The sequence below is a fragment of the Carica papaya genome, chromosome 9, assembly GCF_054855325.1.
Source record: "Carica papaya isolate Zhongbai chromosome 9, ASM5485532v1, whole genome shotgun sequence".
Lineage (NCBI taxonomy): Eukaryota > Viridiplantae > Streptophyta > Magnoliopsida > Brassicales > Caricaceae > Carica > Carica papaya.
Window position 1 is genome coordinate 15,869,335 of NC_142317.1, and position 142,204 is coordinate 16,011,538.

The following is a 142,204-nucleotide window of genomic DNA, read 5'->3' on the forward strand; positions in this document are numbered from 1 at the left end:
AGGGAATCATACAATGAACGTTGTCTCATACCGGACGGAGTATTGAGATTTAATGTCTTGACGCTCATACCGGACAGGGTATGAGGACGGCCCTGGAATTAAGATTGTTAAGGAAAAAGGTTCACGTGTAGCGGAGACACCCCTATGCATCCCATGGATACTAGTAGACTGGTAAAATGAAGAACGGTGATGATTAGTTATTGTCAATGAATATGAATTTATGATATATTTTATGTTATTGATTGTGCATGAAGTTATGATCTGCATGATGTTATTGTCTTTATAGGTTGTTTTCATAAATTCCACAATGATAAATGAACTGTAAATGATTTTATTTATGATAAATGAATTTATTTAAATTTAGTGCTCAATTGGTTGTTTTTTGTTTTCTACCAATCTTTACTTCTGTGTCGGTGACATAGTGTGATGTTCTTACTGGGTTAGTGTAGCTCACTTCTTATTTAACCATTTCATATCAAGAGGACCTGGTTCCCGAGCCTGATCCGCAAGAAGACTGCGAGTATATACTAGATATTTTATAGTTTCCTTTATTTTTCCATGTAGCATATTTTTTTCAAAGAATTTATTCCGTGATGTTTGTTTAGTACTTTTAAGTTATCGTGTAAGGAATGTTAATCTTAACCTTTATTTCGCTTCCACATTCAAATTATTATATGTATTTTCTTTTAAATTTCCAGAGCGGTTACATAATGACTTATTTATACAAAAATATCAAATAGTTATTAACAATAATAGCAATTTATTAACAACTAGTAATAGTTAGTCCAATAATGGTTAAATTATAAAATAGTGACAATAAAACAGGTAATGACTGTTTTAAAGTGAATTTGATTTGTCTTTATGAAATAATCTTTTTTTTTTCGATAACCCTCGCATATTTTAAAAGGATAGCCTTCTTATGTTGGATTTTCTCAATTGAATATAATATATTAAATTTGATGTTTCTTAAAGAATAAAACGGACCTAAATAAATAATCTATAATTTGTTGAATAATTAGTAAAAATTTTAACTTCTATGAACCAAAAATCCTTATTGTAAGCTAAATTTTTCATAAATTGCATTATAACTCTATAAGTTTTGTTGTTTATCGTGATTGTGCACTAATAGGCCATGCATGCACTTGGTTATTAATGAGGTGCTCTAGAGAGTTTGCCACAATTTCCATCAGAGGGTTCCTATTCCACACTAGTTAAACTCATTCTATAAAGGTCATGAAACTTGATTAATGGTTTAGTTCATCCTTATATTCATCATGGTTTTGCATTATTCACATTATAGGAAAAAGACTAATTAATAGTGCTTTAATAAATTAACTAATGAGTTATTATTACATATATAAACCTAATTCATAGGATTGTTAATATCATATGTTGGGCTATTATCATCATTGATATCTCAAACTGGTTGTAATCTCATTCCATTTGATGTTTTATTTAGTGATTTTCTTCCTAAATTTACTTCTAACTTTTTGTAACTAATAATTATAATTTAAGTCTTTAACAATTATTTAATCACATTATCTTTCAAATAAATTTCTCTTTCTTACAATTAAAAGTCTTATTCTTTGCAATAACTATTGTCACTCAACAGTTATAGACCATAAACACAAAAAAATGTTCGTTTTATGTTCAGTAGAATATTTTGTAAGAAGTTTCTTAACCATTCGACCTCATCACTAGCCATCCCTAAAGCAATAAACTTTGACTCCATTATGGATTTAACAGTAATAGTTTGTTTGGTTGATTTTTAAGTGATGGCACTATGACCAATGTTGAATATGTAACTATTAGTGGATTTTATCTCATCTAAATATGAAATCTAATTATTATCATTGTATCTTTTTAATATAATAAAAAATCTAGTATATAGAATATCATAGTTCATGGTACCTCTTAGATATTTCATTAATCTTATTGATGCAGTGATTTTAACACAAAAATTATATTTATTGCACCCATGTATTTCATATAGAATTTAGAAAAAAGCAAACAATTTGTTTTATATATTATATTAAGACTAGTACTACAAATAAGCATATTATCTATATATAAGCGTATGATCACACAATCACTATTAACAAGTTTTATATACACATATTTATCCATTTTAATAAAAAAATTGTGCTAAAAATTTCTTATGTCATTCTCTCTTTACTGATTTCAAATCATATAAAAATTTAAGAAGTTTGCGGACTTTATTTTCTTAATCATGAATGAAACAACCCTCACTTAGTGCCATATAAATTTTTTTCTTCCAAAATACCATTTAAAAAGACTATTCAATTCAACATCCATTTAGTGAATTTCTTTTCAAAAATAGAAGAAACTCTAGTTACATAGGCAAAATTATTAAAATAGTATATTATTTTTTAGTAAAACTTTATACAACATGAACATCTTAAAGAAGAGTTTTCATATATGTAAGACTAAGAATTGTGGTTAAAGAGAGAGGAGAATTTAAATGTGATTATTGTAATTCAAACTATATATAAACCCTAATAACAAACTATCAAAATAATTGAACAATAAGTATCAAGTTTAGATAAATACATGAGAATATATGTAAGATGCATGCATGAATAATAACAAGTATTTCTTCTTCCATATCTCTCTCAATATTTCTCTTTCGTTAATTTATTTCTTTGTATCGGTAATCTATCTCTCTATGTTATTCTTGGTGTATGAGGAAGTGTTCTTGACCCAAAAGAGAGGTTTTTTTTTATAAAAAAGATGAAAATAGGTGGTCAATTTTTGAAATAATTTTTGTTTATGCTCGGTGGATTTTGCTTAAATGCCCCAAAAAGTGAAAGTACATAAAACTCCTCCGGATCCGAAAAGCAAAAACCTCGCCGGAGACCGGGAATCTGTTCTCTAACAATTCTAGAACCCTAACAAACCCTCGTTGTCTTTCTGTCATCAACCTTACCTTGGAAATCATCCATTCCGGTAGATTCTCCTCCATCGGAAGTAGAAACAAAGTAATGATTCCAGAGATGCACGTCCATATATGATGCCAATTCTGAAAGGAGGATTCACTGTTTGCTCGAAGTGCTCTGCTACTCGATCCTCACTCTCTACCAATACAAGTAGTAAGTCTCTTTAGACGATCGTGGTCTACTTCCATTCTTCTTCGCTTCTCATTTCGTATCCATTGTTTAAACTGGTTTTTGTTTAGACATGCATGTGCCATCTCTTTGCTCTATGAAGCAGCTTATGAAACTTTTTCAATTAGACTTGATGCTCCTCTCTGGGTCGGGTTTCATTTTGTGGTACCCTGCTGACCTCGGGAATTTCATTTTATGATAAATTGAAGGGTACTAGTTATCTCCATCTTTGATTTATTATCTTTTTTTGAGATTCTTGCTTGACAGTATATAGAGAGGTTAGAAATGCTGTCTGCGGGTCTGATATTCAATGGCGTGGAAGGTCATATGCTGCTTCTCTTCCGTCTGAAAGGCCAAAATCCCAGAATGTTCGCAGAAGAGTTTCAAAAGATGAACGGCGAACTATGGTGGAGTCCTTCGTGAACAAGTACATATATTTTTTTTTCTCGCCTCTTCTAATAGCTATAGAAATTCACAGGCCGTTTATTTCCCCGAATAATTATTTCCGACATTCCTCCTGTTGTTTTCTAGGAGCAAAATGAATTTGATGGCCATTAAAATTTTTGTCGTGACTTTTTTTAAAAAAAAATAATTTTGTGGTTGTGACTTTTCCCAGAAAGAAAATCCATGAGTGGAAGAATCACTTCTTAAGAGATGAAAAGTTAGCCTTTTCTTTTCTTAACACATGGAAGAGATGAAAAATTGGAGTGCAAAAGGTTTGTAATACAGAATACATTAAGTTTAAAAATTTTCTAAATAGATCAGGAATCATGACTCTTTTACATACGAAACTATTGAAGTATGTTATTGTATTTCTAGTAATTTTATTATTGTTACTTCTTTGGTACGCTATTATGCCCCCCCCAACTCTCACACAAATTCACTAGCATAACATTAATAATCCTCCATCTGATATGTCATGTTCTTTTATTGGAGTATCCAAGTGGTTTTAGTATTGCCTTGATCACCTATGGGAAAGCAATTGAAGGCTTTGAGGTCTTATTGTTGCTAATTGATTTAGTAGTGTAGTTTGGCTTGGATTCTTTGTATTTTTGTTTATTACCTCAATTCAAATAAACACTTTGACTTCTCCGTTTTGTTCTCTATTGAATGGGGCAGAGATCATATTAAGAGGAAAGTGATTATAGATAACAAGGATGAGGTATCCTCTCCAAAAATGAGAAAAAAAAGCAAGAAATAAAACAAGTTCGGAAATTTATGTGTCGCTTATCTTGACATAAGACAGCTTCCCCAATTCCTTTGCAGAATGGATAATAAGACAGCTTCCCATTCCTCTGCAGCGTAGATAAAGGCAATTCCCAAAAACGAACCTTTGCGCATACAGTGGCCAGACTTAGCATCCTATCCCAAATAAGATGAGCGTTTAAACTTTATCTTGAATAACCTATTTCCGAACGTAGCATTCTCTCCTGAATAACTTTAATCTTTTACAATTTTACTTCTTGAATGACTTAGTTTTACATTGTATGCTTGCTCATATTTAAGTTTAATCTTCTCAATAGCAGGGACGAGAATTTAAATGATCAGGAAAGTTTGTTTATTATTAAGTTGCCAAAGTATCATATATGCTATGAGGATATTATGCATGTAGAGTTGACTGAAACAATGATCAAACTATATTAGTAATTTTAGTTGCAAGAACTAATCATTTAAAGTGACCTTTTCTCTTGAAAGTGTTTTCATTCTTAGAATCATAAAATTTATTGTGGACTTCTTTCTTCATTCTCAAGTTGTTTAGGTTATAATTTTCTAGTTTCTTTGTATTGAAGTCGATTAAGAATAGTGTTATCATTTGTATATTTTTAGTGACAATGAAGAGCTGATGTGAATTTATTATTCAAATAAATATTTATTTGTAAATAGTAAGGTTTGAATGGATGTGGTTTCATGAACTTTTTGTAGGTACAGGAGAGCTAATGAAGGAAAGTTTCCAACTTCATCTGCAACTCATAAACAAGTTGGTGGTAGTTACTATGTTGTTAGAAACATTCTTCAAGAACTAGAATCCCAATCTAAGGCATCTCCCTCAAACATTGAGAATGAATATTCAATGGGAAAAGAGCTAATTCAAGAGAATGAGTCATTGCCTAAAGCAGGAACTCGAAATAATGGCCACTCAGAAGCTATCGATAATGTGGAAACCATTAGTACTCGTGACGAACATCTATATGCAGATGGAGAGCTGCAAACTGTCACTTGGGCTGAAAAAACTTTGTCTGAAGGGGTTGCGAAGTGCCCAATTGCAGTAAGTATCTATAGTATTGATTGTTCAGTCAGCTGTAATTTTGTTGTTGAGATAAACGAGAGAAAGTTGTATTAAATGTAGGCACCAAGGGGGTTCTGCCCATTTACAAAATATTTACAAGTCAATGAGCATATCTACAATAAAACCAAATCATCAAGGCTGGTAAGGTTATGTCCTAGAATGATGGACCCAAAAAAGTGAAAGCATTTGTTCTTGATGTTGCGAAAGCTATCCTCTTTGCCTTCAAAAACACATTTATTTCTTTCTTTCCAGAGGATCCAAAGGATGGTAAGAGGGATAAGTCGAAGTTTCTTATTTCCTTTGCATAAAAATTCCGAGGCCTTCAATTCATTCTTTATAAAACCAGCAGTAACCCATTTGATTCCAAGGAGTCCTATGACCATAGTCCATAAGTTTTGGGTGAAAGGACAGTGGAGGAGAAGATGTCTACATGATTCTGCATTTTCTTTGCAAAGGAAGCATCTATTGGTTAATATGATACCTCTTTTCATAAGATTGGCAATGGTAAGGATCCGTTCTCTTGTTGCCTCCCAAGCGAAAAAGGAAATGTGAGGGGGCATGCTGGTCTTCCAAATCATTTTTCCGGAAAATCTGAATTCCTCACCTCATTTTGGCCTGTCAAATGGTAATAAAATGATTTGACCAAGAAGTTGCCATTGCTGCCAAAAGACCAGCGGAGTTATCCTCTTTATTGGTGCCTTGAAACTCGGCCAATAAAGATAACAGATTTTCATATTTTTCTAACTCCTAGTCTTGTAAGTTCCTGTTAACTGCAATATTCCATCCTCTGCCATTTTCAACATCAAAAGCTCTTTCAACCAGCATGTTTTTGTTTTTGGAAATTGCATAAATTAGGGGGAATCAGTTCTGGAGCTTGGCTGGGCCGCACCAATGGTCAGTCCAGAAAAAAAATTTGCTGCCTCTTCCTGCAGACCAGACCGCACAGTCAAAGAAACAGTCATTGATGTTTGTGATGGCCCTCCAAAGACTTTTGCCGTAGGTGTTATGTGTCCTGCTATGTTCCTTTTGTCTATCATTTAAATTCCACTCACAATCTATAATTTTTTTCCACAAATTATTGCCTTCGTTTCAGAATCTCCATATCCATTTACCATGGAGAGCTTTGTTCATTGTGGTTAGGGATCTTAGACCAAGAACCCCACATTTTTGGGATTGCTTCACATCATCCCATTTTAAAAGATGGAATTTTGTTGCGGATGCAAATATGGAAGGCACAACAAGAATAAAAAATTGACGTTCAATTAAATATGAAATGCTAATTAGTATTAAGATTTCTAAATAGTTAGAATTCTAATTAGTATTAGATTCCTTAATAATATATATATTTTTCATTAGTACTTGATCTCTAAATAGTGTAGAATTTCTAATATTTTAGTAGAGTATTTCTAATTAGATTTAGATTTCAAATTAAATTAACATTTCTAAATAATAATTGCAACTTCTATGTAAAGGGATATGCTTGATATTAATAAAAATAGGTCAGAATATTATTTTAAACTACGAGATTTGAGTTCTCTCTAATGAGATCTAAGGTAGCAGTTCCCTTTGATGAGTTGTAAGTTCTTTTCACAAAATAGGTTGCTCTCGCAATAAGAATAAGGTTGTTAATCCTTTATTAGAAGACGATTTTGTTATTAACTGCTCGGTGACTCGATCTTTAATCAGGGAACATAACAAATTTCCTCTTATTTTCTTCACTGCCCCAAAGAAATCTATATTGAATCTTCTCAAGTCTTTTAGCCACTTTGGTTGGGATGGTGAGAACAGAGAGAAAATAAGTTGGAAGATTGGAAAGAGTGTTTTTAATCAAAGTTAATCTTCCACCCTTGGAAAGAAAGTTTCTTTTCCAACTTGCAAGTCTTTTTTTCAAATAGATCAACAATCGGGTCCCAACATGCTCCATCCTTATGATTTGCACCAAGGGGAACATCAAGATATTTGATAGGGAGATGAGAAACTTTACAGTTCATCACACTTGCAAGGAAATCTGTTTCATTACTTAAACCTATACCAACCAATTCCGATTTTCTCATGTTTATACGCAAGCCGGAGACAACTTGGAAGGAGAGGAACGTACACCTCAGATTAACGAGGTTGCTGACTTCAGGTTGGCAAAAGAGTAATGTATCATCAGCAAAGAACAAGTATGTTATTTCCATGTTGTTTTCTTCCCCACAGTTATGCCTTTAATGAGTCTTGATGTTCTTGTCTGCTCAAGTAATTTATTCAAAACTTGCATAACTAGGATGAAGAGCAATTGAGAGAGGAGGTCACCTTGTCTCAAGCCTCTTGATGCAGTGAAGCACGAGGAGGGACCGCCATTAATCATCACAGCGAAATTAGTTGTAGTAATGCACATTCTGATCCATCTCCTCCATTTAATCCAGAAACCAGATTTTTCTAGCATGTAATCAATGAAGTCCCAGCTTAATTGCACAGAATCCCTTTTTTCTTATTGCGAGGCAGATCGCCAACAACCTCATTTGTTATCATTATTGCATCTGTAATCTGCCTTCCTTCTAAAAAAGCGTGCTGATAGTCACAGATAATAGATTTGAGTAATTTTGAGAATCTTTTGACCTGTACTTTTGCAAGTAGTTGGTAGATAGATCCGATCAGACTAATTGGTCTGAAATCATTAAAGCACCTGACCCCTTCATTTTTGGGGATTAGTACAATAAAAATGGAGTTTATTGATTTTACAAAGGAACCATGCTTATGAAAATCATTGAAAAAGCCAAGAACGTCCTTTTTTACCTCTTGCCAAAAGCTTTGGAAGAATTTCATGTTGAAGCCGTCGAGTCCAGGCGCTTTGTCACCATTGCAATCTTTTAGACACGCAAATATTCCATGTTCAGTGAATTCAGATTCCAAGAGTACCCTATCAGCTTCCCCAATCTTGTTGAAGCATAAATTATCTAGCTTTGGTCTGTTATGAAATTCTTCTTTGTATAGTAGCTGGAAGCGCTTTCTTGCTGCTTCTCTCATGTTCTCATTCCCTGTGATAGAATCCCCATCTACCAGAATATCTTCCACATAATTGGTTCTTCTTCTATGATTGGCGAGGCAATGGAAATATTTTGAATTTTTATCACCCTCTTTGAGCCATTTTTCTCTGGCTTTCTGTTTCAATGAGATAGCTTACCAATGCATTCGGTCAGCCACTTTAAGTCTCAATTTGTTCCTCTTTTCTTTACCTTCCGAGTCCAAACCACTCTCGGTTTCAATAAGATCAAATTTAGCCAGCTCACTCAATAGGTCAGTGACATGTTCTTCCTCCTTAAGCCCAACCTCCTTGGTCCATTTTTTTTCTTTCATTTTTCAGGCGGAAGAGTTTAGTGGCAAGTCCGTAGCTGGCGGTTCCCTGAATAATAGTATCTTTCCAGAAACCAGAAATCATGGCTCTATAGCTATCAACTTTCAGTCAGCTGTAATTTAGAAAATAAACTAGGGTTTCCAGAGACTGCAGATCATAAAATGATTCACAACTAAGAACTAACAGAACCTTTCTGAGACAGAATTTCACATGCTTCATTTATAGATTTCAGAAGTATTTTCCATGATAGTTTCATTCTGGTGGTTTATGTGGCTTCTTGTGGTACATTCTTTTTAATGACTAGTTAAAGATCTCACTTTGAAAAGCTGAAAAACATTGCTTTCGTTGCTTGTTTGTAGAGAGCCTACCAAATTTCTCTTTTGGTTTTGTTACTTCTTTCCAGCTGGCTGTGATGAGAGTGAACTGTTTTGGCAGCATATCCTGGATTGAGTTTAGAAGCCACCGTGTTTGTGATGTCTATAGAACAAAGATAGTTTTGAGGTGATGAGCATAAGCCTTGTTGCTTTTCTATAAGTAGTCCCTTTTCCATGTTGCAAATCTCCTTCAAATTTAGTCACCACTGGATCACACGAAGATCCACCACTGGATCACACGAAGATCCACCACTGGATCACACGAAGATCCATCTTTGAATTTAGCTTCTTGAGGAAGACTAAGATACTTCAATAGAATAGAGGCCACTTGGCATCCCAAATGCTAGAAATTATTCACCTCCGGTACCTCCCGAAGGCCACAAATCCAATTTGGCCAAGTTCATCTTTAAGCCCGACATGACCTGGAAATAGAGAAAAATACATTTGATAGAAAGGAGAGCATCTCTATCATATTAGGTGAGATCTCCACAACATTCTCCTTGTCAACCTGAAATAATTCAGATCCCTTTCCAAATTATCCAGACAATCAACAATTTGCATTAGCTCTAGATTTTGCTTCCTAACAATCTCCTCCATAATTAACTTACCAAACTCACACTTTATATTTAAAAAAAAAAAAAAAAACTAACCGAACTCTCCCCTGGCACAATCCCACCTTTCCTTGTCAATCTGAGATAATCCAGATCCTCTTTCAGATTATTCGAACAATCAATAGTTTACATAAGCCAATCCCTCCTAGCATCTGTGTCTTTTACTGGCCCGTTGCTTTGTTTAGAAGCCACTTAGCAATGTAGTCCCATATCCTATATATATTTTTTTAAATAAGTCCCGTATCCTATACATTCCCTCAATTTTTTAACTAACTCGTAAAACCAGGACTCCTCAACCTCTTTTTTATAAATCTGAATGAACAATGCCTTCTAGTGCTACCCCCACTAGGCATAGGGGAAATGATTAGAAATAAAGTCCATCAGTAACTTTTGCAGCGAGCTTGGAACCTGCCAATGAAAAAATAGGGTGTACATATTAAATGGTGAATTCTGGAAAAATTAGGCTTTTCCTTGGAGTTGAACTAAGTCCATCTGTCCGGTGTCAGTGGAAGATCAATAAGACTAAGCTTATTCAATAGCCCCCTACTTTCCTTTAAGCACACCCTAGAGAAAGAATCCCAAGACCTCTTTCGAGCAAATAACACTATATTTAAATCTCCATCAATCACTCAATGGAGTTGTCCTAGCCTATGAGTATCCCCAATGTGATTCATAATAGCTCCCTATCCCTACCTCCTCTCCAATATACACATTTTTTAAAATAAAAAATGTGAAAGTGTATATTGATATAAGCACCAATAAGGTATCGCCTATGTACAAAATTTACAAGTCAATTAAAGTATAAAAAAAGTTTTCTAAATCCTCCCTAGAATATAGAGGATGACCCCTTAACAAAAATCTGAGGGCCTGGAACCATCTATTCTTAATAATATCAAAACCATCTACATTTTCAACCCCATCAAAAAGCCCTTCTATTCGTTTCATTCCACACCATCCAAAAAATAGTAAGCGGAATGATCTCTAGTGTCTTCCTGTGACCAAAAAATGCCCTTCCAAACCACAACTCTTCCCTCATGGAACTTGCTTTCACCCAATTAACACCAAGCATCCCATAAACTATACTCCACAGCTTATATACCAGTTTGCTCATATTACGGAAAATTTAGGTGTGCCCCCTTAAGTTGGATATCTTTATTTCTACCACTTCATGTGGTTCCAGAAAAAATGAAAAGGAACATAAGTTGCCATTGAAGGGTTCCTTTTTTGTTGGGGTATGGTTTGTAGTTGGATCATAATGTTAGAATTTTCAAGAAAGGATTTCAACCACTACTTATATTGTGGGATAGAGTGTTTTTTTTTTCTTTGCTTCTCTTTGGGTAAAGGCTCAAAGTTTAGGGGATGCCTTCATCTACTTTGAAAAGGGTTTAGGTTCAGATTTTTTCTTGATGTCATTTTCCTTGTTATTTTCTGCATGTTGTTTTACTTGAGGTGCTTTGTTCTTTCCATCTTGAGGATACATTGTCTTTTCTAACATTTTTCCTTTATTGAAAAAGAAAATGTCCATCTTATGGTTGATTGCCCTTGATAAATTACTGTGGTTATCTTTTACTTTTAGTTTTTATCCTTCATGCAAGTGTTACTTCATTATAACTTTATATGTGCTTTTTATATGTTTGGTAATTCTCTCACGTAATGTGTTTTCTCTTTCATGACATGGGGTGACACTCACTTGGTGCTTGTTGATACTATTATTCTAAAAAGAAACTTGTCTACTTGCTTGCAGGGCCATTCTGATATTGTTCAACCAGAAACTAATCTTCTAAAACGTGATCATATAGAAAATTCCCATCCTGTCTATCGTAAACTTGAGGATGTAAATGATCCTTGCAGTGATCTTTCTGATACTGTTGCAGCATATCATCCAAATAAAAAAGGAATAGGTAAGACTCTAATCAGTGTCTTGAAATAATAGAGGATAAAAATATGGAAACTTAGGATTGTCTTTCAAAGGTTGTTGTGACCATTAGTCATCTCCTAAAAGGAGAATATCAAGAAATTGCTGATGCTTCCTCAATTGTGCTGAACCAGAACCTAAAGGAGAAGCTGAGGAAGTTTGCTATTCATATTCCGCGACTACAAATCACCAGAAAAAAGAGCAAGCTGTATTGAAATGCTTGCTGCAATCTGATGGTCGAAATCAGAAAGTTGAGCGTCCACCAGAGTCCCTGAAATTGGGAAGTAGCCCCCCAAGAAATTTCATGATAAAGCAAACTGTACTTAACGACAAAGAGGATTCCAACAGTGTAGAAAATGAAGCTGAGAAATGTCAACGATCCTCAGATTCTGAAAGATATACAAGGTGGGTTTGATTCTTTAATAGATGTGCTCATTTTGAAACTGGTTCAACAATTTGCCTTAATCTTGTTTATATGATAATTCTTTTTGTTTGAGAGGAAAAGAAGAATACTATAGACAAGGCGCCGAAGGAGCACTACTCAAAAAACATTTTTTTATCAAGAAAGTTAAAATAAAGTAGGTTCTCGAAAATTTTCTTCATCAAGAATAGCTGACCTGCAAACATAATACTCTAAATCTGAAACCAATTATCTCTAGTTTTACCAAAAAGATAGCAAATTCCCTAAAACTTATTTTTATTTTATGTCTTTGAAATCAATCCAATAATAGCCAGAGGAATGGCTGAGATGCTTCTTCATAGAATTTTAGACTCGGAGACCATCCAAGCCCTAATATGATCTTCCACATTGCGAACAATTATGTGAACGTTCTCAAGAAGATATATAGGACAGCAACTGACCACAATTCTTTCCTTTCCATCAAATTGTTCATGGTACAATTCTGTCCCATGTGGCTTCCTAGGCAAACTAAGGCCATCCATGGACAACTTTTCCTTTTTCAATTTTTACTTCCAAGGCAACTAGAAAGCAACTTGATTTTGGGATAAAATGTTTTGGTAGAAGGACTTCAGTTAGGAACACAACCCTTGAAAGGGAACATACCAGTTTGTCGTTCTTATTTGCAAACATCTTGCAGAGAATCGAAATCATCAATCTTCCGATGATGTAGATGACGAGGTAAATGGATGTCTCAAGTAGGGTTTCCAGAATGATTCAGCTCAAGAATATTGCTCCCCAAGCTTCCTTATCTCCTGCGAGATTGAAATATGTCTCTAATTATGCTTTCAAGTGCCTATTACTGCACCAATAATCCTTCCAGAAGCTTACTTAAAGGCCATTCCCAACCCTAAAAAATTCTCAGGAGCTGCTGCACCACCAAAATTCTCAAGAGCTGCTGCACCACCCCGATCTCTACTAATCCTTTTCCATAACCTATATTTCTATTAAAGCTGGGAAAATATTTGTTGGCCAAATTGTAATGAAGTTCATGGCGTGCCAGAATGTTGTAAGACTCAGTGCTGATTTAGTTCTGGTAAGCTAAACGAGATCTGTTTTGAGTTATTCAGGTGATTAGTTCAAATCATGCTCTCACTTTTGAACTAAGTGAGCTATGGTGAGTAAAATCAATGAAGTAATTGATGAACAAATAAGTAATTCCATTTGTTTGGGGGAATGAGCACATCCATTGAACTCTGCTAAACCTTGTGACTTACGGTTTTCGTCAAAAATGGAACTTCTGAAGGTAGCAGTTGTAGAAGACGAGGACCAGTTCCTTAGGTTGATACCGAATTTTCTTTAGTTAGATCTGTGTGAGCCTTCAAGAGATCTTTTGGTGAAATTGAAGTTATGTTGCTTTTCTCTATATCAAATAACTAACATCCAGAAATTGAATGAAGATAGAATTTGGTAGTCGAATACACATTTATATGATTCTTTCTGAAAAAGAGATTTAATCTAATTTGACTATAATTTTCTAAGCGTTATTTTCATTTTTAATTACTACACCTATTTTTATAAATTAGGAAATAAAAGCTGGAAAATATTTTTATTTATCATGCTGTTAACATTTTTATGTGACAATTGACTTTCATATATTTTCTGCCTTGAACATTTAATCTGATCCAAGGGTTCTAACATCATGGGGGCTTTTGTGTTAATATGCGAATATTAAGATGATAACCAATGTTTTCATCTCCAGTGAAATTTCAAAAAGGCAAAATGATGAGGCTGAATTTTCGAAGAAATCAACTATATGGAGTAGCCTCAAGTCATTTGCAGATGGACTTGTTGGGTTCTGGAGAAGACTGTAAATATCTGGTATGCTTGGTGACAGAATTTAATATTTAAAAAACTGCAATACTACTTTGAGTTAATGTGAGATATCAAGCTTTCTTACGTTGCTATTCTATATTTTATGGTAATATGTTATCCAGTATGGATTAAACTTTTCCTTTTCCAATATTCCTGCTATAGGGAGTATGGATTCTCTAATGCTTTTTGGCCATTTGGTTGACATGGCCGTAGTCAATAGTTCAATCTTTTTGATGGATTGAACTTGGAACGTTGGGATACTAAACTTTTCTGTGGAAATGCCTAGGATTTGGTTGAAGTAGAGATTTATGTACTTGGGCATCCAAACTGCTGTTTTTAATGATGGAAATCCTTCATAAAATTTTGTTACAAAGACACGGATGCACCTATCTAGCAAAATTGAGTTGATGTAAAGATAGACCACCTACAATTCCATTGCAAGGCTAAATTTTTCTTTTGTTGGGAAGATTGTGGGGGAGGAGACGAACATCAACTGAGCATCTTGAGAGAAGACACTGAGCGAGGAATTATACAAAGAATTGAAGAATGGCAAAGGCCCACTGGCGAGGCCGATGTTACGATATTGGTGGATTTGTAGGGAAAGGGCTAAAGGAGCGATGCTTGTACTGTTTTAACTAATCAAACAGGTAGCCTTTAGAAGGTTTATAATATAGAATTGCAGTTGAGGGGAAAGCTGTCTAGCTTTTAAAGTTTTATCTTGAGAAGTGCTTGCAAGGTAGAATGTCAAAGCTGTTTTTGGTTAATGATTAAGGGTTCATATCTTTTTGGCTCCTTGTGCTATGAATTTCTAAATGCCTATTTGATTAGACATTGTGTCTACTGCTTAAAACTAAATAAACAGAAGTGAAATTAGAAGTATAGCTTTTGATGTAAGGTAGATGATTATGAGATATAGTTTGTGTTATAGGAGTTAATATATAAGTTAAATAACTGTTATAAATAAACTATAAATTGCTTGGTGGTATGAGTTTATGAGCTAAATCATTTTATGCAAGTGTCTGATATAAATTATTTGTATGTGTTTTTTTAAATAATAAAAAAATAATTTTTTTTTGAAAAAAAAAAAAAAAAACTGATAAGGCTATTAGAAGCTAATTTCTTGCTAAAAATTTAATTTTTTATACTTTTAAATAAATTAAAACGTAAAGTGAGTGTAAAATATTGACTTTTAATTAATAGTAACCTTTATTTTGATTTGAACTTAAAAACAAATTTGACTTAACTTCATTGTAACTCCACAGATTGTTTTAAAACCAATTCAAAATAACAACTCCCAGAAATAATATATAAATATATATTTATATGCATATATTTTATATGTGTATATATATATATATATATATACAGAGTATAAAACACAATGATGATTTGTTTGAAAATTTCCCCAATATTTTTTAGTAAAATGAAAACGCCATATTGCATTAGAGTGTACAACTGCATGTGTGTGTATATATCTCACAATCCAATTTATTTATTTATCAACAAATGACATAACTGAACGGATACGAGCTTATGTTTTAGTAGGACCAAAATTTTATTTCAAAAAGGTCATTCGATTTGTTTGCACTTCATATTACGACGTATAAATTTTACCTGATGTGTAAAGCTAAAAAAAAAAAAAACATTTCAATTTTCAGTTTAAAACATTTTAACATATAATATATATATATATATATAGATATGTATGTATGTAAATAGATTTCATACACCTTGTTTTTCCTCATTACTTTTATTTCTTAAAATTTCATACATACCTTTGTATCATTTGGGAACTTTGTACTTCTGATTTTGACAAATAAAATTAATGATTATTCAAAAGTATTACTTTTTTGAATCATACATTAAATATATTTGATATATTTACCTAAACAAAAAAAAAAAAAAAAAAAAAAAGCAGACAACTTGAAGTTGATATGCGAGTGTTTTTTTTTTTCTTCATTTATTTTATTTATAATCATATTCTAATATTGTTTTATTTTTCTTTCAATAATAATTATGTTTTGTTAAGTTATACACGGTACTTCATAGTATAATTACATACACAAAATCATAATATTAATTGCTTGATAATGTGTTAAAAGAAATAAATTACCATAAATATGCATTTAATATCTACAAAGAGTTCAGTGTTTCCATTCTCATTAACAATTTAAATGGTTATTAATTTTTTAATTAGTAAACATAAATCAAATTAAATTTATATATGTATTAAACATAATTAATATTCTCGTGTTATATATTCGAATGTACAGCCATTATTCAATTGTCTGCGTATGACAACCGCAATGAAGCCGCCAACAAGTAGACGTCACATTTATCCAACGTTTGACCAAAATACCCTAAATTTATTTTTTATTTTAATAATTACGACTTCATGAATAAATTATTATTTTTTTATTTATAATATTTATATTGGTGTCTAAATATATTAATATATTTATTTTTTAAAAAAAAAATTAGAATTATAATTAATATTAATAATAATAATTTATCCCCAAAAAAAAAAAAAAAAAAAAAACATTTAATTTTCTTCATATCTGATCAAAACGAATCGTTTTTGTGTTTCTCTTCTTTCTTCCTTCCTTCCGGCATGTTCTCTGCAACTTCGCCTATTCCTATTCCTGTCTCTGTCTTCTCTCTGTGGTAAAACCCCAATTGTCAAAGTTGTTGTTATCGTTGCTTTCCCTTCAAGTTTCTTGTTTTATTTATTCTGTTAAAATAAATTTATTATTGTTTTTGTTCTACTGTTTAGCGACTTGTCTTGTGGGTTGATAATTCGGACGAATAACAGAAATGAACTTTTTCATTTTTTTTTTTTTTTTTTTTGACATTTTTTAGATACAGGGATTTGAAAAATATTACCTTCAGAGACTTCAGAATTGTATTCTGCTTTTTGGTTGTGTTTTGTGCCTATAAATGATTCCTCTTTCTTTTTGTAGATTTTTTGTTGTTCTCGAAGCTCTACAATTGTCCTGCGATTCGATTCTCTGTGATTCAAGGATTAAGTTTTTGACTCGTTGAATTTTAAAGGAATTCGGGGTTCCTGAGATATTGCGGTTGCTTGATTCTTTTGAAATTTAGCTATTGTTTTCTGTCATTTCAATACATTGATTTTCAACGATCAGAAGGGTTTTTTTAGGGGTTTATGTTCGATGGAGTTTAGGGCCTGGGGGTGAGAATTGTGAGGGTACTGAAGTTGGTTACATGGTTTTGATGGTTGCTTGATTATTTTACTGGGCGATATACAAGTACAGAGACCTATTTTTTTGGGTGTTTTATCTGAGTGGAACTAGAGGTACTTTTGAATTGGGTTTTTTTAGGAAATTAGGGAGTATTAGTATCTTCAAAATTTAGAAGTTGTTGCCTTTACTTAGGTGGTTGTTTAATTTATGACCCAGTTGCAGTGGCTTGGAGGTGGCCAGCCATTCTTGATTTGGGATTTCTGGGAAATTCTTGATTTGGAAAATTCTCGTCTGTTGGATTTTTGAGTGCTGGCTAGTATAAATTTCGGAGTATTGTCTCCTCGGCAAATTCGTGATTCGGAACTGGTTGATGGTTGTGTACTGGGTCCTGAAATTTTAGAGTTGATATTTCATTGAGAATGGATGACAACCAAGGCAGTTCAAATGCATTGCCTCCTTTCCTTTCAAAGACATACGACATGGTCGATGATCCTTCAACAGATTCAATTGTCTCCTGGAGTCAGGGCAATAAAAGCTTCACTGTATGGAATCCACCTGAGTTTGCTAGAGATTTACTTCCGAGATTCTTTAAGCATAATAACTTTTCTAGCTTCATCAGACAGCTGAATACATATGTAAGCCAATTTGTGCTTCTACGTTACCCTTTTGCATTTTCTCTTCCATGCTAGAAGCCTATAATTTAACAATCACCATATTGCTACAGGGATTTAGAAAAATCGATCCAGAACAGTGGGAATTTGCAAATGATGATTTTGTAAGAGGTCAACCACACCTTTTGAAGAACATTCACAGACGCAAGCCAGTTCACAGCCATTCCTTGCAGAATCTACATGGACAAACAGCATTGTCAGAATCAGAAAGACAGAGTTTAAAGGATGAAATTGAGAAACTAAAAGGGGATAAGGAATTGCTTCTTTTGGAGTTACAAAGGCATGAGCAGGAGCAACAAGGATTTGACTCACAGATGCAGCTCATAAAGGAGCGTCTACAACATATGGAACAGCGTCAGCGAAAGATGGTATCTTTTGTGGCTCAAGTATTGCAGAAACCAGGGCTTTCTTTTATAACACCACAGTTGGAAACTAATGATAGAAAAAGAAGGTTGCCAAGAATTGGTTACTTGTATGGTGAAGTCAGCAGTGAAGACAATCAGATGGGAATAAATGAAACAATAATTAGAGAGAATGTGGATGGTTCATCTGCTGTGTCATCAAGCATGGACCAACTTGGGTCCTCCAAAAAGAAAAGCAAAAACATTGACCAGCTCGAGCAGTTAGAGTCATCCCTTGTATTTTGGGAGAATATAGTACATGATGCTGGAGATGCATTCATCAAACTCAATTCAAATATTGAGGTGGTTGAATCTACAAGTTGTGCTGAAAGCCCAGCTATGTCTTGCATACGACTTAATATTGATACTCGGCCCAAATCTCCAGTGATTGATATGAACACAGAGCCTGCTGCAGTTGTTGCTCCAGAGCCTGTTGCTTCCGAGGAGCAACCTGCTGGGACAACTACTGTCCCCCCAACTGGGGTCAATGATGTGTTCTGGGAACAATTTTTGACTGAAAATCCCGGTTCAACTGATGCACAAGAAGTTCAGTCAGAAAGAAAGGATTCTGATGGGAGAAAGAATGAAAACAAACCTGCTGATCATGGAAAATTTTGGTGGAACATCAAGAATGTAAATAATCTTGCAGAACAAATGGGGCATCTTACTCCTGCAGAGAGAACTTGATATTGGTTGATTGTTTTTTCCGGCTTTCGATACCTCATTACCCCACATGTAATAATTTAGGTATGAAATTGGTCTGATTTTGCAGTCATGTAGATATTTTCCTTTTGATTTAGATGTTTTTGACATACCATGATCTAAATTGCATGCTTGTTCAGGTCTAGTGATTTTTGGTTCATTGCAGCTCATGTGATTTCTGTGCTCTTTTACATATTCTTCTCTCCCAAATGTTATGTAAACATGTCATTAGTTATAACTTATAGTACCAACAACAGCGTCTAGCCTCACATTTGTTGTTATTTGATGGATCAAAAGTAGGATGCATTAAGTATGGAAATCAGAGCAGTGTGAACATTACCCTTGCCTAATGAACATGCTAACCTGACAGATTCTAATCTCTGGTTCATCCTATTTTTCCAAATAGTTAGAAATAGTCGTTTTAATTTGCATGAGTAGATGCCAATGTATGTTTGTTTCCTGAGATCGAGCTAATGGCAGAGAGAATACATCATTCATCTTCTCCGGGAGCAAACTAGTTTTACGCCACTGCGGCACTAAATATAAGTTTACGCGAAACTATGTTGTACTGTGCATTGACAAGAATGTTAAAAGAGTTTTGTTGTGTAGAGATGCCTCCTTATATTATATATATCAACTGCTGTCAGCGGTAACTCTTTCCATTGAGGCTTTTGTCAGTGACTGCAAGGGTGGGAGGATGGAGCTCAATTTAACTTGAGTTCTTTCTCTAATGGTCATCTTCTTGTGTCATTTCAAGATTATAATATATTTGACTCAAACATAATGTTTGTTCAATTAACGGAATATGCAAATTCTTTCTAAATTAAAATAGGTTTATCTTAAATGAAATAGGATGTAATAATCCAGTTTCAAATTTTATCAAAAAGTAATAGAAGCTTATGAAAGCTTTTGAATTTAATAAAATATGAAAATTTGAAATTAGTTATAAAATGAGTCTTTATCTCGTGGTTCTAACTTAATTAATTAATTACATTCCTAATAATAAATAATGTTGGTAAGTAAACACAATAACTCTAAACTAAAATTACTCATTTTCGAATTTATATTTTAATCCTTAAAAAAATACATAATAATAATAATAATAATAATAAAAAATGGTTCTTTCAGAAGTGAAGAGTTCATCTGAGAGGTGCGAACAGCAATCAATCAAGAGCGCATGCATGTCTCAGCCATCCATTCTATCCTTCACAGAAATGGCGATTTCCCTTTCAGAAATCCACCAGGCCCATGCTCACATGCTCAAGACCGGCCATTTTCACAACACCTTCTCTGCAAACAAGCTCCTTGCTTTTGCTGTCACAACTCCTGATCCCCAAACACTCACTTATGCTCACTCCATTTTCTCTCGCATCAGCTCCCCAAATTCCTACACTTTCAACGCCATTATCAGAGCTTATGCCAATAGCCCCACTCCACAGAAATCTCTCTCTGTCTTTCAACAAATGCTTGATGGTCCTGTTTGTCCTGATAAGTATAGTTTTACCATTGCTTTAAAGGCCTGCGCTGGGTTTGGTGGGATCGAAGAAGGAAAGCAAATTCATGGTCACGTGTTGAAGATTGGAATAGGGTGTGACCTGTTTGTTGCAAATACTTTGATTCATGTTTATGCACAAAGTGGGTTCACTCAGCTTGCCCGTAATTTACTTGCTCGAATGCCAGAACGGGATACTGTTTCATGGAATGCGTTGTTGAGCGCTTATGTGGAGATGGGTTCAGTTGAGTTGGCACGCCAAGTGTTCGATGAAATGGAAGAAAGGAATGTTGAGTCCTGGAACTTTATGATTTCGGGGTATGCAAGTGCAGGGTTAGTTGAGAAAGCAAGCGAGATTTTTTATGCCATGCCATTGAAAAATGTGGTTTCTTGGAATGCAATGATAACTGGTTATGCACACGCTAGTTGTTTTAGTCAAGTGTTGGAACTCTTTGAACAAATGCAGAGTGAGGGTGTCAAGCCTGATAATTGTACTCTTGTGAATGTATTGTCGGCTTGTGCTCGTGTTGGAGCTCTAAGCCAAGGTGAATGGTTACATGGTTATATCAAGAAGAATGAGATCGGCATTGGTGGTTTCTTAGCTACTGCTCTAATAGACATGTATTCAAAATGTGGGAACATTGACAAAGCTCTTCAAGTATTTAAAACAACACGGGCCAAGGATGTTAGCACTTGGAATTCACTTATCTGTGGTTTAAGCATTCATGGATTCGGAGAAGATGCATTACAGGTCTTCAATGAGATGCTTGCGGAGGACTTTAAACCGAATGAAGTTACTTTTATTAGTATTCTATCTGCCTGCAGTCGTACAGGCTTGTTACATGAAATGCGCAACCTGTTTGACCTTATGGTTCGTGTTTATAGGATTGAACCAACTGTTGAGCACTATGGCTGTATGGTGGATTTACTTGGACGGGTAGGATTGTTACAGGAAGCAGAGGAACTTGTGGAAACTATATCAATTGATGAGGCTTCAGTGGTTTTGGAGTCTCTTTTGGGTGCCTGCAGAAACCATGGTAATTTGGAAGTGGCAGAGAGGGTTTCTAGGAGGCTGTTAGAGTTGAATCCTCAAGAGAGTGCTGGTTATGTTCAAATGTCGAACATTTACACGTCTGTTGGAAGATGGAATGATGCTATGGAGGTCAGGAGAAGGATGAGAGCAGAGAGAGTAAATAAGAAACCTGGCTGTAGCATTATTGAAGTGAATGGCACTATCCATGAATTCTTAGCTGGTGAAGGCATCATCTTCGAGCAAATTTGACTGCAAGTATATATGAGGTAATATTCTTCTTCAAATATCACTAATTAATTCTTGAGCTCTAGGATGTTAGATTAGGTCCAAGGAACGTTTTTGTACATTAGAGGTGTGGGATTAGGGAAGAAAGATTTGTTAGCATCTGTTACATGAACAACTTGCCTAACTGCTGACACTACTTGTAAAAAAATATTGTCTATGTAATGCCTGCTTTGAGGTTCTTAAGAAATATATGTTGTGTCTAAGGGAAAAATTCCTTTTCTTTTTTTTTTTGCATTTCTTGCATGATCCTTAGAGCAGCTTCTGATCATAGATCTAAAACTTGGTAACAATCGTCAATGGATTCCTATGCAGTAATACTTGATATTGCAATTTTAGTGAATAGAAGCATGATACTAATATGTGTCATAGATATTTACAAAACTATGTGTGCTATTAACTTACTTGAGACTAGTGAAATAGTAATTAACCTTAGGGACATTATTATTCTCTACTTCACAATCAAAACAGGCCTGACTGAGATCTAACCAGACTTGCCAGAATACTTTGATAATGAGGTCATGATATTCATCAGAGTTCAATGCCAGGTAACAAGCTAGGAGTTCTTCAAGCTCTTGAGGTTGGTTGATCTTTTTCTCCATGATCATCTCAATCATTGAATCTCTGAAGTCCTTCTGGGGATCGGACGAGCATTTTACCATAGCAAATCTTCCTAATCTGGCTCTTGTCTTAGTTGTTATCTCCTCTGTCACCTTCGTCTTCAATTTTGCTTTCTTCATATCTTCTAGAGCCTTTATTTTGCAGATTTCAATTTTGGAGGCTGTTCTTGGAGAAAAAATTCTGACTTTGCTGCTCTGCTTTGTTGTCCTTCTCTGAAATTCCTTGCTGATGTAAAGAGATTTCCTCTGTTGCTTACTCTTCAATTTTATCTCTTCAATTTTCTTGGCTTTTAATCTTTGCCACTCGGCACTCCACTTCTCTGATTTTTGAGTGTTATCTAGGTTCCGAGCAGCAAATCCACAATCTTCAGCAGTTGCAGTTTGGTTGTTCTTCTGTGTATTCATGGAAGAGAGAGAGCAACATCTCCTTGAACTGACTCCTTTTGTCTTCCATTTCTCACCGTCAATCGCTGTTGCTGATGCCTGTTCTGAGATATTATTATGTACTGAGTTTGTCCATTCCTCTTTCGCTATATCTGTGTTTTTATCCAGCTTCGGCCATTTTTTTTTCGCTCCTTGGCATTTTCTCTTCGATTTCTTTTCTATGGCAATGTCAGTTCTTGGTGTCTTACTTATGGTAGCTTTTTCTCTGTTACATAGATGAATTTCTGTCATGATCTCTTTATCTGCAGGGATTCCTCTCAATTTCCCTTCAGTAACCTTGCTGAACTTTCTTGTTGTATCTGTTTCTATAGACCTCCTAGCATTTGATCCACAATTCCGGCAACTTGGGGGTGGAACATCAAGCTCATCATCTGACTTGTACCAGACTGATCTCACTACTTTACTAGTATTCTCTTCAACACTGTCTACTCCAAAGGATAATCTCCAAAAGGCATCACCATTCTCACCATGGAATCTACCTCTTCCACTTCCAGCATAATTTGGTGACTTTGCAGGCACCAAATTCTGCTTCACGTTTTGGCTCTCATTTACAGGTTTCGATTCAGAGTCAAAGCTCATTTTCTTGAACTTGGAAAGCCATGAGAAGGTAACACGGGAAATGGAAGGAAGGCGAGATGAAGAAGGTTTTCTTCTTCCCGACTTCATCGTTCCAAACTCTTTCAAACTGTTCTTATTCCTTTGTTTTCTATGAGAATTGTTTGATTTGTCAAGGTTTTGAAGTTGTGGAGGAGGAGAAGGTTGAGATTGATGATGAGGAGGAAAACTGAATAGGATGATAATGGAGAGTTCTAGCAGTTAAGAGGGACAGTTAGAGAGTGTTATAGAAAAAGAGTGGTGGGTATATTGCCTGGTCTTTTTCTTTTGTTTTTCAAAAGAAAGGCTTGTTCTAAATCCTGTGACTGCGTACCAACTTTTTAAACTTTATAGTTTGGTAATTAGTACTTCAGCCACAAAAGCTTATAAGCCTCAGTAGGGGGGACCCTGATGGTCCCCAAAGCTGATTGATTTATGAGCAGAACTCAATTTATGAAGGATATGGTCTCCAGCTCTGGGAGTTATACAGATTTTAAGGACTGCTTGCTTTTGCTGTAAAGTACTTCAGAGGATGGTTGGAATTGTTGAAAAAAAAAATGCGTTTAAAACAGTATGTATAGCAGCTTTTATTTAAAGATGGAGGCAGACTTGGGACAGTTAAAAGAAGATTTTATTTTGGTTTAAATAATTAAAGAAGATTTGTTGGTTTTTACTTCTAGGGTTTGGTTGATTTGAGAGTTTTTCAGTTACAGTTTATTTGAAGTTCTTATGCTTTTTCTAATTTGAACAAGTCCTCTTGCCTTTTTTTGACCAAAATTAGATTGTGTTTTGTATGTTTTCTCTTGTCTATACTCAATACACGCAACTATGCACAACTATTCACACATCTGTTTCTGTTTTTATCAATTTATACACACACCCATATATAATTACATGCATTATTTTATAATTTGCACACATAATAATACTAAGAATCTTTTAAGTACACCCAAATATTACTTATGGTGTGATCGGAAGAATCTTTTAAGGGTTTGATTTATAATCTTGTTAAAAATTCGGATATTATTAGAATAATTTATATAAATATGAATTATGTGCGAGATTACATGTTTGTATTATAATTTTTTTAAAATATTTTTCTCCTGTCCTTTTCTTTCTTATGATTCATTGATTTTAGTAACTAATTATTTTAGTTAAACCATCATTTATGGTATTTTAATTTTATATTCTTTTCTTTCTCATAAAACTTTACTAAACTGAAACCCTGTCGTAAAGAAAGGCAAAAGTGGACGGAATATTAATTAATCGGGTGCTAATTCGGAATATTATTAAAAATTGAAAGTTGCGGAAGCCCAACATCTTGTTTCCTAATTTATTTAAAAGTTCAGAACTCATAACCCACAAGGCCCTTTGAGAAAAGCAACATAAAACTTTTTATAAATTTAGAATGGTAGTACATAAATTGAATTTAATATAAAATTTAATTTAATTTAATGTTAATTAATTCCAAATATAAGAATCCATTTCACAAAGTTAATTATTTGAAAACACATGATTTCCAACCCATCATTTATTGAACTTTTTATACCAAATATAAAATTGAAACTCAATATTGGTCTTTAGTCATGTGTATTAATAGTCGTACGTATATACACACACATGTATGTGTGTGTAAAAAACAAAGGGCTTTTTAAATTCAAAGATGTAGATATATTAAAATTAGATAAATAATTTTATATAAGACAGACATGAAATAGATTATACTTAGAAAAGTTGGCATTGACTGTTGAACATTACAACTGGCAGATTTGGAGGATCAAATATTAATTAATATAAAATACATATTAAGTCTAATAAAAAACATTCAAAGATTTCGTCTTTAGTGTATGCATTTATTATGAGAAGTCAGACATGCCCCCCTCAAAGTCGGGTGCCTGAAGTAAGTAACCCAGAAGGTTTCCACATGACTAACAATGAATTCAATATATAATATGAAGAATTCTTTAAATAAATAAAAAAAAAGACAAACCTTTAATATTATATTATCAAAATATATAGTTTTTACATTTAGATCTAATAATATTTGTGCTAAACTCTCTCTCTCTCTCTCTCGTGATTTCATCATAACCACAATTATATTATATTTACAACCATTGAAAACAGCCAAATCACATCCTTTTCTTCCTCTCTTCAGGCAAGATGCCGGCAGAGCTACAAGTCACCCACCACCATGTTCAAATTCTCAAACAAACCGCAACTTCTACAGAAAGAACGAAATGCAGGGTAAGCGAAAAACAGACCACCAACAATTTGAGAATAGAGACACGTTCACGAGCTTTATATATAACTAACCTTCACAATTAAAAGCTTGTTGATGCAAAAACCTTACCACTAACACATTAATCGACCCTTCTTCTCCATCTTTTCCCTGTAAAGAAGAAGAAACCCCAATTTCTGTGTCCTCTTTCCCGCTAATGAATACCAAGTGCTCCGACTAGTTAGCCACCCAAACATGGCCGCGGTCGTCATGATAAAAATGAAGATTCTTCTTCGTCTGGGAACACATCTGCAGTGACAAACTTTTTTGCTAAAGTCGCCAGGGTAAAACTCAAAAACATCCAGCAAGAAAATATTTTCAGCTATTAAGCAGTATTATTATACATTTCTGCCATAGCCGAGGAAAACTTAATATAGATAAATAATTTATAAATAGGTATCGTAATATTAAGTTCATTACATTTACTATTTTTTACTAACTAAACGTAATAAAAATATAAAATCTAAAAATTTATATCTGTCACACATTTATACATGTGTATGTGTGAAACGTATGACCTTTTAACCGCAGTTCAGTTATCTAATTTCATTGGCAGCTGGTACCAAACTCGGGTCCCATAAAAATCAACTTAAACAACTTTAATATAAACTTTTCTTGTTGGCCGCCCACACCAAGTCTGGTTTAAAGGGAGAAGCTGATGATTTCCTGCAAAAAGGAAAAACCAAATGCAGTGTACAAAAGCCAAATGGAAGAGATTAGATAAAACAAAAAAACTCATATCTGAAATAAGAAAAATTCAACTGCTTTTATTATGATCGTCATAATAACTCCACCTCCATTTCAGATATAACCAACAACCTCCAATTATTTTCTCACTAAATGGCCTACTTGAGTTTCCACTTTCTTCAATGCCTCAACATGAAAAACTTATACCCCACCATTATCAAACCACTCGATTTAAAGTTTTGAATTGTGACTAAAGATGACAACAGAGCGGGTATAGAGCGAGTAAACTTACTTCGCCACCATCTCGTCCTCTCCTGTTGAGGCGAGTAAATGGCTTCACAAGCATGTGCTCGTGTGAAGAACTTTGAACTGTAGCAGCTGAAAAGAAAAAAAAAAAAAAAAAAAACTAAAGAGTTGAAGGGTAAAACCAGAAAGGTATTAATAATCTTAAAAGGGTAATAATAATAATGGTAGTAAGGCGATAAAATCACCATGTTCATCATCCCGTTTGAAAGGGAACCTTTTGAAGTAGCATCAGCACAATGAGTCAATTCCCATCCTCAAAAGGATCCTCAGAAAGAAATTCTTTGACCCTCTTTCATCCCTCGTATGCGGTCCGGAATTTACAGGGTCTAAAATCCACTTTGAGAATGTGCAATAAGCATATATAAAAGTTCCTAGATTCTTTTGCTGGAAAAAGAAAAGGATAGATAGATCTCAATCAGCTTTTTACATGATCCACTAGCAACAGAATTACAAGTTTCAAACAAACCATCATAGATCAAGGACTGCATACTTCTACATTCCTGGATCATATTATTACATGTTTTGGAATCTAAAGGAATCATCAAGATCTCTTTGGAGATCAGAAACAGATGTCTAACAGACCAATATAGGACAGCAGTTTACATATGAAACATGCAAAATAACTTCAAGTTGATGTAAATGCTTCAACCACCAAATACTAAAATCAGATACAGAAGAATGCCCCTGTTTCCAAAGTTGTTGTTGTAAGATTCATTGATCGTGAAACAGAAAAACAGTGATGTTCAGATGCTTTTGAACACAGATATGAGAATGTATTCTACCGTATTGTTAGATGGTGATAAGACAATCCCAGCAAACTAAAGTACCATTTGAGTCATGTTAAGGACCACTTTAACTGCTTCTGACATTGCTTGCTTGAGTATCAATGATCTTTGGATGTTTGCATGGCTCAGGCATATTCTGTACAGAACTAAAATGCAAAACAGAAAACAACCCCTCAAAGTGTAGCTGCATGTATACATGTAATTTGACAGTTTCCTTCCCTAATGTTCTAAATGAAGCAACAGTACTTACCAAAAGATAATCTTAACCACTAAGCAACAAGCTATCATCTATCTATGAGAAAAATAAGATATAAGGCTTCTGTAATTTTCTTTTATAAACTTATATTTCAATGAAAGAATTTGTAAACATAACCCATCAAAAATGGGAACATATATAGACGGGGAGGACAACACCAAGGTGTTGCCACAATTACAAAACAGGTACTGAAATAGACATGGGCACCGAAACATCATTAGCAAAACTTGAATCCCTGTTTGTAGTTGAATTGCCTGCAAATGCATATCCAACACCCAATCCACCATAATGCAAAGAGGCATTCTCACATCTTTGAAACACTCTAGCAAGTGATGCTGCCTTTCTCCTCGCCCGCTTTGTACCAGTAAATAAAAGAGTCTGGAGCAGACCAGCCAATGCTGGTGCCCTAACCACTCTTTCGGTTGCTGCTGCCCCACCACTCCGGCATAACTCAAGCAAAGCTGCAACTGCATTCTCCTTCCCTCTCGGTGTCCCACAACGCATCATCCCTATTAAACCTGCCACAGCCATTTCCTCCTTGCCAACTGCCTCAGCCCCAATAGGTTGCCTAACAACCAAGGCTAATGCACCTGCTGCTTCTTCAGCAACCCCTTCATTCCCTAAAGCCCCTACAAGTGCGGTAACAGCTCCTGCCTCTATCATTCTTGCACAATTATCTGTGTGTGTTGACAGATTAAATAAAGCTGTGACAGCATCCTTCTTCCCCCTCGGAGTCCCCATTCTCAACATTGCTGCTAGGGCCTCAACTGCACCTCCCTCATCTGCTATTCTCTTCTTGTAATCATGAACCGCAGAGAGGCTAAACAATGTTGCGGCAGCATTTTCCCTTCCCTCAGTTGTAAGCCCAAATCTAAGAACTTCAACTATGGAACCTAAACACCCTTCCTCATCAATAATTCGACTCCTGTTCTTATCATAAATGGATAAATTAAGCATTGCAGTTACAGAATTTTCTTGAGCAACAGGATTTAGTGAAGAGAGTAGCTTTCTTAAATGAGGTATTGCCCCAGCTTCCGCAATGAAGGCACGGTTTTCCTTCCCTGTTTTGGCCAACAAACGAATCTCGCGTGCAGCCACAGTCTGTGCTGCTTGAGACCCATTTGCAAGCTGATGAATGAGAAGTTCTGCAGTAGCTCTATTGGCTTCAGTTGCAGCCTTGGTGGGCAAAGCTGCACCAAGAGAATCTGCGGATGCTTCTGTGCTTTCTACATCATAGGGTATCCCATGAGCTGTGCACCACTGCATGATCAAATTCCTCAAAGCCCGATTAGGAACAAGACGCGTATGGGCAAGCAATTGCCCGGTCTTTGGACAGGTACAGTGTCCTTCCTCCATCCATCTAGCTATGGAGCTTCGATCATAAGTCTGCCCAGTTGAGATGATCACAGGATCCCTCATCAAGTCAAGCGATATTGGGCAACAGAAGTCCTTGGGGATCCTTATAAAGGTATCCGCAATCTCCTGAGTAATCAGCCCTTTTCTGGGTTTCTTCAGATTCTCAATCTTCCATCCAAACTCGTCTTCTTCAAACCCAAATAGCAAGAACCTGCAATATCTTGTAATTGCAACAAACCCATTAAGGACAGAAGCAGTTGGCTCGATATCTCCTTCATGATTCACAATCTGCTCCTCAAGGAACTCGATTTCATCCCGGCAACTCTTAGCATTCTCAATCCCCAATCCCTCCACAAAGAAGAGCCTTAATTCCACAGGATTGGGAATCCTTCCGTTCTCAAATTCATTGAGAAACCAAAAGAATCGGACTCTCAAGGCCTCATCTTTCTTATCAATATATAATCTGGCTTTCCTGGCTTGATTTTTCAGGAGCAGGACTTGCTCCCTTACGTCCTCGCTCAATTGAACGTCGTCGACAGGGAAAACATCCAAAAGGGTCGATATTTCCTGATTCAAATCGTGAAAATGGCCGGAAATTGAGTGGTTTTGGAGCAGAAGCCATAATTTACTCGATTGGGCGCAGTAATCAAGAAGAATCTTGGAGCGATAAAGCAACAAATACAGCTCCTTGAAGCAGAGAACCACTGTTGAAGGAAGACGAGAATCAGAACCTGAGTCTTTCAAGCACTCTAACGAGACGATGAAAACCTGAATCTTTCGAATCAAAGAGCGAGAGTTGTTGCGCTGAAAGAAGATTGAATGAGCAGAGAAGCAAGAAACCAGGTCGGTAGCGATGGAGGCTAGGGTTTGTACCAAAGCCACACCTGTTAGGTCAACGGGAGCCAAGAATGCCTCAAGCGACGGCGATCTCCGCCTCCTTAGAGAGGAGAAAATCGCTGCAGTCGCCATGGAAATCTGAAACAACCCAATCCAAAACAAATAGAACCACTTCTCCTTTTGTGCTTATCTCAACTCCTTAGATTATCCAACGAAGAATATTTCTTGTTTCAACAACCCAGAAGATAAAAAATCAAGATAGGTGGAAAAACTGTTGTGGGTTTTTGAATCGTCCACCAAAGATTTACACCAAAAGGAAAAAAAAACAGAATGAATCCGCGTTTTTTTTTTTTTGCGGGGGGGGAGGAGAAAAGAAAGGATTGAACTTCTCCAGACTTTTCCACTTTTTTAATTAATTGATTAATTGTCTCTCCCTCCTAGTTTCGCTGGGTTTGGTTTGGTTTGGTTGGTAGTTTTCTCTCTCCAAGAAATTCAATGGAGTTCTGGTGAAAATGACATGTATGGCTTTGACGGACAATTATCCAGAATCATACCGTCCGCTGTTTAGGCTTTCTATACAGCTAAACACCCTGTTTTCTGTTAAACCATATTACAGAAAAGCTCTTCATCTTTTTCTTTTTCTTTTTCTTTTTCTTTTCTCCTTTTTTAATTTACTATATTTTCTCTTTCTCTTTCTTTATTTTTCAGTCACCCAAATCTTAATTATTATTAATGAGAAAAATACATTTTTTGCATTGATGAATTTACAAAATTCATTCATTCTTTTTTTTGTTTTATGATTTCATTAGACATGGTTTCTTATGAATATTACCCAACAAGTTGTTGGGTGGGTATATTTTAGTTCATCTTGAGCACCACTGAGTTCAATTTTTCCAACATATGTTTTAGTCAAATATATTTCATCATTTTTAGCACAATTTCTTTTGATTATATATATATATATATATATATTACAGGCATAGTAATTATCTGAAAACTTTATAGATTAATATTTTAATAGAATTATTGTTAAAATAATAATTTGGTAATTTCTAGAAAATAAAGTAAAAAGTAAAAAAAACAAAAACAAAAAAGAAAAGTAAATTCTTACGTCAACAGTTGACCAAAATACATAAAAGGTGGTGGTGGGGTTGGGGCCCAGGCGACTTTACGGGCGCGTGGGAGATGATTAGGACGGTGATTAGTCAAAACGGGTGAATAAAAGAAAAAGAAAGTAATTATTTTATTGTGTTAAAAATACTACGTTTTATTTTTTAAAAAAAAAATCTTCACACGTTTAATCCTAACAAGAGTGCGTAATTATTTATAAATTAAAAATATATTTATAATGAGAAATTATATAAGTAAATTATTTATATTGACGTCATAGTACTAAACTATTTACCAAGGTGTGTCAAAAGAACGACATCGTTTTGGCTTTCTTCAATCGGGCTGTATGATAGTAGTGGGTGGTGCAGTGCTGTTCTTCTCAAGAAAGGAACAGGTATGAATTAGGAGACAAATTCGGAGAGTTAATCAATCAAAGTAGTTTCGCAACATTCATGTTTATTGTGTAAGACTTTCCTCCCAAAGCTACAGATTACTTAATACTTATTCTTTAAATTCTATTGCAGTTTGCAGTGAAGTGAACAGTATCATTATTTGTCTTGGTTTAACCAGTACAATTTCTCAAACATATAAAAAAAACTTATTGTAGAAATGAAGTTTACAATTGAAATATAATTATATTGTAAACATAGTTCTAAATTTGCTTTCTTTTGGAAGCTAAATAAACTTCAAGTTGAATTGGAGCTAAATTTTATACCTTCTTGTTTGTCATATTTTTTTCTTTCTTTCTTTTTTATAGTTTTTATCATTGGGAAGAAATTATTTATGATCAACTTAAATTCTTATTTCCAGTTTTCTAATTTATTTATTTTTTTAAAAAAAAAAATTTCTATTAAAACATTTAATAATTAAAGAAAACAAAACCTGAATGCTTTTTTCAGTTTTTTTAAAACATCATTAATCAATAAATTCATATGATTGGGGGGGTGGGGGTAAAAACCAAGCTTCTATTTTCCCTCTTTTTGGAAGTATTCAAAAGTAAATTCCCTAAACAAAAAGCTAAAAGAAAAAAAGTGATGAAGGCTGGTATTGCCCCTTCAACTAAAACCACCTGAAGCATTGCAGCCTCCCATCTCCTTCGGCCAACCCCTCCTCCAAATCCAAACTCAGCATCTTGACTTGTATTGGAATATGAAGTCAGTAACAATCTCCAATGTTAAATGTTGCTCAAGATATATCAAATTGAAAGAAAAACCAAAAAACCAAAACCTTTATTAAAACTCATGCATAACTTAATCTTTTGTTTGGATGAATTTTGTAGTGGGTAATTAATATACGTCAGTGCATAGTAATAACAAAGTTATACCATATTTAAAAAGATTTTGTGTTAATGTATAATAATGACAACCGTTTTATTTATATTTATAGGATGATATAGTTGTATATTCATTCACATTAACAATTTATCCTTATATTATTATATATAATATTAAATGAAAAAAAAAAAGAAGAAAAAAGGAGTCATGCAGTTTCAAATTAAAAACATGGTGTTATTTTGATGTTGCTGACATCAGTTAGTATAGGAGAATGGTCTGACACGGACAAACAGAGATTCTTAAGTCGAGCAAGAGGATATTTATCAGTCCATGCATCATTCACCATACACCAATCTAGTCGTTCTCTTATTTATTTGTCTTATGCCCCTCTTGATCATGTGAAGCCATAACTTGTTAGTGGGACTTCAGAGAGCTGACAAATGTTTAAGGTAGCTTAGAATGCTTTTATATGTGAATTCGAAGGAGCAGTCCCACCATATTTATCAGTAACCGAGATTATGTCATTAAAGTTGCCTAATTTAACCTAAGAGATTTTTATTCCTGGCAAGCTGACATAAAACCTGTCTAGTCTCACATCTTCTTTGTCGATTAAGGTGATTATAATAGCTCGTCAACAGCCATGTATTCCCCTCAGTCTGCTCAATTCTCAAGTCTACATGATTTAAGGAGTAAAAAAGGATGGAAATTTTATAACAATCTGACCAAAGCACTGTGAAACCCTCTTCTCTGCCTTGCCTATCCACCCCAAAGATATTTGAGTACCCCATATTCGATTCCACCGAATGCAATCTTATTTTATCCACTAGAGTTTCCATTAATAAAATTAAATCTAGCTTGAATTTTCAATTTAGCTCTTGAAGAGCTACCACCATTTGAGGGTTGCCAAGCTCTCGACAGTTCTAACTTAATATTTTTATGGCACTCGGCGAGCCTGATACCCAGGTCTCGCCGATCTCTCAAGTTGCTGGTTACACTATGATGCAAAAGGTTATTCCTTTGAACTTGAAATTGTCAAGTCAAACCCGAGTGTCATTGTTGGACACTGCCTTTTTTCCCTTCTTCTTGGGCCATGCTAGTTTCTTCCTCTAATGTGGCCTGGGTTCGAGTTACGTGTAGGCCCAAAGCTTCTTTCTTATTTAGGCTCAGAAAATTTTCATGGTCCATATATTCAGTTTCTTGTTCTTTCGGTCGAGCTTTTTTTGAATTGTGTGATCTCACAAAATCGGAGTGAGTAATTTTGTGGGACTTTAGCCTGCTTTTTTTACTTTCATCAAATCCTGGAGATTTGTACTTTCAAATTTCTTAAAAATATCCACAACTATTTAAACCCCACATTCTTTTTCAAATTTTGATTTTGGTGAAGCATCACCAACTAAAATCCATTCCTCACATAAAAAAAAGGTCATGAGGCCACTAAATTATGTAATAGCGTTGACAGGGTGAGGATGTGATCTCCATAAATCTGACAGTTATGGTATTTGCGAATATAATCCACGCAGTTAAATTCCATTATAAGTCAAAAGTACCCTACCTGCATTACCTTTCTTGCAAGCATATGCCCTTAGGCATGGGTTCCATAAACTCATTTGTGGACTTTTTTAATGATTTATTTAGCTTTTTCACATCCACACACTATAACAAAGCCATATCTGCATGTCTGTTGTAAAAAAATTCTCCATCTGAACAATAACTTATAGAGAGCCCGATGATAGTTTTTGTTTTTTAATTTTTTGAGATATTAAGTGGCTGCTGCTCATTTCAAGTGTATTGTTTGATATCATAATAATGAAGCTTTCCATCGACTTCCTCCTCGACCTTTAGGCAACAAGATGAATCTTCCTGAATCTCTACCTTAAGAAATTGGATAAAGTCACCAAGCAATATGATAATCATAGAAGCTAAGATAGTTAAACAATTTGTGAACTTATTCTTCAACCTAGGCAATGATGAAAGGTGTGAGTTGTTCTAAGTATCAATGATATGTAAGCAACTTGCGATCTTTGGTTTTTTATTCTCCCACTATTTTCACATATGATTAGCGATGAATTGTCATATTTATATATCTTTCACATTCCTTTCAAGTGTTGCTTGAAACCCTGTGATACAACCCTCGTATTTAGTGATATTATTTGTGCAAGAAAAAACTAGTTTGATCATTATTGAAAATTGATTTTTACTTCGAGATATCAAAATTGCTCTAATACCATTTACATCATATTGATTTCATCGTCAAAATAGATTATCCAATTATTAGTATCTTCTTTTGCGGCTTCTATGGTCATGATGTCTTTATTTAGAAACTCAAACTTCATTGGTAAATAATTGTCCTCAAAATTTTCTGCTAGATAATCAACATTCACTTGCGCCTTGATGACCTTTCGAGTCATGTACACAATATTATATTTTGAAAGAATCACATTTTATTGAGCTATCTTCCTTGATAAAAAAGACATCTCAAAAATATATTTTAGTCGATTTATATGAAAAATGAGTTATTTGGTGTTATATGCTAAAAAAAGTTATGTCGAATAACTTGAGACAACAAATTTGAAGATTCTAGAGGTAAACATTAATGATTAAGAGAACATTAAAGTTGTTCAAGAAAATGTTTTATTGATATTTAGGAGTTGAAAGACTTAGTTTGAGACAATGTATGGATTTTTAACCATGGAGGGAATAAAACAAAATTAAAATACATTGATATCACAAATAGTTAGGAGATTTTTCTCATGTCATTGTAAAGACATACATATAAGTTTATATGAAAATATGGTAAGTCTTTCATTCTCCAAATTTAAAACCATTACTAGATGTTTCTATATAACATGATAATAATGAGTTCATATAATTTCAAGCAATATCCTTAGTAACTAATGATAACATGCTCATCTATAATGAGCATAGCCTTTTGAAGATGTTGAATTGTCTGTCTTAGTTGCATTTCCTTCAGGAAATGTGAAATTATAACTACTTTTTTTGAGAGATTGAGTCGAACACCTTAGGTAAGATATCCAAACTTCAAATGAGAGATGAAACACACACGACTAACCTTTTAATAGTGATGCCAAAAAGCCAAACAATAAGCGTATGATTTTTTTAAAATTATATATTATCATTTGAATTTGAATTTGGAACTTGAATTTTAAAATTGGAATCTATCATTTATAAAGGCGAGGGAAAGAACCTATCTGACATATCCTAAGAGATTCCAGTAGTTAAAAATAAACATGAATTAAATTTTTTTTATAAAATAGTAAAACTCAATAAATTTGTCGGATGATAGATTTGACAAATAGAAAGATAACATATAAGAGATGACATATAAGAATTTTAAAGTTTGGAAGAATATAATACTTTTCATTTATCTAAATATGGTATATATTATATATGGAGACTTAGAAGATAACATACCAGAAGATAAACATGCAACCACTTTATCCCTACAATACAAGAAATAAACGTGCAACCAGCCAATTACAAAGAACAAAGTAATCTTTTACATCTTTATCCCTTGAGAATGGCAACTATCAGTTCTAGTGTTTAAGTTGGTCTACTTTATTTAGAAAAACAACCACTTTATCATCCTGCATTGCAACCCCCATGCCAAGGTTCTAACCCAACATGGATCAGAAACAAATTTAAGCTCCTGTTAACTTTTGCCATTAACTGTAAGTTCATGACTCACATTTCACAAGATTGATCAATTGCAGTTTCGTTAACAAGCTTGAAGGGTTATTGGTACATACAAAGCTGCTGTACGTGCATACACATGCTTGAAAACACGAGGAAAATATATATATATATAAAAAAAAGCTTATATACCAAGAAACTCTATGCAAACACCCCCTAAAAAAACTCTCTACATCAAGTTTTGCTTTCGATGGACACATTGTCACTTCCATGGCAAGCACATGATATGGATTTGCTAGTTGATCATAACTACAAGAAAGGGAATCTCCAGGGGCAGTTGCTAGAAGAACATTGAAAGAAAGAAAAGGGGAAAATGAAGCTGAGGCCCTGACATGTACCAATTTACACGGTTGAGTGGGAACTGAAGAAGTTATAGTCATGGTGGTGAATGTCAAGCTGCTTCAACCAGGAATCTGCAGCACTTTGAAGATAAATTAATCTTTCATGATCTGATGTCTCTGGCTTTACCCAGATATCCCCTTGCATCTTGTATGTAGCCAGTCCAAATGGAGGAAGAGAACTGCTACTCTGTTCTTTCCTTTTACCATTTATGTTGCTTCCTAAAGTTTCAGAACCCATATCTTTTTCAGCATTGATGCCCTGCTCAATTACATTATCTGCATAATCATGCCAAAAGATGAATGACTATAAGCAGGCCAGATAGAAAATCCTCAGAAAACAAAGTGAATCATTGACAATGTGTTTTATTTAAATTTTACTTTTATGGAATAGAAATAAGAACTTAGCATAAATAGGATTAAAATTTGAATAAAGACAGTATGCTAATTTCAATTCATTTTCATGTCTAATTCAAATTAGGAGGTTTTGTGATTCCTCTTTAATATGTGGGAATACAAATTAGTGGTTGTGGAATAATACCTCAAATGCGTAAATTACAAGTAATTTCTACATACTAAATAATTAAGATATAGGAATTAATGGGAATTGAATAAGTTTAAACCAAACATAAACTAAGTGTAATGCACATTTACAGTTCATTGCAATGCTGATTACATTTGTCCTGTATCAGCATTGTTTGTTTTTATTTTAAGCTAAAAGGGAAAAAGAGTAACATGATAGTAGCACAGACAAATATACCCTAAAGAACACATTAACCAAATATCATCTGCTCTATGTTCTCCTGTCATTTCCTTTTTTACACTTCCGTCCTCAAAGAAGAATAGAATTTCAAGAGAATAACCTACATGGTTAGAGGCCAGAAGAATAAAAGTTTTGGCAACAATAAATGCTAACTGTAAACAATAATATAAGCATACTAATTTTATACTGGTGAAACCTATTGGTTAGAGAAACTGAAACTCCTCTGTTTAAGGGAGGAAATGACAACTCAAAGATATAACACCAGCCCTATAGAGCTGGTACTATAAGAATATCATGATATCATCAGATAGTCCATTCACATTGTTAAAAGACAGTCCAACAACTATGGTCCCATGCTCAAGAAGGAAAAGCTACTTTGGTTGTTCTTTTACACCCTTTTAGATAAGAAAAAGAACACAAAATATTAGATAGTCTGATAAATGGAAGTAAATGAGATTCTAGAGAAAAAAAAATCAAAATTCAAATCATATGTGATACGAGATAAATAGAAAGTTCAGAAAATAATAGGTGAAGCCAACAGTCATAAATCATGTGGATTTAAACTGCAGTGAAGTTATCTGGAACATTCATCCTCTCAATAATACATCAAGTCTCAAACAACAATGAGCCTTTCATCAACCTCAGCATAGTTTTATGAAAACAAACAATGATCATCTTGTTGTAAATTGCAATGAACTCAAACAAATAAGCAATGAACCATTCACCAACCTCAGCATAGGTTTTGAAAACAAACTAAGATCTTCTGGTTTCAAATTGCAATGAACTCAAATAACATGTCGAATAAGTAGAGAATCATGCACCAACGTACTTGAAGGAGTAAACAGATTACATAAAAACAAGACTATCAACTTTTATCAGTTTAAATTTCATTTTTGCATTTTGAATTGCAGATGCAAAGGTAATTGAAAGAATAGGCAGATGCAGACAGTAGGGAAAAAAACTACCATTCCTCCAACAGATCAATCAAACCATCCAACCCTGCTCTAGACTTCTTCAAGCACAGACTTAAAACAAATATCCCTTCTGATATTCCTGATTAAACACAAGATTTCATTCTTCACTTGCACAAAGCTTAATATATTAGTAGACCAATCTAAATATCCTGAGGATCTCCTATGGCATAGTGGTATTGAAAATTGTAAACCTATGTCTTCTCTTATGTGTTCCCATGGTCAACTAGGAAAGTGTGACAACTGACAGTCCATTCTTCACTGATCCTATTAGAGGAACAGTTTGCAGCCAAGAAGGCATCTCGAATGCATGGAGCCAGTGGCACTCATCATCATGCGATCAAGAGGATTCCATGTTACACTAAAGGTACTTTACACTATGGCCTGAAAATTAGCAAGACCATCCTAGAATTATATAGGCTATTCCAATGTAGATTAACTGGTGGTACTAGATGTTTTATAACTGGTTACTGTGTTTATCCTTGGGCCTAACTTAACTACTAAGAAACAAACCACAGTCTCACAATTTCCAGCTGAAGCTAAATACAGGGCAGTAGTTTCAGTTGCCTCAATTTATTTGGCTAGAGAATGTTTAATGTGAACAACAACGTAATTCACTAGAAGTCTCAGCTTTCTGCTGCAACAATGTTAGCACAACTTATATGGACTCTAATCCCATAGACTATGTCCACCCCAAAAGAAAAAAGCAGGTATTGACTTTGTTTGAGAAAAAGTTCAATCAGGCACTCTTGTTAGATACGTTCCTTGTCAAATTGGCTGACATTTACACCAACAGAGCATATCAATTTTCTAGTTTACAGTCCAATGTTTGAGTATCGCCCTGCACAGTTAGCAGGACATAAAGTTATCTTATAATAGTAATCCAGGTATAAGACTATGGTTATTATTTGTATTTAATACATTATTACGGATTATATACCAAACATGATTTGTATTCTAGCTCTTATAATGTGTATAAGTACTACAATTGTGTACATCAATTAGATTGCCGAGACAATTTTATTCATAAATGTACAAGTTATACCTTGGAAACAAGATGATAGTGTGTGATAACTAAGGAAGCATGCTGACAAGTCCTTCTCATTTTTCTGAGATGGAATATGATAGATGGGATACCTGTAAAAGACAAATAACCCATAACTTAGTTTAATTACTCAAATACACAAACACCATGAACAAAAAAATGAAAAAATGAAGAACCAGAAAATATAAGAACTACAGAATAAAGGGCTCTTTGCAAACAAAGCAAGAGTAAAAATGATCAGCGACATTGATCAGAAGAACGTATATTATCTAATCTGTGTGTCTTCTGATGTAAGTGAAACATTATAGTTGCAATCACAAGGATTTCTGTTTTTTGACAAAAAAGGACATGGTGAAGAAAGGGATCATAATGCTGGAGTACAAGAACTTCCCTTGTGAAGTTCTACAAAAACAAGGCCTTGGCAGGAAGATTCAAGAGTAAACAATCCTGTTTGCGCCAACTATTTTTAGCAAATATGAAGATTATATTATGGTAAGAAATTTTGCTAAACGCTGTTTATCAGGACACTGAAACCCAAGTCATGTTACCTGAAAAAATATGGGCGATCTTTCAAGCCTTTTTGCAGCAGTAATGGTGCTAGTTTAATAAAGATCTTTTAAACTACTCAAGCTATGGAAGAATTTCATTACCAGGACAATTAAGAGAGTTGAAAAGGCTAAGTTTACATGTAATCTATAAGTTCTTACCATTTTGAATTGCAGACAGAATTTACCCCAGGAAAGGATTTTTATTTTTATAAACCCCTAGGAGAGAATATATTATCTCAATCATATGCAGAATTACAGGGATTTAAAGTCACACTTACCAAGCCACTGCCATCCAACTAGCTGCCGAAAGATCGATACTCCTAAATGTCATTAGTGCTGGATGATTCCGAGCCAATTCAGTTACCTGAACCAAAATGTTGTCCAGAATCACGTGGCCGGCACAAGAAAGTGAAGGATTCAAGTTTCTATTTTACAAACTTGACGAAAATGAGATATGCTAAGAAATCAATTATATTAAAACTTGAAAGTGACCTTAGCCCTGAGTGGAACTCTCCAATAAGGAGATGACATCTCAAAGTATTGGAAGAAAAGGTAGCCAAGCCTGTCCTTCAATGTCCATGAGGCCTCCTGATCAAAACTTGAATCTTCAGAAGTAACATCCCAAGCTTTGCTTGAGTTGTTGCTCAGAGATCTGGATAGTTTATCACTTCCGCTATCATCACTCCAAGAATCACTTTCAAATTCTGGAACATTATTATCATCTCTAAGATTCCTGCAATCGTGGAAAACTTGCAGACTAAGAGCTATGGTGAAAAAGTAGAGGAAGGAAAGAACTATATTCACAATATTTGGTACATGAAACAGGGAAGATAATTGTTAAACACCTAGAAGACACACTAGACTTGTAAGTGTAGATCTGAATGGCAGATAAGTATGGAACATAATATTGTGCAACATTCTCGCCATTGCTCAGCTCAACTTGGGTGCCCAGACCATATGCACTCCATTCATCATAGCAATTCCAGAGATCACTTAACATGAAATATTCAATTACATCTTTTTCCCCTGGTTGCCATAGGCTGTTTAGACCATGAATGCAGCTCTACAAAATATGTGAGACATTAGTATAAGAGAACTTGAGGGAAATAAAATAGAAGACTATAAGACATGGAAATAAGAAAATACATGAATTGATTGATCAAAAGAAGAATTAACCGATACTGAGTTTAAAATTCTCAATGGAGAAATAATTATCATAAGCATTACTATTTCACATAGAAAATGATAATAAGAGTGACATTTCTCCCAGGTTTGGTCTTCAAATTAGGAACTTTACTCAAAGTAGAAAGTATTATGAACTGCAATTACTTACATCAATACCCTATAAGCAACGGACATGGTTAAAAATTGTAATGTCCTTCTGGCCGAGAGTTTTCTTGGACAATTTAAAATGATAACTGAATCATCATATATATTTAGGTAATATTCTGGGTCCGCAAAGAGGATCATTTTTTTCAATACAGTCATCATTAGCTACTAACGACAATATCTATATGCTTATTCATAAGAAATGAACTCTTCAAATTTTCATCATATGACTACTATGCTTAAAAAGTGTAATGTCTTACTAGCAAGTTTTTCTTGGACAATTGAAAATGAAAACTGAAAATGGGATTTCCATCATAAGTATTGAGGTGATCTTCTGCATCCTTGTAAAGAGAATTATTTCTTTCAATATTCACCAATCATTAGTTAGTAGCAATTATATCTAAATGCTTATCCATAAGAAATGAACCCTTCAAATGATATTTGATCATATGACTATTTGAGTAGTCCCATAAATATTTTAGTCAAACTTTGGCCATTTATTGGACAACTTAGACATGCTGAAACTTTTATTAGATACAAGGCACATTGCAGAAACCATGTCAAATTGAACTCAAGCCTCCCCCGTGGGAAAGCCATGATATGATCACTGAGAAAGAACTCCTACTCCTCCATTTTCTATCAGCTAGCTGAAATTACTAGCTTATTTGGTTTCAATCCCTCTGATTCAACTGCCATTTCTCTAATTAATTTCCAGCAGTAAATTGTTACTAATCTATTTCATTTTCTTCTCTCTTACTTCATACTGTTCGAGTTCATTTTATCTGCAGTCACTCATGTCTTGAATGTCATATGTGAACGTACAATTTCTACTATTTAAACAAAATCCCATTCACAAAAAATAAAATTAGTTCCAAGATTTGTCAACCTGTGATGGAAATAGTACACTTCAATTTATATATTGACAATATAAATCCATTTAGTAAAATTAATGTCGAATAAAACTCATGGAAATCCAGATTGAAAAAAGAATAAGCGTTTGTTTATAGTAACTCACTCGTCTTTCTTCTTTCATTTTCATATTCTGTTGTCATTTAATCGTCTTCCTTTATTATTTTAAAATATCATTTATTATTATCATCTTTAAAGATAGTATTATTTCAACAACCTGACAGAAACACATAATAACAGAAATCTTCTTTTTGGTTTCTTTTATTTTTTGGGAAAACATAGATCTCATTACTGCAACTCTATTAGACAAAGAAAATACATGAAAATCGGGAAAGTTGAAAGAAGTGTATTTGAGAATATATTACAAAAAGAAGTAAGGGGAAGTACGAAATTATTGGGAGAAGATAAGATGGTGAGAGGGCACAGAGTTCGTCATTACCACGTGCATCACGTGCTGCCAATGGATGATGGCATGACACACACGACAAATATCGTACCCCGGAAACTGGACCATTTCACACTAGAAATAGAATATCCATGGCATCCATATAACTATATCCACATATATATATATATGTATATGTATATACTTCATTCTCAGAAAAATTAGAATAACTAGTGGGCCTAACCCTAACCCTAATCCAATACTCTTCACATTGATTTGGGTCATGATTCCACGTAAAACAGACAAACATTTACAATAAAATCAGTGAAGCCAAATATTGGATAAAATCTCTGCCGAGAGTAATAAAAAAACCAAATAGAAAAATTCAAATAAAATTGTCGGAATAATCAGAAATCACTAACCATCCATTCATCTAACAATATTATTTTTTAATAAAAAATGGAATTCAAAAATTGTAAAATAAAAAAAAAGCAAACAATCTGCATCCAGAAAAACTATTCCAGGGTAATTCAAAAAGCAAAAGAACGAAAGAAAGAAATAAGACGAGGAAAATTAACAATCATCAGATTTATTCACCAAAAAAAAAGTGAGGGAGAGGAGAAAATAGAAAATACCTGAGGAAGTGAAAATGAAGGAGGAGAAGGAGTGATGGAGCAGAGAAATCTCTCCAGATTAGACTGTGTACTCGTGCAAGACGACTCCAACCACCACATATTCTTTCTTTTTGTCTTAAATCTTTCTTTTCGTTTCTCTTCTTTCAACCCCAAATCAAAATTTCAAAAAAGCAAGTATAACGAAAAAGGAGAAGATTGTCGATTGCGTTGCTATATATGATTTTATTTATTTATTTATTTCCAAAAATAAAAGAAAGGAAAAAAAAAAAGGCAAAATATAAATCGATAAAGCTTCCCCAAACTGGAAATACCAAATACACCTACTAATTTCCATATATCAAATAAAACCTTCCATGTTGGAGAACTTACTAAAATTTACGCAAAAAGGTACATATATACACACACATATATATATCCTGTGCTTTCAATGATGATTTTATATATGCTCTGTTTCACGCTCAAAATGCCGTTCGTTTTAAAGAACAATTAATGAAAGAAGAGGAAGAGGAAGAAGACGAGGAAGACGACAAAAAAACGAAAACAAACTGAAACGTTTCTTCTACTAGACTGAATTTATTAAGAAATTAAAAACACTACTGAGATGAAACGGATTAATGAGACGAGAAGATTTTCAAAGCGAAACAGAAGAAACTCTTCAATCTCCTAAAAGTTAACCAGGACGAGAATTATTATCACCAAATTTATTTTATTTAAAAAAGAAAAGACATACGAGACGGAAGACACGAGCGGAGAGAAGGTGAGTGTGTGAGCGAGCCGTGAGCGTTCGCTTCGCCGCGCACGTTAAGTTGTTTCTTTCTTTCTCTTGTCTTGTTCTTTGATTTTTTATTTTTTATTTTTTTAATTTTAGGGACCACGTGCCCTAATTTCTTCCTTCTTAGTTAGCTTTGCACAACTCACGTGTCGCCTTTCTCATGCTTACCTTGCTTTCTCTATTAAAAAAATATTTATTTTATTGCAACCTGTAGACATATCTGTAAAGTTTTGTTGTGTATCTTACTTTTTTTATAAAATAAAAAAATAAAAAAAAATAGTTCTTATAATCATGTCTTATTAATAGAAATTCAATTATTTTTGTCCTACATGTATGTATGGATATATTAATAAATTAAATTTTAATTTTTATTAAATAAAATAATTATCTTTAATTTATAATATTAAATCAAAAATATTTATAAATAAATTAAAGATAATAAGATAGACTCTCACTTTACGTAAAACTTACCACTATTAATTTGTAATCTATTCATTACATGATAAATTTTATATATTTAATAAAATTCAAACTTATTATTTTTAATAAGAATATAAAAATTTTAATTATTAGACTACTAGTTTAGTAGTCTCATATGAGACTTTCATGTTTTATATCACAAAACTTAGATCAAGTATTAATTTATTGTGGTTATCTTAATGAATGAGATCTAACGGTTACAGATTGTAATAACTCATTGAGATAAATTTTAATTTGGTCGCTGCAATATCTCCGACTTATTAATGAGTTAAATATTGAGTTTACTAAATAAATTATTATAAATTAAACAATTGTTAATTTGTAATATACCTATAAAACAATAAACTTTATGTTATTAATAATGTTTGAACTCATAATTTTTCGAGTAATAAATTTCACTTTTATATTACTGTGAATTTTTTTGTTGAATACTAGCGTAAATGTTATTTTTTTTAATATTTTAAGATAATATAAAATTTTACAAAAGCGTAGAACAAAATTTTTAAAGATTTTGTAGTCATAATGTATCTGAATTCATAAGAAAAAAGGGAAAAAATTGATATTCACCTTTTTTCTGTATTTGGATATATAAAATGAAAAGAAGTGAGTAATAAGTACTCTTTCTTTTTAAAAAAAAAAATTAATTTTTTATTGTATAAAAGATGGAAAAATGAATAGAGAATAAACGACATAAAATTTTACTTCTTTATTTTAGAAATAGATGGTACTATTTCATTATTTCTTATAATTAACTTTTTAATTCCTTTACGAAGTTAAATAAAAAAACTAGTATAATTATTCGTTTATTTTGTAATATCTTTTATGTTCTTAGTAGCAATGTACATCGATCCAAGACAAGACCAGACTGACTTGGACAGACACTGGACCAAGAGCGAAAATTCTTAACCCCTCAAACTAAAAACCATATCATATTAAGTCTTGGTTCCATTTGGTCTGGATTTGATTTATGAACTAGATTTATTTATCTATTTTAATTAAAACATCAAATAAAATCATAAATAATTTAGTTATTCATAATTAAATGCTAAGAGCCCTAAATATAAAGACATCATATGCCCTCTGACGAGTGGAGATTGTAGATACACTAGCAGATGCTTTAAAGGGAAAATGTTTGAATTTTTTCCTTCACTACCTAAATAAGATAATCGTACTTTTATCAATGGATTAAATTGAGATTAGATGATTCCTCGGAAAGTTAGAGAAAAAGCAATGGAGAGGTAAATTGAGCAAGATCATAAGTGAGATAGGAGGAGGCAAAGAGCATAAATTGAGAGGAGGCATTATTAGAGCTGGAGAGTGAGGGTCGACAAGTGAGAGTTACTAGAGTAAGGGCTTGACCGCTTGAGGAGGTGAGAGTATGAGTTAAAAGGAAGAGCTATTAGAGGCGGAGAGTGAGGATTGACGAGTGAGAAGCTAGAGTGAGGGCCCGATTACTTAGGTTGAGGGATTAGAGCTAGAATTAAGGCTTGAGTGAACTGCAAATGCAGTCACGTAATTACACCCTAAGTCACGTAGGGGAGCCATAAACACAATCACGAAGGAGTTAAGGCCTGGTGAGGATTTTCATTTAAGTGAGGCAAAAGTAGCAATAGATTTAGTCCACGTTAAGGTTATGGTTTTTATTTTTATTTTAAATAATTTTAATTTAATTTTTGTTAAATTTTTTTACTCGGATTAAACCAAACCCATTTAGACCGCCTTTCAGTTTCTTTTTGTATAGACTAAAAATTGGACTAATAAATGTGTTTGATCTGGTATGGTCCAAACCGAGTGAACTAGTCTAGTTTAACTTTTCAATCCATATTAGGATTTGCACACTATTAGTTTTTAATATACAACTATCGAAATAAAAAAAATATTTTCTTTTTTTTTCTCTTAAAAATTGTTCTTTCTTTAATTTTTTATTTATTCTTTTATTGATATTTTCCTAAATGTAGTGTCAGATTACAAATATAATCACATATTATTTATAAATTTTTTACGGTATCCCAATATTGACACTCAAAATCACATGGTTATGATGGATAAATAAAAAGGCAACCAATTTGGTAAAATAAGATAGTTGAGTAAAATAGAATAAATTACTTATATAAAAGATTTGTATATTACAAAATATTTATAACGAATGAGTATTAAAAAGAGTAATATAGCACAAAGTACCATATTATTTTTTAATTCATACTAATAGTTAATGGTAGTGGTAGGAGCAATGATAACAATAAAAGTGATGAAATTGGTGACGAAAGTTGTTGTGACATCATGCTCTAGATGGAATCATGAAAATCTATATATTCCATCCATTGGTAGATTTATATGCCATATCAAAATAAAAGTGCATAAATTTAAAACTTTCCTATATTTTTGTCCCTTCCAACTATAAAATAAAATTAAAGCAATTGACAAATTATGTTAGGCATTAATTAATTTGAAAATAAGATAATAGCTTCAAAATTCTGAGGTTAAATCAACCTTGCTATAGGTAACACAACTCTAGCACAAAACTAAGAATCTCTTCACTGCTCCTGGTGGCCGTGAGCTTGCTTTCAATTTTTTTTGTCTGAAAAAATGAATTGGGGTGAACTACACGTGCTTAGTAAAAGCAAAATAGTCATCAAATCTATAAAACTGGAGTTAGTATATGGGAACAATCCTTTAATTTAATTCAACCGTAAATTGGGTTTGTTTAAATTATTTGTTATGAACTACGAACAAAGCATTTACGATGCGTGCTGTTACCTTAGCAAAAATATTATGATTACCATTTATACTTCATTTCTTTCCCATAATCTAGAAGAATTACGCTAGTGTGAAATTATGTTTTAATTCTCAACTTTAATTCTCTGAATCTAGATGTGTCTCTACTTTATATTCAATTTACTATAATAATATTGCTCACACTTTTTACTTGTAAACAATTTCAATTAACAATACAACTTAACAATTATAGTTATGTTCATATTTTATTTTTATAGTTCACAGTAGTAGTATAGTTCACTTTCATAATATTCAGTAACAGTATGATTCAGTTCCACAATTTACAGTTAACAATATAGTTCACTCGTACAATCATAGTTAACAATACGGTTTGCACATTAACACTGAGATTTCGTCATCCAATATCATTTTAATCACTATCAATAAGAGTAATATAGATTTTCACTGTCAACATACACACTGTAACAGTAATAGTAAAATAGTACAGTATAGTGCAGTGGTAGTCCTTCGCTAATATGACCACTAAATAATACAGTTGACTTTTTGTCCACATAATGGGGTTAACAATCGCTTGGACCGAATTTTGACTACATACACCCATTCCTTGCACACAGTAATAGCATAGTACAATAAATAGTAAATAATAAATAATATACTTAATTTTATATTTACGTGATAGAGTTCATCAATAATCACTCCGATTGAATTTTAGCCACACGCGCACACATCCCTCATTAATTAATGATTAAACGAGTTTTAATGTTTTGACATTTTATATTGACTCATGACCTTTAAACTAGCACTTTATATATTGGCTCTCGTTTCTCTCTATTTTATTTATAATATTTCATTTAATTGAGATTTCTTTTCACTTATTTACTTTAAGATATGCCTTTTTATTGTCAAATTTATTTCAAATGGATCATATTTGTTTTTTAACAGTAATTTACTTATCGTATTGGGCTACATGCTATTTCCTTGCATTGTTTAGTATGGTTGTTTTTTGGATTCTTGAAATGTTGTATTTGGCCCATTACAACATTTCTTTAACTAATTAATTACTTATACAATTCTTCTCTCATTTGAGATAGTAGACCAACAACCCTATTTAGCCCATTTGAGATTTTCTTTTCTTAGCCCACTATTACATTCTTAGCTTAATTAATTTATCTTCTCTTCCTTGGGACTCTATACGGTGACCCAACATCTCCATTATTCCATGAACATTTTTAGCTTGGCCCATTTTAACTCTCTTATATTAATTTATTAATACACGCAATCTTTCATTGACCCATTAAAAATTTAGGTCCGATCCATTAAGAATTTTAATTCCCTAAAATCTTAACCAATCTCTAAATCCTAAATCATCTAGTGATGACACCTTTCCATCATCCAAAATATGAATATTACATATCACAATGTTATTTACCTTAACAATTTAAATTCATGTTTAATTTATCAATGAAAATACATATTAATATATCTATAAATTTCTACATTAAACATCAAGCAAGTAATTTAAACTTAGTTAACTGAACTAAATTGTAGATATGATAATTAGAGAGTAAATCTTACTCCTTTCTTCCTATGGATCTCTAACGTTGCGATTCGTTTTATGGCAGCGCTAAAGTTCTCCTTCCACATGACCTGCACATTCACACATATACATCCATGCCATTACGTAATTTAATGAAGGAAATAAAAACAAAGAGTGTTCAGGGTTCGAGTTTAGATTTAGAGGAAATGGCACTCACTAAAAACCTACTTCGGGTCATGACAGTGCTCGTAAATATCGAAGAAATTTCTGATCTCCGTCCCTCTGCCATTCATGCACTTCCTCTCTCTCGTTTTTGGCCTCTTAGTTCTCCCCCTTCCTCTCTCTTTCTTAGCCGATAGCTTCTTTCGTTTAATGTGTTTTTTAAATGTGAAATGAGGTCCTCGTTTATATTGGACATGATCTAACGGGGGCCGTCAAATGTATGAGATTAGATCTGGGCCGTTAAATCTTTCTGTGTCTCTCTCACCCATACGATCTACCACGCATCAGGCCAATTCATTTAAAGTCCAACGTATTTTGATGTGGCTTGCCGTGCGGCCTATCCCTTGGGACACCTCAGTCGTTGATGTGTCAAGGACTTTCAAAATTTACAGTTTTGCCATAAATTATATATATTTTTTTTTTCATTTTAGTCATTTTTAAATTTATAAATTTTCTCCACTTTCCTAAATTGTTCTCACTTTAACCCATACGCAATATTTTTCTTGATTTTTGTAATTATGAACATATTTAATTTCTTAAAAAAATATATGTTTATTATTTTAAATTAATATACATGTACTTATTTTATTAAATTGCACACAACTTCTACATTTAGAAGTGCAGGTAAATTTAATTTTTATAATTAAAGAAAATAACTAAATTTAATCTTTTACTATCTAAAATAAAAGAGGGAAATAAAATATATATAAAATAAAATATTAAATTGGATGGCTTCATGGCCTCGTTTAACCAATATTCACGTAAGAAACTCCAGACAACAAGCAATATTGAGTATTGGTATATATACTCTTGATTTTAACAATCAATTATCCAAACATCATAAAATGACTCAAATGCAAGTTCTTTTACTTAAGCGATAGGCTTTTTTTCAAATATTTCAAAGAAAATATGCTAGACAAGTATGATAGTACAAGTAGTCAAGAAATGCAGATAAATTATTAAAAAAGATGATATTTTTTAAAAGTTCTATTAGACTAACTTCAATAAAATTTATGTGGTATGAATTTTATTTATTTATTTATATTTTAAATTTCACAATTTATCTTAATTTTCGTTTAATATCTTTTAATTTTTTAATTTTATTTTTACTATGAAAAGTATAAATTAAACAGTTTAGATATTAAAATCTTAGTTTAAATAAAAAAAAAATAAAAAACAAACCAATATGGCAGAAAACTTACAGAGGACGACAAGTAAATAAAATAACATACTTCATACATACGCTGCTGCGTTAAAGTGAGCGCCTGAGTTACAGCTTCCACCGCGTTCCGCTGTCTACCAACTGTCAGAGGATGAGCACCTGATTCCTTCTGTAATTACTTCGCTGATTTGATTTTCTTTGAAATGGTACCTCGTTACTTCTCCTAATCTCCTATTTCATCTTCCGTTAGTAACAGATGAAAGGAATGATGACTCCGATGCCCATGAGCTGATGATCTCCTTCTTTCAACCAGGCAAAATTCCAACTCCGGATTCGAATTTTTGAGGGATGGTTTTGTTGTCGTGGAGCTTGTTGGCTCTTGGCTTTGTTCTTGGCGTCGTCTCACTCGTTGCAGTGGAAGCAGCGGCTCTGTTGTTCCTGCTGAAGCGAATGAATAAGAAGATTAAACGAACAGAATCAGCCCCAAAATTAGCTCAATCTGTTACAGCAGTCGATCCTCAGCAATCCTTGCATTTTGCTTTGAATAAGCAGGTATTTCTTTGCTCTACCTGATTACATTTCCCTCTAATGTCATTTCATTGTGTATATAATTAAGCACCAAACTGGACACCCATCCTTTCCGCTGTTGGTAGCTAAATCTGATACGTTCAACGAACTTGTACCATGCTGTTTATGCGAGATGTAAACAAGCATAGAAGCATAGCGCGTTGTTTTGGTGTCGGCTTGGGGCTTTTGCTTTGAATTTTAGGAGCTTCGCAAGTTCAGTTAACCTACTGGAGTAAATTTGACACACAGCTCTGAACCCTAGTCTTCTTGCATGCAGGAAGCTAGGCTGTTGCAAGTCTGTGTCATGAATAAAAAAAGAAGAGATCAAAATTTATAATTTTCGTAGGGAATGCGTGGCTTATAATTTGAGATCATATTTTCTTTTAGAATGTACCTTACTGAGTGCCTTGGAAACCAAAGGAAGAAAGAGTATTTCGTTCTACCTTCCTGAAACTTTATGAGCTGCTGAAAAGGCAGTTAGGCGCTGGTTCATGACCACAGAGAAAACGAGCTATTTATGTAGAATTTCAGCTAAACGTTTATTTGCTATCTCACAAGATATGTCGTGAAAAGCTGTGTTCCTTGAAAGTTGCTGCAGTAAGTGGTGGTATGATTTTTGGACTAAATAGATATTGCCTTGGAGGGGGATATCATGGACATGTTGAAAATTTTCATAAGATATGATTTTTATTGTATTTATTATTTTAATACCTAAAAGGGACAAGAAATCCTCCTCAAACAAAAAAAAAAAAAAAAGCCACAATGAAATTCAAGATATCGCTCTATCCAAGTACCTCTGCATAATAGCTAAGGAGATATCTCTGAAGGAACTGTGAGTTTGTCCCACATAGAAGTGAAGGAAACCTATCTATCCCAAAGGAAAGACAGTGGAAAATTAATACTCGATAAGTTTGTTTTCCAACTGATAATACCTATAAAACCAACAAAAGGAGCTCCTGTCTAAAGCACCGTAGTTTCTTCTTTGCCCCTGTACTTTATAGGACACAGGAAAGGAACATTCAAGGCAAGGGGGATAAACTTACATGAAGCCATAAGTACCAAAGAGCACCATGCCTAAGCATCCAAGCACCTCACAATGCAAAAGGAGATGACGATGAGTCTTAGCCTCACTGAAGCACATAACACACGGATCCGAGAAAAGATCATGGTTAGTTTTCCAACTTGACTATAAGTACTGAGCTCATTCAGAATAGTAGTTCAGAGAAAAGACCTTAGCCTTTAAGGAAATTTTAGCCTTTTAAAAAGCATTGGTAAAAGTCTTATTGTGACAATTAGAATAATGGGTAAAATGAGAAAAAAGGAACTTAGAAATGTACATGCTAGAAAAGTCCAAAATGGGAGAATCTCCACTAATCTTATTAGAAGCATGATTAATTGCTAAATTTTACCCAAGTCTTAAAACAAAAATTTAGGTCAAAGTGGTACAAGGTTGGAAGGTATGAGGTACCCACCTTGTGGTGTAGAGTTAATTAATTGAGGTATTAATTTCTGTACAATTTTAGTAATCTATCTACTATTAGGTATGTGACTTTTTTTTTTAAATTCAATGTTGATATTTACAAATTGCATTAGGGATGAGAAGTGTTGAAAAGATTGATTGTGGATGTGTTGAGTAGGATGTTAATATGGGGTTCGAAAAGAGGAGCAGTGAAAATATTGATAGTGGGGAAGATAGAGTAAATATTTCACATCTGCAGTTCATAGATGATGTCGATATAAGTGCCTGAGTGTTAATTTACTGAAGAGTGGATTTGTAGGTATTAACTTGGTGGAAGAAACAAAGACTAATATAGCAGCAAGAATAGGATGCACTAGACTCTCTCTGCCACAGCGATTATGCGAAGGAGTGGTAAGTAAAGTATCAAAGAGACTGGAATTTTGGAAACAAAGGTTGTTTTCTTTAGGTGGTAGAATTATACTAATACAAGCGTGTTTGTCCAGTATACCACTATACTATCTCTCTTTGTTTAAAATTTCAGTATGGGTGTTTGAGAAGATAGGGAGGTACATGAGAAGATTTTATGGGCGGGGCCAGGGAGGGGCATACGGATCATTTGTTGAGATAGTAGGTTTATTGTTGGTCCAAGCAAATGGTAGCTTTGATGTTTTCACGAGGAACCTAGTTCTTTGTGGTAGAGGGTGATCATGAGTATCTGCAATGGTTGCAATAATGGGTGGGATGCATTAACAATGCGAGCAGCATCTCCCATGTATATCATGAAAGTTGAAAATGGTTCATGAGTTTTATTATAGGAGGATCATTCGATCAGAAATGGCTTGTTGTATAACCAATATCCTAGTTTATATAACATTTAAATATAAAGCATCCATCTCAGAGTTTGTTCTGCTCACCAATGAAACTGTTGCCTGGGAATTACACTTTTTTAGATGCCTTTTTAATAGGAGGACCAGGACTTGTCAACCCTGTTAAACATGCTTGAGATTTTATCAGTCTTCCCTGCAACTTTACTGCGTTCTTAGACCCTAGAACCATTCAGCATATATACCTGCAGATCCTTCTATCAACATATCATCTAGGACACTAATTATTATCAATTGCCTTTGGTTAATGTGTTTTGGAAAGTTTAGGTTCCTTGAAAGATTAAGGTGTTTACCTATCTGTGACCCTTAAGAGACTCAATGCTAATGAGATGTTGTAAATGCATAGACTGAATCAAGCTCTTTCTCCTAATGTTTGTCCTATGTGTAGATGCGAGAGCGAGACACATACTTACTTTTTTTTTTCACCGTGATACAACATGGAGATTGTGTGCTAGATTGTTTGGAATGTTTGGATTGACTTGGATTTCTCCACCATCCGTTGAGTGCGATAGAGATACAACTATACAGGAAATTGGAGTGAGGAAGCCCCCCCAACCCCTTTGACAAGGGCTTTTCTTACAGGCTTGTGGGTAGCAATTGAAGAATTCTTGAGGACAATTTGACCTCTAGTGGGATGGTTTGTGCATTTATTTTTGCATTTCTTTGTGCTTGATTTATTGTTCTTGAGCCCTATTACAAGACATTAGGAGGATGATGTATTCTTCGAATTTATAATTATTTCTTTCTCAACTTAATATTATTTAATTTACACAAGAAAAAGATGAAAGAAGAGCTATAAACCTAGTATCTTAATCTTGATTGTCATCCTGTTTCTGTTAAAAAATTAATTTGCACAAGGTATGTATGCCTATGCTTGATCTATGTGTTCAGCTAGCGGACTTGTGTGCTAGAAGGCAGGTTAGCATACAAATAATAGATTGAACCATTTTCTTTTAGTTTTAACCTTTGGAAATGTTATTCGACTTTATTACTTAACACAGGAATGTCAAATTCTGAAAGCATTTTTGTGGTAAAATCTCTAGTGTTAGATACTTGACCTTTTGATGCTATCTCTTCTGTTTTTCATCCTTTCTCTGCTTTTTCTTGGCTTCCTAGTGCCTCTGCCTGTTTCAAGCCTCTTCCTTCAGCTTAATTACTTACTTGTAAGAGGGAAGAAGATGATTATTTTGCACCTTACTGCTTGATTTCCAATAGTTTTACAGTTTACCTTTGCCATGGATTATCCTATAATCCTAATTTGGTTATACACTTCCATGTCTCAGGGGGTAGTCTGGATTTTAGCCCCAGACGAAGTTCAGAGAAATTGGCTGGTGGAAAAATTACCAAGGGAGCAAAAGAGGAGAAAGGAGTTTTTGGAGGTTTCTCCTCTTCGAAAATATGCCAAAATCAAGGATCACATGCTGATCCTCAAAGATTCAGATGGTTCCCACACAAATATTCAGTTGAAAGATTGCATCATCAAGGCTGTCTCAGCAACAAACTTACCTTCAAGAAAATGGTATAAAGCACTTGTAAAATGATTTGATGGGAACTACCACTTGGACACTTTTATGATTTTTGCAAGAAAAGATTATTTTAGTCTACACAATTAGCTGGTACATTATTGCGTTCTAACTTACCTGTCAAAAATATATGAATTATTTGTTTTTATGCATAACTCTGGATGTTACAGGGCCAAGAGATTCCCTATAAAAGTAGAAAACAAGAATTCAGTCATATACAGTGGAAGCAAAATATTTTACATGTATCTGGAGACTTCCTGGGAGAAGGAATCATGGTGCAAAGCTCTTCGTCTTGCTTCTTGTGAAGGGAAAGAAAAAGTTAATTGGTTCACTAAGTTGGATAAAGATTTCCATAGTTTCCTGACATCCTGTAATACAGGATATCCGTCATTTTTGAAACCAAAAATTGGATTCCATTCTGAGCCAGTGGATAAGGGAAATAGGATTGATGTTTCGTCATCAAAAATTCGTCTATTCTGGAAAAAACTCGCTAGAAAGGCTTCAAAGCCCTCTCTTGAAAATAGGGGAGTTTGGTCAAATCCATCAAATCTTGAACAGAGAAAGATTTCTGAGAAACTTCGACAATTCCAGGAGTCACTTTACGGGGTTAACTTGGTAAAGAATGGATCTGCATTGAAGATGCCTATCAGTTCTCCTGAAGAAAACCATGCAGTGCCATCATCATCAACCCTTCCTCACTCGGGAAGCCAGAGTAATATTTCCGTAATTTCTGACGTAGAATCTGAAGATAAATTTAATATTGATGAGGGAACACTTTGCTGGAACTTGCTAATTTCTCGGTTGTTTTTTGATGCTAAATGGAACGTCAGTTTGAAAAGTTCCATTCAAGCTCGAATTCAGGTATGTTACTTCTCAAAATGAGAACTGCTGTATGTGTTTGCATGCATGCATGATGTATGTGATGGAGCAGGTAGGAGGGAGGACTACTGCATTACCTTGTTATCATTTTGTGTTTTTGTCTTTCCTCTCTTAAGTTTCACTGCCAATTATTCTACTTGGTCAGGGGAAAGACACAAAATGGTAGATCAGTGATGTAGCACAGTGTTGTAGGTTTAGAAAGAAAAAGAAATTAAATAAAAGAAAAATTTGATTCTATGATCACAGAGATTGCAACAACCACAAATATAGGATTTTCACAACCCCAATTATAGTGTTGTTCAGCATTCAATGCAGTGAAAGAAAATTATTAAGTTCTATTCTTAAGTGATGTTCTTAACAATGGTGAATCAACCATGTATTTATAGTGATGTAGCACAGTGTTGTATGTTTAGAAAGAAAAAGAAATTAAATAAAAGAAAAATTTGATTCTATGATCACAGAGATTGCAACAACTACAAATGTAGGATTTTCACAACCCCAATTATAGGGTTGTTCAGCATTCAATGCAGTGAAAGAAAATTATTAAGTTCTATTCTTAAGTGATGTTCTTAACAATGGTGAATCAACCATGTATTTATAGTGATGTAGCACAGTGTTGTAGGTTTAGAAAGAAAAAGAAATTAAATAAAAGAAAAATTCGATTCTATGATCAAGAGATTGCAACAACCACAAATTTAGGATCTTCACAACCCCAATTATAGGGTTGTTCAGCATTCAATGCAGTGAAAGAAAATTATTAAGTTCTATTCTTAAGTGATGTTGTTTACAATGGTGAATCAACCATGTATTTATATAGTGTCTACGTGGCATAATATGACTAGACTCCAAAGTAATAACAAAATAAGACTTCCATGTAAATGAAAAATAAAAATTCATAAATCAACAAGAAAGTTATTTTAATAGCTCCGAAATAAGCTAAATACTCTTAAATAATAGATAAAGATTATAATTGTATAAAGTCCAAAGGCCTAATAGGTCTACTTTTCAAAATTGTTTAGATATGCCCATTTACGAAATTCATGTTCAAATAGGTATATAAGTCGTCCAATTAAACCCTCGCATTTCTTCTCTTTGTCTGGTTTCTTGGATAAAGAGGAGCTGTCAAAGTGTGAAAGCCATTATCTTTCATAAAATGAATTCTTATTTGAAGAGTGTATAATTGCGTGGATAAGCTCACCTCACTCTAACCTGTCAATTTGGGACCCAATTCAGGTTTTTCCTTGAGGGGTATTAGTTAGTAATTGGAATGTAATAATTTGGTTCATAATTCCGCTTAACAAATTTATATTCAATTTGATACCCAATGATTTTTATGGTTAATGACAAATGGCAGAGTTTCAACCAGCATTTGTCCGTTTATCAATATGGTAGATTTATATAAGATGGATGCTTGTCTATGCGAAGGACATAACTAGGTTTGGAAGAGGAATTCACATCTCTGCCACTTAAATTTGATTGAAATGATGTTAGAAAGTTATTATTTGAGGGTCATTTCAAGGTCATACTTGCTGATTTGAAATAATTAGGTTTGATATTAATTACCTCAAAATTTAGGCTGATAGAAAAGAATTTTACCTTATTATTGGATTCTATATTTTAATTCACTCTCTTGGATGCAAATGGAATTTTGAGCTTATCAAGTGGACTCCCATGAAGGTGTGATGGCTTGGTACAAGCTGGCGGCCCAATAATGAGCAATAGAGGTGCAAGCTAAAGGATGATATGACAGCTTTGCATGGTTTAAAAGTTCAATAGTGAATTCAGCATGGACTATTTGGGGGTATAATGAGGCTAAGATCTGAAAATCAGGATCTTTGACTTTGAACTCATGTGAAATTAAATAGTTGAGGGATCAACTGTGTTAAAAGCTTAAATTGAAAGCTTTATGCGCATGTTTAATAGGCTAAAAGCTTATTTGAGCTTGACCTTTTTCTTTAATACTATGTGGAATAACTGTTTTTGATGATTAGCTCCAAAAGTGCAATAGCCTAAATTACTATTTTATATTATATTGCAACATGAAAAAAATTAGTATGCTTGCTGTATGCGTATTGATTAGACATAGTGGACACAAACATAATAGATTTGATCTTTTATTTATTAGAAAATTAATCTTTTAATTTGCTGTAACAGCGAACATTGTCCAATATGAGGACTCCCAGCTACATGGGTGAAGTTATTTGCACTGACATAGACATTGGCAATCTCCCACCTTATATCCACAGTATGAGGGTTCCTCCCTTGGACCTGAATGAGGCATGGGCCTTTGAAGTTGACCTTGAATATTGTGGTGGGGCAGTATTAAGTGTTGAAACAAGACTTGAAGTTAGTGAACTAGATCTGCAGAAGGGCATAGTTGATGCTAATTCAGAATCAATCGCTACTGGGGATGTCTCTTCAGACCTTCTTGAAGGTTTTGAGTATTTCGGAAAGCAGTTGAATATTCCTGAAGGAACTGATGGTGCAGGAAATCAGAATGAAGGAGATGGTAAACCCATTTAATAGAGAAACTTTACTTTTGTTTTATATGCTTTTTTTCTATGCATATTGCTCAACATGTTTACTTAAAGATGTGGAAAATGCTGTTTCCATTGCAGGTTTAATATGCTGCAAGAAATTAGTGGAATTAGGATAGTTTTCACTTGAAGTACGTGAATGTTTTACGTAGTTTTTTTTTTCCAATGAAACAACTAGCTTGCAGTTCTAATGGATTTTTCTTTGCAGGCTGATTAGGGGGACAGAATAGAATAAGTTAATTAGGGTTGCTAACCCTCGATGCTCTGCTACTAATGTCCTGAAAAGAAAATTAGCCTTGTTCATATGTCTTTATTAGGCTAAACTTCTTTTAACTTTTTGTGGTGGCTACAGATGGAGCACAAGGCTCAAAGGGAAAATTACCAGGATCCGCTCATGTCTCCAGGTGGAAGTCTATTCTAAATACTGTTGCTAAACAGGTTTCACAGGTTTGTCAATAAATACTAACATAGTTTATTTTGGAAACTTATCAACATTTTTTTAGGAGAAATGCATTAAAATTGATTAAATTAGGTCTTCAAAGGGAAATTTTGATTAAACTGCAATGTAGAGAAGTTGCCTAATCCAGGCAGAAGTTCGTTATATAAGAAACTTCATTATTATTTTTCCTTGGGTTATCGGAAAATAAATTATTGTTAATCAATTGCATGGAATTTACTTTGAGAAAAATGTGTAGAATGAATTCAAATGTAGGTAATCAGTATATTGTTCATCTTCTATCCTTTTAGTTTGGTCTTGCATTGTATCTTCTGATAGAGGATAATCTTTATCCAAATAGGGATGAGAGAGAGAGTGAGATAGGAAACTTTGAGTTGCCATGCCTGCTACAAATTCCAAATGGATCTATAACTAGCTGTTGGGGCCCTGATATCTGAATTTCAAAATAGAAAGACTTGGTCAGGGGAAAGAAAAGGTTGGCCCTGGTCCTTCCATCTATTTTATGTTAAATCAACCATTCACATACAAGGAAAAGCTAAGTGGATCACCAGTCAGGATAAGAGAAAGGGCCACAACACCTGAGAGTAGGAGAAAAAGTCTATTAAAAAAACTTTAGCCTCTGCCATTGTAACTCATTTTTCTTCATTTTGATAAATTTTTTTTTCTTTAGAAAAAACTTTGATATAATTTTTTTTTCTTGACATTCTTTGGTGCTAAGGCACTGAGCACTTCAAAAAGTTGAAGAAGAAACAGTAAAATGGAGAGAGCAAAAAGAAGAAACTGGTTAAAAAGGAGACACCAAGTAGAGGAATTAGCAAGGCTTAAAGGAAGAATGATAAGAACTGCAGAGCAGACAGAAAAATAAGATATGAAATGCTATATCTGAAAAGTGTTCTGTTTATGGTAACTTAACATGTTCTTTAGGTTAATACAGAGCATACATTGTGGGTAATAATATTAGTTTTCAAATCTTAAACAAAATCAAAATCAAATGTCTTGGAAAACAATGTAAAAATGTTTCCTAATTGAACTAAAGTTCTTAGTGTTAATCCTTATATGGTCTAGCATCAGTTAAAGTTAAGGAATTATAGGGTATTATTTCATTATTGTTTTACTATTATGATTGCATTTTCATATATCTTTAATTCTACAATATTATTTTATGTTTTTTTAAGATTTTGCGGGGAATTTTACCTATGAGGACCCTAAGTACCTATAATGATTGAAGATGGTCAGTGTTTCCTCTCAAGTAGTATGATATCTATAATTGTCGATGATCTTAGAATAAATTCGTCAAGTCTCCTGCTCAAGAGATTGGGAAACTTTGTGATATATTGTTTAAGAGATTTTCTATACTAGACAAGATTGACGGCATGTTAGACGGGTGTGTGGGGTGTTCGATGGGGTGGTAGATCGGACGCTTACGGCAGCCACTGATTCGGTTGGAAGAGAATGGCTGGCAAGAATCGGCAATTTTTGGTGATAGAGACTGTCCTTCAACATGGTGGTTGCAGGAGGAAAAACAGCACGTCTGCGCTCGAGTGAGAATGAAAAGGGTTTCCGATGACGATCATCTTTCAGGAGAAAGAGGTTAAATGGTTGACGGATAGTCTGTAAAAGTTCTACTGGAATGAGGGAGGAAAATTTTGGGAAGTAGTTGGAAGGGGAACAACCACAGATTATTGATGGCGGTTAGATAGGAATCAGAGAGGGTGGTATCTAGTTCTTACAGTGGAGAAGGGGGAGGTGGTGAGAAGGATTTTTTTTCTCGAAGGTGAGGAGAGAGGAGACGGATGTCGGTGAGGGAGGGGCGTTGTCGAGAGGTGTGGCCTATTTGCCACATAGAGCTGAGGGTGCACTTGGAGGCGAGGAGAGAGGAGAGCTTAGAAGAGGTGGTAAGAGGAATCCAGTGCATGGAGGAATGGGTAGGATAGATGAAATCCACCAAAGAGTCGGGTTGGGTAGTTTTGAAATTCAAAATCAAAATGATAGGAAGATGAGTTATTCTAATGAACCCTAAAACATAAGGGAAGGACGTTATTTTGGTGAAAAGGTGAGAAGAAACGGGCTAAAAGCAAACTAGGCTAGAAAGGTGAGGCTTCCTTGGCAGGGGACTAGTAGAGAAACTTGTGTTGGGAATGGGAGACGGATCAGATGAACCGATCTAAAGAGGGGATTTAAAAAACTAGACCACAGGCTTAAGGTGAGTCTGCAAACCCATGACTCGGAGACAAAATCTAAAGAAGTTGAGATTTAAAATTGGGAATCCCTCAATGGAGGACAGGAGTGACGACTTCAGGAGGTTGGCAGTGAAGGAGAACAAAGAGTTTTTAGACCCAGAGATTGGAGAGAAACACACAGAAAGAGGAGAGATAAGCGGAGTGATGGTGGAGGAAGCTTCGAAAGCAAGGGTGGATGATGATGAGAGGGAAACCAAGAGGGAGCCGATGGTTTTGGAAGAGGCAGTGGTTGAAGGGTCATCGGGGGAGGTGAAGGGAGATAGAGGAGGTAGAGGGAGGACAGGGAAGATCGAGAGAAAGAAATTTTCAGGCAGAGGTGGCTATAGTGGAGGGGAAGAGAGGTGAGAAGATTAGGGATCTAATTGAAAAGGAAAATTTGAAGTGAGTACTGCAAAATATTCAGAGGATCAATTGCATGTTGGGAGTTTCGTTTAAGTGTGTGGAGGGTAAGGCAATGAAGTTGTTTAAGGAAATTGAGAGTGGGAGGGGAATGCAGCAAAAAATAAAGAAAAGTAAACAGGGGTATGGAAAAACCCAGGGAGTTGTGTAGGTTGCATTTTTAGTATCAATTATGATAATTTGAGGCATAGGGGAAAACAGGGGGAGGGGAATGTTGATGATAGTCAAGCGATATAGAGACGCATCATATTCTTGAATGTGAGAGAATAAATGATTGCAAGGAAAGACAAGTGAATAGAGGATGTTTGAGCAGGTGGAAGCCAGAGGTCATCTGTATACGGGAGACTAGATTGGAGGATTCTTAGGACCGGGTGACTAGGAGTCTATGGAAGACAAAAGAAATTGGATGGTGTAATCTACTAGCAAGAGGAGCACTTGGAGGGATTTTAGTTTCATGGAAGGAAACGACTTTTGATTGTTTGGGAGTAATTAAGGGTGTGAGTTCTATATCATGCTTGTTTGAGACTCGTAGCAGGATTGGAGTCTATCATCAGGGTAGGAGAGAGAAGCTTGTTTTGGATGGATCTGGATGAGCGTAAAATGAAATGGGACTTTCCGAGGGTGGTAGGAGGAGTTTTTTATATGAATTTGAGTAGAGAAGAAAGATCAGGTGATAATTTTTTGGGATCGTTATTGAGAAATTTAAAAAGACTTTGAATAGACTTAATTTGTTGGATCTTCCACTTACTGGTAGCGAATGGACTTCATCAAACCAGAGAATTAATTATGCATAATTGCATATTGATAGATTGATGCGGAACCCAAGATTAACAATGCAATCCAAACCCGCATATACATAATCAACATAGAAATTTATTCCCTAAATAAGACCCCCGCTTAATCATAATCAATTTATGATTGAAACTAAGGTAATTAGAAAAAGAACAAAAATTGATTAAAATGGCAGAAGAGTTACCTTGATAAGTAGAAACCTATTATTTGCTCAATAAGAAAGTTGAAGAAAACCTCCCCAAGAGCACACTTATCGACAACTACTTCAAGTTAGAAAGTTTTTTATTGATTTGAAACTTGAATGATTACAACCGAATGCATGATGCCTATTTCTAGATGTAAGCCGAGAGAATTCTAAGAGAAATTGAACTCCTGAATGATCAATGATGCTTATCTTTAATGCTTATCTACGACTCTTATAAACAATGGTTAAAACACGTTGAAGTACATGACAATGGACTCTTTGCTCTTGAATGAAAGAAGAATAAAATGCTTGGAGTCTTCAAGGATGTAGCTGACCATATCATGGAGTAGAGTGCTCGACAATGATCTCTTCTTTGAGTAGATTTTTGGTTATGTAGATAACATAAATTCCAGTCATGTTGGTATGGAATGAGGATTCTTATTCTTGATGAGAATCGGCCAAGATGTGGTGGGATAAGGATCCTTGATTCTCCACATGTTTAATGTGTCTTTAGAATAGAAGAGTTCAGCTAGGAGACTTTGAAGAAGTATGATCGGTTTCACATGCTTATCACACCTGAAAGTCCAAGATTTTGTGGATCTTTGTAGGATAAAGGTGCCGGTTGCTTGGAGAGACTTTGTAGAGGATTTGGTCAATCATCATGTAGTGTAGGACTTTTTTGTTGGACGGTTGGGATGAGTTGTGAGTGGATACAACTCTTGTGAGGGAGTCAGTAGAGAGTCCTTGAGTTGTAGGACTCTTTAGTGCTCGGTTTTCTTGGATTATAGGAAAAATTTAGTGGCCACCTCTCCCTTTGGCCTGATGGGCTCGGTCTCCCCCTTTCAAGACCTTTCAAGTTTGGCCCAAGATTTCTTTCTGCATGAATCTATCCCTTAACATAGACTTAGATGTCTTTTTGAGTTTATTGGCCCAAGATATAGTGATATTCCTTCCATCTAGCCCAAGTGCATCTTAAGTTAGATCCCTCCTATGTTATTTTTATGTGGATGGGCTTCCACATGAATTATGTCTTGACGGACTTCTTTAGTGGTGTCTTGATCTTCTTTAATTTGGCTGTGAGCTCCCAAGCTAAGATAGTTATTATTTCCTTTGTGGCTGAGAGCTTCCAAGCTCATGTGGCTATGATTTCCCATATGAGCTATTATGAAGTGTCACCTTGATCTCTATCATAGGTTTTTAGTTTCAGTCTCATGCCATTTTCAAGTCCCAAGGATTTGCCAAAAGCTTTTGTCAGGGGTAATTTTTGATCATTTTCCCATCTGTTTGGTAGCAGATGGTATAAGTGGGATATGTGCCCTTTCTGATTCGAGGAAAAATGGATGAAGGTTAACGGTTTATGCGAGAAGGTCAAAGGGTGATGGAGAGGCTTCGGGGTGAATGGTAAGACAAGTTACATATTAGCACAAAAGATAAAAGTTGTGAAGGAGGCTATTAAGTAGTGGTGCATAGTGGATCGGGGTAAAAAAGAGGAGTATGTCAAAGCTATGCTGTAGGAGATGGAGTTTCTTGACAAAAAAAAGGGTGACCTGGGATTGTCTATTGAGAAATGAGCTAGAAAGGAAGTTGTGAAGTTTGATTTGGCTTGCAGTCTATAGAGGGAAGAGATCTCGTGGAGGCAGAAATCAATAGCCAGGTGGATAAAAGATGGTGATAGGAACACATCAAATTCTTTCATTGTATGGCTAGTCACTGTAGAAGGATCAATTATGTGGAGGATATGGTAATTGGGGGAGAGAGTGGTAAGAGGTAATGAGTAGCTGAGGCAGGAAGTTAAAGACTGTTTTTTGCAGGTTGTACCATGAGGAGTTTAATTGGATCCTCACTTGGATGTGATTAACTTGAAAACCTTGAGCGTTAGAAGCTGAGAGTTGCTTGAATAAGAATTCATGGAGGAAGAAATTTGAGGGATATGAATTGTGATAAGGATAAAGTGCCGAGACCTAATTATGTGGAGGATATGGTAATTGGGGGAGAGAGTGGTAAGAGGTAATGAGTAGCTGAGGCAGGAAGTTAAAGACTGTTTTTTGCAGGTTGTACCATGAGGAGTTTAATTGGATCCTCACTTGGATGTGATTAACTTGAAAACCTTGAGCGTTAGAAGCTGAGAGTTGCTTGAATAAGAATTCATGGAGGAAGAAATTTGAGGGATATGAATTGTGATAAGGATAAAGTGCCGAGACCTAATGGTTTTAATTTGGATTTTATACAAAAGTTTTGGCATTTGATGAAGGAAGATATTCTAGAGACCTTTAAGGAATTTCTTGAGACAGGAACGTTTGTGAAATCTTTAAACTGAACTTTCTTACTTTTAATCCCAAAAGTGGAAGGGCGACTAATATCAAGAATTTCAGGTCTATCAGTTTAGTAGGAAATGTGTACAAGCTCATTTGGAAGTATTAGCTAGACACATGGCAAAGATATTGTGGAAGGTGATAGGGGGATGTCAAAATGCATTTGCGAAAGAAAGACAAATCATGGATGCAACTTTGGTAGCAAATGAAGTTGTGGAATGAACTATCATATCATACAAGAGAAGGGATGATTTGTAAGCTTGATATGGAAAAGACGTATGATCATGTTAGTTGGGGTTTTATGGATTATATGTTGTAATGAGATTGGGCTACAAAAGGTCTTATGCAAGGAGATCCATTATCCTTTTTATTGTTCGTTGTTGCTATAGGAGTTTTGGATATGTTGATGGTGAGAGCTAAGAAAGAGGGTTTATTAAGAAGGCTTAAGGTGGGCACTGTAGAGCAAACGGAAGAGATCACTCATCTTTTATTTGTAGATAACATGTTAATTTTTTGAAAACCGAATGTGAACGCTTTGCTTAATCTAAGATGTATTTATTGTGCTTTCAAGCGGTGTCAAACTTTAAGAGTAATCTTGCTAAATCTAAAATAGAGAGATTGAGTGGAGGGGTTAACACAGGGAGATCGACTCAACTTTTGGGATGTAAGGTTGTAAAACTTCTGATCAAGTATTTGGGCATTGCCATTATGAGCGAAATACAAAGATGTGAAAATGTGGAACCCAATTGTGGGTAAATTGGGGAGAAGGTTGGCGAGGTGGACGAGGAATTTGCCATCCAAAGGAGAGCACCTCTCTCTCATAAAAAGCATGCTATCAAACTAGCGAGCGTACTATATGTTTTTCTTAACAATTCCAGCAAGTGATGTAAGGAAACTAGAAGCAATTCAATGTAGATTTTTACGGGGTGACTCGGAGGAGAGCAGGAGATATCATTTGATGGCATAGGATGTTCTCAAAAGATCTTTGCATCAATGAGCGTTGGGGCTGAGATCGATAATTGAGATGAATCAGGTGTTACAAGGTAAGTGGATTTGGAGGTTTATGAATGAGGATGAGATATTATGACATAGAGTTATCAAAGCCAACTTTAGGAGAATGGAGAGGGATTGTTTTCCTAGAAGTGTGTCAAGGCCACATGGGAGAGGTATGTGGAAAAAAAATATTTATAGGGAGAACAAGTTTCCAGAAGTGTATTGGATGGAGGGTTTGTGATGGGGGAAAAATTAACTTCTCAATGGACCCATGGCTAGGTGAGGGCATGTGGAGGTTTTAAGAAATCTTAATCATTGGGAAGTTTGTGAATATGAGTCCCTTTTGGAAGTTCTATCTTCCGTAGTTTTGGTGGAGAGTGAGGATAAATCAATTTGGACTCTTAACCCCTATAGGTAATTTTCAGTTGGTCATTCTATAAACATTTGATTAAGAATGACATTGTGGAGGATAAACTCCCGTTTGGCAGATATGGAAAGTGAACACTCCTAGAATCGCTTTCTTCACTTGGAAAGTAGGGCGTGGGAATATTTTGACAACTAATAAGTTGATTAAAAGAGGGCAAGATTTTGGTCAATGGTTGTTATCTTGTAAGAAGGCAAAGGAGACATGTGATCATATTTTACTTCGATGCCCACTAGTGTCTTAAGTAATGGAGCATGGTGTATGGAATTTTGGGTGCCAATTGTGCAATGGCGGGTTGGCGAGGAAATAGGTGAGTGGCAAGAAAAACATTTGGAACTTATTCCTCTCACTATTGTTTGAGTTATATAGAAAGAAAGAAATAGAAGGGCTTTTGAAAGGGTTGAAGAAGAGTTTGATAGGGTTAGAGATAGGTGGTATCAACTTTTGGATTGTTTAGTTACTGGTAATTATTTTTACTCTATGGAAGATTTTGGTAACTTTATCGAAGTCCTTAATAATGTATAAATTATACAGGTTGGCACTGCCTTGGTGCATATAATTGATGAGTAAAATTTATACTTTTTATTAAAAAAAATTTCCTCTCAATTATAAAGATGGGATAAAGAATCCATTCCTCAATGGAAAAGCGAGCTGGGAATGCTAATCTGTCGCTTCTCTGTTTCCGTCTCTAACACTTATCTCATTAGCATCAGCACGCCGGTTTGTTTCCAATTAGATTTAGAATAAAATCAAGAGGAAAATGAAAGAGAAAATGAGAATTAAATAAATGAAGCCACTTTTGTGTCGCATTGTTACTTCATTTAAAAGATCAACATCTGGATCTGTGTTTACAATGTTTAAGTTGTGTTACTACATGTACCACTTAAAAAGGCAAGTCCCTTACCTGAATTATTTTTTTAAATTGAAGGTCCCTATTTCTTTGTCAATAAGGGTTTCTTCGTTTCGAGGAACAGCACGGGTATACATAAAGCCTCCTCCTTCCGATCAGTTATGGTATGGATTCACATTCATGCCAGAGATAGATTTTGATCTTCAGTCTTCCATTGGGGAACACAAGATTACCAGCGGACATATAGCTTTGTTCTTGATTAATCGATTTAAGGTATGGAAGTTGCTTTTGTTTTCTTCTGTTCTTTTTTCTTTACTTTTTTAATAGGAAAGAAAGAATACAAAAACACAGTATAAGATACTCTCTTAGAACAAATGTTACCAACAAAACATAAGAGAGACCCAAAGAAGAAGACATCAATACGAGAGTGCAACCAAATTTCTTTGCATGATGGACTTTCTTAGTCCATCATCACCTATTTTTTTTCTTCATAGCTACTAACTTTTATATAGATATTAGCACAACTAATAAGAAAAACTATAAAAGAGAAAGTTTGTAAGATTCTTTTTCTATAGAATAAAGATTATTTGAAAAAGAGGAGAGAAAAACACAGAAACAGAGGACAAGACATCCTCCTAAAACTGAAAGGCCAAAACAACAAAGAACCAAAATAATTGATACAATATAGCTCCCCAATTTCTATGTAGCAAAAAGATGGGAAAAACTGTGCAGTAACTATGAGTGTCTACCCATAGGAAGGCTAAAAAAGTCATCATCTTCCATAGAAACCAAAAATGGAAGAATCAGTCTTCGAAAATCATAGCAATCCTGCTCCAACCACGGGACGAAGAAATCCACAAACAAAGCTTCTCTCGAGAGGATTCTAGCACTCTCACATTCCCACTGTAGAGATTCGAACTCATGAAACACTCTGGTGAAGGAGCAACCTACACCAATCTTAAAGTATCAGATAGCCTAGTCTACAACTTCAAAGCCACATCGTTGTGAAGGAAAAGATGATAATGAGTATCTCCTTTTCTGAAACACATAAAACAAATATTTAGTGAGAAAGCACGATTTGGTTTGTAAACTTGCAGCTAAACGTTACCGTTAAGCCTGTGGAAAACAACAGTTTAAGCAAAAAACTTAACAAAATTAGAAGGAACTTTCATTTTCCAGAATGCATTAACTAAAAAAAAATTATAGCAACTAGGGTTATGGATAATATGGTGACAAAAAGAATGCCCGATATAAATTTCTGAAAAGTCTGTCTAAATCTTGTTATCTATCTTGTGGGAATAATGTAAGTTCTCCAATAGGCTTACCAAGGCTAACATGTCAACGGTCTCCCGGTCACTAATTTTTGAAAAATATAAATTCTGAGAATATTCCGCTCTAGGTGGTTAACAAAATTAAAATTTGGGACATTATGACATGGGGAGAATTTATGAAGATGAGGAAATTGGTCGGCTAAAGGATCACAGACGATCCAATGATCATTCTAAAACAAAATCATGATCCATCTTCCACTCTTAGACGAGTAAAAGGGATAAACAGATGATGAAGAGGAGAAATGGCCTTCTAGGGGCTTTTGTGAGAAGTGGAATTTCTGGCAATTGAATCTTACTCATTCCTTTGTATATCATTTATGTTCTTTATCATCCTGAGCTATAGAGAAAAAGGTTCCTAAGAAAAGCAAACACCATTTCTACAATAGAGATATATTACTTGAAACCAAATTCCTAATGCCCTAGCAATTATTGTTTTTAGAAAGGCAACACTTTTCCTACTTTATCAAATAATCTCTCAACACTTCCCTCTCCGAAACCATAGAAAATTTCTATGGATCTTATTCAAATTCTCAGACATCCCAAAGAGATCCTGAATAAGAAAAGATAATAGAGAGGAATTTCTGGCAATTGAGAGAAGATAATTCTCAGCCGAATTTGTTCATGGCCGAATGGGCTTTTTCTTCTTCCCTTGTGGGCTTCTATGTTTGGTCCAACCCCTTCTTTCTTACTAATCCATCCCTTGATATAATTGAGGAAGTCTTCCTCAAGTCTGTGCCCATATTCTTGTGCTTGGTCCATTTATTATTATAATACTTCTCATGTGTTCCCAGTCCATCACATGAGGCTTTCAAGCTTTCCTTCCCTTCATGTGAGCGTTGTTTACGGTTCAAAATATTTTGATCTACCATAGAACAACCCATGCCGGTTCTATTAAGAGTATAAAGTCCAAGCTGCCACTTGGATAGGTCTTGTTGTATAGCTCTTTTTTAGAGTGAATTTGGCCCCTCGTAACTATCTTTTGCTAGTCCAACCGGTGGTCTCCTTGGCTTTCTTAGCTTGAATGGTTGTTGGAATAGTTCAAGCCATTCGCACTCACATCAATTGGTCTCTACATTTTTGGTGAACCTCGGTAGAATCTTCAAGTAAATTTTCTCCTGAAAATCTCCATGTATGTATGTAACGGCCCCGGAAATTTGAAATGAAACATGTGTATTAAAAAGGTTAAATGCGGAAGCGTAATAAAAATTTTGATTTAACATCCCTTACACTAAAACCAAAAAAACGTGCTCAAAGTATAAAAGAACAACTAATTAAAAGAGAAACTCGAAAATAAAAGCTATAAATATGACTACGAAGTCTTCAGGCGTCCCCTTCGCCGTCTTCTTGCGGAACGGGCTCGGGAACAATGTCTTCCTGATCTGAAATGATTAAATAAGGAATGAGCTACACCAGCCCAGTAAAGACATCACACTATCTCACCGTCACGGAGGTAAAGGTGGGTAGAAAACCAAAAATACCAATGGAGCATAGTTTACAACAAATTCTTTTATCAATAATAAAATCTTTTACTATCCACTTATCTCGGTGAAATTCATAAAAACAATATACGAAAGCAACAATATTATCATCATCATGAAATCATAGGAACTGTATAACATAATACTTATCACGCCTTTTGCATCTCAATCATTTCACAACATATTTTTCCTTATTTACCAGCCTACTAGTATCCATGGGGATCCATAGGGGTCCCGCTACCCGTGAACCCTTAACACTTGTAATCATCTTCCAGGGCCGTCCCCATACCCCGTCCGGTATGGGCGCCAAAACTATAAACCTCAGGGTGTCCGGTATGAGGGTGAAACGGGCCGTCCCCATACCCCGTCCGGTATGGGCGCCAAAACACATAGGGTCTCCATACCCCGTCCGGTATGAGAGACCACAATCCCGGTAGGGTTCCCTACGGACCCGGTCCGTCCACCATCTCCCAGGATATCTAGTCAGGCTGATCACATTATACAATTATCAATTTACATAACCTTTCATTCCCCTTTTCCTCAGTCAACATCATCAATTTACACACAAACAAGCAAAACAGTAATTTATGCCAAACAAGACAACATACAGCATCGGTTTCTCAGTCATTCAATTCATAATCAATAAAACAGTAAAATATGCATACGAAACTATGAAATGAAAACATCAGACCTTATACTGCATTTAAAACTGTAAAATAGGCCAAATAACAGTTAACCGACAAACACACTAGACTCGGGCTACATTAGCGACCTTAAGCAATTTCACACATTCGTTGATTCAAGAAATACCGTTTTATCATTATTGAACTTTAATACCGTGATAGAAAATAGGGTGAGGGGTCCTTACACGTTTCGGGGTCCGAACACGGCTCCACAGTGCGCCTACAAGCTGTCCCTAATTTTCCCTGAATTTTTTCCGGGGAACTGAAACGCACTACTGGTACCTGCACGTGTTCCAAAAAATCCCAAATTAGACCCAGGACCCCTTTCGGCCAATATTGCAATTCTGGCACGGCGGCTCCGCCGTGCTCCGGCGACGGCGCCGCCGCAAGCGGCGGCAATTCGCCTCGGGTTGGCCGTTTTCGGCCACACTTATATCGGTCCCTGTGATAAAACAACCCTAGGGCCCTTGGGGGGCCAAAAAATTACGAAAAACCGAAGCTTACCGGCGGCGGTGCTCTCGAGTGCGGCGACTCTCCGGCGAAGTTCGTGTTTTGGTGATTCGGTTCCGATCAAACTGTAGAGAAAAGAATGGTGATCACGGTGATATAAAAATTGCATCAAACGGAGGCCGGGAAGGGCCTCATCGGAGGCAAAAACCGAGGAGGGGCGCGGCGGCGCCGCTGGGTTTCGGCCGTGTTTTCCGGCCGTTTGGCCGGGATTTTGGCTCCGATTTGGCCACAGGGGAACTCAGCGTGGAAAAACGAGTCGGGGGTATGAAATTTACCTCGATCGGCGGTCGGAAAACTCCCCGGTGCGGCGGCGGGTGGCGGAGGCCGGCTCCTCCGGCATCTGGTTCGTCTTCTCCGGCGAGGGCAGGCGGCTAGGGTTTTTGTGGTCAGGTGTGGGGGTTCTATTTATACCCTTGTGCCTTTTGATCTCAGCCGTCCATTTTGATTAAATCTGGGCCGTTCGTTTTTGATTGAATCTGTGCCGTCCGTGCGCGTGCATTTGGGCCGTCCATGCGATTGCATCTGGGCCGTCTGTGTGCACGCTTGATCTGGGCCGTCGGTGCGCGCGGGGATCCATCTGGGCCGTCCGATCGCGCGCACGCGGATCGCCCACGTGGCCCGTTTCCTGGTCGACGTGGTTTTGCCACGCGGCAGGTCCTGGTTGGTCAGGGCTGCTGACGTGGCTGTTGACGTGACGCTTTTTTTTTTTTTAAATTAAACTAAATAAAATTAATAAAATACTAACAAAAATGCCCAAATTGTTTGGGCGTTACAATGTAGGTATTCTTTACGTCTAACTACTCTAGCTGTTAATTGTAGTTAGCAGCTAAAGACAATAGCACTTGTGCTGTGTTCATCTTGGCAACAAGTGCAAAAGTCTTTTGGTATTCTATTCCATATATCTGAGTATATTCATTGGCTACCAGTCTGACTTTATATATTCTTATTATACCATTAGTTCTGTATTTAACAATGAATACCCATCAGGTTCCTCTTAGCCTCTTTTCTTTATGCAGATCAACCATCTCCCATATTTAGTTCTTTTCTAATTTGTGCATTTTAACATTCATAATATTTTTTACTTGTAATAGGATAATACATTGGATAATGTATTAGGAATAAAGTTTGAGATAGTGAACATTTTTCAAACAACACAAAGTTTGAGAGTGGCTAAATGGATATTTAGTACGTTTGATCCAAATAGTAATGGGTACATCAATAACATATGACAAGAAATTTCTTTTTCTCTATAGTTTTGATACCATATGAAAGAAGAGAACGTGATGAATTATTATTGAATAGTTGGGTCGTACATATTCTAACTTTAGGAGTAGGAAAAGAAAACCCTAAAACTTATTTACATTAACATATTTTACTAACATACCCTTACACAAAGTAATTACAAATGTGCACTTCCCAGTGGTCCACAATAAAGGTCTCACAAACATTTATAGGGTTTTTGTATAACCTAATATCAAATATAAAAAGAAAAAAAAACAAACTTGTAACTAAATAAGAAACAAAGTCCTAAACCAGTACTATGCTTATTTCTTTTAGTTCTTAAATAAGAATATATATCCAAATATAAAGGTTATAGTTACATAAATATCCAAACATGAAGGTTATAGTCTTTGCATTCTTTTTACATGATGTCTGATACGTATTCATTTAAAAAATTAAGTTTTCTAAATGAAACCCAGGCAATGTATCCACATTATATCTGTTCAGTATATAATATTTTCTTTCAAAAGAAAAATTACTTGATAACTTTTCTTTAGATGATAGTGTAGAAATCAATTCAAATGACGTCTGCAACTCTATTCATTTACTTGTCAACCCTTTTTTAAATGAACAAATTTTTGTCTATCCATATAATGTCAGTTTCATTTATTTCTATGAGAACATTATTTGAAAGGAAATTATGCAGTCTACTCACATAATCATTCATAATCATTTTGCAACTGAGAATAAAATGCATCAATAGAAATTAAATGTACAATTAATAACTTGGTAAAAGTTCAACAATATGCAAATATATTCAAAGAATAAAAAGAATAATTTTCTTTTGAATTAAAAAAGAAGTGAATAAAATTTTGAACAATTGGACATCAAAAAGTGAATACATCATTGTGGCATAGTTATTTGACCAAGTGCTTCGCAATGATCTTTCAATTTCTTAGTGTGGATACAGTTGGTCTGACTCTGATAGCACATGCTTGGATCTCTTTGATATTTCCTCAAGCATGTCATCTTCATGATATTATCATCACATAGATTCCTAACTTTTTTAGAAGCTTCCCTTGAAAAGATTGAGAGGATACCGCCAAAAAAAGGCTTTTCCTAGATTTCTGATGTTCTCTGCTGCTGACTGCATGGCACTGTTGGATGAATTAATGATGCTATATATCTTTTGGCTGATGCTGGAATCACTCATGCAGGCAGCCATATGTGAAACCATGGTGCTTCCAAACTGTGAGTGCATATGTGTTCCATGGATGTTAGCAGAAAAGGATGACTGGGTTCCGCGGAGTGTTGCCCCCTTCTTATGGCTTAATCAAGAAGCGAGTACCAGTGATTATAGTCCTGTGCATGAGGTTTTCAGCATCCCATCCGAAGAGGCGAAGACCAAGACAGAAGCCAGTAAGACAACCATAAGAGATCATCCCGAGAGTAAGCATCAAAAACAGAAGAAGGTAGAAAACATTCAACCACTGATTCCTGAATCAACAGTTGCATCTACATCCACATCAATCCCCAGCATATCCCCCGGGCAGAACAACAATTCTTTGCAGGAACTCAAAGTTCCATTGTTGGGAAGTAATGAACCGCAAGAAACATCAAAACAGGAACAAGTTGAAATCCCAGGGTGCAATTCGCAGTCTGGATCTCCTATACAGCTGGAAAAACCAAACAGTGCAGCTGATGATGATGAGTCAAGGCCGAAGAAAATGGGAAAGAAGGCCAGGATGCTTGATCTGGGAAAGAAAATGGGGGAGAAATTTGAAGAGAAGAGGCGTCATATTGAAGAAAAGGGCAGGCACATAGTGGAAAAGATGAGAGGACCCTCAAATAGCTAAAGCAACAAGAGTTCGGTGAATATCGTTTTACTTCACTTTATGTACAGTTTTTGCATTTGTTATCAGATGCCTTAGAGGGTTTAACCATAGAAATTCAATTGTGAGCGTTGCTTCCAAACAGGAATTCAAGCACTTGAATCTGGATCCTTCGTCGGATTCTTGGATTACTATATGCCCCAGGTTTGCATCAGAATATTCTGGGCTTACCTTACTAATAGGTTTGTAACAGAAAAAAATGGAAAAAAAAGGAAAAAGAAGTTGGAAACATTGTTCAAGAATATGCATTTGTGTAGTATAAAAATATTTGTTGATATTTAGGGGGATTGAGTTACATTTAATTGTAGTATTACAGTCTGAATTTCTACTATATAGAATTCTATATTAATCCAATTTCTTCTCTTCTCTTCCTTTGCAATCTCCCAACTTCAAATATACCCTTTAAAATAATGTAGTAGGTGAAGATAAAAGTATTTTAATTGCATCTTGTTTGGGAGTTAAATTATAACAAATAAAGGTAAGGAAAGTTTGAATTACACTCTTGTTTAGTTGGATAAAGTAATAAAGAATGAGGGTTTGACTAGTGTAATAAGAATTTGTCTTTTTTATATGTTAGAAAGTTTATTATATATACATAGTGGAAGTATTTAGGAAATTCCATTGAAAAATATTAATACAACTCTTGCAACCTCTCCAAAAATTTTCAATTTAGAGGGTTAAATATATGGAGTTTACGGGATTAGCAATCCTTTGTCTTGATTAGTTGGATATAATGGTGTCTTTGTTTCTGGCTTTCTAGTTGTTCTTTTTTCTCCAAAACGCTTACACCACCATCACCATCACCATCACCTTTTACCACCCATTTCATTTCATAACATTTTCTTTTCTTCTTTCTTTTGCTTTTTTCTATTGTAGTTAAATCTTTTCTTCAACACGTTGTTATATATGCGTATGTATTAGCCATTGAAGAAGAAGAAGAAGATACAAGCATGGGAGGAGAAAGATCAATTTGGGTTTATGTTTTTCTTTTTACATTATTAAGAAAAATTATTTAGATTTAAATTTGATTTTTAATTAACTAACAAATTTATTTTATTTTTTAGATCAAGTTGGAATGGTTAATTTTATTAAAACCAAAAAAAATTAATCAAAAACCTTCAATCGAAATTTCTTCTTAATTTTCTATTTTTTTTTATCACAATTTATATTTTGTACATTATACATACCTACCTTAAATTTACAAAAAGAAAATAATGTAAATAAAATAAATTTGATCAATTTTAATTTTTTATTTTCTATTTGGATTTGATCAAATCAATTTTCTCAATTTAGTTGATTTTTCATTCATTCTATTCATATATGAAGCTAAAAAGTAGTAACATATCGTTTTATATTTAATGTTAATAGACTGAATTGTTATATAAAAAAAAAAAAAAACATGTCTTAAATTAAAAAAAAAATTAAAATCATAAATAATTACACTGAAATTTATTTTATATATTATATATATATTTTTAATTAAAATTTTAAAAATATATTATATATAAGCAGTAAATTTGAACCGACCATAACTGATGTTAAAGTGAAAAGGTTAAACTCAACCTGACACACACACACACCATTTGGTTCCTTTTATGTGCTACATGTTTCGTGAATCAGAACTTGTTGGATTTTATTTAAAAGAAAATTATTCTGCCGAATCGAATTTGTTGAATTTGTTCAAACTATTCGTACGCTTAATTATCTAAAACCCTCATAAATTCAATCCTAATTCCTAGCAAGTAAGTGAGATTGGCGCTCATTCACCGTAGGTCAGTTGGATAACCAGTTTCATCGACATGGTAGCAAGGATTGGGCTTTCTTGCCTCACCTTGTCTCAGCAGAATCCCCATTCGCGATTGCCGCAAAGGAAGAATTTTCGCAAGGGAAGCATTCGAAGGCCGCAAATTTTGTCCTGTTCGGCTTCTGGAAACGCCTGCGGTCTGCGAGTTTTCGTGCTCTCGGATCTGCATACTGACTACTCAGACAATATGAGATGGGTTAAGAGCTTGTCCTCTACTGAATACACCAAAGACCTTCTTCTTGTTGCAGGAGATGTCGCAGAAACCTATAGCAACTTCGTTGAAACTATGTCCCTCTTGCGAGATAGATTTATGCGTGTCTTCTTTGTGCCTGGAAACCATGATCTTTGGTGTAGGAGGCCAAAACAAGATCAGGTAAACTCCGTCTCTTTCCTGCCTTTCTTTTATTTGTTTAGTCTGATCGTATTTCAGCAGTTTGGTTTCGTGCTTTGTTGTTATTCGTTGACATTATGGATCTTTGGATCTTGTGTTAGATCCCTCTCGTTGTTGTGTGAAACCGAGCTGGGTTAAGTATTGTTATGTTGCTCTATCCTCGGTTCTTTGTTCTCTCTAAGTTCAAATTACTGGTGGTGCAGCATCGGCGTCTTGTATGTAACTAACTTGTTTATTGTGAAGATAAAATATAAAAGTTGGACTATCTTTGGCAGCACGCCGGCTGTATTAATGAATGAATTGCCTGTCTTGAAGTCTGGTATTTGTTTTTATTGTTTACGCTTTTATGATGACTAAACACAAGTTTGGAATCTCTAGTTACTTGAACTGTCTTCTCGAACAGGGGGGGCAAGTACCTTTTTCTCATGTAGTGTTGCTGCCTTACCTTCTTGATGTTGCATTTTCATTTCCTTGGTTTCTTTTCTGTTAAGGGAACTGTTATTCACATCTATCATGTTATTGCCTTGTAGCTTGATTCTCTTGAGAAGCTGAATAAATTACTTGATGCATGTAGAGGACTCGGAGTTGATACCAATCCAATGGCTTTAGATGCCTTGGGAATCATTCCTTTGTTTTCTTGGTATCATGAGGTTTGTTGGACATCAATGCTCCTTTTCAATCAAATTAGTGATTTACTCTGCATTCATTTACTGAGTTGGTCCTGCTGGTTTTGCAGAGTTTTGATAGAGAGGAGGACATAATCAGCATTCGCATTCCGTCTTTGGAGATGGTGATTCACTTTCGTTAAGGGTAGTTATGCTTTTTTGCATTCTTATGGTTTGTTCCATGGTGATTCACATTTGTTAAGGGTAGTTATGCCTTTTTGCATTCTTATGGTTTGTTCAATTGTGTATCTTAATTTTGGTTAAAGCTATTTATAATAGAAATATAAAGTACAGATAGTAAGGATGATTTAAGGGTTCTACTCATTCTAGTTGTTGTATTCGCTTTTCCTTGTTTATCTTTTTCCGATAGGGGTAGCTCTAAACATCGTCAGACTCAGGTTATCTCTCATTAAGTTTTTATATCCTTTCTTTTCTTCCTTCTTCCCACTTAACTTTTCATTATATATTTCCAATGATTATTTGGTTCCCCTTACAAGCTTTAATAGGAGATAGAATTCCTGCGGGTGCAAGATTTTTGTATCTTTTTATGGTATGAAAAGTAGTGATTTAGGTCTGCAGTTTAAACCATAATATGCACAGGATCATTCAACATGATTTTGATGATCTAGAAGCCTGCTAAAAGTGTTGTCTGCTTGTGTAGAGAGATTATTCAACTTCAATGTGATTAGTGACTTACTTTGTGCCTTAAAGACTTGTGTCTATAGTAAGATCCTCATAATTGGTTTAGTCCATTTCAACAGAACAATCATACAACCACATCTATGGAGAATAAAGGGATTGTTGGAATGACAAAAGAGATGCTTTACAGACTTGTGGACTCAATCAAGCTTAATGGGGATAACTTAATGTTGTTGGAAACAATCATAGATGGGGCATCGACTGCAAGGACTACTGATATAGGGCAAATCAGGATGAATTTTCCTACTTCAAAATTTAGGAACGAAAGTTTAGACATCATACTTTTCTTAGATATTATATTTAGGAAGTCTCAAGTATCATACTTCAGGTTTTATTGCATAATACAATCAAAAAATTTTGAAACTCTCTGAAAATTTTATTAAATAACTGAAGCATGTTCCAAAAAGTGAAATTATGGATATATTTATAATTCTTCCTAAATAACTTTTATTAACAGGATTAAACTAAGAAATACTAATACTAATAGGATTAAAAAACAATACGACTAGTGGAACTAGAAAATCTAAATGCTAATTAGAATAAAATCCTGAAGTTACTAAAACTATAATAATAGACTCCTAATAATATAGTAGTTTTGTACTTAATAAAATTATGATTCCGAGTATCTATAGCTAATCCATTCTGTATCAATTACATTGAAAGACATGTGGAACAATCATCTATGTCATCTTATGGATGCTAACTGGTTAAATGAGGATTTATGACTTTAGAACCTAACATCTATTATAGGTTATTGCTTATATAGATCGACAAGCGAGTCTGGCAACATCTCCAGCAAATGTAATCAGGCTCTGGTAACATGACTAGAGCCTACCAATTGTTCGAAAAAATTGTGCTTCAATACTCATTATGGTGATCGAAACCTTGAAGGAAATTATTTCTCAATGTGCAGAATCTTTGATGACTTAGATTCTACCAAGTAATCTTCTTTTTTGTGGAATATGGTGTTGAATCAAGAGAAAATTTGAATGTAATCAGTTTCTCAAGTGGACTTGGTTAGTATAATTTGTAAAACTTGGTGATTATGGGGTGCAGAGCTTTCATCACTAGGACTATGAGAGGTGTTTGCTAGATCGGAGCAAGAAACATTATTTGGATCTTAGTGATAACATGATTGATTATCAACTTTGTGATGTCATATGATAGTGAAATTGAAGAAATTTGAGAGGAAATGTTGCTTTTCATCTGTTCTTTCCATCATGAATGATGGGTATTTATACACCCTAAATGCTAATAAACCCAACAAATTCTAACAAGATTCTAACAATTTCATGGGGAGGAAGAAATCTGTTTGTAACTTCCTTCGTATACAGCTAATAAAAAGGAAACATAAAATATACAACCTAATTTCTTCTTATTTTCTACACTCCCCCTCAATTTAGTTTACATATATGTTGAGTAAATATAGATTGGATATTATGTCATCGGAGGTTCTTTTAGGTAGAGTTTTCGTTAAAATGTCCGCAATCTGTTGACTGGTTGAAATGTGCATTAGTGTTATAGTTCCATCTTGTAATTTCTCTTTGATAAAATGACGATCGATCTCCAAATATTTGGTTCTGTCATGATATACAGGGTTCTTGGCCATACGGATGGCTGATTGATTGTCGCACCACACCTTCATAGGCACGTTGTTAGGAGCCTTTAATTCGACAAGCATTCTCTTTAACCATATACTTTCACATATTTCATGAGCAATGGCCCTAAATTCAGATGCTGCACTGTTGTGAGATACAACTGACTGTTTCTTGCTTCGCAAGTGACCAGGTTCCCCCAAACATAAGTACAATACCCTGATGTAAATCTTCAATCATTTGTAGAGTCTGCCCAATCTGCATCAGTGTAAATTTTAACATCTCTTCTATCTGTCTTTTGAAAGAGTAACCCTTATCCTGGAGTCTTTTTAAGATATCGCAGAATTCGATACACAATTCTCATGTATTCCTCAAATGACTGATTCATGAACTGATTTACTGTACTCACTGCAAAGCTGATGTTAGGTCTTGTATGTGCTAGATAGATAAGCTTTCCAACGAGTCTTTGGTACCTCTCTTTATCAACTGTTTTATCACTGTTTTGGATCCAAGCTTAATGGTTGAATCTATAGGAGTGTTAGCAGGCTTGCTTCCTAGCATTTCAGTCTCCTTTACGAGATCCAGAACGTACTTTTGTTGAGATATTGAAATTTTCTTTTAGATCTAGCCACTTCCATCCCAAGAAAGTACTTTAGTATCCCTACATCTTTAATTTCAAATTCTTGGGTTAGGAATTGTTTGAGTTTCTGAATCTCCTCAACGTGATCACCTGTAAAAATGATGTCATCAACGTATACAATCAAAATGACTTTCTTACTTGAGGTGCAATGTTTGACAAATAATGTATGATCGGATTGACGTTGTTCATATCTTTCATGTTTTACAGCTCTTGTGAATCTATCAAACCATGTCCTTGGAGATTGTTTTAAGCCATAGTGATTTCTTCAATTTGTACACTTTCTGAGAATTGTGTGTTGATTCAAACCCTGGTGGTATATCCATATATATTTCTTCCTCTAGATCACCATTAAGAAATGCATTCTTCACATCTTGTTGGTAAAGTGGCCAATCAAGGTTAAATGCAAGTGAAAGAAGTACCTGAATAGTATTGTGTTTGACTACTGAAGCAAAGGTCTCCTGATAGTCTACCCCATATGACTGAATGAGGCGAGTCTTATACTGATTCACACTCCCATCTGGATTATACTTAGTTGTGAAGACCCATTTGCACCCCACTTGGTGCTTTCCTGGAGGTAGATTCACTAATTCCCATGTCCTATTCTTTTCAAGTGCCTTGATTTCCTCTTGAACAGCTATTTTCCATTCAGATATTTCCAAAGCTTCATGAATTGTTTTGGACTCTGGTGAACTTCCTGCATATAAAAGCATGATGCTCCGAAGACAGATTGTCTAAAGAAATATAGTCCTGTATAGAATGTTTAGTGCATGTCCGAGTCCTCTTTCTCAAAGCAATAGGAACATCAATATCAGTATCTGAAGTAGGAGCAAAGATTATATTACCTGGATCAAGGGTGGATTCATTGCAGGGCTTGGACGATTCAGGTGTTTTTCCTTTGTTTCTTCTAGTATAGACACGTAACTCACTAGTTGTAGGTAATGTGTTTTCTGTAATTGGCTTTAGTTCAGGTTCTAGGGAAGGTTTGTCTGGTGAGGAATGACTCTGTGGATATAGAGGAGGTATACTCACATCCCATAATTGATATTTATGAGTAAATGTCTTCCCCTGAATATCAGTTGTAGGGTAAAAAGGTTGGTTTTCAAAAAATATAACATTCATTGTATTATAGAAGCAACGGGTTTCTGGAACTAAGCACTTGTAGCATTTCTGATTAACAGAGTACCCAACAAAAATGCATTTTATGGCTCTTGGGTTAAGTTTTCCATGGAGGTGTTTATGAATATGGACATAAGCTGAATAACCAAAAACTTTAAGTGGTAATGTATTTAAAATATAAAATGTAGGAAAGGTTTGTGAAAGAATGGTGTAAGGTGATTGAAATTGTAAGATCCGGCAGGGCATCCAATTTATCAGGTAGGTAACAGAAAGAACTGCCTCTCTCCAGAGGAATTTTGGTACATGAGTGGTGAATATAATTGATTTAGCTACTTCAAGAATATGTATATTTTTCCTTTCGGTTATGCCGTTTTGCTGTGGGGTATGAACACAAGAGTTTTGGTGAATAATTCAATGTTCAGTAAAGTATTTTTCAATGGTGACTTCAAAATATTCACAAGTATTGTTAGATTTCAACACTTGGATGGTAGTCTGAAATTGGATTCGAATCATTGTATGCAATTTTTTAAATAGAGGTCCAACTTTTGATTTTTCTTTCATGAGAAACCCTACGTATTCTTGTATAGTCATCAATGAAAAATGCAAACCATTTAGTTCCGGTGATGTTAGGGACCTTGGAAGGTCCCCTTACATCACTAGGAATCAATGTAAATGGTTTTGATGATTTGTATGGTAAACTAGGGAATGAACTTCGAACATGTTTAGAAAATTGATATACTTCACACTGAAAAGAAACTATATATTTTTATTTGAATAGTGAAGGAAACATCCTTTTTAGATACATGAAATTTGGATGTTTTAGTTTATAGTGTTATAACATGATATCATAGTCATTATTTGCAGAAATAGAGTTTGCATATACTGCTTTGTGAGCTTGTCCTTGAGAAGTGTTGATTTGAAGCAGGTATAATCCTGAGCTCATCTTAACACTGTCAATCGTCCTCCCCGAGTCAAAGTCTTGAAATTCACACATACTAGAAACAGATTTTGCAATACATTTTAAGTCTTCACATAGCTTGCTAACTGATAGTAAATTACAATCCAAATTTGAAATATGGAGAACTGAACACAGAGTTAAATTTAGAGATAAATTTACAGAGGCCATTCCAGCTACTTTTGAAAGGGAACCATCAGCAGTTCTGATTGAAAAAACTTCTTCACACTTGTTGTATTTCTGAAACATTGAGGTATCTCCATTCATATGGTTAGAAGCTTCAGAGTCTACTACCTACACCTGTTCTTTTTCTGAAAAAAGAGATAAACCAAAAATATTACCTTTGTGTGCCACAGAGGCACTGATCGGGTAGGAATTTTTAGACAAAATATGTTGGAGGGCTTCCAGCTATTCAGGACTGAAGGAGCTGCTCTCCACAGCATCAAAGGGCATTTCTTTGGCAATTACATGATTGCCCTGATGCTTGCTTGAGGTTTCTGTCTTGGAGGATTTCCACTCACCCGAAGGCTTTTAGTCATTCGGCTTGCCATGGAGCTTCCAATAGCGCTCACGATTGTGCCCTAGCTTCTTACAGTGATCACACCAGGGCCTCGTCTTCTTCGTCTGAGCGTCGACAGCTCGGGTTGTGAACGTTGAAGAGTTTTCAGCCAGGTGGGTCTACTCAACATCACCCATCATGACCTTCCTACGGCTCTCTTCGCGTCGGACTTCAGAGAACGCCTCCCGAAGACTCGGCAAGGGTTTGGTGGCATCCCCGAATCTCGTTGAGGTTCCTGTTCATCCCCAGCAAGAATTTGAAGACGCACTTCTCTTCAACGAACAATTTGAAGTTTTTCGAATCTTCGGGGCAGCTCCATCGATGCTTTTCGAATGTATCCATCTGCTGCCAGTTACGAATTAAGACGTTATAATACTGAGTGACGCTTAACTCACCTTGTCGAAGATCATGAAGCGCATACTCTATCTCGAAAATGACGAAAGTGTTTTCTTTGCTAGAGTAAAATTCTTGAGTTACTTTCTAGATTTTGTGAGCAGTTTCGTAGAAATTTCTCTCCAATTTTTGGGGTCATTGACATAATGAGCCATGACATCACCATATTGTCTTCAATCTCCCATACACGAGCGCTTGAGTCAGACGCTGGGAGAGATACAACTTTGCCAGTAAGATATCCGTAGCGACCCTTCCCCCGGATGAACAATCGGACAGAGGACGACCATTGTAGGTAATTACTGTCGTTGAGTTTGTGTCCTGTAATGCAGGATGAAGGCATCTCACTCGCAACGTTACTGGTTGCTGTGTGATGATAGAAACCAGAGGAGACCTCTAGAGAAGACGGAAGCTCACCTGTGGCCATTTGTGATTACAGCTCAGCAGGGATCACTTCTCTTGGATCAGGTATGGCTCTGATACCATGAAAAATTTGAGAGGAAATGTTGCTTCTCATATGTTCTTTCCATCATGAATGATGGGTATTTATACACCTTAAATGCTAACAAACCCAACAAATTCTAACAAAATTCTAACAATTTTATAGGGAGGAGGAAATCTGTTTGTAACTTCTTCTGTATACAGCTAATAAAAAGGAAATAGAAAATATACAACCTAATTTCTTCTTATTTTCTACAGAAATGGAGAAGCTAGTTATGGACGTAATGTGGAGGGAATTGGCGGTGAGGTTGTCGTGTATGAATAGCTAAGGTGGATGCTTTAGGAAGGGTGCGATATATTGGTGGAGTGATCTGCACTAATTGTGATATAGACATGCTATAGCTTAGTTCAGTATCTTCAAACCCAGTAAGATATGCAAACCAAGAGTTTAGTCATGATTTCTCAAGTCTACTCTCTCCAAGGATAGCTCTGCAAATCATTTACTGATTGCAGACTGTACATTAGGCTTATGTCTTTGGGTCTAGCACAATCTTCTTCAGTTGCTAATTTAACTCAACCAAAATTTGGTTTCTAGTGCTTATTCGTTTCATTTTCTTCAATGTCGTGATTATTATTCACTTCAGTGTTTCTCTGGATAGTTATTTTCACCTTTTTGCTCTATTCCACTGCGGATTATTTGTCAGCATGCACTGTTAATGTTATTTTTTCGTAGTTCATCTCTTAGTTTGTGATCATACTTTCAATGTTTTAATATCTGTAATACTTGTCTTTAATCCAGGCATGTAAGGACTACCATGCATGCAAGTGGCCTGGAGAGCTTTCAAGTAGAGATACTTCTCTTGCATTGTATTTTGATGCCATGAATGAAAAGAATCAAGATGTTATCAATGATATCAAAAAGACATGTAGGCAAATAATTTCATTTTCTCATTTTGTTCCCAGGTCAGTTAGTCTCTTCTTCGATCATTGGATTGTGTTTTGCCAAGTTGCTTGTCATTAAACTTTGTTGAAAAGTCTATATTGAAGTTAAAGTGTGGGTTAAGTAGGGTAAAGAATATATTAGTAATATACCTCTTCAATGTAATTAATTGTTTTCTTTGTATGAGTACTATTAACTCGCATATTTAAGGTTCTAATGTCCAATAAAATACAAATTGTATTGTATAAGATTTTAGCGACACCAAACCTTTTAGCGATACCCAAATTGTATTGTAAAGTTTGTAGCCAACTTTTTCTTCTTAACTTTTTTTTACCACCAATCATAGAACTAAACTCTTTTGCAACAATAGTCGTATGATTTTAGTGATACCAAACCTTACGGTTCCTTTAGAAAGCTGGGAGTTACAAGATTGTTAAGACAGAACTGTTGAGAATTTGGATCCATCTGGAAGGGGCTAAGTACCTATCAGTACTCAAAACATTCTGTGAATTTCCTTTAGATGTTCTTTTAACTAGTTTATGTTCCTGCAAACTTGAGATATAGGCTGGTATATGTTTGCCTTGACATTTGGGTTTTAAAGATAACATTGCTCATGTGCATATTACGTTTCTCCAGGCAAGAGCTATGTCCAGAGAAGAGGATGCTATTCTACCCAAACCTACCAAAGATTATTGGCTCAGATTATCTTGAGTCCCGAATAAGGTCCATACACAAGACTGATAACAGTAGATGCTCATGCCACGTGTTTGGTCACACTCATTTTTGCTGGGATGCTGTGGTTGATGGCATCAGGTATGATGAAACTCAACAAATTGACTGTGAGTAGCATTGAAGGTAATGCTGCAAGTAGACAGGAAATAATTTATGTTAATTTAGGTTATATTGTTGAGAATCATAGTCAGCTATTTGATTTAAGCATCTGTTTTTTATTAGCAAAGGAAGAAAAAGATTTAAGGACCTATCTTTTTAATTTTGTATTTGGTCTCATTCAATATCAGTGTCTTGCCGCTCATTGATGACAGGATTGAAGGAAATTAGGGTTTGGTATAAGAAAATAGTTTTTAGTTTTTATATTTGTGAAAATTGATGTACATGTTTGCTCATGGAATGTACATGGTAATATGTATTTGTAGAGTAGAAGTGGAGATGATAGTTAGTTAAAACACAATAGTGAAAACAAAGATAGATTTTGAAAAAGAATAAAAAAGTTTATTTTACTAATTCTTAGAGAACTGCAGTTGTCTATAACTGATGACTCTAAAAAAGTAGAATACTATGCGTAATTTTCATGAATAATTATAAGGAAGCAGAAAATAATAATTAGAAAATATTTGCAGGTATGTGCAGGCACCACTGGCTTACCCACGAGAGAGGAAGAGAAAGATGAATGGGGGTGAAGATTGGTTGCCGTTTTGCCTATACTCAGGTGAGAAATTTACAGATAGATTTTCACCTTGTTACTGGTCTGATTATTATTCCAAGAATCCCAGAACACCTCATAACACTGAACTTGCTTCATGGGTTGCTAGGTTTTATAAGCGTGTGCAGTAAGATTCGATTCAATTCAATTCAACTGATTCTTTCTTCAATAAAAGTTTTTGAGTGTTTATTTAGATCTTATTGACCTGCCTGAACCCATGTCTTCAGTGTTATAAATGAAGCTCTTCCAAGGAGAAGAGAGAAAAAAGATAAATTAAACTAAACTCTAATAGTTTTGTATTTGTGTCTGACAGTTGACTCGTATTGAAAATTTTACGATTAGATGTATTAGATTCTTCATTGTGTGTGTTAAGGTTGTATAATTTTAACCGAGTACTTACCCAGCTTTTCTTGTCCCACACCAGCACTAGAGCATAATAACTCTTACCAAAAGCGATCCTATTACAGGAATAATTTTTGGTACACCTGTTAACTGGTAAAAAAAAAAGAAAATTGGATCTCCGAGGTAAGGAAGAAGAACCATCAGCAACCCGAGTAATACATGAATAAGAGTGAAAATGTCATTTTATAATCAAGACCTTGAGGATACAAATGAATGATGATAAAGAGTTGCGGCTTTAAGAACAAATCTTTCATGTAATGGAAAATTAGTTAGAATGATATCTATATCTGAGCAATGTATCAGAAAAAAATAGAAAGGGAAAACTCAGTTTTGTAAGTTAAGCCAAATCACTCTTTTAACACAAGAACTCTCTCTCAAAGTTACATCAAATTGCACAAAAATGTTTATTTAAAAAAACTCCTCAAATAAACTTAATAATTAGACATGCTCTGGAAGCATGAAATGAACCAAGAAGTTTTTATATATATATATAATAGAAGAGGTTTAGTTTATTATCCACATACACCATTCTCATGCATTATTATCACTAAACAAACCTCACGAGCCATGAAAGATGCAATTATTACCACGCACGTAAAATACACCAAAACAAAACACCAGAAGATCACAAGATTTTGTATGTAGTTCTGTAAACCATCAAACAAGGTGAAGGTGATGACTATGATCGTGTGATCAGCAGTAGTTCTAGTAATCCTCAGGAGCCAAGGGCTGGTGACCGGTGATAAGTGGTGGCTCAGTCGTCGACGGTATCACCATGAACTCGTACACCAGAGCAGCTAACCCTCCACCCACAAACGGACCAACCCAGTAGATCCAATGATTCCGCCACCTCCATCCCACCAATGCCGGCCCAAACGCCCTTGCTGGGTTCATAGAGCCACCATCGAATGGACCTCCCACCAAGATGTTACCACCCACAATCAGTCCGATTGCAAGTGGTCCTATTATCCCTATGCTTCCTCTTTTTGGATCGATTGTAGTTGCATACACCGTGTACATTAAACCGAAAGTCAGCACCATCTCTAGAACCAGCCCATTTAGCTCGCCAACCCCGGATGCCACTCGGAACCCCACTGGTCTCTGAAGAGTAAACCAGCATAAATGATGATATAAGCCAATCATCATTATTATATATATGTATATTTACACACACACAGTAGAAGTTTAATTTGTAGAAATGCAAAGAATTAATCTGAAATTAATCAGCTTACATAGAAAAAAAAAAAAAAAAAAAAAAACACACATTATAAAAAATAAATAACCACTGACCTATTGCTGAAATTAAATCATTATTAATAAATAACTGCTAAAATTAAGCCACCACTAACCCCCATCTAATAACTCTTAAATTCGTGTGTTCTTAAAGATTTGGTAAAACAAAACATAATAATATCTTAACATAATTACCATGCCAGCAGTGACGAGCCGTAGGAGGAGACAAGCGACGATTGCCCCGAGTAGCTGAGCAAGCCAGTAGTAGAAGGCGCGGAGGACGGAGATTCTTCCTCCGAGAAGAGCACCGAAGGTGACAGCAGGATTGACATGGCCGCCAGATATGTTGATACTCGCCGAAACTGCAGAGAAAAGAGATAAAGCATGTGCAAGAGCTATCAACACAAGCCCTGAAGGATCTCTACTCACATCTCCACCCGTTTCTCTATACAACTTATCTGCAAAACAACATATATATATATACATATATATATCATTCAATAATAACACCTCAAAATACACATCAGAGCATAGCCCAACTCAAACTTTATCTCTTAAAAGAAATACTTATCATTCAACTAAGTAGTGATACTTAGATCATGCATACATGTCAACCTCTATAATAAAACAGATGTAGATATATGGGTGTACCTAATTAAGTAGAGCTAATATTGATCAAGAAGGTGATGAGAATTGGAAAAGAAAAGGTACCAAGAGCGAGGACAGAGCCTTCGCCAGCAAAAACAAAAACCAAAGTGGAGAGGAATTCGGCTAAGGTGGCTCTGATTGAATCAGGATGAGTCACCTCTTCAACTCTCCCAAATGCGTATCTACGAACCGGCATACCTGCAATCTATATACTTATACTTAAAACCAAGCTGTTTTCAAACCCCAACAATTGAATTATATTTATGATCTATTGTTGATAATTATGTTTGAGAGCGAAACGAAGAGACAGAGTCGACTGATCAGAGAGAGAAGACAGAAAAGAGGGAAGGAAGAAAGAGATGTTTATGAAGAAGGTTGACAGCAAGGCTTTGCATGGATGAGGGGAGGTGGAGTTATGTGGGACACCTGTAAGGTGCGACTGCATGAAGCTTGACACGAAGCTCTGCATGTGTCATCTCCATTCTCATCTCTATCTCTTTCTTCCTTTTAATTTATTTTTTTATAGTCCGTGAGTTCAGATTCAATCTTGTTCATCATCATGCATACGAGTTCCAAAATTGACAGCATCGACGATCAGTAGCGAGTTGCTGCACGAATCTTGTAATTTCCCTCGGGAAGCCATTGAAATTGACCTCGGCTATGACCAACCCATTTTCTCTTTCTTAATATTAAAAAGTTGGTACAGATAGAAGTTCACTTTTAATACTACCACCCATCTTTAGTGTTGTTTCGGTTCAAGCTTGAAATTGTGGCTCTTGTTATGTAATAGCTAATAGAAAACTTTTTAACTTTCAAATAGATGTTGTTAGTAATAAACTAATTTCCAAATAATTATTTATAAAATTAAAAAAAAAAAATATGACAGTAGTACAAGAAATAAATATAAATAAAAAAAATTCGCTACATTATATATAATTAATGAATTTAATTAAAAATAAATTAGAAGGTTTTGGAAAGGGAAGAGATATATAGGTTCATAATTTATAGAATTTGAAGAATTTATGGTGCTTCTCATTGAATGTCAATTTTAAAATAAAATTGTTATCTTGTTAAAAATCTAACAGAAAAAATTTAGTAAGACAAAATCTTGGTTATGGAAAAAATAATACAATATGTATTAAAAATATTATTTTATTTCTTTTAAGAGATGTATACCAATATTATTGGATACCAATTTCTCAAGGTTTGTTACTCTGAAACAATTTGTTTAACTTCAATATCACAACTCTTTAGAAGATTATGAATTTTTGAAAAATATGTTTTATTCATTCTTGATAATATTTTTTTTAACTGAATTACGCACATAATATTATCTTTATACAGTATTGTTAGACACATTTTTTTTTTTTATATATAAAATATACCACGTATCTCTTGAATATACCGAATCATCAAATCTCAACCATACATTTGTTTTATGTGTAACAAGTATTTCTGCACAATTAGAAAAAATAGTAATTGTTATTTCTTTTGTAAACGACTATGATATTGTTGTACTAACATGTATGAACGAATAACCTATTTGAGATATAGCTTTATGTGAATATATAAATCCTATGCTATCTTCGTAACTAATTTAGTTGTTGTTTTAATCATTTTGAATAAAATAAGTTTGTGCCTATTGTTTACCGGAGATATCTAGATATATGTTTAACCACAGTCTAATACTTTTAGCGTGAGAAAAATTATATCTTGCTAATAAATTTTTTTAAGAAAATATTATACTCATATTGAATATTAATTGTTGCACCTATTACATTAAGATAAGGTACCTTACAAACAAATAGTTCTTAATTATCTTCAAGAGATCTTTTTATCTACATCGAGTGATCGAACAACCATAAGAGTAATTAATCATTTTTGGTATCTTTTTTATATATACCAATCGATGAACATGAATTTTATTTGTTAAATGCTGAATTCATAAACAAAAAACATAATTTTGTTTTTTTTCTCATATATTTAGTTTCAAATTCTTTCTTCAAAGAATCAACTGTTATAGAAAATTCTTCAAGAGTCGTAATTATATCTAAATTAACTACGTATGCAACAATCATAATAAAATTAATACGTAGATTTCTTAATAAAAATGCATGGACATATTGGAACATTTTTATAATTTTGTTTTAATAAATATTCACTAGATTGTTACAGCCCACACAGATCTTTACAATTTAATATTTCAAAAATTTGAGTTGTAAGCTTAAGGCATTTTAAACCTTTTAGATATATATATATATATTTCATTATCAAATGATTTATATAATATAAATATGTCATTAAATATATTTTGAAATTTTCATATTTATAAAATATTGAAATGTTATAGTATTTATCACTGTAGAATGTATTTTCATAATTAATATCAAATTTTTGAGAAAATCTTTGAATTACAAGTCAGAACATTATATTTATAATTTTATCGAATAACTTTATTTTTTTTTTCCTTTCCTTTATTAGAAATATTTATTTATAGCCAACTAATTTTTATGTAATACGATGTTCTGAACATCAGGTTCAAAAACCTTTTAATTATCGAGTGAGTTCAATATATTGACATAATTTGTTGAGATCTCATCAGTGTATCATTTTAAGGTATCTAAAGTTCTTTTGGAGTTCTATGACTAATTATGTTTTTAAGTTCTTCATGAGCACCTGTCTCCTTAACTAAAAAACTTTGGTGTTAATTTCTTCATAAATTTGGTCTATCATGTTTCGTATGTACTTTATACTCTTTTTGCAATATTAGTAAATTGTCTTACAATTAATCGGTAAATGTGATTAGTTTTTCTTTTAAAATCAAGAAATGCATCCGGTAACTAATTTGCTATATTTTATAAATAAATTATATTTTGAACTTTTTTGTTCATATTGATTGATTTGGAAAACAAGATTTAATAAAAGATGATGCGTTCCAATTAATTTTTTCATCAAACTATTTATTTTTTCCCCCCACAATACTGTCTGTAAAAATTATCTCATCACAAAATGACAGTAGTAAAATTATTGGTCATAAAAAGTATTTCCAATAAGTAGTTATAATATTTAATTATAGATGTATATTCATATTTCCTGTATGTTTTCAATCTTCTTGGAAGAACCATTTTGGTGTATTGTATTAGAACAATTGAAACATATAATACTATGCACTCAAAAGTTCTAATATGGAAAATGTGCTAACTTATAATAACTTATTGGCCTTAGGTGTGTGTAAGTGTTGTCTGCACGTAAAATACATATACTTTGTATATGAACATGCATTGCATTACAGAATACTTAATAGTTATTTCAATAGCTATAGAATAATTATTTAAATTTTTAGATGTTAATTCATCAACATTATGAAAGAGATTGTCTTGTATTAATATAAAAATTATACTCGAATTATCTGAGAAAGTAACTCCGCAAACGTCCAGTTATTAATCAAGTTACAAGTTAATGATAAACAGAAGAAGTATGATCATCTTGTAGATCTGCATCTACTAAAACTATAAAATGTCTACACATGGTGGACACGGCCATATATAAAACTCCTCGTATGCATTCCACAAATGTTAGAGATTTAGTTACAATTTTAATTGGCTTAATAATTAATTTGCCAGAAGAACAAGAAGTATGTGAGAATTAATTTGATTTATTAAAATCTTCTGATTCTTTAATATATACCTGTGTGAATTCTCAATTATTCTATGCATCAAATTGATGATATCTCACTTAGTCATGCTAAATTCGGAAAAAAAAAAAAAAAATTAAATTAAATTAGATTTATTGAATACAAAACTAGAGAACTTGTCAGTAATTTTTTTAATACATATTTTCTATTGATTATAATACTTATAATGTAATGATACTCTATATATTTCTCATTTTATGAGTTAATATAATATTTATTTTAGCAGATATTTTTAAAACTCAATAGTTTTTTTTTTTTTTTTTTTTTTTTTCTTTTTTGAATTTATAAGGCAACAATGTGTTATACTAATATTCTCTTAGTTAGTTTTAAGGATTATTTATAAGTTGTAATGGTGTGACTTTCATGTTTTTAATGTCTGTAAAATTTTTTGGTGAGTCCAAGCCAGAGAAGATTTAAAAAAAAAAAAAAAAAAAAAAAAAAAAAAAAGGTAGAAAAATGAGATGAGAAATGGGTTGCACAAATAAGAATTGGAAACTTTTGGAATTTGAGACAGAAAAACATGTAAAGAATTTCTAGATAGAAAACAAGTAGATAATTAGGGAAACAATATATGTATGTGTGGAATATACATATTATACGTATGTGCATTCCACTGAAATAGTACCAAATTAGAATGAGCCCCTAAATCAAGTAGTAATTTTTTTTTATAAAATAATAATAATAATAATAATTTAATTCAGTTAAAATTAAAAATAAAAAAGCATTCATATACTCTTTTAATTAACGAACATATTTTCTAAAAAAAAAAACCAAAGTTAATGCACACATAAATCATTTTATTGCTTCCCAAATCATTTTCTTTACATATGATAATGCAATGTACAAATCTTAAGAACTAATCACATATTGATATGATAGTGTTTTTATTAATAATATGATTAAGTTTCAATCTAGCTTTTCTACTTATTAAAAAAAAAAAAAAAAAAATCTCAATCTGCAAATAATATTTGATTAATTTGAATTTCTTGTAAGTCATTAACAGACATACAATATAACTATTTTAATGTATATTTATTTTATAAAATAATTTTTCTATAATCTTTGTTCCAAGAGCTTGGGGACCACCACAGAAGTAAAGAGAACATTTGAAGGAAGAAGGCACCAGAAAAAGGAGAACTATAGGGATTCAGAAAAATGTGAAATAAGACCTTAAAACCAGTGAGTTAATAAGACCTTCACATCCAAAATCCCTTTCAATCACATACCCAAAATCAAACCAAACAAGCCAACAAGACCAGTGCATCAACACTCTAATTAAATATTTCCCTGTAAGAAAAAAGAAAGATGAAAGAGTGGGGATGAAGAATGGAAGAATTAATTGAATGAACTCAAGTTCTTTCCTTTTCCTGTTGGAACTGGGGGAAGAAATCCCTACCGTGTAAGCACCAAATTCAGTTCTAGAGAAGTATCCGAACAAGAGGGGAGTTTAAACCCTGGAATGGTAGAAATATGGATAGTAAGGAAGGGATTTAGTCACCACTATGAACTATCTATAAATTAATCTTTCCGTGGTTTTCTCTCCTTTTTTTTCCTCCTCAAATGATGGGAAGAAGAAAAGAACAAGGGCTGCAACTGACTGTCTCTCAAATTAACTTTCTTTCCAAGCGCAATGCACATAAGCCTATGTTGAGAAGCCAAATCAAGATAAGCATGGATGATGCACTTCCGACTTCACTCTCCATCATACCCTATCTGCAGCACCAAAATAATTCATCTTTTGCTTTTAAGACCTCCTAGAAAAATCGAGCTGACATAGGTGGAGTTGGTAAAGTATAAAGCTAGGATTGTGTTTATATATTGAACACATTAACTGGAAAAGCACAGGAATATGCAGCATGCTGTAGCCATTCAACAAAAAATCAAAATCAACTTACCTGGTTCTGGAGTTCCCAAGCGTAAGTTCAAGATCATCAGATACACACTCCTCATGAATCCTCTCTCCTTCCCAAGGCTTCACTAACCCTGTTATATTACTGCCAAATGCAAATTCTGCTGCAATCCCATCTGACATGGGAACATCCCCGTTGTCATCAATGCCTGCAGGAACTGCTGGAGAGCATGTTCCACTTTGTCCAGGAGTCCACATCCGCGAGCCTCCACCAGATAAAGCCTCCTCCCTAAACCCAAATGGATTTCTTGAGACCAGGCTGAATGTGGGTGATGATGGCCTACTCTGGGAAATTTGGATGCCAGCAAACCATGCAGAATCAGGTAGGACCTGACGTCCTGGACTTGGTGGGGTGGATGATGGAAGGAAAGCATAGTTCTGTCTAGCCCAGGCGGATCCAGAAGAAGGATCATCCCAATCATTTTTGGTCCGAGGAGTTCGAGAAGTTGGAGAGCTCAATGGTGGGGTGACTGGAGCACTTATTGAGCCACTGTGAATGTAGAAATTGTTGGGAAGTTTGGATGACGCTGAAGATGAGCCAGATGAGAGGTTCTTAAGCCATGGTATGAGAGAACTGGCATCAGCATGGCCATTTGCAGTGGGAGGAAAAGGAGATGCTCGAGGACTTGGAAAGGAAGATGATGCAGGGCTGGGATTGTAGGATGCACATGGACTTGGTTGGTAAGATGAACATGGACTAGCCGATGTAGATCCTCCCATAATGTCCATGCGCTCCACAGGTTTACAACCCTGCAGAAAAGTAGAAAACTGATCATTGGAATGACATGAAGAAATTAAATCACTTTAAAGTTTATTTCCATCAGGGTGTTCAACCACAGTAAATTTTATATAGTGCCACAAAAGAACACTTGCAGTTTTAATTATGTCCAAAATTCATGTACTTCCTCAATCATTCATGAATATAGAAAAAGAGGTATTTTGCTTGATTTTCTTTGGAATGTTACAAGTTGATTTTGAATTTGAATGCTGAATCATTAGGTTCGATAGGTACCCCACATCAAGAGCTATGCTATGGTCATAAAATCGTGAATGAGAGAACATCTATTTACTAAAATATTTCACTGGTGAGTTGTCTGAATCTCTCCGGATAAACCACTCATCATGAATTTGGTACGGGGTTCAAAAGAGAAGTGAATTTTACCATTAGAGCCTAATCTTTTAGTGAAATTTTCTAAGTGGAGTTGGAGCATCCAAAAACACTGAACTGCTTCTGATGCATTGACCAATAAAAATTATTCGCATAAACATCTAAAGCAAGCTCAGTATTGCAAGTAACTCTAAATGAACATTGCATAATATTTACATTGTCAGCATAAGCTCCAGATACAAGCCATAAAGTCCAAGAAAAACAACTGTAACTAAAAAGAAAAATTGAAGTAATTTCCTTCTTTAAACTGAATGCACTAAGCATAGTTTTCATCCGCTCCTTGTTTCCCACAGACCAAAAGAGAGTAGGCTAAAGCATTGGTAATCATATTTACAGCTAATACGCATTGACTGATCATAATTAACCTAACCCACCAACTACTTTTTCCAACGTGTAAGTCCCAAATCCCAACTTTATACAGGTCATTGCCCAAAAGAATTAACTTTTCTATAAGGTCATTGTAGTAATTCAACGCCGACAAGATTTTGTTAAATAACGAAATTTATATATTGTCAAACAATGATAATAATATCAAACAAACGGCAAAATTATACAATTATAATGCACCGCCATCACGCTATCTCCAACATGTGTGCCTTGACTAATCAAAGACAGCCCACACGCTCTATAACATTAAAGTAATCACGTACATACATGTACACGCACATACTCTAGAAAGAAGACGAATCCAAAGGATCTCATATCTCATTTTCCCCTTTAGTTTAATCAAAAAATCAAGACTATTCCAGCTATTAATAAACAACGAAGAAACAGAGAAAAATCCCACCGGCCCACACAGCATCAAAATGCCACGAAAAGGTTTTACAAATCATCCCGGGAATCTCGGGGGGCAATAATTGCCTCCCCCCTCCCTTTGGAAAAAAAAATCTGATGTAATTATCATTTGCCATCATATATGAGTTCAAATGACTACAATGCCACATAAAAGTTTGGAAGCTATTTAGGGTTTTACAAGGATAGTTTCGAGAATAAAGAAATAAAAGTAAATGATAGTAAAAGTTTAAAATCTGAAAAATAAGAAGAGCTTTTTTCACGAGAAATACAGACATGCTTAGAAGTGGATAACTTCGAAAGAGATAATCAGAACAGTGAAAATCAATCTGTTGCTGGAAAGAAAAAGAGAAGAAAAGATAAAACTTCACCTTCCATCAAAGCAGAGTGAAAGTTTATTGGAAGAAAAAAGTAGACTGAAAGATGCACAATCTAGGAGATGGTTTGAAATGACAGAACTGCCCATAAAGAAGCCATTAGAAAATCAAAACCGAAGCTAATGACGCCGATGCAAACGGAAAGGTGATTCAGAAATGATTCCACTGAGGGTAGTATCGTCTTTTCCGATAGCTACCTGACCGTGTGATTAGTGAGATTGTTCATGGAAGCAACAAAGAAATTTTAGATCTTGTTTCTCGTGTTTACGATTACCAAGAGATTGAGAGAGAGACACAGAAGAAAAGAGATGGTTACGGTCTGAAGTACGCCTGACACTACAAGCAGCAAAAATCAATCTCAGCGGTCGATCACTAAGCAGGAAACCGAGCAACCAGGACTCTAGCTAGTAGCTACCAGAAATTATTTCAAATTTCAGATCCAACAATGCAACAACACCACTAATTTAAGGCAACAGAATAAAGGAAAAGAAAAAAACCACGAAAGATAAGTAGCAACCAGTCGTCCTGATTTTACCTTCCTGTAAGTGGTGCCGTCTTCCTCGACGGTCCATCCAGCTTCATTACAGAGAGCTTTCAACACTTCGTTGTTGTCGCAGTGCTTTGGAAGCTTGTAGTTTCCGTACATACGCAGACCTGCATAGATCTTCGCAGCGATCGCCCTCCTTCTCCTCTCCCTCCTCTTATTATTCTCTCTCTCCTTCCACGTCGGCATTCTCGTACCCGACGTCATCTTCGTGAGAACTTCACCGGAAAATCTGAGAAATAAACGACGTCGGATTAGCGCGGAGTGACGCTCATGAGAACGGAATAATTTTTTCCGGTGAGTCAAATGAAGGCGATTCGAGATACAGAGAGGTAAAATAACTGATGTGATATAAAATTGACCAAAGAAATTACTGCAATTACGAGAATGCCATTCTGATGCTTTATTCCGGAATCACGGGGTCAACACGTGTTTAGGCTTTTTAAAAAGTGAAGCGGGTGGGAGGGGCGCGGTGGATCACCCGTTAGTGCCGAAACAGTGAAACGGTGTCGTATTTAGCATCGGCAACCAATTTTCCCTCCAAAGAAGCATATCAAACAATAATCTAGTGACTACTCTTTTTTTACATTTTTTCACCTTTTTAATTTTATGTTTGAAAGTATATTAAATTAAATTTAATATTCATGTGAAATTTATTTAAAAATTTATATTTATATCAATTAGAAAGTTATGAAATTTTGAATTTTTTTTTATTTTAGTAGTAAATAAATTTTGAATTTAATGTAAAGAAAACTAAATAGTTTTACAACATTTTGATTGGGTTTTATTATTATTCTAATAACAAGTCCAAGCAAACCTTTTTTTTTTTTTTTGGTGGTTTATGAAAATACAGTAAGTGAAATTATGGGATAATAGTTTTCTATGATTATGTTAAAAAAAATAATTTTTATTATATAAATAATCACACAAAATAAAAAAATATATTAAATTTATGGTAGTTTAATAAATATATTTATATTTATAAGAAAAATTAAAAAAAGTTTATTTATATACAAAATATTTTCTAAAAAATACACAAAATGTTTCTTAAAATATTATTATAATCAAGTAAATTATTTATTTTTTTAGTACAATAATTACTTATATATATATTAAACAGAAGATTAGTGGTCTAAGTATTGGTGATTGAGCTCTTTTGCACTTTTTGGTGGATAGTGGTCTGTTCTTTTTTTTTTTTTTTAACTAGACAGGATAAAAAGAAAAAGAAAGGGCATATCCAGGTTCCCAAAAATTTTATTAAAAGAAAAAAAAAACAAACAAACAATTATTCATTAAAAAAAATTTTAAAAAAAAATGGCATGAAAAGTTTTTGGAATGTTTGACTGGAACTTTCCTTTTTTTTATTTTTATTTTTTTCTAACGTGTTTGATTGATTGTATTTTTTTCAAATGATATTTATTAATCTTCATTTAAAAAGGTTGTTAATTTTGATTAGTTTCGTCCTTAATTTAAAACAAAGAAACATAATGCAAAATTTTCTTATGTTGGAGAAATAAATTCTTAAAATATACATAATCACAACAAAATAAAAATAACATAAAATTTTAATGTAATTCGATAATATGTCTATATTTACAAAAAAAAAAATTGATAAAAAAATATTTCACTATGTAATTAGACGGTACGTCACCAATAGACTAACAAATTTATTTATACAAAGAATAGTAAAATTTTTTAAGAATATATATTAAATATTTTTTAAAATATTTCTAAAAAATATATATATATATATAATATAAATATTAGAATAAATATAAAATATCGACCAGAGTATAAATAAATATTATAAAAATTCAAGCTGTATCAATATCTTAACACACATTACTAATGTGTTCTTTTTTTTATTTGTTAAATATGAAATGAGAAATTTTAGATATTAAAACTAAACATTAAAAAAAAAAAAACAGAGACACAAACAATAAACACATGTAAAACTCATATGTTATCAAAATTTTAGGTGACTGTAAAGAGAAAATTTATAACTGAGAAACATATTTTGATTTCATATTCTTATATATACATATATTAAAACATTGATTAAAGAAAATTCTGCATTTCATACGTAAAATTTTAAATCAATCTTAAGAATATGAATGCATATAATATTGTAGAATAACATACAGTAAAATTGTTTGATGATGTACTATAATACATATATCTAATTAATTAATTAATTATAGAAATAAAAGAATAATAATATGAAGCTCAAAGAAATGATTTTTCAAAATTTTCTCTCCATATAGCATGGTCGATGCATCAACAAGTTTCATTTCATTGAAAGTACACATGGGATCATGCAATATAACTATAAACACTACTTCCATTCCAATCTTAACATATCACCAATGCCCATCCAACTAGCCTAACCCCCTTAAAGCATCAACATTGAATTTGTATGTTCTTTGTGTAGGAGAGGTAAGCATACCATTTATAAAGGTCAAGTATTATAACTTGACCGTGTAAGGTAATATCTTAGAGCTCCTAATTCTTTAAAATTCTCTAACTCATTATAGATGACTAATCTTTTAAGGATCGAAAGATGTGATACTACCAACTTAAAAAACCATTATAAATTAGTTTTTATAAGATGCAGTGGCTAAACCTCTGTCCAACGGATCATGAAGCAATAAATATATATTGGGACTTTTTTTTTTTAATAAGTTAAGCTTTCACACTTAGATTACATAATTACATTTGGAAATAAATGAGTCATGGAGTTCTCTTCCGTATACATTGTACAATGACTATCAACCTATATTTCTCTATTAGCTAGTCATGATTTTACTAGTATTATATCATTGCTTACTCTTTAGACCAGATGTTTGATTTAAGGTAGCCTGAATTACTAAAGTTTCTTATAATAAGCTTTGTTCTCTCTTAATGATGGACCATCCCTAAGCCAATACTTAATGAACCAAGCCTTATAGTATCTGATTTGACTATCTAGTCTCCATCTCTTAACTGCATCTATGTTAGCTTATTTGTGGTAGCCTTTGACTTATTAGTGTCTTATAAATCTACATAACATCAAAAGGAAAAAAAAATGGATTGAATTAAATGAACATTCTAGATTGAGCCTTCAGGTAAAATTAAATTAAAGACCAGTGTTTGTACGTAGAATAACAATCTTTAGGTGCTCATCAGATTCGCCAATTAATGAGGTAACCATTTGTCAGTTCAAATGTGAACATGTTGTCCATTACTAATTCTCCGTATAAGACATTCTAAGAGATTTCTTTCATTAGAATAATCATCTATTTATAACTTGCTCCATAGTCTAATATTTTGTTGTTTGAATATTATCATTTTTAAAATATTATCACTCAAAATTTTGATAAATTAAAAAAATGAGTTATTCGTGATCTTTCATACTTATTTCTTAAGTGCATATTGAGATTCCTGGTTTATTTTTTTTTTACTAGATAATTTTCTTTGAAAGTTTGTCATTATAATTGAAGGATGAAGAATGATTAATAGATGAGGAAAGCATTTAAAAGAGGCACACGTCTAAATATTATTATTCTCATTTGTTTCATCATTTTACTTTTTTACTTTATTTATTCTTTTATGCATTTGTTTTTATTTTATAAACAAATGTCACGTATACATGCGCCTTATATATAAAACACAAACAATCACATGCGAGAGGCACGATAGAATAACCAGGCTACGTTAGTGGAATGAGTACGTTAAGCTCATGAACCTATAACTTCCATATTGACTAATATTGGATATTGTATATATTTTTGTCTTCAATGGAGTCAAGTACGATTTCATCTCATAAATGTAAATGAATTACTTTATTATTTTTAAAATATTTAAATATTATCTCAATAATAATAATCTTAAAAATATAAAAATTTAAATGAAATTTTTTATAGAAAAAAATATACAATCTAAAGATTTTTAAATCACTTAAACTATATCTGTTTCCTTTATAAAATTGATAAAAAAATCAAATAAAAGAATAAAATATTTGTAGTGACTTAGATTTAGTAAAAATGAAGAAATAAGAAAGGAATTAATTAATAATATTTATTACAATAATATGTTTTATATTTTGAAATATTATTAAGAATATTTTAATATTTATGGTTAAATTAAGAGAGGAAATAATAATTTAAAATTTAAAATTAAATTCAATTAAATACTAAAATTAAGAAACAAATGAGTAAAAGTGTTTTGATTTATTGTTTCCAAAATTTTCAACATATTTTAGAAATATATAGATTTTGGTGTATATTATTTTAAATTTAAAAAGAATTTTATAATTCATCTCGAAATAAATATAAATTTCTAAATAAATTCAAAAGTGAATATTACTTTTTAAGCGCTGCCTTGGAATTTCACAGGTGGCATCATTTTCTTCCGTTTCTCTTCGTGTTTGTTCTCTCTTCTGGTTTTGCTCGAAATCGGCAGCTAATTCACAGCCTACCTTTCCCCAAAATTCAATGAGATCAAATTAAATTACACTAAATTAAAGGTAGGTGATAGTACAAGGTAATCCATGGAGGACAAGAATCGGGTTTCTAATTCTAACCCTGAAGCTCCAGGAATTCTCAATTTGGGGGCTAGGGTTTCTGATATTTCCAATTCTCTCCAGGTAATTGTTTGTTCCTTCTAGTTAGAATTATTCAATTCTCTTATTTTGTTGTCTCCTTATTTGGGGGATTTGATTGAGCTAGCGATTTAAGTGTGATAAAGTTCTTAATTGGGGTTTGGTCTTGATTTAGGTCTTGTTAAGAGAGAAATCAATGGCTTATGTGATAAGTTTGAATCAGATGAGCCAGTAAGATTTCAAAACTAAGCATTTTCCGAACTGAAATTATTAGGGTTTTTTTTTTTTTTGATTGAGAAGAGTTTTCCTTGTTTTGGATTGGGAAAATGATTATCTTTTAACATTGTCAACAACCTTCAACGGTAAATATAACCCCTTTTTTTAACGGTCAACAGTACATATAACCCTGTGTCACTATTAAAGGAAAAAAAGGAGAACAAACAAAAACTGGGTTTTCTGGTGTATCTTTGATGACAATTCTGGCTACTTCGGGTTGAAATATTAAAGTCTCTCTCTTTGTTGATTTTTTTTTTTTTTGGTAGATTGCTGTTCCAGCGTCTATTTAAATATAATGCTTGGACCCTAACATTGTAAAATGCAATTTATGATACTTTACGGAAAGAATGTTTAGTGCATTGAAAGCTGGGTATCTTATTGTAGATTGATGTTTCATTGCTTTGTTGCTAAAATAGGATGATAGGTACCTAGCAAACCAGAAAATGCAATCTGATTCGGTAGCAACTAATGATCGTGATGTACAAAGAATAAGTACATTTGGAGGATGTGATACTGGATTTCCGGAAAGCATCAAGGACGTAAACAATGAGGGGAGAGAACTGAAAGGTGGCCAGAAACGCATAGGAAAATTCTTTGTTTATGGCGCACCACTATCTGAAGAAACTGGGGCTTGGATTCCTGTATCTGTTCCACCCATGTTGGAAAATGATCATGAAGAGTGGGCTCGGGGTTTTAGCCTGAATGGAGGTTACTTTCCTGAAGGGGATATGGGATGGAGCCAATACATTGGAGAGGATAAGGAGTTGACAATGTGGGATGTGGTAGTGGAGATGTTACTTGCAGCACGTGGGAAAGTTAGTGCTTTTGCATCAGGTAATAGTCCTAGATATAGCTTTTCATGGATTTCGAATCATATACTTGAAGAAGCTTGGCAGGAGATGGCTCAAACACTTGCAGATGCCAATTTCGGCAATGCAAGGGAAATTCTTGAAGCAGAGCCAGCCAGGTGGCTGGCTGACAGTGCTGCTTCTGCTTGTATGTTATGTGGGGTGCGGTTTCACCCAATAATGTGTTCCAGACATCATTGCCGATTTTGTGGAGGAATATTTTGCAGTGAGTGTTCTAAAGGAAGGAGCTTGATGCCAGCAAAGTTCCGTGTTTCAGATCCCCAACGAGTTTGTGATGTATGCTGTGTGAAGCTTGAGTCTGTGCAGCGGTACCTGATGGACCAAGTCAGTAATGCTGCTCAGTTGCCTACCCATGACCTAACAGATCTGAGTACTTTAAGATCCTGGCTTAATTTTCCGTGGGGACAATCCATGGAATATGAGATTTACAAGGCAACAAATGCAATTCGGGGTTATATCGATAAGGTAAAAGTAAATTTTGATTTTCATCCTTTCTGAATGGGTAATCATTGTTGTAGAAGTGATTGAACAGTAACCAACAAATTCAGGTGGGCAAAAGAATGTCTTTCCTTTGGGCCTCAGTTCCAGGAAGGAAGCTTGATAGTTTAGTAAATGCAATAGCCATATCCATTATTTCATTGAAATGGAGCGATTAGATCTGTCTTTTCTATAACTGATTAAATCTTTTATAATATTGAGATTTTCTCTACTTATCCTACAATTCTCTGTCATTGCTTTTTCTAATGGAATATCATTTTTCAGGTTGGTTCTCTAAAACCTGAGAGGTCAATTCCAGATGCCATTTTACAGCAAGCAAAAGGTCTTGCAATAATTACTATGGCAAGAGTTGGAGTGATGGTTACTTACAACATTGGGACAGGGGTTGTGATTGCTCGTAGAGACGATGGCTTATGGTCTCCACCCTCTGCCATTTCCTCGTTTGGTGTGGGATGGGGTCCTCAGGTGATCTAGTTTGTTCACCTCTAGTGATTTTGGATTGAGTAGAAGAAGATGTTTCTGTTGTCTTCGTGTGTGTTCTTTATGTTGTTGAATATTCAGTTGATGCTGCTGTATATAATTGTTTTAGTAAAGGTTAAAGTGTTTTATTTCAAATGGCTTAACAAAAATTTCCTTCATGTTCTCAACTGGTGATATTTCCCTTTTCTGATTTCTCTTTTTTCCTTCTTTTGTCATCTCCTTCTGTAAACTAAACAGACATCCAAACATAGCATCCCGAGTGCCCTTTATTCGTTTCTGATACTTGAGAAGAAAACATACAATAAGCTTGATCTATCAAGATACCTTCGATCTTATGATTTTCTTTTTGGTTTTTCATTTTCATAATTTGAAGTTTGTATTCTTGCAGGTTGGAGGAGAATTAACAGATTTTATTATTGTATTGAGAACGGATGAGGCTGTCAAGACCTTTAGTGGTAATGCTCATATTTCAATTGGAGCTGGAGTGAGTGCAGCAGTTGGCATTGTCGGACGGACAGTGGAAGCTAATGTACGAGCTGGTGATGGTGGTTATGCTGCTTGTTATACATACAGCTGCAGTAAAGGTATCTTTATCACCTTAGTTTAACATTTCTACTGAAAAAAATTGAGACATTGATGCAACATTTATATTTATTTCCCAGGCATGCAATGCCTTTCTTGAAGCTTGTTAAGGCTTGCTATGCTATGCTAGCATGGTCATAAAATAAAACAAAAAAGCAAAGAAAAGGTTGTTGTAAATGATTTTTAACTACAAGTCCCTCTTTCATCGTAAATCATTTCCTCCTTCATTGTTATATTATTTCTTCTCTTATATGTGCCTTCTCAGATTCTTGCAGAAAAGAAACAAGGTAACTAACTACCTGCTTATCATCCTGAAGAGTGAAACTGGAAAAACTAGTAGTCTTCCAGATTTGCTGGAATAGATGGGATGGGCATATATAATCATGGACCCGGATGTGTGTGTTTATCTGTATATCTGAGAATAAGACCTGAACATATGTCCTCTGTGGGACCCTCTAGCATTCTTGAAATGTTAGGCTCGACTTGGTACTTGAAACTATATTATTAGATTTTGTTTCTAAATTCAAATACAGGTATAAACAGAAATTTAGGAGGCAGTATGTGTATATATCACTCTCAAGTATAATCAGAATTAAGTTTTGTTTGATAGATAAAAGTATTTTCTAATTTTATTTTTATAACTTCATGTACGTTTATGTCCAAAAACATTTTAGTTAGTTAAAATGACAGTAATATTTAGGGAATGCCAGTGAATAAAATGATGTAGTTTGAAAGAATAGAAAGTTGTTTTTAGTATTTTTTAGAAAACTTTTTATTTACTTCAGTTATTCCATGAACACAGTAGGCGATCATGCATGTGTAATGTATAAAGACATGCATAAGACATGAATTTTAAAAACGAGGATAGGAAGACATTTTCATTTACCAAAGAGAGATATTTAGGAAACATTGACAATTTTTTATTATTTTCAAACTCATGATTATTATTTTTCAGATTTTGTTTTTATTTTCAAGAACCATAAAAGCTAAGATATTTTCTTATCCCAGGTAGAGCCGGAGTTTATTTGTTTTACTGGTTAACATGGTAGTTTGACTTTTGAGGTCAGTTCATCCACCTTAAGCGATGATTACCTCTATAATTGGAAGCATCACATGAACCAAACCATCACTCTTGGCAACTGATACATTCTCTTTTCTTGTTCATTTCCTATGTTATGTGTGATATGTTGAAATTTGACCACTGAATGTGCAGGTGCTTTTGTTGGTTGTTCCCTTGAAGGGAGCATCGTCAGTACTCGCACATATGAGAATTCTCGATTTTATGGTAGCCAGTCTGTGACTGCATCGGACATACTTCTTGCGAAAATGCCTAGGCCTCCTGCTGCAGCCATTCTGTATCGCGCTCTGGCTGATCTATATAAGAAGCATGAAAGGTGATGCAGTTTGTTGTAGATAAAATTATTTGCATAAACAATCAATAAAAATGTGGATGAAATGATTGATCAACATTTTATTGATCGATCAGTTACACATTGTTGCCATTCTTTGTCAATGTAAATAATAAGTGTGGTGTAAATTGTTCATGTGTAAATTGCGATGTATATAATGATTGATAATATCAAAACTCTATGCTGTCTCCGCGATGTCTGAAATTCTTACATTGTTCATAGGCCAAACTTGTACAAAAGAAAGCCAAATTCATTTCGGTTGCTTGTTTTTCTGGCAATAGAGATCCTACAGCAAGTGCCACCTTTTGCGTGTTAGGGAATGCAAGAAATTTCAAAGACATCTATATGAAAACAGTAATTTCAGGTTTTTCTTTTTAAATAAGTGATTATCATGGGAATATATGATAAGGTTGTAATGTCTCGGGTTTTTTTTTTTTTTTTTTTTTCTTTCTCTTTTCACTTCTAATAGCGTAATTAAAACAACCAATTCCATAATCAAATTAGTCATGTACATAAAATTGGATTGCTTGTTTTTCTGGCAATAGAGATCCTACAGCAAGTGCCACCTTTTGCGTGTTAGGGAATGCAAGAAATTTCAAGGACATCTATATGAAAATAGTAATTTCAGGTTTTTCTTTTTAAATATGTGATTATCATGGGAATATATAATAAGGTTGTAAGGCTCAGTTTTTTTTTTTTTTTTCCTTTTTCCTCTTTTCACTTATAATGACATAATTAAAACAACTAATTGCATAATCAAATCAGTCATGCACATAGAAACACTATCACAATCTCATATTCAAGGTCAAGATGAACTCACAATCATGCACGAGACATCGCATACAATACAACCGTACTCACTATCTACACTACTATCAACATTTACACACTCAATTCTGTCAAAAGAAAGGAAAATCTTTATCCTGTCGCTGTATACACTAAGTTCGGACACCAGTAACTTTGAGCCGGACTCTGTTCCTACATCATCTGTAAAGAATAAAGGGTGAGTACATATAACTCAGTACAGTAAGAATCAAGTTACAGGTATGCGATGCAACAATATAAAACCTCATACTTCTACTAATATTTCATTACTTAACCCAAGCCCCACCTTACTATCACCATGAGACTACTCAGGGCTAAAGCTCAACCCGGTATCTCAACGATCATACCTATCAAGGGTGACCGTCCCCCAACGCCACCCCAAGCGTACCAACATTGTCACCCACCACCAAAATCAGCGACCACCATCCGCCTCTCGACCCCTACTAGGCCACGCATGCACACCATAATCATTCACTCTCGTCCCCAACATCGGCGACCATCATCCACTTACCGACCCCTAACGGGCCACACACACACACAATGATCATTCTCTCCCGTTACCAACATCGACGACCATTAGCCACCTCTCGACCTCTAATGGGCCACACACACACACAATGATCATTCTCTCCCGTCACCAACATCGGCGACCATTAGCCACCTTTCGACCTCTAATGGGCCACACACACACACAATGATCATTCTCTCCCGTCACCAACATCGGCGACCATTAACCACCTCTCGACCTCTAATGGGCCACACACACACACAATTATCATTCTCTCCCGTCACCAACATCGGCGACCATTAGCCACCTTTCGGCCTTTTATGGGCCACACACATACAAAGTTATCATTCTCTCCCGTCACCAATATCGGCGACCTAACCCCCATGTCCGTCGGGATCTCCTGACTAACACCACTATCGGTGACCAATCTACTCTCTCTACTCGTAACCACCAATGTCAGCGTTCCCCCTATAGTGTATCCAATAATATTTAACATGCACACAACCGCAAATTCCCCTTGTCGACCACTAAGGTACGACAACCTATATATAATTCCCACCATGCATGCTCCACAGGTCTCCCTTTCCTACTCTCTAATTTCCCAGCATACCTTTACTCCCAACCCCGTTTTCCTTTCTTCTGCCTGCACTAATCCCAACCTCCCATTGCTCCTCGTTCTCCCTTTTCCTGTGGCACACTCTAAGTGTTCCCACTCACACTGCGTTTCTCATTCTCTCTCCTTCTGCGGTCTCCTACAGGTATGCCCACACAAATATGCTCTTTCTCATCAATCTCAACATCCACACTCCTCCCCCTAATGGACCTCACTCACACCGCATTCCCTCTCCGTCACAGACTTCACTCACACTGCCTACTCCTTCTCTCTCTCCCCCTTGGTGCTCACCCGGTCCTACTCTCTCACCAAGCCCCAGCAATCACACTCCTCTCCCTCACGAACCTCACTCACATTGCACACTTACTCTGTAGCACCCGGAAAGGAGGAGAAAAAAAAAAAAAAACAAGGGGGGCCACGTCAGCAGCCATGTCAGCAGGTCCGGTCAGCAGTCCCGGCCAACCGGGGCCTGCCACGTGGCAAGACCGCGTCACTCCGAAAGGAGCCATGTTGGCGATCCGCGTGGGTGCGATCCGACGGCCCAGATCAATCGCGCGATCGGACGGCCCAGATTCAATCGCACGGACGGCCCAGATTCAATCAAAAACGAACGGCCCAGATTAAAACGAAATGAACGACTGAGATCAAAAGGCAAGGGGTTATAAATAGAACCCCCACACCAGACCACAAACCCTAGCCGCCCGCCGCTCGCCGGAGAAGACGAACCAGAGGCCGACCGCCGCCACCCGCCGCCGCACCGGGGAAATTTCCGACCGCCGATCGAGGTAAATTTCATACCCCGACTCGTTTTTCCCCGCTGATTCCTCTTATGGCCAAATCGAGGCCGAAATCCCGGCTAAACGGCCGGAATACGCGGTCGAAGCCCAGCGGCGCCGCCGCGCCCCTTCTCGGTTTTTGCCTCCGACGAGGCCCTTCCCGGCCTCCGTTCGATGCAATTTTTATATCACCGTGATCACCATTCTTTTCTCTACAGGTTGACCGGAGCCGAATCACCAAAACACGAACCTCGCCGGAGAGCTGCCGCACCCGAGAGCGCCGCCGCCGGTAAGCTCCATTTTTATGTGATTTTTTGGCCCCCCGAGGGCCCTAGGGTTGTTTTCTGACAAGGACCAATGCGAGTGTGGCCGAATTCGGCCGAAAACGGCCGAAAACAGCCAACCCGAGGCGACTCGCCGCCGCCAGCGGCGGCGCCGTCGCCGGAGCACGGCGGAACCGCCGTGCCGGAGTTGCGATTTGGGCCGAAAGAGGCCCTGGGCCTAATTTGGGTTTTTTTTGGAACACGTGCAGGTACTGTTAGTGTGTTTCAGTTCCCTGGGAAAAATTCAGGGAAAATTAGGGACGGCCTGCAGGCGCACTGTGAATCGTATTCGGATCCCGAAAACAAGTAAGGACCCCTCACCCTATTTCCTATCACGGTATTAAAGTTCAAAATGATAAAACGGTATTTCTTGAATTAACGAATGTGTGAAATTGCTTAAGGTGGCTATTGGAGCCCGAGTCTAGTGTGATTGGTGATTTACTGTTATTTGGCCTGTTTACAGCTTTAAATGCAAAATGAGGTTTGATGTGTTCATTTTACAGATTTGTGTGCATATATTACGTTTTTATTAATCATGGGTTGAATGACTGAAAAACTGATACTGTATGTTGTCTGTTTGGCATGAATTACTGTTTTACTTGTTTGTATGTGAATTGATGATGCTGACTGAGGAAAAGGAAAATGAAAGATTGTGTAGACTGACAATTGTATTATGGGGGTCAGCCTGACTAGATATCCTGGGAGATGGTGGACGGACCGGGTCCGTAGGGAACCCTACCGTGATTGTGGTCTCACATGCCGGACGGGGTATGGAGATCTTACGGTTTTGGCGCCCATACCGGACGGGGTATGGGGACGGCCCGTTTCACCCTCATACCGGACGGGGTATTGAGGTTTATGGTTTTGGCGCTCATACCGGACGGGGTATGGGGACGGCCCGTTTCACCCTCATACCGAACGGGGTATTGAGGTTCATGGTTTGGCGCCCATACCGGACGGGGTATGGGGACGGCCCTGGAAACTGGTTGTGGATGTTAAAGGTTAACGGGTAGCGGAACCCCTATGGACCCCCACGGATACTAGTAGGCTGGTAAATGAGAAAAAGATATGTTGTACAATGATTGAATTACAAGAGGCGTGATAGGTGTTATGTTTTACAGCTTATATTATTCAATGATTATGATAATGTTATTGTTTTTCTTACATTGTTTTCATAAATTCCACCGAGGTAAGTGGATGGTAAAGGTTTTCATGTTAATAAACGAGTTTGTTGTAAATTATGCTCCATTGGTCTTTTGTGTTTTTCTACCCACCTTTACCTCCGTGACGGTGAGATATCGTGATGTTCTTACTGGGCTAGTGTAGCTCACTCCTTATTTAACCATTTCAGATCAGGAAGACATGGTTCCCGAGCCCGTTCCGCAGGAGGACGACGAATGGGATGCCTAGAGACTCTGTAGTCATACTCATAGTTTTATTTTCGAGTTTCTCTCTTAGTTAGTTTAATCTTTTATATTTTAAGTACGTTTTTGGTTTTTCGTGTAAGGGATGTTAACTGAAATTTTGATCTCGCTTCTGCATTTGATATATTTAAATACTCATTTCATTTTAATATTTCCGGGGTCGTTACATACTCCATTACCGACTTCACTAACTCCACCTACTCATTCTCTCTCCTCCCTCAGTGCTCCCCGAACCTACTCTCTCTCGCAAGGCCCCTAACAATCACATTTCTCTCCCTCATAGACCTCACTCACATTGCAAATCCTTCTCTATCTTGGCCTTCACTCACTCCACATCCCTACCTCTCTTTCGGACCTTACTCCCACCGCCATCCTCCTTCTCTCTCCTCCCGCGATGCTCACACAGATCGGCTCTCTCTCACACACCTCACTCACACCACAAATCCTTCTCTCTCCCGGCCTTCACTCACTCCGGATCTCGACCTCTCTCTCGGACCTCACTCACACTGCCATCCTCCTTCTCTCTCCTCCCTCGGTGCTCACGCGGACCTACTTCCTCCCACATACCTCACTCACACCGCACACTCACTCCCTACACGGCCTCCTCCGTACACTGCCACCTCTATATGCACTCATAAATAAACACTACACCTCTAACCAAGCTAAATCTCTCATCAGCATTCCAATCCTAAATCCACACATAAAATTGAATATTTACCGTACCTCCCATTTCCATTTTCCTTCCTCCTGCCGATCGCGCTATCACCGTTCGTGGTCTCCTTCTCTCTCCTGTCTTGCTCCTTTCTGCCCCGATTCCCTTCTCTCTCTTTCTGGAACCTTCCTTCCTCTCTTCTTTCTCCTTTCCGCTCTCTTCCTTCTCTGTTTTTCTATTTTCTTTTTTTTTCCTCTCCTCTTTTTCTTTCCTTCCCTATCCCCTATTTATATCCCACCAGCTTCCTCAAAACGACGTCGTTTTCTCATTTCAAAACGATATCGTTTTCCCTTTTTCAAAACGACATCGTTTTTTCCTCTTTAAAACGGCGTCGTTCCTCCCCCCACCTCCCCCCCCCCTCTTTTTTTTTAGTTATACTTGTAATCCTCAATACGAAAATGCCATTTATGGAAATATTTATAACTGTTACATTATTAGGCTTCACGCTTTTATTAAAAATTGTTTAAATATGTTTCTTTAAAATTGGGTTGGATTGGTTTAAATTTTGTTTGATTGCGGTCAAATAAATTTTTTTGAGGAGACAACAAACAAGCATCACTGTTATTCTATAAATTGGGGATAAATGATATTTTCTTTTTTGTTCTGTAACATATGTCACATTTAAACTATATATTCTCATAAGTGGTAAATGTAATCTAAGTGGTGAGTGACTACTCTTATTTAGGAGGAACAGGTTCTCCATCATGGAGGTAATGTAGTGTCAACTAGTTTATCAGCTATGATATTAAACAAGTTTGAACATCTTTTTCTCTTAGACATATTGGTTTATAAAATGAAATGACATATTAGATTGTGTCCTCAATAAAATATAGTTGCATAAGATTATGTGCTAATCACCTTTACCAAGCTTTTTTAGCCCAAGTAATAACATCTTGTGCTCCTCTTTCATCCATGGAACATCTTTCTTTCACTTGCAACTTGAAGAAGAATCGAGAACAAAATCCTTGGAGGCATAATTGTTACTGTGATCTTGACTCTTTATAGACGAGTTAGTTTTATTTGACCTATTTTCGTTATAGGTACTAGAAGCTAATTTGATATAGTGGTTAAGATTGTCCATTCTAGCACTCTTTTAGATCTACCCATTAGTCAATAGAACCTCGAAGAGTTTGACCCTGCAGTTGGGGTAGATCCAAGAGCGCAATAACGCATCATCGTATCTTCCTTTTTGAATTCCAAAAATTAGATTAGAAAAAATTAGGTTGCATGAGTATGATGGAATCGGGATTGAGGATCATATCTTGTGGATATCACAATGGTCCAGAAGAACGTTTCTCTAACTTTTGCATATGGGAAAAGAAGGAAGTATTGATTTATTATTTTTGTTTCATCTGTTAACGGTGTATGATCTTAAAAAAATTAATTGTTTTAAACTTAAATTTATTTAATGGAATAAGTGTTTAGATAGAAAGAAAAATTAAATAGTGCAGAGATTTAAATGGAATAAATCAAATAATACAATAGCTTCGAAGGAAGAAGATAGACAAAAAGAAAAGAAATGATTAAGAGATCTAGATGAAAGTTTGAGATTTGTAATTTAACATGACTGTCATATCATGCACGACATTATTACATATGTATTATATTTTTGATATTTTATCAGTCACATGTTCACCCTTTATAATTTTTTCATGATAGTTAAAATCTGAGTGGTGGTAATGTAAAAAGTGAAAATATAACGTTAAAATAAATCAACAAATAATAGAGAAGCTTTGATGAAAAAATTAAATAGTAAACAGTCTTATAAGATATTTTGGTCAATTTTTAAAAAATAGAATTTCTACTCACATAAAAATATAATATACATAAGAATGAACAAAAATAAATAATATAAAATTAAAGGCAATTTAATTTATCAATAAGGAAAAATATTTTTTCACTATAACAAGTCCAAGCAGAGTCCATTTTTTTACAAGGAGCCGTACAGAGTATAAATAGCAAAAGGACAGCAAAAGTTTTTGACAAAAGGCACGAGAAGACACCCCTTTTATTTCCCCTAATCTATGGCAATATCAAGCCCTAGAATCTCACTGCCACTCTTCTTCCTCTTCATTTTGCTCCTCTCATCATCGGCATCTCCATTTTCTTCTTCTTCGAAATCTTCTCGAGTACTACTGGCATTCCAGAGGAACAACAGAAACAGTCGGATCCCGAGCTGTACTGACATGGTTTCCAGATCTCAGTGCTCTCTTAACTCAATATGCCGCTGGTGTCGCAGCAGTGTTCTAGATGACATGTGCTTTAGCAGAGCCGAGGCTTCCAGGTTACCGCACCAAGTATTCTCTTGTGATTCTTGATTCTCGTTACTTTCTCTCCTGCGTCTTGTTTGATTTCTTTTTCTCCTCTGTTTTTTGTTTGTTCATATCGTGATCCACTACATTTCTTGAGGTTGAATTAATGAAATTAGCCAAGTTATTAGAGGTGCTGTTATATTCATTTTCATGTTGATGATGAATATTAGAGGTCCAAAATTTTTTATCTCTTTATTTGTCTTTGTTTTTCCTTTTTGAGTTTTTATCCATTTGATTTGTTGGTTTATGAAATTGCGATTTGAATTGGTGGCCATAGGACTAGATTTTTATGCAGATAGCATTAGATTTATATATATATAAAATTCGGCGAGGATCTCCATTTTTCATTTTTAAACGCTAAAGGCATTTCCCAACGATTTTAGATCAGCAGTTTCTTCAAAAACTAAAGAGGAAAGAGAAGAATGGTAAAAACTGAATGACCAAAAATCAAAATGTGCTGAAATATTATATTTTCGAAATTTTTAAATGGAATTCGAGATGGAATTAGAGAGAAAAAAAAAATATATATATCTTAGTAATCTTCTTTGGTTTTTATTAGAAAAATAAAAATATTAAATGAAAAATTAGTTTTGTGTAATTATTTTAATTCATAAAATGCACCAAACTAAATTATCAAAATTTTGAATAATTTTTATACTTATTATACAAAAGATATCATTTAGAAGGAAATAAATATTATTAAAAGTGAAAATATTTTTAAAGAGAATATAAAAAATTATCATACTTATATATTTTTTTAGTGGAAGATTTAAATGACCTTATATAGTGCATATTTATAATAAATTAAAATTAAATTCTATTTATATATATTTAAAATTTAAATAGATAAAATCATAAATATGTGATAAAAGGATATATAAGTAGTACTAATTGATTAAGTTTTTTTTTTTAAAAAAAAATTAAAATAGAATAAGATGGATATATAATAATGCTCAAGACAAAATTAATCTCGAAACTAACTAGAGAAAGTTCATTATAAAAGAATAACTATCAACATTTTACCCATGATAATCTCGGACTTTAAATTCTACCCTAGTTTATGATCGTAAGAAAAATGCAAAAGTAGTTGTTAAGCTAGAGATTCTTTTCCACTTTTATAAATGTACTAGTTATTAGGAGCAAATTACTTAATCTAATAATGGGTTCGTTTACTTAAAAATATTTTTGGTCAAACTTATATAAGTAAAATACGTATTTAATAAATTAAATATATATGCTTTTAAAAATAACTTGTACATTCAATGATTTGATTATAGTACTGCGCTTAAGTAATAATATGTTTATTATTATATGTAATTTATATATATATATATATTTGCATAAAATAACAGTGTACATATATATGTATTTGTATCTGTGAATATATGTTATGTATATCAGTGTATATGTACACTTGTGATACATATCGTAACTGCTATTATAAGATTATATATATATATATAAAATATATAATATACTATTCATGTTATACCATTTTTTTAACATGTATATGTACAACATAATATATTACATTATATATATAATATAGGCGCTAAATATTAAACTGCTCCTATACGTATTATGTATACAATTAAAACAGTATAATATATATAGTACACATATTTAAAACGAAAGAATAAAATATCATTGATTAGGTGAAAAACAAAACAAAACAAAGAAAAAAAAAGGGTTCTTTAACAAATGTTAGTATTTAAACTTCCTTTGGTTATTGGGAAGAATTTCTCAACCAATTTAAACTTTAATATTAATGGTAAATACTAATTTTTTAACATTAAATATAAAAATCTAATAATAATTATAATAATATATATATAAATATAATATTATAAGCTAAAATTACCAAAATTAAAATAAATAAATAAATACAGGATGTAACCAACAAATTCCTAACTGTCAGTTTTCAGTTCCAGGTTAACAACCATCTCAACTCCACTCAATTTAAACTAAAAATAACCTCACCATCATTTAAATACTTCCTCCCTCACGCGTATTATGTAGCTTCGGCTCCGAGCCTAGGTTCTCTCTGACCGTTACACCGAACCTAGTTTTGAAATCCCCTCTTAACCCCCTTCTCCTCCCTTCCGTAAGCAAATCAGACAGTAAACAAAATGGGTTCCAACAAGATGTTCAAGGTTACTCCAACCAAGTCTCGGAAGACCCACCGTCACCACAATCGCTGCTGCCACCGTTTACGCCGCCATAGGAGGACTTCTCCTCCTCGCTGCTCCCCTGCCGCCAATGCAGCTACCGCCGCCATTTTTGACGCGCTCAACAAGTCCATCTTCACCTGTCAACGTCGCCTTCTCCGTCTTTTCTCCAAACTAGCTCGTATCGCAACCCCTGGCAGCAACCGCCCAACCAAAGGCTTCACCATTTTGAAAAACCGATTTCCTGACCCGGAACCCGAACCCAAACCCAAACCCAAACCCAGACCCGTATCCAGCTTCATCGCGCCCCGAGCACTCTCTTTTGACGGGGACGACGACGCTGTTGCAGTACCCAAAGAGGATGAGAAGAAGAAGAAGAAGAAGAAGACGATATTCTTGGATCTGGACGAGACGTTGGTGCATTCGACTCTGCAGCCGCCGCCAGTGAGGTTCGATTTCGTGGTGAGGCCGAGGATCGACGGGGAAGAGTTGACATTTTTTGTGGTGAAGCGGCCGGGGGTCGACGAGTTCCTGGAGCGGATTGCAGAGCGTTACGAGGTGGTGGTGTTCACTGCGGGCCTGAGGGAATACGCATCGCTGGTGCTGGACAGGCTGGATCGGAAACGGATAGTTTCCCACCGGTTCTACCGGGATTCATGTAAGCAGATGGACGGGAGGTTCGTGAAGGACCTGTCGACGACGGGGAGAGACCTGGGAAGCGTGGTGATTGTAGATGACAATCCGAACGCCTACTTCTTGCAGCCGGAGAACGCGGTGCCGATCAGTCCGTTCATCGACGATCTAAAAGACAGGGAGTTGAAAAAACTGGTGGAGTTCTTTGAAGGGTGCGAGGGGGTTGATGATATTAGGGTGGCCATCAAGAAATTTCTTGGTAAGAACTAATACAGATATGTTCTGAAAGATTTCCATTTTGGTTTTGGCATGGGGTTTTGGATCTTTTGTTTTTTGTAGGTTTCTGATTTTTTGCGTTGAACAAACAATTGGGTTTGTTCAATGTTGGATAATTGTCTGTATGATCAATATAAAAATTGTATCTGTCTGTACCTGTTTTATTTAGCAGTGATCTATGGTTTATTGGATTACATTTCTCTCTCTCTCTCTCTCTCTCTCTCTCTCTCTATCTATCTATCTATCTATCTCTATCTCTTCCTTTTCTCCCTTCTCCTTTGCTGGGTCCTGAATGGTTTTGATTCTTCCATGGATGAACAGATGAGAGGAAAGGGAATCATGTAATTTAGTTGTCTCCGTAGACACAAAAATTTCAAAAATAAAAACTAATACATATATATATAAATATGTTTTTCATTTACCAAATAATTGATATTGATTTGAGTTTAATTTATTAATGAATAATTGAAAATACAAATTTATGACTGTTAAATAAAAAATATAAATAGAATTTATTTAGTTATCTTTAAATATATAAATTATGAATAAAATAATTAAAATATTGGGCTTACAATTAAAACTAACACACACCTATGGAAATGTAAATAATGAAAGTTGTCTACACGCAACATAACATATTATTAGTGTTTGATTTCTTAAATCAATTGTTTGTAATTGTGTCTCTAACAAATCAAATTACATTGAAATATTATTTCAATTGTAAATTACTAATTAAGTCCCACTAATTTAATTTAATATTTATTATTATTATTATTATTATAAATAGCACTCAAAATTTTTAAATTTTTTAAAAATCAATTTGGAATAGAAATTTGATAAAACTACGAGTCTTGTACAATTCTGTCTCCCCTCATTTTCCTCACATCTCTTCTCTATAAATTAGAATGTATAGTCCTAAGTCCTTATCCCCTCTTACTACTGATAGAAACAAGTTGTTGTCCTTCGCCAAACAACTTATTTTAATGTGCTCTTTGGCAGCGTATGGATTCTTTGCAAAGATTGTTTAAGTGCTAAATTTATTTACCCTCCATACCAATTTATTCATTGAAGGATTGACTATTATAGTATAGTAGCATTACCTGCCTTTTTATTTCTCTTCATGCTAATTTAAAAAAAATATGAGGATCTAATTTTATTAGTATTGCAGTGAGCCTTAATGGATAAAAGTAGAATATGGAACAAAAAAATATTTAGACATATAAGCAAAACTAAAAATAATCTCTAAAATAGGATTTGAAGGATTCAAAAGGGTCTTCTGTACCGTGATTGTTCTTTTCTTTACAACTTTGAATTTGTTCTTAAAGCCTGTTTTTTTTTTTATATCTGTATGAGAGAAAAAAATTTCTAGTTTTAAAAACTTTATATGAATGGCTTAACATTATTGATAAAAAGCACAAACTTTTACCATACCATTGTAAAATTAAAAAGAATCTAGATTTACATAACTAAAATTAGGGACCTTGATGACAACATAGTTGACAAGGCTAACAACCTATGTAACGGCCCCAAAAATTTAAACAAAAATATATGTATTAAAAATTCTAAGTGCGGAAACGAAATAAAAATTCTGATAAACATCTCTTACATAATAATCAAAAACGTATTCAACGTGTGAAAGAATAAACTAACTAAGGTAAATACTAGTAATGAATACTATAAATAAAACTGTGAATTCCCTATACGTCTACTCGCCGTCTTCTTGCGGGACGGGCTCGGGAACAAAATCCTCTTAATTTGAAATGGTTAAATAAGGAATGAGCTACACTAGCCCAGTAAAAACATCACACTATCTCACTGTCACAGATGTAAAGGTTTGTAGAAAAATAAAAACAATCAATGAAGTATAATTCATGATAAATTCATTTATCAATAATAAAAACCTTTACTGTCCACTTACCTTGGTGAGATTCGTGAAAATAACATATGAAAATAATAATATTGTAACCATCATAAAATCATATACACTTTGTAACGTAACACATGTTATACTTTTGTACCTCAATAATCAGACAACAAATTCTCTCTTTTACCAGCCTACTAGTATCCATGGGGATCCATAGGGGTCCTGTAACGACCCCGAAAATTTAAAATGAAATATGTGTATTAAAAATGTCAAATGCGGAAGCGAAGTCAAAATTTCGATTAACATCCCTTACACTAAAACCAAAAACGTGCTCAAAATATAAAAGATCAAACTAATTAAAAGAGAAACTCGAAAGTAAAAGCTATGAATATGACTATGGAGTCTTTAGGCGTCCCCTTCGTCGTCTTCCTGCGGAACGGACTCGGGAACAATGTCTTCTTGATCTGAAATGATTAAATAAGGAATGAGCTACACTAGCCCAGTAAAGACATCACGATATCTCACCGTCACGGAGGTAAAGGTGGGTAGAAAACACAAAAAGACCAATGGAGCATAATTTACAACAAATCCTTTTATCAATAATAAAACCTTTACCATCCACTTACCTCGGTGAAATTCATAAAACAATACACAAGTAACACATTATCATCATCACGTTATCATATAGACTTTATAATACAACATTTATCACGCCTTTTGTAATTCAATCATTACACAACATATTTTTCCTCTTTTACCAGCTTACTAGTATCCGTGGGGATCTATAGGGGTCCCGCTACCCGTGAACCTTTAACATTTATAACCTGATTCCAGGGTTGTCTCCATACCCCGTCCGGTATGGGCGCCAAAACTATAAACCTCAATACCCCGTCCGGTATGAGGGTGAAACAGGCCGTCCCCATACTCCGTCCGGTATGGGCGCCAAAACACATAAGGTCTCCATACCCCGTCCGGTATGAGAGACCACAATCCTGGTAGGGTTCCCTACGGATCCGGTCCGTCCACCATCTCCCAGGATATCTAGTCAGGCTGATCACATTATACAATTATCAATTTACATAACATTTCATTCCCCTTTTCCTCAGTCAGCATCATAAATTCACACACAAACAAGTAAAATAGTAATTTATGCCAAACAAGACAACATACAGCATCGGTTACTCAGTCATTCAACCCATAATTAATAAAACAGTAAAATATGCACATGAAACTATGAAATGAAAACATCAGACCTCATACTGCATTTAAAACTGTAAAATAGACCAAATAACAGTTAACCGATAAACACACTAGACTCGGGCTCCATTAGCAACCTTAAGCAATTTCACACATTCGTTGATTTAAGAAATACCGTTTTATCATTATTAAACTTTAATACCGTGATAGGAAATAGGGTGAGAGGTCCTTACTCGTTTCGAGGTCCGAACACGGTTTCACAGTACGCCTACAGGCTGTCCCTAATTTTTCTTGAATTTTTTCCGGGGAACTGAAACGCACTACTGGTACCTGCACATATTCCAAAAAATCCTAAATTAGACTCAGGGCTCCTTTCGGCCAATATCGCAATTCCGGCACGGTGGCTCCGCCGTGCTCCGGCGACGGCGCCGCCGCAAGCGACGGCGATTCGTCTCGGGTTGGCTGTTTTCGGCCGTTTTCGATCGAATTCGGCCACACTTACATCGGTCCCTGTGATAAAACAACCCTAGGGCCCTCGGGGGACCAAAAAATTACGAAAAACTGAAGCTTACCGGCGGCGGTGCTCTCGGGTGCGGCGGCTCTCCGGTGAGGTTCGTGTTTTGGTGATTCGGCTCCGATCAACCTGTAGAGAAAAGAATGGTGATCACGGTGATATAAAAATTGCATCAAACGGAGGTCGGGAAGGGCCTCATTGGAGGCAAAAATCGAGGAGGGGCGCGGCGGCGCTGCTGGGTTTCGGCCGTGTTTTCCGGCCGTTTGGCCGAGATTTTAGCTCTGATTTGGCCACATGGGAACTCAGCGTGGAAAAACGAGTCGGGAGTATGAAATTTACCTTGATCAGCGGTCGAAAATCTCCCCGGTGCGGCAGCGGGTGGCGGCGGCAGACTCTTCCGGCGTCTGGTTCGTCTTCTCCGGCGAGGGCAGGCGGCTAGGGTTTTTGTGGTCAGGTGTGGGGGTTCTATTTATACCCTTTTACCTTTTGATCTCAGCCGTCCATTTTGATTAAATCTGGGCCGTCCGTTTTTGATTGAATCTGGGCCGTCCGTGCGCGTGCATCTGGGCCGTCCGTGCGATTGCATCTGGGCCGTCCGTGCGCACGCTTGATCCGGGCTGTCCGTGCGCGCGGGGACGCATCTGGGCCGTCCGATCCGCGCGCACGCGGATCGCCCACGTGGCCCGTTCACTCGACGTGGTCTTGCCACGCGGCAGGTCCTGGTTGGCCAGGGCTGCTGACTGGGCCGCTGACGTGACTGCTGACGTGGTGCTCTCTTTTTTTTTTAAATTAAACTAAATAAAATTAATACTAACAAAAAATGCCCAAATTGTTTGGGCGTTATAGGTCCCCGCTACACGTGAACCATTAACATTAATAACTTAATTTCAGGGTCGTCCCCATACCCCGTTCGGTATGGATGCCTAAAAACCATGAACCTCAATACTCCGTCCGGTATGAAGGTGAAACGGGCCATCCCCATACCCCGTCCGGTATGGGCATCAAATCATAAAGTCTTCATACCTCATATGGTATGAGAGACCACGTTCCCGGTAGGGTTCCCTACGGACCTGGTCCGTCCACCATCTTTCAGGATATGTAGTAAGGTTGTAACCATTATCCATTTATCAATCCACATACTTTTTTTTTTATTTTTCTTGGTCTCATTATCCAATTAAATATAAACACGTAAACCAATAATGAACACCAAACAATACAACAACGGGTTCACAATAATTCAAACCATAATAAACGAAACCATGATTCATGCATACGAAACCATAAAATAAATACATCGGATACCACGCTGCATTATAAACTGTAAAATAAATCAATTAACAACTGACCGAAAAATACATCAGATTCGGCCTCCATTAGCAACCTTAATTAATTATACAGAATTCATGAAATATCGTTTTATCATTTATTGAGCTTTAATACCGTGATAGAAAATAGGGTGAGAAATCCTTACTTGTTTTGGGGTCTGAAATCGGCTCTACAATGTGCCTACGAGCTGTCCCTAAATTCTCTGAATTTTCTCCGGGAAACTGAAACGCACTACCGGTACCTGCACGTGTCCCAAAAAATCCCAAATCAGACCCAGGGCCCCTTTTCGGTCAATATCGAAATTTCAGCACGGCAGCTCCGCCGTGCTCCGACGACGGCACCGTCGCTCGCGGCGGCGATCTGCCTCGGGTTGGCTGTTTTCGGCCGAATTCGGCCAAACTTGCATTGGTTCCTGCGATAAAACAACCCTAGGACCCTCGATGGGCCAAAAAAATCACGAAAAATTGAGATTTACCGGCGGTGGAGCTTTCGGGTGCGGCGAATTCTCCGGCACGAGTCACGATTTGATGTTTTGCTCCGGTCAACCTGTAGAGAAAAGGACGGTGATCACAGTGGTGTAAAAATTGCATCGAACGGGAATCGAAAAGGGCCTCATCGGAGGCAAAAATCGAGAGAAGTCGTAGCGGCGCCGCTGGACTTTGGCGGTATTTTCGACCGATTGACCGGTGGTTTAGCTCCGATTTGGTAATTGGCGGATTCAGCATTAAAAAACGAACCAAGGGGAGAAAATTTACCTCATTTGGCAGTTGGAAAATCCTCCGGTGCGGTGGCGGGTGGCGGCAGCCAGCTCCTCTGGTGACTAGTTCTTCTTCTCCGGCGAGGGTACTGGTAGCTAGGGTTTGGGATTGGGTGTGGGTGAGGTTATTTCTAACCTTTCCCTTTTAATCTCAGCTGTCCATCACGATTTAATCTGGGTCATCCGATTGCAATTAAAATAAGAATAAATATGGGCCGTCCATCACGATGCAATTTGGGCTGTCCGTGCGTGATTCAATCTGGACCGTCCGCACGCGTGAGATCTGGGCCGTCCGTGCGTGTGAGATTTTTGCCATCCGCACGCGTGAGATCTGGACCGTTTGATTGCGTGCATGCGGATCGCCCACGTGGCTCCGTCCCGCGTCAGCTTCCTTGCCACACGACATGTTCTGGTTGGCCGTGGTTGCTGACGTAGTACAACTTTCTTAAATTACGTTTTGACCCCCTATTTTTGATTTTCTTTTCAAAAACACCCACAGAATCCAAATTTTTACCACTTTTTTCCAAAATCAATTTCAATTAAATTCCAAAAATAATTTTACCATATTTTATCATTATTATTATTTTTATTTTTATTAAATTAAATTAAATTAAAATCTTATAAATTAAATATTAAAAATTAAACTAAAATTATAATATGAATTAAAATAAATTAAAAAATAAAAATAATAAAATTTGAGTGTTACAACCTATGCATCTTGCTTAGAATTTTCAAGGTTCACGCTGTTTGTAGGAAGAGAAGGATAGGTCTAAACTTCCATAAAATCACAATTTGCCTAGCCTTCCTTGTAGTAAGTTAAGCAAAATTGTGAGATAATCAAATCCATGGGTCCTCTTAACTCTATAAGGTCTGATGTACTCCGTGCTTGCTTCTATAAAAAAATAATGGGTTATTATTGGTGATGCTGTTAAAAATTTGTTAAATTGGAGACAGAGTTAAATAATTCATGCGAGGTTCGTTGAGAGAAATTAATGAATCTAAACTTGAATCACCTTTCATTGTCTCCAAATGTTTTTGCATATGATTTAATTTTGTTCGTTGAAAGCACTAAAGACCTAAACACACATGATTAAAACCAACTTTAATTCCTTCTATACTAGTTCCCTCCAAAAAAGAGTTAACATTGCAAAATCTAAAATATTCTTCTCTAAAAATGTGGATGGTGTTAGTTTAAGATCTCTGTGGGCTTGATACAGTTTTCCTCACACTGAATCTTGGGTGTATTTAGGGGTCATATTACTTCACTATAGGACCACCAAGCAAAAATATCATAGAATAATTGACCAAGCAAAAAACTTGTCTTGCTAGTTAATAGATTCGTTATTTTTTCGTGGTATCTATTGGCCAAATTTATCCTCTCAACTATTTTCTTGCAGTCTATACTAATACTTCCCCTCTCAGCCTCGATTTAATAACCAATTGAATAGCCTTACATTTGAATTCATATGGAGATCTAGGGTGGGGAATAAAAATTTCACTTGATTAAATGAGACAACATTTGTCTATCATTAGAAATACGGGGCATGGGTTTATTGGATATGGATATGGATATCTATAGTAAGGCATTCATCATGAAACTAGGATGGAGATTACTCACTAGAAGAGATAGCTCATCAGTTAATGTCTTTTAAGCAAAATGCTTCTCTAATAGTCACTTTTAAAAATTGAAAAACCTTCTTAAGATAGGATCTTACACATTAGAAAGTTTATCCAAGCATATTTAGTTACTTAAGCTTCTTAGCCTTTATTGTCCTTAATAAAAGATTTATTGTCATTCGAAAACCTTGTCCCTTAGAAATAAGAGCAATTTGTTGTGTTTCTCTCAATGTTTATCTACTTTGCCATCTCAGAAACTAAATTTTAAACATATTATTAGATCTCTAACAGATTGATGTGGTAACATACAAGCGAGAGTGTGTTGACAATTAAATATGTCAATAACTTTCTCCATGCCACATGTCATTCTCAAAATGTTTATCAACAGAAGACCATATGAGTCTTATAAAAGGTTGGGCATTTCATGTGGCTTTTAGCATCCAATGCCTTTTAACAAATGCATGACTCATTCTTTACCACTTAGGATGATAAGTGTTCTAAATGTCACCAGCAAGGACATTCTTCGTGCAATTGAGGATTACCAGACTACTAAACATATATGGCAAGACTTAACTGATTACTATCTCGTTAATTATTTCTTTTCACAAGTAAAGTAGGTTAAACATGCATACCAAAATTATTCATTTCAAATCTATGGAAAAACCCAGAAAACAACATCTTAAAGTGCATTAATGAGCCTTCAAAACTCATATTTACTCTTATGTTACCTGATAATATTTTATTTTTACCTTATATTTTATTACAAGAATTTTTGTTATATTGCTTCTTGATTTTGTTTCATAAAGAATTATTTATTTATTTTACTTGCACATGTCCAACTTAATTAAGCAATACCTTTTTTTTTTAAAAAAATACAAAAATAAGTAAAATATCCACATTAATTACCTTAAAATTAGATATATTAAATTATCATTAAAACAAATTAGAATACGAAAAGTTATAATTTTAAGCATTTAATAAAATATAAAATTATGACAGTTTATTAAAATTCCAAATTATTTTAAATTCTATAGTAAAATATAATATTATCTAAAATTACATTACCTAAATCTTGTCCCAATAAACTTAGAAAGTAAATAAGAACAAGGACGAAATTGTCATAGTCTGATAAATCCAATTTACATGAATGGAAACAAAGGTCACAAAAATAAGCACTTTCTTTTTAAATAAAAAGGCAATTATGAGAGTAAATCAAAGTCTAAAATGGCTTGTTTAGTTGAAATTATCCAGAAAAAAAAATCAAAAATTTCCTTGATCATTGAAATATTATTATTATTATTCAAAAACTGATTCTTGGGTCATATCAAAATTGTACCTTTCATCAATTCAAAAAATAAAAGATACCAGAATCCAAATTTTATATTTAATTTTGAGAAAAAGAGTATGATTTAATTAGCTGCCTTCTCTTTCAGACATTTGAGACTCTGAAAGTAGGAAGAAAATTAAAAGGCAAATCTGTATAGACGGTGGGCAGTTGAAGCAGCCTTCAATGCTTTTTCCTCTGTTCACAACCTATTTGATCAGCCACTTTTTTCAACGATATCTCCAAATGATTTACGTATACTTTATATGTATATATGTGTGTGTGTGTGTGTGTGTGTATTTATTCATAGAGACGATATAGCCAACACAATAATTATCACAATAAAGTAGCAATAAATACTTCGGATTTTATCTGGGAAAAAAAAAACTCTCCTTTCTCTCTTTTTATCTCCCTCTTTTCTTGGGATCTTCTGAACATTTATATATCGTCCATGCTCTATCTTGTTCTTCCCGCTCAGATTATTTTTTGAAGGAAGATCGATCGCTGTCAACCCTTTTTGTCTCCTCTGTAAATTTTTTGTTTTCTCTGTTCTATTTTGTGGTACAAGCGATAGGGAACATCAATCATCCATGGCTGAGATCTCAATGAACTCTGCAAACAACAACAGGGTTGTGTTGAATGTCAACGATGGCGATGTGGGTCACAACTCTCTTCCGGCTTCGACCTCTGAATCTCTTGAGAAACGAGATTCAGCTCTCAGTTTCTCTGTACCTTTCATTCAAAAGGTGATTTGATTGATTCTCCTTTGTGTTCTTCCATTTTTGTTCCCTATCTGTTTGATTAATGTCCTTCTCTCAAAAACCATTTTACTTGGTAGAAATATCATGTATGGTCATATATAAAATCATAGAAGATTCTGTTAAGAAAAGAAAATTTTGCTTATTTGTTGTTGGTTTTGCAGTTAATGGCTGAATTTTTTGGGACATTCTTCTTGATTTTTGCGGGGTGTGCTTCAGTGGCTGTAAATGATGAATATGAGAAAGTAGTGACACTTCCAGGAATATCAATTGTATGGGGATTAGCTGTAATGGTGTTGGTTTACTCTGTAGGTCATATCTCTGGTGCTCATTTTAATCCAGCAGTCACCATTGCTTTTGCCTCTTGCAGGAGATTTCCACTCAAGCAGGTTTAAAACTACACAGTAATTTCAGTCACCATTTTTTTTCTTCAAGTAGTTTAGCTACACTGACCTACTCTGATTTTGTAAGAAACCATGGCTTTGTTTCCTAAATGAAATCTTAATGTTTTCTTCTGGTTTTTTTGTTTTAAAAATTTATATGTATTTTGTTCAGAAAATGATGCAATAGTCAACCATGAATAGATAGAAGTAGAAAGTTTTAGAATTACTGGTTTTAGTGTTTCCTATAAATTTTTGCTTTGGTTATTTTACAATCATAAATGTGTTATTTACATACTCCTGCGAATGAAAACATGAATAAACAGATATGAATTCAGAATAAAAAAACTAGGAAATATTTATATAAAATCAGTATTGTAATTTTTCATATATTAAATGGAAAGTTCTTTTTTTTTTCTTCAACTAATCATCTTTCCTGTAGTACTTTTCAAGTTCGACTTTGTTAAAACATTATTAACCAACAACTGTATATTAAGCTGACATAAGTGGTAATTCTTCTGAGGATCAGTTTTAATCTTGACCAGTTTTCTTTCTTTTCAAGCAACTTCTTGACTGACAATGTTTCTACAAAATTGAGCTTAAATATTTTTCTTATTGCATTTTCCAATGCTTATCTCTCCTTAGGTACCGGCTTATATACTGGTTCAACTGCTAGGATCAACACTAGCAGCTGGAACTCTTCGATTGCTTTTTAACGGGCAGCATCAAGTTTTTACGGGAACTGCTCCATCCGGTTCTGACATGCAGTCTTTTGGGATTGAATTCATAATCACCTTCTACCTCATGTTCATTATATCTGGTGTTGCCACAGATAACAGAGCTGTTAGTTTAATTTCTTCGCCTCATCACTCAATTCAGTTATAGATAAGATATTCTGATATATGGTTAGTCAATGTGGTGGGTGGTGGAGGTGGACTGACTTGCCAATTCATTTTCCTTTCCCACCTCCGGAAGTATACTATATGAATTTACTACTAATATTTCACTGACTTAGAATTATAATTCAAAAAATAGTGAATGTACTATCAAATATTCCATTGACTGAAAATTGTAATTCAAACAATTGATCATAAGATAGTGACTTGATGAGTTTTTGAGATTATTTGAGTCACTAATGAAAATGATGGAAATCTCATGAATCATACAACCTCCTTTTGTGCAGATTGGAGAACTTGCAGGGCTGGCCGTTGGCGCAACAGTGCTACTCAATGTGATGTTTGCAGGGTGATTATTCAATTTCTTTTTGAGATTTGCATATATATTCAAAATTCTAAGTCATGGTTATGAAATGTTCAAGTCTATATCATTTATGAGAAATTGAGTGATACATTTGATTACTTTATTGATAATGCTGGTATTGACCAAAGCCAGGTCCAAAGTGACCCAATTATGTGTAATAATATGAGCAAATGCTTGAGAGGAAGAATCTGGAAGTCAAAGAAAGCAGACTACTAGGTGTAATTCTCCAAACCAATTTGTATACTGATGAGCTTGACATCCTACTTTTTAGGCCAATTTCCGGAGCATCAATGAATCCGGCAAGAAGCCTGGGGCCTGCAATTGTGTTCAGTCGATACAAAGGGATATGGATATACATTTTTTCGCCAGTTCTTGGAGCAATATCTGGCGCATGGGTTTACAATATGGTGAGATATACAGATAAACCACTGCGTGAGATTACCAAGAGTAGTTCTTTTCTCAAGAGTGCACGTAGCTGTTCCACTTGACGCTCGTGTTAGCTTCAAGCAGCTGTTTCGATTGTTTCATGTTAATAATTAATACGCACTACGAAGCTTACAACGGAGACAACAACGGGGAATATTTTTTCTATTTCTTATTTCCCTACTTTTTACTATCGGTAGGTATTGGATCAAGAATCAAAAGGACATTAATTGTTCATCATTTGTTTAGTAGCTTAAAAATTTGGAATTGGCTAGAATGATGTGCTGCAATTATTAAAAAGTCTTGTAGCTACTAGAATTTGGGAAAATTTTTGTAATCTAAACAATATACATTATAGTCTTATATAATTTGTACTTCATTTGTATAATAATTATTTTTATTTTTTAGATTGAATATGCAACGCAACGAAAAGAGAATTTGCTGCAGATTAATTCACAACAGTTTCTATTAACTACCACAAATGGAAAATTGTAGTGCTTCTTGGCAACAGTTCGTAACACTGACATGGGTAAAAGTACAATTTCCACAGTGAAGACAAAGAAAACAAGAGGAGAAACCAAAGCCCTGATTTCATTTTCACCCTAATATCACACTTAGTCGTGCATCTGCTTTGACATCATCGAACTTCTGTGTCATTCACAAGCCACCACAATTTCTTTCTTAGCAGCTGCATCTCGTTGCGATCGTCTGCCATGCCTCCCACAACTGTTTTTAATCATCTCTATCGCTTTGCCTCTACAAGCTCCTTCATCTACCTTGTTCCCTTGATTGTTGTCATTATTAATAGAAGCTGCTTCCTTTCATCTCATCACCTGCTTCATTGTCGTCAGTACCTTTACCTGCGACTCCTTCAAATAAAGATATATTATCTTTTGACAACTCTTCTTCAAATAGAAGTACGACGTTTTATTCTCATACTTTCTTCTAGTTCTACTTTTCCTTTTCTTTTCTACTTCTTGTTAACCTTTTATTGCAGATGCTTTTGTAATATAGACAGCAATTTGAGCCAAGTAAACATGATTTATTGACTATATAGCAACAAAATTTCTTCATTATGAATATACCTATTAATTTCAATCTAATTTCTCATTTTTTTTTTTTGATAATCTCGAATGACAGCAAAATATGTCTAATATAACTATAAAATAATGTGTCTACATGAATATATTAACATTATGTCTTCGAAAACAGTAGAGTCAATTATAATCATATTTTAGCCACAGTGTCTGGAGAAAGCGCCGGGAATTCTTCTCCTTTTGTTGTAGTGATATCATCTGGTTGACCTTTTTTGCATAGACAACTTTATCCTCATCTTTCTCCTCTACTCACCACAATTTTCTCAGTTTTTTTTTTTGTCTTTTTTCTCTTTCCCACGAGCTTCCTTTCTTGTTCTCTCTCTCTCTCTCTCTCTCTCTCTCTTGTTTTCTTCCTGTAAGCTCTTGGCCTCTCTCTGCTCTTTAGTGAAGCTGGAAGGGAAGAAAAGAATCGGCACCACAACGGTGTCGTTTGATGGAATAAGCTGGGAGACCATTTTGTAGGTCTTTCTTTGGAAAAAAATTATTGCATAGTTTAAATAAAATGTTGTTAATATACTTAAAACATTTAGGATTGTAATTATATCTATCGTTATCTAATACTAATAGCAGATAATACAATTGGCTAAATGTATTTCTTTCTCTAAATCTCAATTTCCATATATATATATATATATAGTTGGACATGAGATAAAATCTGAAAATAAGTTTGTAAAGTTCTAATTCTTTGGATGTTCCTAATAAATTAGGAGCTAAAATAGAATTTAATTCTTATTTTAATAATTTGGCTAACTATTCAAACAATCAACAAATTTTTCCGAATCAATTTTTTTTCTAAAAAAAAAAATTCTTAAATCAAAGTCATAGCGTATTGATAAATTTCAGTCAAAGTTCCTCGATTGTAATCTTCGAAGATATATGATTTCATTTGAATCAAGATGATTAGATTGTTTTTAAGATTTTATAATTTTTCTAGATGAGTTTATATTGTATTTTTTAAGAAAATTATACAATTTTTCAGTATTGATTATTTGTATTGTTTATCCGAAAAATAAAAAATAGGTTATAATTTTTTAAACTATTGAATTTAATTATAGTTAGAGAAAAAATATTATGATTTATATATGTAGTATAACTTAATATAAAATAGTATAAATTCAAATGGCACCAACATTTAAAGTACTCACTATTCCAAAATAAAAACTAATATATTGACCAGTTTTTGGTTAATGTTCTTCCAATCTTCACCACTGATTAGATTTTAGGGATTCCATAAATTCAAAAAGAATTTATTAAAAAAAATAACTATGCTTTAAAAATACACCAAAAATAAAAATAGAAGGATAAGTAGACTTATTTGTAATTTTAATAGCATAATATAAACATGATTATTATCCGTTCAAACATACTTTAACTCCTAATCAAATTGCAAGTACAATTTTTCGCACAATGACATTTTCGTCTCAATCATGTAACTAAAAGATTTTCCTATTTGCTATCTATCTCTTATTCTCTTTTACATAAGAAATTTTTTATAAAAATTTAGGATTTTAGATGTTTAATTAAAGCATTATAAAATTGAGTCTATATATATACACATTTTTTTTTAGGTCCTCTCCACATTTCTTTTCTTAAATTTTTTATAATGCGATAAACATCTATATCTAATTTTATATAGAGAAAATAAGAGATATGAAATGACTCATAAGAAAAAAATCAAGTCAAAGAATCTAAAATAAACATGTTATCACATAATTATGAAATTTTCAAAATATATGAAAATAAATCTATTATGGACATGTTCACTAGATCCATCTGACATAATTAATAGTTTAAAATCTTTGACAAAATTTATACTAATGATGAAGTGATGAGAAACTTTCTTAGCTCTCTAATAAGATTATGAAATATAAAGATAATCGTTTTTCAATAAGCTAGGAATCTCAAAAAGTTTAGCCTTGATGAATTTGTAGAATCATTTCTCACACATGAAAGTACAATGAAAAAGGGATAATATGAAGAAAATAAGAAAAAGAAAGTCATAACACTAGAAGCTTCTACTTCAAGCGAAAAGATTGATGGAAAAAATGAGGATGATGAAGAAATAACAATCATCGAGAAATTTTAAAAACTTTATAAAAAGAAAGAAGGTTGATGGAAAGAAGTACCACCTAAGGAAGAATCAAGCAAGAACGATCCAATTATTTGTTGAGGGTGTAACAAAAAGCTAGGACATACGATAGTCGATCATCCCCAAACCTTAATGGAATGCAAGATTAGCTATATGGAGTGATGGTTATGAGAGTAGCCTCGAAGATGATAAAGAAAATAAAGATGATGTATACCCTAACCTTAATTGCTTTTGTGATAAATTACAAGATGCCTTTGAAGAGTTTTATAACGAATTAGTTAAATTGGGAGCAAAGAATGTGTTGATGTGGTTTGAATATGAAAATATCTTATCTTGAGAATATTTTATTTTTATCCAAGGAGTTTATATTTATTATACAGAGATATTTTTTATTTATCATAGGGATTATTTTTTATACATATCCTGAAGAGTTTTTTAAAAGAAAAATTCTCATAGTTTCTCTATATATGGACCTACAACTCTATTGGTGATGTATTTTCAAATTATCATAATAAAAAAGATTTTTTTCGGTCTTTCCTGTGAATGTAGGCACACTTGCCGAACCACGTTAAATCTTATATCTTTTCTTGTTTTGCTTTACTTTGTTGTCATTGTATGCAGGTTTAGGGATTAATTTTTTCAACAAGTGATATCAGAGCCGATAGCACAGAAATGCATATTTTTAGGTTATTCATTTTGAGTGAAAGGTTACAGATTGTGATATAGTAATCTAAAGTCTTCATGGTTAGTTATCAACAGATATGCCACATTTAATGAGTCTATTTTACTAAACAGTTTGAAAGTGAAAGTAATAATAATATCAAATTACAGTATCAAAGAAAAAGTAGAGTTAGAAGTTTAGTATAATAATTCAATTAATGAAGTGCAAGTTCTCAATCAATAACATATTAGTCCACCTGATCAACAGCAACCATATAGTATTATAACAAATAGAGAGATGAGATAGATTAGACCATGATAGAGATATAAGAATCTGGTTGCACATGTCTTATCAGTTGCAGTAAAAGTTGATTTGCAGGAACCAAGGAGTTTGGTCACAAACTAATGGGTTGATGATGGGTGTAATGAGCTTGATGGGTGATATATCACTTCGTTTAGGACATTATATTACAGGGTACTAAAGTTGCGCAGAATGAGTCTACACATAAAAATCCTAAAGATATAATATGCAAGACGATTAGAGTTAGTAAGTTTAGGTGTTGTTTAGATTTAGTTGGAGTATGCAATACTTAGTAGTACCCCTGTAAGAGCATGTTGGTAAGACGGTGTAACTAAACGTTTAGTTTCTTTAATGATAGAGAGTATTCAAGTTAAGGGGAAGATTTGTTGATTTATCTTGAATTTGGGATTATTTTTTCTTCAAGCTACGGAGAAGATTTATTGATGTACCTTAAATTTGGGATTATCTCATCTTCAAGATATTTTATCCTTATCCTAGGAGATTTGTATTTATTATAGGGAGATATTTTATATTTATTATATGGATTATTTTATGTATATTTTGAACATTTTTTTTGAGAAAAAATTTCTTATTGTTTCTATATATGTGAACTTATAGGTCTATTGATAATTTATTATCAAATTATCATAATGAAAAAAAAATTTCTCGATCTTGCCATATATGTGAGCGTACTTGCCGAATCACGTGAAATTTCATTTTTCATTGTTTTACTCTACTTTATTGTGATTGTGCGCGAGTTTGTGGATTAATTTTTTCAATAGAATGTCAAATTTAAGAAATACGCAAAAAATGTGGAAACTTTGAAAATGACAAATAATGAATTAAAAACAAAATTAGATAACTTGGAATGTGCAAGCTTGATGGATGAAAATCTTCATTGAAAATAATATGTAAGTTTATACAAGGAAAAGAAAAATTAAACATATTATTGACAGAGTAAAGAAATGTGCATAACAAGGTAGGATTTGGATATGATTCATCTAAGTAACAAAAACTTATTAAAAAATTGTTTGTGAAATCCATTAACTCAATTAGTTCATTTATTGTTTTTAACCCCCCAAATATAGAAAAAGGCAGCAAGAGCTCTTCTACCGCAACAATATTTAGCCATGTTTTTAACCCCAGTGCAAGTAGAAAAGTTTGCACACCAATTCTGGTTTTTGCTCCTTCATTTCTGTTGTGTTATGTGATGTTGGAGGACACTCAAGATATGAATGGATTGATTTTGTTCAAAACTCACAATCCTTTTGTTTCAAAAGACAGAAGCACTCCATCTAGTAGCAAAAATTGCAGGAGATTGTCGGTATTTGGTACTAGTAGACCCTTTTAACTATCTTCGTTCTTACTAATAAAGATCGTGTGGACGCATGGTGCATCGAAGAAATCATAAGACAACTTAGGGTAACAACAGGATTAGATCTACTAGGGAAATAGATTCCTCAAAACCCAGATAAGCCAGCAAGCTCATGTTGTAGTAAAATGGATTGCTCATTAAATTTTGACCAATTGAACAATATTTGAAAACCCCTCCTCTTGTGTATATATTTCTTGTATATAAATAATAATAATAATAATCTAAAAAAATGAAAGAGTTTAAAATAATAAATTTATTAAAAGCATAGAATTTTCTTGTTGAAGAAAAAATATAAATATTTGAAAATTCATGATTAGGTAGAAAATATTTTTAGCTGATATAGTAGGCAACTAAAAATGACTTATATCAATATGAATGATTTTCAAAAGATACAAGTCTTCCGAGACATATATGTCTCCAAGCAACTATGAAGTTCAAATTCAGAAAGATGTCATTCTTTATCAACCCTTCCAATCTTTTCTTAAAGATGTGGCCAACTATAATATTATTTGAACCTAGAAGACATTACTTATAAGGGATGTTTTAGCAATAATCTATTCAACGTCAAATAAGCTGACATCTATACCATATGGAGCTATATAAATGAGTGTGTGTGTGTGTGTGAGAGAGAGAGAGAGAGAGAGAGAGAATCAAGAAATCATCACTTTGCAAAACCTTGCTCTAGCTTCTGGATTAATCTTTCAGTTCCTTTTCTTAATTCTTAAGTGAAAGATATAAATAATGGAACAATAGGTCATTCATCCAAAATATTAACGAAGGAATTCCTTGTTTAAAAGTTAAAAGTTAAGCATCTCATGTTTCCTTCTGTTTCTGAAATACAGTCATGACTTGTATATATTATTATAAAAATAGTTATATTTTAGTAAATTTCTCTAAAATCGATAACCCAGACCACCCTGTACCCAAATACGTATATAAACATAGAATCATTACTCAAACTTGGGAAAAAAAGGAGATTCACTTGTAGCTGGTTACAACACTAAATATTTACTTTTGCCATTGTCCTGGACTCTTGCGGAGGCCATGGCCTCGAACTATCTCCGTTCTGGCAGAACATTCTGACTTGGGTTCTGGCTAGAAGATCTATCATCGCTCTTCGATCTGGGAACTATCAAAGGTCTACAGCAGACAAGAGTAAACAGCAACTCCACAATAAACACACTTATACTCATCCATATAAATATAGTCTTCTTCCAATTCCAAAGAATCCTTTTGAAGAAAGGATGTTCCGTTTGAAGAGTTAGGGATGCACCATATATTTCAGGAATACCGGCACCAAACAGGAACTCTGCTCGTTGTTCAATTATTACCTTCACGCATGCAGTAGGTATATCTCCTTCAGTATAACCACTAATCCTCACTTCCAGTGTTTGAGACTCTGATATAAAGCCAGTAATAAGAGGAGCAACCTTAAGGAAAGTAAGAAGAAGCCGGATAGGCTCGCTCTTAAATTTTAGCATGCATGGATGCCTTGAACTCGCAAGGGTTTGACCTTTAGCAGATAGGAAGTCCACCCTGACCTTCAGACCGGAAGGCATTCAATTACACAATTGCTAATCACATACTGACGCGCCTAATAAAGATGCATGATATATATGGATATGATCAAACATATGAATTTTCTGCACCACATTTAAAGGACTGCTCATGACCATTAACTTTAATAAGAATACAAGCCGTTTCGTACTATGTAATATTTGGTTCAAAACATTGATTCTAAGAACACACTATAAATCAAATAATGTAAGAGCGCGAACAATATTCTAATTTGATTTTCAATTTTTATTAGATCAACATTTTATTTTTACTTAACCAGGTGGCAGCCAGAAATCCATCTCCAAAGAATCAGAGTCACTACTTCAGAAAAATACTACCCAAGACATCAAGAGAAAATGGTTAATTTAACCCCTAAACTTTTGACCATGTAAAAATGAAATCTAAAACTATTTTTGTTAAATTTTGATGCTTGAACTTACAAAGTTACTTCAAAATATATATTTTTTTAAAAATCTTACGGCAATAACTTTTGTTATTTCTATCTTACTTGAGGGACATAAAAATAGGTTAAAAGATATAATGCTTTTATTTAGAGCTAAAAAAGTTCTTTTTTAAAAAAAATTAAAAATAATTTTTGTAGGTTTCTTCTTCTTCCCAAATGTCTGGTACTGTCATCAGTATTAAACAAATTAATTACTTTTATTAAATTCATCAAAGTTAATCTTTTGTTAGTATAACTTTAAAACTTTGTAGAAAATAAAATATAAATAGAACAGAAAAAAATACGATTTTCTGTCAAAATTTTTAAGAGTTATGAATTGAAATAATTTTGTAAGTTCAAAAACTAAATTGTAGCAAAAAAATATTTTTCAAATCTAATTATAATATAAACAATAGTTTAGGGACTAAGTTAGTATAGACTTGTTAAAATAGAACCTAAAAATATCTCAAAGTTTAAAGTACTCAAGAAACTTATCAATAATTATTTGCACTATTTTATTTAAATTGCTATTTTATTTTTATAGAAGAAACCACAACTGGTCTTGAAAATAATTTCTCTGTTCAGAAATAACTATCAACATCTTAAAAACTACATTCACACTTATCCTAAATAATTAACTACATTAAATAAAACTACATAGTGAAATAAAATAATAACTCTATTTCAGCAGTCATGTGTCGCTCAGTCCAGCAGCCACGTGTTCATCAACTTCAGCAACCATGCGGCGCATAACGGTACACTGCCCCTCGAAAAAGTGTTTGTCCTCAAATACTCAAACTGGACATGAAGCTCAAGAGTTGCTACAGGGAATTAAGCAATTTAATAGAAAGGCAAAGCAGGTGCAAATCCAAACCCTTAGGTTTCTGTTCTGGGAAAACCTTTGGCTTCTCTACCCAAAGACTGGTAGACAAGAGCCTTAGTGGACCGCACTTGATTTCTCTTATATCATGAAATTGTATTCTGTCCATTTTTCATAAACTTGTATGCAAAGAAGTAAAAACCCATCTAGAGTTGTAAACGAGTGAAATCTAGATTTGCTTCCAAACCTAGAAGCTCTGAAACAAATAAAACAAATAAAAAGACTGAATTCCAAAAGCCAGGCTCTTATCTGCTAACTTCTGTAAACCCAACTACCTCATTATCTTCGTTCACCATCATCAATCTGATCGAGGAAAGCAAACAGTCCCATGGGACCAAAACCTCAAGCAAGGAAATCCCCTAGAAATTCATTTAGTAATCACCCATTGTGCATTGTTAGCAAAAATTGAATTCCCTTGATAGTAGGTGAGGAGATTTCAACCTCCTTTGCATCAATTGGACCAATTCCATCTCTCTGTCTTCACCAGCAAATTTATCAGCCACCATTTTCAGCCAAAACCCCACATGGACTGAAATTCCAGTGAAAATCCAGAAAAGGCATGCTGATCTAAGATGAGGTGCATGGGGATATCTGGATGATCTCATTGTCACCAGAATTATGCCTGATTCTAGTAAAATACATATTGTTATATTTAGTTCAACGAACTCGTCGGGGAAATTCTCCTGTTATGGGATATTTCTTGGTCTGTCTACACTTGTAGATTTCTTGTAATTCTAGTAAAATACATATTGTTATATTAAGTTCAACGAACTCGTCAGGGAAATTCTCCTGTTATGGGATATTTCTTGGTCTGTCTACACTTGTAGATTTCTTGTAAAAATCCTCCAGATTGGTTATATTAGTAGGTTGACCAGTGCCTAAACACCTTCCATGGATTCAACACACTTTGTACTGGCCACTGTTTCCAACCAAAACAATTTGAGACAGCAGTCAACCAAGATTAACTTCTTATAGCAGATGAAGCAAAGCCTTTAAATCCATTGTCTTTAAGTTCTGCCTAAGACAATTGCTCTTAATCTGGACCTAATAAACTTGCTCAGGTTCCAAATTGCTCAAATTTTCATTGCTAATCATGCCTTGCACGCACTTGGCAAAGTTTTTACCAATTTTGCCAAGTTCTTTTTGACATTCACTGCTTCTATAACCAACATTTCTCCAACTTCAGAATAATGCATAGACAGTTCTCCAGATAATAGTTCCAGCCAACTCAGTCTAGCAACATAAGAAGCCCTGGCTCGCTTCCCTTCATGATGTTCCTGTGCCCAATCTACCTTTTGAAAGATTCTCAAATTGTTGGTAAATAGATTGCGGATCACCCATAACAACCAGACTCAATAAATGTGATCTCCAATGCCAAGTAGCCGAATCTTTAATATTGTCAATCTGGAGATGCCTTTTAGCTTGCCACTTAAACCACCTATTAGACATCCACTAACAAAAAAATAACCTCCATGGCCACGATTAGCAACACCTACTACAAATCTATCTCAATATCTACCTTGGACTCCAATAGAGAGCATTAATAAATCCAGCGCTCCAACTTTCCTCCATTCCCCAAAGATCACAATAGCATATTCAATTCATTATCAATTTCATATGCTCTTCTTTCTCCCTTAACTGCTCTCATTCTCACGAATGTTTACTCCAATATAACCTCATAAAATCTCTTGGTTAATACCCATCTCTAATCACAACAAAAACAGCTAGTACTAACAATAATAACAGTCTCAACCAAAAAACCACCAAAAAAGAATGTCAACCAAGTTTCTTAATAGAACTAAAGCTCCAAACATTTACTCCTTAAGAATTCAGCAGGACAACTTAAGAATATTTGAGATAATCAAGAACCTCTTGTCATCTGCTCTATGATAAAGAACATATCCAATCTGAATATAAAGTTATAATGGTACATTTACATGGCTACTTTTTATCAGCTCCTTGTTTACTTACACAAGACTATAATGCATAGAAATTATGACATGTATAATTCAAGCAGTAAAATGCAAAACAAAAATAAGAAATGGAAAACATAAAGACAAATGACCAACTCTTCCCATACAAACAAAATATATAAACCAGGATTATCAAAACCATAGAATAAAAAATAGTTTGGAAAATTTAGAATATATTTGAGAAGTACCTGAAATATGCCAAGATTTCTGTTATACTCGGACTCAGGCAATGTCAAAGAAACAGTAACCTGCAACTTATGATCTGGTGGTATGATACGGGAATCCAATCTCCCTCTTTCAAGATTGTCCAGACTATTCATCACGCAATCCGTATCACCACAGAATATAATTGGCACATAAGCCACCGGACTCCCCTTGGTGTAATCAAAATTCAAATTCTCCTTTATAAAGGTTCGCTCCTCCACCAAATGATTCATAACGAAACCACTAAAAACAAGTGATGAAACCAGTAAAGCGCACAAAATAATACTAACATAAATAGCCCAAAACAACCCGCACCCAAATCTCAACGCAAGCTTCAGTACGGATTTTCTCTCCTTCAACCATTCACATACAAATGGACTCCAACTGCCAAATGTCAAATTCCAAAAATCAATCAGTTTTTTTATTAAATATCCTCTACCGCGCCTTATTATTCTAGAGGGATCAACAGCAAACATGCAGCAGACATATAACGCCCATAAAGGAAACGTAATCATGGTAACTAACAAATTGAATTGAAAACCGATTGCCTTAATCACTAGCCCAGCCACAAACACAAGAAAATTTGTGAAAGAAAGATCACCGAGGTCCCCATCCAAGTTGACCCAGTCATGACCTCGGGCGTAACCCTCTGTAGTTAACGGGGACTCCTGTTTCTCCCCGCTCAATGAACTCGCAACTCCAACCGGATCAACAGAATCACAACCTGACGCAATTGTGTCCACATCCTTAACGTTTTCCTTTGAATCAAGATAAGGCTTGTCCCTTCTATCCCGAGAACTGGTTTGTGGGTCATCGGTTTGGGTAATACAGGAACTAATCGACGAAGTATCGGAGTTGGGATATTTAGATTCACTTTTGGAGATTCTCCGACGACGGAGCGATCGATTCTGTAGATTGGCGGATGAAAGCTCCGGGCTAGGTGATGTGGAATGATCCGTTTGGTCCTCACTGGGGCAATCGTGAAACGGAAAGTCCTCGGGTGCGTCGGAGAATGGACGATCCTCCTCATTGGAATTTCCCGGGGATTCCATTAAAGAGGATGTATCGGATAAGGATTAAGATTTCTGTTCTTGCCCTGAAATGCAGAAAAAGCGACTTGGAATGAAGAAATTGAGTCAGCAACAAGTTTCTTGTCGAGGCATTTTTGGAAAAACCACGGAATTCCAGTGATTTTCAATTTTAATAAAAAAATATTAAATGTAAATTTATTTAATTTTAAGTCAGATTATTAAAATAATATCTAAAGCTTAAAACTTATTAGAATGTGATTAATAATATTGTATTTGTTTTAAAATTCTAAATTTTATTTATTTTTTTACAAAATTATTTATTTTAAATTTTGAAAATTTTAAACCTGATATAATTATTTTAATTTTTTATTAAAAAATAAATAAAAATTAAATTTTTGAAATAAATATAAATCATTATGAATCAAGTTAATTTATTATATTTTATGGTATGATTCTCTCCTCTCTTTTTTTTTGTTGTTGGTATTTTCTAATATATTATTAACTTATTTTAATTACTTTTAGAACATATTACTGACATAACTTCTCTTTCACATTTTTTTCTTATAGATAATTTTATTTCCTCTACTTAAATATAAGTTTGGCCCTAATTTATTACATTGTTCTACCTTCATAATATTATTATTTGCAATATATTCATATACTATGTAATTTTTTTACTAATCAATAGTTTGTAATATATTTTAATTAGGTTTTGCGTATATATTTATTTTAATTATTTTGTTAATATTATGAAACTCTTTATTATTTACCTCATCATTTATGGATGTCCATCTAATTTAATTTAGAAAATTCTTCTAATGTAATTTCTAAATTAATTCATGATATCCTATATTTCTATAAATGGAGATTTATTATATTTTTGAAAAAGAAAAAATTGAATAAAAGAATTCTCATTTTAGCTTTTGTTCATATTTTATTAAATTCGCGTTAGTTATTATTATTATCTATTTTTTTAATGATTTATAATATGTTATTAGCACGATTTAATTCTAGTTTTTTTCCACACAACTTTACTTTTCCTATTCATGTATAATCTATATACTTTTAATTAGTTAATTTATTATATAATTTCGTAAATTATTCTTACTATTTTTAATATATCCATATAAATACTATTTTCCTAATTGATTTTTTATCTTATTTTTTAATTAAATTATGCATATATATTCATTTTCATTATTTTATTATCCTCATATATATTTTTTTAATATATATCTCATTTAGATGTTATAAGAATAAAACAATAAATTTATGTAAAATCGTATCAAGGAAATGAATTTCCTTAATCATCACCTTCAGAAAATTTAGTGATCCAACTTGAACTTAATCATTTATCAAGACATTAAATTAAATATTATTTAGTGAAAGATCCAACTTGAACTTTTATGATTGCATACATTTAATTTAGCAAAAGTTTCTTATGGTTACATGCATTTAATATTGCAAAATTTTAAAATTATGTGCACGTATAATTTTGCATTATTTTATTATAACAAACGTCATGCAAGGCGTAAAACTTCTCAAATATAATATTTAAAAATGAAACATTCAATAGAAGTCATCACTAATCATATTAGAAGTAGAATTCACTTCTAAAAAAAAAATTAAGTGTTGATCTATATCTGAAATTCAATGTTCAAAACAATATGGTAGGGAATCTACTGTCTTGTGGTCTACATTGACATATCAAGTGTTAACATATTGATTAATCCCTTAATCTATGTGAAATGTCTGAAGTTGACATTATTTCAAAATAAAATCCACTAAACTTTAAAGTTAGGAATATTCATAAAGGATGATGGGAATGGAGCAACTAAAATACATCAAATAAAAAAAATACAAGTAAAAATAAAGAAAAAATTAAATGAAAAACAAAATTTGAATGACTTCTTACACTCTCCAATATCTTCTTATTGGTAAACATCATTATTTACCCATACCATTTAAAATCTGATAGTATGAATTACTCTTGCTATTATTACTATCATTATTCGATTTTTTGTTATTACTGTTATTGTTTTTCTACAGTAATTATTTATACTATGATCTCTTGTATTTTATTTGTATGAAAATATAAAATTGTCTAAATAAGTTTTTCACAAATAAAAAATAAAACCTATAAATATTAATTCTTATTAGATTCCCAAGAAATGAGTAACAAAGGAGTAGATCATTAAGTAAATCATCCTTAACCCAGAAAAATAAAAACAACCAAAACTTAGAGAACAAATGAAAAAAAAAATTAAATAATCAATCAAATACTTATGCAAAAAAATTGACAGGTTCTTCATGTATCCCTGTAAAAAAAATATGTTAAGAAGCCTCAATTGGCCAGAAAAATAAAAAAAACTGAACCTACCGAAGGGGTCTCTGGGTACAGCGGCTCCACTGGTTCTCCGGTTAACCTGCATAAAAAGGGACGGTGAACACAAGGGTTAAAAAATCATGTGAAACGGTAAACGGGAAGAGGGTCATTGGAGAGGATTTAGGGTTTTGGCCGCATAGGTTCTGTTGGGCTTTGCCCACATTTTTCGGCTTACCTACTGCCCTTTTTGCTCTAATATGGCCACAGAGAGGCTCAAAATTGAACTTCGAGGTAGGAGGGAAAAATTTTACCTTTTTTGGCGGTCGACGGTGATTCCAGTGCAACGGCCGATGGTTGGTTTCCTTCTCCAACGTCTAGTTCTTCTTCTCCAGTGAGGGTAGGTGCAGGTAGGGTTAGGGTTCGCTGGAATGTGATATTTAAATACCCATCCCGTATTGATATGAACCGTCCGTTCGGGGATACATAGCCCTCTCTCATCCATTGGATCTATTTTATTTGAGGAATGAATCTGAGTCACACAATTAGATTGAATGTGACAGTTTGATCGTGTCTAAAAAGGTAACGTATCTGGGCCGTTCACGCCCGCGAGATGAGATCTGGACTGTCGAATCGCTGGGCACGCGGATCACTCGTGTGGCTTCCCGAGTGGTGCCGATGTCAGCGAGATTGCCACACGACATGCTTTAATTCGCTGAACTTTTTTTTGTGCTTTAACCAACTGTTTTCAATTTTTCTTTCAAAAACACCCCCTGAATTCAAAATGTCACCCATTTTCTCCAAAATTGCTTTCAATTTCGTCACTAATTCATTTTTTCTCAAAGATTCAATAAAATTAAATTAAAATAAATAAAATTAATTATTTGTTTAATTTTTTTATAAATAAAATAATAAAAAAATCATTGCGGGCTGATTTTCGGACTCAAGTATTACACCTCTCCCCCTTTAAGAAAATTCGGTTCCTCAAAATTGTCACCCTCTCTCTTAGTTAAACAATTAGGGGTATTGTGCTTTCAACCATAAGATTTTGACGAAAAGAATTTCTCTGTTGCGAAGTATTTTAATCTTCTGGTCCACAATGCCTACCATTACCTTCTCATAGGATAGATCCTCCTGGAGTGAAAGGGGTTCGTATGACAGGATGTGTGAGGTGTTTGAGTTGTACTTGCGTAGCATGGACACATGAAATATATTATGGACTTTGAATAGCTCTAGAGATAATGGTAGTCTGTAGGTGGACATATTAATTATGTCTAAGATTTCAAATGACCCAATGAACTAGGGATTTAATTTCTCCTTCTTGTCAAACCTATTGATTCACTTGAAATAGGTGACCTTAAAAAATACTTTATCGCCTTTCTTAAATTTCAAATCCCTCATTCGGGTGTCCGCATAACTCTTCTGCCTGCTCTGAACTGTTTGGATGTTCTTTCTGATTTTAACTATCTTGGCTGTAGTCTTCTCAGTAAAATTTGGGTCAAATAATTTTCTATCACTCACCTCTTCCCAATAGATCGGTAACCTACAGGGTCAACCATATAATGCCTCATATGGGATCATGTCGATGTTTGCTTGATAACTGTTATTGTAGGCGAACTCTATCAAAAATAGGCGATCATTCCAATGGCCTCTGAAGTCTAGAACACAAGCTCAAAGTATATCCTTTAGTGTGCAAATTGTCCTATCTGATTTTCCATCAGTTTGAGGGTGGAATGTATTGCTAAGTGATAGTCTCGTTCTCATAGCTTGCTGAAG

At 34.5% G+C, this 142,204-nt stretch overlaps 14 protein-coding genes and 1 long non-coding RNA gene across 45 annotated transcripts; 8 read left to right on the plus strand and 7 right to left on the minus strand.

Annotated features, from left to right (window-relative positions):
* The first annotated feature begins 2,647 nt into the window (after positions 1–2,647).
* LOC110809370 (hydroxyproline-rich glycoprotein family protein) lies at positions 2,648–14,712 on the plus strand. Of its 5 annotated transcripts, none has more exons than XM_088211153.1 (7): positions 2,648–3,110; positions 3,378–3,552; positions 5,049–5,391; positions 11,479–11,635; positions 11,784–12,054; positions 13,809–13,927; positions 14,084–14,712. In XM_088211153.1, the coding sequence occupies exons 1-6, from the start codon at positions 3,029–3,031 to the stop codon at positions 13,918–13,920; spliced, it is 1,140 nt and encodes a 379-aa protein (XP_088067279.1). In that variant the 5' UTR covers positions 2,648–3,028; the 3' UTR covers positions 13,921–13,927; positions 14,084–14,712. The 5 variants fall into 5 exon arrangements, with proteins under 5 accessions (XP_088067279.1, XP_088067280.1, XP_088067278.1 ...); XM_088211154.1 differs by having other exon boundaries at positions 14,208–14,712; XM_088211152.1 differs by having other exon boundaries at positions 2,649–3,110; positions 14,389–14,712.
* Positions 14,713–16,466: 1,754 nt separating this feature from the next.
* On the plus strand, positions 16,467–19,058 carry LOC110809338 (heat shock transcription factor A4A). 4 transcript variants are annotated; one of them, XM_022035134.2, is made up of 3 exons: positions 16,467–16,585; positions 16,882–17,759; positions 17,849–19,058. In XM_022035134.2, the coding sequence occupies exons 2-3, from the start codon at positions 17,544–17,546 to the stop codon at positions 18,881–18,883; spliced, it is 1,251 nt and encodes a 416-aa protein (XP_021890826.1). In that variant the 5' UTR covers positions 16,467–16,585; positions 16,882–17,543; the 3' UTR covers positions 18,884–19,058. The 4 variants fall into 4 exon arrangements, with proteins under 4 accessions (XP_021890826.1, XP_088067101.1, XP_088067100.1 ...); XM_088210975.1 differs by having other exon boundaries at positions 16,481–16,585; positions 17,341–17,759; XM_088210974.1 differs by lacking the exon at positions 16,467–16,585 and having other exon boundaries at positions 16,592–17,237; positions 17,341–17,759.
* Positions 19,059–20,079: 1,021 nt separating this feature from the next.
* On the plus strand, positions 20,080–24,160 carry LOC110809337 (Pentatricopeptide repeat (PPR-like) superfamily protein). Of its 13 annotated transcripts, none has more exons than XR_002538800.2 (5): positions 20,080–21,689; positions 22,177–22,285; positions 22,471–22,556; positions 22,668–22,828; positions 23,081–24,160. XR_002538800.2 is itself a non-coding variant. In XM_022035132.2 (2 exons), exon 1 carries the CDS (start codon positions 20,080–20,082, stop codon positions 21,670–21,672), a length of 1,593 nt encoding a protein of 530 aa, XP_021890824.2. In that variant the 3' UTR covers positions 21,673–21,689; positions 23,081–24,160. The 13 variants fall into 13 exon arrangements, 1 of the variants encoding a protein (XP_021890824.2); XR_002538801.2 differs by having other exon boundaries at positions 22,177–22,253; XR_002538802.2 differs by having other exon boundaries at positions 22,198–22,285.
* On the minus strand, positions 22,107–23,435 carry OFP5 (ovate family protein 5). Its single transcript, XM_022035135.2, has one exon. It carries the CDS (start codon positions 23,433–23,435, stop codon positions 22,107–22,109), a length of 1,329 nt encoding a protein of 442 aa, XP_021890827.2.
* Positions 24,161–25,337: 1,177 nt separating the features above from the next.
* On the minus strand, positions 25,338–26,614 carry LOC148240122 (uncharacterized). The gene is made up of 2 exons (XR_015816321.1): positions 26,160–26,614; positions 25,338–25,890 (listed from the first exon to the last, which is right to left on the minus strand). It is a non-coding gene; the product is annotated as an uncharacterized LOC148240122 (long non-coding RNA).
* Positions 26,615–27,730: 1,116 nt separating this feature from the next.
* On the minus strand, positions 27,731–30,425 carry PUB17 (plant U-box 17). The gene has a single exon (XM_022035166.2). It carries the CDS (start codon positions 29,998–30,000, stop codon positions 27,850–27,852), a length of 2,151 nt encoding a protein of 716 aa, XP_021890858.1. The 5' UTR covers positions 30,001–30,425; the 3' UTR covers positions 27,731–27,849.
* Positions 30,426–36,046: 5,621 nt separating this feature from the next.
* Positions 36,047–43,705, minus strand: LOC110809367 (uncharacterized). Its single transcript, XM_022035176.2, has 6 exons — positions 42,887–43,705; positions 40,474–40,691; positions 40,121–40,361; positions 39,907–39,992; positions 39,081–39,172; positions 36,047–36,580 (listed from the first exon to the last, which is right to left on the minus strand). The coding sequence occupies exons 1-6, from the start codon at positions 42,983–42,985 to the stop codon at positions 36,306–36,308; spliced, it is 1,011 nt and encodes a 336-aa protein (XP_021890868.1). The 5' UTR covers positions 42,986–43,705; the 3' UTR covers positions 36,047–36,305.
* A 6,125-nt stretch (positions 43,706–49,830) lies between these two features.
* Positions 49,831–73,764, plus strand: LOC110816416 (uncharacterized). Of its 7 annotated transcripts, none has more exons than XM_088211971.1 (8): positions 49,831–49,966; positions 50,046–50,347; positions 53,989–54,224; positions 54,399–55,089; positions 57,262–57,616; positions 57,997–58,091; positions 66,374–66,568; positions 72,736–73,764. In XM_088211971.1, exons 2-8 carry the CDS (start codon positions 50,144–50,146, stop codon positions 73,372–73,374), a joined length of 2,415 nt encoding a protein of 804 aa, XP_088068097.1. In that variant the 5' UTR covers positions 49,831–49,966; positions 50,046–50,143; the 3' UTR covers positions 73,375–73,764. The 7 variants fall into 7 exon arrangements, with proteins under 7 accessions (XP_088068097.1, XP_088068098.1, XP_088068099.1 ...); XM_088211972.1 differs by having other exon boundaries at positions 49,844–49,966; positions 50,052–50,347; XM_088211973.1 differs by having other exon boundaries at positions 49,855–50,001; positions 50,109–50,347.
* A 1,218-nt stretch (positions 73,765–74,982) lies between these two features.
* Positions 74,983–85,405, plus strand: LOC110816421 (uncharacterized). 4 transcript variants are annotated; one of them, XM_088212183.1, is made up of 7 exons: positions 74,983–75,587; positions 76,136–76,255; positions 76,342–76,395; positions 83,465–83,628; positions 84,242–84,418; positions 84,964–85,052; positions 85,156–85,405. In XM_088212183.1, exons 1-7 carry the CDS (start codon positions 75,210–75,212, stop codon positions 85,248–85,250), a joined length of 1,077 nt encoding a protein of 358 aa, XP_088068309.1. In that variant the 5' UTR covers positions 74,983–75,209; the 3' UTR covers positions 85,251–85,405. The 4 variants fall into 4 exon arrangements, 3 of the variants coding, with proteins under 3 accessions (XP_088068309.1, XP_021900306.1, XP_021900322.1); XR_015816618.1 differs by having other exon boundaries at positions 74,984–75,587; positions 84,242–84,460; positions 85,156–85,239; XM_022044614.2 differs by having other exon boundaries at positions 74,985–75,587; positions 84,964–85,329.
* Positions 85,406–85,911: 506 nt separating this feature from the next.
* On the minus strand, positions 85,912–87,528 carry LOC110816441 (putative aquaporin TIP3-2). The gene is made up of 3 exons (XM_022044642.2): positions 87,393–87,528; positions 86,877–87,139; positions 85,912–86,549 (listed from the first exon to the last, which is right to left on the minus strand). Exons 1-3 carry the CDS (start codon positions 87,523–87,525, stop codon positions 86,154–86,156), a joined length of 792 nt encoding a protein of 263 aa, XP_021900334.1. The 5' UTR covers positions 87,526–87,528; the 3' UTR covers positions 85,912–86,153.
* Positions 87,529–92,169: 4,641 nt separating this feature from the next.
* LOC110825877 (BES1/BZR1 homolog protein 4-like) lies at positions 92,170–96,162 on the minus strand. Of its 3 annotated transcripts, none has more exons than XM_088211298.1 (3): positions 95,805–96,162; positions 92,919–93,682; positions 92,170–92,791 (listed from the first exon to the last, which is right to left on the minus strand). In XM_088211298.1, exons 1-3 carry the CDS (start codon positions 96,018–96,020, stop codon positions 92,755–92,757), a joined length of 1,017 nt encoding a protein of 338 aa, XP_088067424.1. In that variant the 5' UTR covers positions 96,021–96,162; the 3' UTR covers positions 92,170–92,754. The 3 variants fall into 3 exon arrangements, with proteins under 3 accessions (XP_088067424.1, XP_088067425.1, XP_088067426.1); XM_088211299.1 differs by having other exon boundaries at positions 92,170–92,736; positions 95,805–96,158; XM_088211300.1 differs by lacking the exon at positions 92,170–92,791 and having other exon boundaries at positions 92,798–93,682; positions 95,805–96,161.
* A 3,995-nt stretch (positions 96,163–100,157) lies between these two features.
* LOC148240123 (RING/FYVE/PHD-type zinc finger family protein) lies at positions 100,158–104,701 on the plus strand. The gene is made up of 5 exons (XM_088211620.1): positions 100,158–100,437; positions 101,085–102,002; positions 102,300–102,500; positions 102,904–103,099; positions 104,311–104,701. The coding sequence occupies exons 1-5, from the start codon at positions 100,342–100,344 to the stop codon at positions 104,493–104,495; spliced, it is 1,596 nt and encodes a 531-aa protein (XP_088067746.1). The 5' UTR covers positions 100,158–100,341; the 3' UTR covers positions 104,496–104,701.
* A 9,289-nt stretch (positions 104,702–113,990) lies between these two features.
* LOC110809368 (Haloacid dehalogenase-like hydrolase (HAD) superfamily protein) lies at positions 113,991–115,270 on the plus strand. The gene has a single exon (XM_022035177.2). It carries the CDS (start codon positions 114,129–114,131, stop codon positions 115,068–115,070), a length of 942 nt encoding a protein of 313 aa, XP_021890869.2. The 5' UTR covers positions 113,991–114,128; the 3' UTR covers positions 115,071–115,270.
* Positions 115,271–123,908: 8,638 nt separating this feature from the next.
* On the plus strand, positions 123,909–126,910 carry NIP1;2 (NOD26-like intrinsic protein 1;2). Its single transcript, XM_022035158.2, has 5 exons — positions 123,909–124,421; positions 124,598–124,822; positions 125,459–125,656; positions 125,997–126,058; positions 126,345–126,910. The coding sequence occupies exons 1-5, from the start codon at positions 124,266–124,268 to the stop codon at positions 126,559–126,561; spliced, it is 858 nt and encodes a 285-aa protein (XP_021890850.1). The 5' UTR covers positions 123,909–124,265; the 3' UTR covers positions 126,562–126,910.
* Positions 126,911–132,788: 5,878 nt separating this feature from the next.
* On the minus strand, positions 132,789–138,253 carry LOC110809347 (Putative adipose-regulatory protein (Seipin)). The gene is made up of 2 exons (XM_022035154.2): positions 137,059–138,253; positions 132,789–133,559 (listed from the first exon to the last, which is right to left on the minus strand). The coding sequence occupies exons 1-2, from the start codon at positions 138,124–138,126 to the stop codon at positions 133,074–133,076; spliced, it is 1,554 nt and encodes a 517-aa protein (XP_021890846.1). The 5' UTR covers positions 138,127–138,253; the 3' UTR covers positions 132,789–133,073.
* Between the last annotated feature and the right edge of the window lie 3,951 nt (positions 138,254–142,204).

What these genes read in the sequence shown, in the direction of transcription:
- LOC110809370 (XM_088211153.1), top strand. Translation starts at nt 3,029, where the DNA reads ATGATGCCAATTCTGAAAGGAGGATTCACTGTTTGCTCGAAGTGCTCT. An exon ending in GTGGAGTCCTTCGTGAACAA is followed by an intron (nt 3,553 to 5,048) that starts GTACATATATTT and finishes AACTTTTTGTAG; the next exon opens with GTACAGGAGAGCTAATGAAG. An exon ending in TTGCGAAGTGCCCAATTGCA is followed by an intron (nt 5,392 to 11,478) that starts GTAAGTATCTAT and finishes ACTTGCTTGCAG; the next exon opens with GGCCATTCTGATATTGTTCA.
- LOC110809338 (XM_022035134.2), top strand. Translation starts at nt 17,544, where the DNA reads ATGGATGACAACCAAGGCAGTTCAAATGCATTGCCTCCTTTCCTTTCA. An exon ending in TCAGACAGCTGAATACATAT is followed by an intron (nt 17,760 to 17,848) that starts GTAAGCCAATTT and finishes ATATTGCTACAG; the next exon opens with GGATTTAGAAAAATCGATCC.
- LOC110809337 (XM_022035132.2), top strand. Translation starts at nt 20,080, where the DNA reads ATGTCTCAGCCATCCATTCTATCCTTCACAGAAATGGCGATTTCCCTT.
- OFP5 (XM_022035135.2), bottom strand. Translation starts at nt 23,435, where the DNA reads ATGAAGTCGGGAAGAAGAAAACCTTCTTCATCTCGCCTTCCTTCCATT.
- PUB17 (XM_022035166.2), bottom strand. Translation starts at nt 30,000, where the DNA reads ATGGCGACTGCAGCGATTTTCTCCTCTCTAAGGAGGCGGAGATCGCCG.
- LOC110809367 (XM_022035176.2), bottom strand. Translation starts at nt 42,985, where the DNA reads ATGTGGTGGTTGGAGTCGTCTTGCACGAGTACACAGTCTAATCTGGAG. An exon ending in CTTCATTTTCACTTCCTCAG is followed by an intron (nt 40,692 to 42,886) that starts GTATTTTCTATT and finishes CATATTTTGTAG; the next exon opens with AGCTGCATTCATGGTCTAAA. An exon ending in ACTATCATCTTGTTTCCAAG is followed by an intron (nt 36,581 to 39,080) that starts GTATAACTTGTA and finishes ATGATTATGCAG; the next exon opens with ATAATGTAATTGAGCAGGGC.
- LOC110816416 (XM_088211971.1), top strand. Translation starts at nt 50,144, where the DNA reads ATGGTTTTGTTGTCGTGGAGCTTGTTGGCTCTTGGCTTTGTTCTTGGC. An exon ending in CCATTCAAGCTCGAATTCAG is followed by an intron (nt 55,090 to 57,261) that starts GTATGTTACTTC and finishes TTGCTGTAACAG; the next exon opens with CGAACATTGTCCAATATGAG. An exon ending in AAATCAGAATGAAGGAGATG is followed by an intron (nt 57,617 to 57,996) that starts GTAAACCCATTT and finishes TGGTGGCTACAG; the next exon opens with ATGGAGCACAAGGCTCAAAG.
- LOC110816421 (XM_022044614.2), top strand. Translation starts at nt 75,210, where the DNA reads ATGGTAGCAAGGATTGGGCTTTCTTGCCTCACCTTGTCTCAGCAGAAT. An exon ending in TGTTTTCTTGGTATCATGAG is followed by an intron (nt 76,256 to 76,341) that starts GTTTGTTGGACA and finishes CTGGTTTTGCAG; the next exon opens with AGTTTTGATAGAGAGGAGGA. An exon ending in GCATTCCGTCTTTGGAGATG is followed by an intron (nt 76,396 to 83,464) that starts GTGATTCACTTT and finishes TCTTTAATCCAG; the next exon opens with GCATGTAAGGACTACCATGC.
- LOC110816441 (XM_022044642.2), bottom strand. Translation starts at nt 87,525, where the DNA reads ATGCCGGTTCGTAGATACGCATTTGGGAGAGTTGAAGAGGTGACTCAT. An exon ending in AGGCTCTGTCCTCGCTCTTG is followed by an intron (nt 87,140 to 87,392) that starts GTACCTTTTCTT and finishes GTTGTTTTGCAG; the next exon opens with ATAAGTTGTATAGAGAAACG. An exon ending in GGCTCGTCACTGCTGGCATG is followed by an intron (nt 86,550 to 86,876) that starts GTAATTATGTTA and finishes TTTACTCTTCAG; the next exon opens with AGACCAGTGGGGTTCCGAGT.
- LOC110825877 (XM_088211298.1), bottom strand. Translation starts at nt 96,020, where the DNA reads ATGACGTCGGGTACGAGAATGCCGACGTGGAAGGAGAGAGAGAATAAT. An exon ending in ACGGCACCACTTACAGGAAG is followed by an intron (nt 93,683 to 95,804) that starts GTAAAATCAGGA and finishes ACTTTTCTGCAG; the next exon opens with GGTTGTAAACCTGTGGAGCG. An exon ending in CTTGGGAACTCCAGAACCAG is followed by an intron (nt 92,792 to 92,918) that starts GTAAGTTGATTT and finishes CACCTATGTCAG; the next exon opens with CTCGATTTTTCTAGGAGGTC.
- LOC148240123 (XM_088211620.1), top strand. Translation starts at nt 100,342, where the DNA reads ATGGAGGACAAGAATCGGGTTTCTAATTCTAACCCTGAAGCTCCAGGA. An exon ending in ATATTTCCAATTCTCTCCAG is followed by an intron (nt 100,438 to 101,084) that starts GTAATTGTTTGT and finishes TTGCTAAAATAG; the next exon opens with GATGATAGGTACCTAGCAAA. An exon ending in TTCGGGGTTATATCGATAAG is followed by an intron (nt 102,003 to 102,299) that starts GTAAAAGTAAAT and finishes ATCATTTTTCAG; the next exon opens with GTTGGTTCTCTAAAACCTGA.
- LOC110809368 (XM_022035177.2), top strand. Translation starts at nt 114,129, where the DNA reads ATGGGTTCCAACAAGATGTTCAAGGTTACTCCAACCAAGTCTCGGAAG.
- LOC110809347 (XM_022035154.2), bottom strand. Translation starts at nt 138,126, where the DNA reads ATGGAATCCCCGGGAAATTCCAATGAGGAGGATCGTCCATTCTCCGAC. An exon ending in GAAATCTTGGCATATTTCAG is followed by an intron (nt 133,560 to 137,058) that starts GTACTTCTCAAA and finishes TCCGGTCTGAAG; the next exon opens with GTCAGGGTGGACTTCCTATC.